This window comes from Aquarana catesbeiana, linkage group LG05, assembly GCF_042186555.1.
Source record: "Aquarana catesbeiana isolate 2022-GZ linkage group LG05, ASM4218655v1, whole genome shotgun sequence".
Lineage (NCBI taxonomy): Eukaryota > Metazoa > Chordata > Amphibia > Anura > Ranidae > Aquarana > Aquarana catesbeiana.
Window position 1 is genome coordinate 473,190,686 of NC_133328.1, and position 144,179 is coordinate 473,334,864.

At 44.9% G+C, this 144,179-nt stretch overlaps 1 protein-coding gene and 1 pseudogene across 1 annotated transcript; both read left to right on the top strand.

Moving 5' to 3' along the window:
* Window positions 1-62,822: 62,822 nt before the first annotated feature.
* THOC1 (THO complex subunit 1) lies at window positions 62,823-117,250 on the top strand. Its single transcript, XM_073631442.1, has 21 exons — window positions 62,823-62,973; window positions 79,147-79,220; window positions 79,795-79,855; window positions 82,924-82,990; window positions 84,802-84,920; window positions 85,595-85,643; window positions 85,993-86,088; window positions 86,195-86,277; window positions 86,365-86,441; window positions 87,087-87,195; window positions 93,710-93,841; window positions 94,062-94,162; window positions 95,411-95,477; window positions 95,571-95,621; window positions 95,694-95,764; window positions 100,107-100,202; window positions 103,184-103,249; window positions 105,717-105,800; window positions 108,726-108,873; window positions 110,380-110,464; window positions 116,756-117,250. The coding sequence occupies exons 1-21, from the start codon at window positions 62,926-62,928 to the stop codon at window positions 117,055-117,057; spliced, it is 1,986 nt and encodes a 661-aa protein (XP_073487543.1). The 5' UTR covers window positions 62,823-62,925; the 3' UTR covers window positions 117,058-117,250.
* Window positions 98,355-98,473, top strand: LOC141146327 (5S ribosomal RNA; annotated as a pseudogene).
* Window positions 117,251-144,179: the final 26,929 nt, after the last annotated feature.

The window sequence follows — 144,179 nt, forward strand, 5'->3', positions numbered from 1 at the left end:
TCCCTAAGAATATTGTTCACTTGGGCTCTTCCCTGTTGTTGTGGCTGTTGCACTTTGGAGCAAGCAGTTCACCCGCCAGAGCCTCTTATCGATGAATGTTAGAAAAGCATTTTTATGCAATTAATTGTCTAAGATATATGGTTCTTCCTGGACTTCATTTAATATTTAGGTTAAAGTAGGACATTTTTAGGGTAGCAAAACATTTATTAGCTGATGTTTTGTTTTGCTATGTTTCCACTGTTTCAGGACACTGGTTACCCCAGAGCTATTCAAAGGCCTACAATGTCCTTAAAACCAGTTTTTCGCTTGCAGTTATATCCAATATTATATTCCATGACTGTTGTATAACAGAGGTAACTCTACCACCACTTATATACCCCAACCTCTTAACCTTACCTTATTAATTGAGACCACACCAAGGTTGGAGTTAACAAGGCCGTAGCAGCCTAATTTATTTAAACAAATATATATATTCAAATTAACATAAAACATTGAAACATCTGTTAATCAACCCATCAATCTCCTAGCGTTGGTCTTTGCAGGAACTTCATAACCATCTGTGGAAAAACAATACTGCACTGCGGTACCTCTCCAAGTGTATTAATAGGCCTCAAGCCGACATGCTGGCTCAGAGACAACCACTAACCGCAGTGCCCCCATTAACACTTTCCAGCTAATCTCCATTAGCTGGAAACCACCATCAGGACCCATAGCAACGATAGTTCCTGAACTCTTCCTTCTGAAATATCTTCCTTCCCCTGCAAAGACCAACACCCGCCACTGCCACGACATTGCAGGATTCAACGAACCTGTCCGAAATGAAAAGCAAGAAATACAAAACAGACAAAAACAATGAAGCCAAAGGGAGGGTGGGCGGGAACTTTTCCCAAAACTGTTATGACTCATAGGGAGGGGCCTCCCTTTTATCTCCTCTCCAACCCCTCCCCCCAGCACCAACCTGATACACTCCCTCTCCTGATACTATTACCCTGTTTCCCCAGTCATGTAAGCCCTCCGCCTATGTCATTTCATTTGCTTTGCTCCGGGCTTTTCTTGACTGTTGTATAACAGAGGTAACTCTACCACCACTTATATACCCCAACCTCTTAACCTTACCTTATTAATTGAGACCACACCAAGGTTGGAGTTAACAAGGCCGTAGCAGCCTAATTTATTTAAACAAATATATATATTCAAATTAACATAAAACATTGAAACATCTGTTAATCAACCCATCAATCTCCTAGCGTTGGTCTTTGCAGGAACTTCATAACCATCTGTGGAAAAACAATACTGCACTGCGGTACCTCTCCAAGTGTATTAATAGGCCTCAAGCCGACATGCTGGCTCAGAGACAACCACTAACCGCAGTGCCCCCATTAACACTTTCCAGCTAATCTCCATTAGCTGGAAACCACCATCAGGACCCATAGCAACGATAGTTCCTGAACTCTTCCTTCTGAAATATCTTCCTTCCCCTGCAAAGACCAACACCCGCCACAGCACCTAAAGGAAACACCTTACCTATGGGTGCCCCTCCACACCCGAAGTGCTCTCTAAATACCCTCTTGTAATCCGAACACCCACATGTCAATACCCACCTCATGCAAATACACCCCATCTGCCCTCAGGTATCTCCATTTCTCAAACTCCAATTCCACGTGCCTAATAGCCAATCCCCCATGCCTAACCATGAACTTGCTCACATCCCTATTAATCTTTCTCCTGGCCCTACTAACCCTTTCCACCAACCTGGCCATCCGCCATGTTGTACGAGCCACCATGTCCGACCAAAACAATGACCATACCAGGAAAATCCTTCAATAACCGCCGCACATCGAATTTGATGTCCCGCGTAATGTCCAACATGGACCTAACCCCCAAACCGTTGCCGCCCACGTGCAAAAACGTCGGGCAGCCTGTCCCTTTTTTGCATACCGATACACTTCAGTAACAATCCTACCCCATAACATCCCAGGGACTCCCAACCACGAATACAGCCTACCATCTATAAAAACCCATATGCCTGCCTTGTTACCCAACTTCACCCCTCCTGGCCCCCCAGAACACCTAGGAATGAACCATTATCCAGACCATTCCTGCCACCGATTCTGAAATTATAAGAGAGCAAACCCAACACCATGACCAAATAGTATTCCATACCACGCAGGGCCTAACATCAAACTCCTCCCCACCCTAATACTTCACAACCCAACCACAAGTTGAGGCCGAACTGCTGTCTGGGACCTCCTTGATTCCCACCACCCAATACGCTTTTACCGAATCCACATCCAGTCCACTTCTGGCTGCCTCCGTAGCAGCCCCTATCCAAAATGAATGAGAGGAAAACTCCTTCTCTACCCACCCCAATGCCCGTAAACATTTTCTTACAAAAATCATCAACAATATGAAAGCGCGATACAGTAGATCCATCTACATGAGGCACAGCAGTGATCCTGGCACTGGAGCACCTGTACTGACCTCCCTTTTACCCATTTGATCGGTCTTCGATCTACGCAAAAATAAAGCCAACCTATCATCTCCACATATAACCTCGTGACCCCCAATTCCCCCATGAACCTTTTTAAGGACTGACCAACTCCTCTATCCGAAACACCCCAAAGAACGCTAACAAAAAGGGCCACCTTGAACAAGATGGCCTGGTATTCAGATCAACACACTCCCCCAAATATGCTACCATACCCCGCATCATGACAAAGGTTACTGGTCTCCTGGCATCCCTGCGGGCCACCGATCGCCGGTAACTCTTAATCGCCCATCTCACTCCAAAATCTTGTGTGAAATCAGGTTGACCTTGCAATTTGAATAGGAAAGCTAAACCAGCTAACTTCATATTCACAGCAGGAGTGGACACCCCCTCTTCCCTATGCCTCACCAGAAATACAACACCAGTAAACGAACTGCCAGGCCAGCTGACCCTTCACCAGCCTTTTGAACGAACGCCAGCCCTTCCTTCCATCCACTTCAGATCCCTGAACGAAGCACCCCACAATTTCACCGCAAGCCCCACCGGAAACAATTCCAGCAACACTAAATTCTTCTTAACTCCCGCTTCAAGCCATGACCGCGGCCATGGTCCAGCACTCCACTGACCCTGGAATAAAAAACCCCAAAACCCGTAGAGCCAACAGTATCTGTAATAATTTCCATGTCAAAATTGCTAACGGGCCTTAAAATCCATAGAGCCTGTCCGTGAAAGGATTCCCAAACAAAAAAGGCATGCCATACCCTCAAGTTCTCCCTGTGCGCTTTAACCAAGCTCACAACGCTCGTGGGAGACCTGATCCCGGCTGTACTTGCCAAAAACCAATGATAGAAAAACCCGCCCCCATTGGCCGAATGTGACATGCCAAATTCCGCTTACCCCCGAACGATTGCAGTACTCGCAGCTGACTTTGCGTAAACTAATCACACCTGCAATTTCCACTTTTAAATTCGCCAGCTTATCTACCGACAACCTGCGTTCCATTGCACCCGAGTCCAAGACAACGCCCAGGAACGTGATGACCACGCTTAAACCAATCACACCTGCAATATCCCCTTTTAAATTCGCCAGCTTATCTACCGACAACCTGCGTTCCATTGCACCAGAGTCCAAGACAACGCCCAGGAACGTGATGACCGTGCTAGGCCCCCCGTCTTCTCAGGTGCCACCGGAATTCCAAACCGGTCCGCTCTGTGTTCCCACGTAGCCAGGAGCCCCGCGCAGATTCTGGAAGAAGCTGGTACCATGCAAATGAAATCGTCCAGGTAATGGATGATCGAATTCCCGCCCGACACATCCCTTACCACCCCTCCCACAACTGAGCTAAATTGCTCAAATAGTGCACAGGAATACATAGCAACACATCGGTGGGCATTGGACGACGCAAAATTACTCATTCCAATGACACCCCCAGCAACCGGAAGCTATCCGGGTGAACTGGGGTAGCCGAAAAACTGATTCCACCTCCACCTTCGCCATCAATGCCCCCTTGCCGTAATGACGCACCCAACCCACCGCAGCAGCGAACGATGTACTACTCACCGAACATGTCTCCTGGTCAATGGCATCATTAACCGACCCCCTTTTGGAAAAGAAAGTGGTGAATCAACCTAAATTTGTTGGGCTCCTACTTTGGCACTACTCCAAAGAGGAAACTACCAAATCAGCAAAACAGTGCAGACGGAAAGGGGCCCTCCATGCGACTTCCCTACTAAGTTCCTCAGAAACTACATCTGGCTATCGCATGGCCGATCACAAAGTGAAAGACACCGTGGAATCACCTCTAAAATACATGGAATCCTAACGCCAGCTGTGAAACCTGAATCCCGCAACTGAGCCACTTTCCAATCCGGATACCTACCGAGAAAACGGCCACATCCTTTTCACCATCACTGTGGTCCTCCCTCTTGTGTCCAGCCTCTCCAGCACGACCTATTCCTTGCTTGCAACCTCTGGACGACTGATGAGACCATCTACCCCTGAACACTAGTGCTTGTACCGGCACATCCCTCTGAACGTGCAGGTCCTAGCATTGTACTGCCAGCATACCCTTTTTTTGTTGCCGGCCGCCTGTCCCTGAGCCGAAAGTCCACCGGCCTCCCCTGAAAATTAACTGGTGCGGAGCCCACGCAGCCGTCCTCAAGCACAGTCACAGGCTGATGTCCTTATGGTCCCATCTCAACGCCGGCCGGATAACTCTCCACTGACGAAAATGCTCAACATACCTCAGCCACTCCGTGCCCCCGTAAGCTCTATCCGCCTCCCCTATCAAATCCTAGTAACAAAAGAGTGCCGAACAGTATTCGGGGTTCTTTTTCCCCACTCACCCTTGCACTGATGGTAAAACTCCTGCAGCCAGTTGGCAAATGTCGTCGGGATCAACCGGTATCCCCTCTTCTCTCTGTCCTCCTTTGAATGATCCGGTTTAACCCTATCCAGGTTAAATTTTTGCTAACTGCAGCAGGGAAAAAATCTCCGCATACTCACCCTACCACATCTTTTCTCATACTTCAGGCTTCAAGTGTGCACCCAATGGCCCCTCATAGTAAACATAGACCTCGCATTTTGCAGAACCAGCTAGTCTGATGACTTCCTGTCTGCCCGCAGCTTCCCCCGCCACCACCACCTTGGTCGTCCCCTGCGTAACCCCACCTGTGTTACCTGTGACGGGCATGTTGTCAAGGCCAGAACTACCGGAGCTACCGCACCCCCCAGCAAGATGGCTTGGCTGACTACTCTTGCTGGTGGGACCCAGGTTGACACCGGCCCAGCGGGGGCTCTATCCGCATGCCCCAACTTTTGCATCAATTCCTATGTCCCATCAAGAAAACCCAGTAACCCCGCAGCCCCCCCAGCTGCCTCAGCCACTGCCGTCCTTCCCGCCGGACCCATCTGTCCTGCCCTCTTGCCCTATGCTAACAGACAATCCCTCATGATATAAGTGTAAAGGTGACTTACTGGGCTGCACAGGAGTTGCCCCATCAGCCGACCATCTGCTTTCCAACGACGTTGCACTGCACTGCTGGAGGGGGGAGCAGCCTCTTCTTCCGACTCCCAGTTCTCCTGCCGACCTCTGTCCAGACCCCTCTTCCTCTTCTGATGAGAGCCCGCCAGGCATAACAGCACCAGCTGCCGATGGTTCCGCTGACCTCCGAACCCCCCCGCATTGCGTACCCACTCACCGGCTTCTGGACGGCCTTTCCAGGACCAGTGTGTGGGGCCTCAGTCCTGCTGGCCTCCGCTTGCCTGGAAGTCCTCCCCGGCTGTCCCCCACTGCTCCTCCTAAGGTCCCTTGGCGGTGCATAAGAAAGCCCGGGAACCCCTTTTGCTTTGTTCCTCAATGGTAGGCCTCAGGCCGACTGACGTAGCGCTAGGGGCGGGGCCCGTGCCCTCCTGTTTCCACCGCCTAGTAGGCCGCAATGCCGCCCTGGAGCACCCAGACTGTCCTCCTGGTGACCTCCTGTGCTGGAGGGGAGACCGCACAGGACTCCCCCCATCCCGCGCTGCTGCCCACTAGGCCGGGGGTCCCGTCGGGAGTCCCTGACAGGGTACCCCCCGACTGACGCTGTGGCCTAGAGTGACAGTCCGGTGAGAAAATCGCTCCAGCGGCCTGGGCCTACACGCCCGATTGCCCTACCTCCCCCCTGTAATGTCACCTGCTGCTGTTCGTGTTAGAATAAGCCCCAAAGTGTCCTGCATCCAACAGGAGACCCTGAAATGCTGCTTCCTCCCTGAGCTGGGCCAAGAGCTGCTCCACCTCTGACATGCTTCTGCTGAACTTTTCCCAAAACTGTTATGACTCATAGGGAGGGGCCTCCCTTTTATCTCCTCTCCAACCCCTCCCCCCAGCACCAACCTGATACACTCCCTCTCCTGATACTATTACCCTGTTTCCCCAGTCATGTAAGCCCTCCGCCTATGTCATTTCATTTGCTTTGCTCCGGGCTTTTCTTTCCCTTGCTGAAACAACCTGCATTATCTATGTCATTGGTTGCTTCTCCTTTGAGGACTCTGCAGAACTCTTTTGGCCTTTATATGACATGTGGTTGTTTCCACACTCTCATCAAAACTGTTAGTAGTAGTTTGAGACACAATGACTTTGCATACAATTCTCGCTTTTGGTAAGGAGTTCTGAAAAGGTTTTCAGAAGCTATGTTTATATTGGTATTGAGTCACAAATTGCATTCAACATGTCATGTAATTTCTCTACTGCTATGGAATCAATCTTCTGCATATAAAATACTTTAGAACTGCTTTCCCACTAAATTCAGTCTGGTTTGTTGAAGTAAGTTGATAACTTACTGCAGTGGTCATCAACCCTGTCCTCAGAGCCCACTAACAGGCCAGGTTTTATGTATTACCTTGGGGAGATGCAGACTAGAATACTGCAATCACTGAGCAGCAAATGATATCACCTGTGATGTAGTTCAGTTGTCTTGCAAACCTGGCCTTTAACCACTTGCCGACCGCCGCACGACTATATACGTCGGCAGAATGGCACGGGCAGGCAAAAGGACGTACAGGTACGTCCTTGCCTGCCCGCGGGTGGGAGGTCCGATCGGACCCCCCCCGGTGCCAGCAGCGGTCGGATCGAGGTCAGGGTCGATCGAAGGTGAGGGGGAGGCCACTCATTCGTGGCTCCCCCCTCGCGATCGCTCCTGGCCAATGATGTGCTTCCTCGGCTTCTGTGAATGTAAACAGAAGCGGAGGAAGTGATGTCATCTCTCCTCGAGACGGTCTTTTCGTCCGGCGCCGAGGAGAGAAGACATCCAAGTAAGTGCACCAACACTACACATACAGTAGAACACGCAGGCACACTTGTCACCCCCCTGTCACCCCCCAGTCACCCCCCGATCACCCCCCTGTACCCCCACACATACTGACACCAATAGCAGGGTTTTTTTTTTTTCTGATTATTGCATTGGTGTCAGTTTGTGTCAGTTATAAGTGTTAGGGCAGTTAGGTTAGCCCCCTTTAGGTCTAGGGTACCCCCCTTAGGTCCAGGGTACCCCCCTAACCCCCCCTAATAAAGTTTTAACCCCGTGATCACCCCCCGTCGCCAGTGTCACTAAGCGATCGTTTTTCTGATCGCTGTATTAGTGACACAGGTGACGCTAGTTAGGGAGGTAAGTATATAGGTTCGCTGTCAGTGTTTTATAGCGACAGGGACCCCCATATACTACCTTCTAAAGGTTTTAACCCCTTGATTGCCCCCTAGTTAACCCTTTCACCAGTGATCACCATATAATTGTTACGGGTGACGCTGGTTAGTTGGTTTGTTTTTTGTAGTTTATTATAGTTTATTACAGTTTATTATAGTTTTAGGGCACCTGCCGTTTATTACCTTATAAAGGTTTAACCCCCTAATTGCCCGGCGGTGATATAAGTTAAGTTTTCAGGGTCAGATAAGGTCTGCGTCGCCCCAGGCAGCGTCAGGTTAGCGCCAGTACCGCTAACACCCACGCACGCAGCATACACCTCCCTTAGTGCTATAGTATCTGAGCGGATCGATATCTGATCCGATCAGATCTATACTCCCCAGCAGTTTAGGGTCCCCCAAAAAAACGCAGTGTTAGCGGGATCAGCCCAGATACCTGCTAGCACCTGCGTTTTGCTCCTCGGCCCAGCCCAGCCCAGCCCACCCAAGTGCAGTATCGATCGATAACTGTCACAAAACACTAAGCACACATAACTGCAGCGTTCGCAGAGTCAGGCCTGATCCCTGCGATCGCTAACAGTTTTTTGGTAGCGTTTTGAATCAGTCGCTGACAGTCAGGAGCTTTTTTGCCTGTGAGTCTCACTAGTGTACCCCTAAATTTAGAGGCCAAAATGGCAAATCGAAGGTACACTAGTGAAGAGGCCTACACGTTTCTGAGTATGACAGATAGTGAAGAGGAAGTCACTCATCTGTCAAGTTCAGGCTCAGAATACGATCCTGTAGAGGACAGCGGCTCCATGACAGATAGCTCTGACGACGGAGTTGTGGTCCCTGCTAGGGTCAGGCGTACCAGACCCCGAACTTCTTCTTCTGTCCTTGAAGTGCAAGAACCGCAGGTCCCTCGTATGGAGCAGAGCAGTACTAGTGCCGCTACTCTTTCTGGTGAACTGGCAAGCACCAGCGGCCTAGTACACCCTGGTCGTACATCCAGCACTGCAGTATCACGTGGTGACGTGGCGAGTCCCATAAGTGCAGTTCAAGCTGGTGAGGTGGCAAGCACTAGTAGGGTCCCGCTGCCACCAAGAAGACAAAGACAGGCCCGTCATGCCCATAGTGCCCTTCCTGCTGCATTGGCCAATCCGAATTGGGTACCCACCACTTCTGCAGCACCCGTATTGCCCCCATTCACTGGCCAACCCGGAATTCAGGTGGAAACAGTTGATTTTACGCCACTGGATTTTTATTCACTGTTTTTCACCGAAGATCTTTATAGATCTATTGTGGACCAAAGCAATTTGTACGCTGGTCAACACATCGCCACTATTCCCCAGTCCTCCCTTGCCAGAGATTGGAGACCAATTACGGTCTCCGAATTTAAGGTCTTTCTGGGCCTTTCCCTCAACATGGGCATAACCAAAAAGAGTGAGTTGCGGTCATATTGGTCCACTGACCCAATTCACCATATGCCCGTGTTCTCTGCCTCCATGACCAGGGCACGATACGAGCAGATTTTGCGGTTCATGCACTTCAACGACAATGAACTCTGTCGTCCTCGTGGAGACCCTGAATACGATCGGCTCTATAAAATTCGGCCCCTCGTAAACCACTTCAACCAACGTTTTGCAGACTTGTTTACTCCCCATCAAGTTGTCTGCGTTGATGAGTCCCTGATTAAATTTTCTGGCCGCTTGTCATTCAAACAGTACCTTCCCAGCAAGCGTGCCAGATACGGGGTCAAGATGTATAAGCTCTGTGACAGGGCCACAGGCTATACATGTAGATTTATGGTTTACGAGGGCAAAGATAGTCAAGTAGAGCCGACAAACTGCCCTGACTACATAGGAAGCGCTGGCAAGATAGTGTGGGACTTGGTGTCACCCTTATTCGGAAAGGGGTACCACTTGTACGTGGACAATTATTACAGGAGCGTGCCACTTTTAATCACCTTTTTGATCATCAAATTGGAGCATGTGGCACCGTGCGACCTAATCGCCGGAGCTTTCCTCAGCGGCTTGTAGATTCCCGTCTTAGGCTGGGGGAGAGAGCCTGCTTGCAGTGTAATAATTTGCTCGCTATGAAGTGGAGGGACAATAAGAATGTTTTCGTTCTTACCTCCCTTCATGCAGACACGACGACCCAAATTACTACGGCGACTGGTGTTGTGGAGAAACCCCTCTGTGTCCACGAATATAACCAAAATATGGGAGGGGTGGACCTCAAAGACCAGTTGTTGGCGCCGTACCTAATTGCCCGTAAGGCCAGACGCTGGTACAAAAAAGTGTCTGTATACTTATTTCAATTGGCTTTGCTGAACGCTCATGTGCTATACAGAGCTTCAGGACGGACTGGATCCTTCCTTAAATTCCAGGAAGAGATCGTCAGAGCCCTTCTGTTTCCAGACGGTGCTCCACCTCACCTTCCCCAACCAAATGCAGTAGGCCGGCTGCATGAGAGGCATTTTCCTTATGCCATCCCGAGTACCCCTACCCAACAAGCCCCCCAAAGAAAATGTCGTGTCTGCAGAAAGCGCGGATTTAGGCGTGACACCCGGTATTATTGTCCCTCCTGTCCTGGCAATCCTGGTCTTTGCATTGTTGAATGTTTTGAACGCTACCATACACTAGTTGAGTTTTAGCGTAGGGTACAGCACTGCACAGACTAGGACACACTTTCACAGGGTCTCCCAAGATGCCATCGCATTTTGAGAGACCCAAACCTGGAACCGTTACAGTTTTAAAAGTTACAGTTATAAAAAAAAAAATGTAAAAAAAAAAAAAAAAAAGTAAAAAAAAAATAAAATACACAAAAAAAATATAAAATAAAAAAACCAAAAATAGTTGTCGTTTTTATTGTTCTCTCTCTCTCTATTTCCTCTGTATTGTTCTTCTCTTTTTTACTGTATTCTATTCTGCAATGTTTTATTGTTATGTTTTATCATGTTTGCTTTTTAGGTATGTAATTTTTTTATAGTTTAATGTGTTTTAACCATTTTTTTGTTTTCAGGTACGCCATTCAGCTGCAGCGCGGATTTATCTATCTTGACAGCAACAGCGTTTGCTCCCACGATACATAAAGCCGTGACTCCAGCGCTGTCGGAGGTGATTTCACCACCACAGTTACATACTTCAGCATATATGCCGAAGCGTGGGGGCAGCAGTGGGTGGAGGAGCGATTTGCTCCTGCCTTTTGTGGGAGGATGCCCCCATGCTTCGGCATATATATATTTTAGGTAGGCACAGGTTGCGTTAAATGTTTTATTTTTTACTATGTTTTTTTTTTTTTTTGTATTTGCTTTGCAGGTATGGTAAGTATTACTGTTATACTGTAATGTTACTTTGTTTTTTGTTAACCATCATTTGCTTAGCAGGTACGCCATTCAGTTGCAGCGCGGATTTATTTATCTTGACAGCAACAGCGTTTGCTCCCACGATACATAAAGCCGTGACTCCAGCGCTGTCGGAGGTGATTTCACCACCACAGTTACATACTTCAGCATATATGCCGAAGCGTGGGGGCAGCAGTGGGTGGAGGAGCGATTTGCTCCTGCCTTTTGTGGGAGGATGCCCCCATGCTTCGGCATATATATATTTTAGGTAGGCACAGGTTGCGTTAAATGTTTTATTTTTTACTATGTTTTTTTTTTTTTTTGTATTTGCTTTGCAGGTATGGTAAGTATTACTGTTATACTGTAATGTTACTTTGTTTTTTGTTAACCATCATTTGCTTAGCAGGTACGCCATTCAGTTGCAGCGCGGATTTATTTATCTTGACAGCAACAGCGTTTGCTCCCACGATACATAAAGCCGTGACTCCAGCGCTGTCGGAGGTGATTTCACCACCACAGTTACATACTTCAGCATATATGCCGAAGCGTGGGGGCAGCAGTGGGTGGAGGAGCGATTTGCTCCTGCCTTTTGTGGGAGGATGCCCCCATGCTTCGGCATATATATATTTTAGGTAGGCACAGGTTGCGTTAAATGTTTTATTTTTTACTATGTTTTTTTTTTTTTGTATTTGCTTTGCAGGTATGGTAAGTATTACTGTTATACTGTAATGTTACTTTTTTTTTTGTTAACCATCATTTGCTTAGCAGGTACGCCATTCAGTTGCAGCGCGGATTTATTTATCTTGACAGCAACAGCGTTTGCTCCCACGATACATAAAGCCGTGACTCCAGCGCTGTCGGAGGTGATTTCACCACCACAGTTACATACTTCAGCATATATGCCGAAGCGTGGGGGCAGCAGTGGGTGGAGGAGCGATTTGCTCCTGCCTTTTGCGGGAGGATGCCCCCATGCTTCGGCATATATAAAACGGTGCATGTATGCCCATCATTAGAAGTGGGTGGATGAAGGGAGGTATTCTAATGGTGGGCATACCCACCGATCAAGATCTTTTTTTCGTTCAGCCCACAGGCTGCATGAAAAAAAAGTTTACAATGTATGCCCAACAAGGACCAGCAATGTACTGGTATGTTGCTGGACTTTGAGTGGTTATACCAGAATGATGCCTGCAGGTTTAGGTATCATCTTGGTATCATTCTTTTCAGCCAGCGGTCGGCTTTCATGTAAAAGCAATCCTAGCGGCTAATTAGCCTCTAGACTGCTTTTACAAGCAGTGGGAGGGAATGCCCCCCCCCCACCGTCTTCCATGTTTTTCTCTGGCTCTCCTGTCCCAACAGGGAACCTGAGAATGCAGCCGGTGATTCAGCCAGCTGACCATAGAGCTGATCAGAGACCAGAATGGCTCCAAACATCTCTATGGCCTAAGAAACCGGAAGCTACGAGCATTTCATGACTTAGATTTCGCCGGATGTAAACAGCGCCATTGGGAAATTGGGAAAGCATTTTATCACACCGATCTTGGTGTGGTCAGATGCTTTGAGGGCAGAGGAGAGATCTAGGGTCTAATAGACCCCAATTTTTTCAAAAAAGAGTACCTGTCACTACCTATTGCTATCATAGGGGATATTTACATTCCCTGAGATAACAATAAAAATGATTAAAAAAAAAAAAATTAAAGGAACAGTTTAAAAATAAGATAAAAAAGCAAAAAAATAATAAGGAAAAAAAAAAAAAAAAAAAAAAGCACCCCTGTCCCCCCCTGCTCTCGCACAAAGGCGAACGCAAGCGTCGGTCTGGCGTCAAATGTAAACAGCAATTGCACCATGCATGTGAGGTATCACCGCGAAGGTCAGATCGAGGGCAGTCATTTTAGCAGTAGACCTCCTCTGTAAATCTAAAGTGGTAACCTGTAAAGGCTTTTAAAGACTTTTAAAAATGTATTTAGTTTGTCGCCACTGCACGTTTGTGCGCAATTTTAAAGCATGTCATGTTTGGTATCCATGTACTTGGCCTAAGATCATCTTTTTTATTTCATCAAACATTTGGGCAATATAGTGTGTTTTAGTGCATTAAAATGTTAAAAAGTGTGTTTTTTCCCCAAAAAATGCGTTTGAAAAATCGCTGCGCAAATACTGTGTGAAAAAAAAAATGAAACACCCACCATTTTAATCTGTAGGGCATTTGCTTAAAAAAAATATATAATGTTTGGGGGTTCAAAGTAATTTTCTTGCAAAAAAAAATAATTTTTTCATGTAAACAAAAAGTGTCAGAAAGGTCTTTGTCTTCAAGTGGTTAGAAGAGTGGGTGATGTGTGACATAAGCTTCTAAATGTTGTGCATAAAATGCCAGGACAGTTCAAAACCCCCCAAATGACCCCATTTTGGAAAGTAGACACCCCAAGCTATTTGCTGAGAGGCATGTCGAGTCCATGGAATATTTTATATTGTGACACAAGTTGCGGGAAAAAGACAAATTTTTTTTTTTTTTTTTTGCACAAAGTTGTCACTAAATGATATATTGCTCAAACATGCCATGGGAATATGTGAAATTACACCCCAAAATACATTCTGTTGCTTCTCCTGAATACGGGGATACCCCATGTGTGAGACTTTTTGGGAGCCTAGCCGCGTACGGGACCCCGAAAACCAAGCACCGCCTTCAGGCTTTCTAAGGGCGTAAATTTTTGATTTCACTCTTCACTGCCTATCACAGTTTCGGAGGCCATGGAATGCCCAGATGGCATAACCCCCCCCCCCAAATGACCCCATTTTGGAAAATAGACACCCAAAGCTATTTGCTGAGAGGTATAGTGAGTATTTTGCAGACCTCACTTTTTGTCACAAACTTTTGAAAATTGAAAAAAGAAAAAAAAAATACGTTTTTCTTGTCTTTCTTCATTTTCAAAAACAAATGAGAGCTGCAAAATACTCGCCATGCCTCTCAGCAAATAGCTTGGGGTGTCTACTTTCCAAAATGGGGTCATTTTGGGGGGTTTTGTGCTATCTTGGCATTTTATGGCCTTCGAAACTGTGATGGGTAGTGAGGAGTGAAATCAAAAATTAACGCCCTTAGAAATCCTGAAGGCGGTGATTTGATTTCAGGGCCCCGTATGAAGCTAGGCTCCCAAAAAGTGCCACTCATGTGGTATCCCCATACTCAGGAGAAGCAGCAGAATGTATTTTGGGGTGTAATTCCACATATGCCCATGGCATGTTTGAGCAATATATCATTTAGTGACAACTTTGTGCAAAAAAAAAAAAAAAAAATTGTCACTTTCCCGCAACTTGTGTCAAAATATAAAATATTCCATGGACTCAACATGCCTCTCAGCAAATAGCTTGGGGTGTCTACTTTCCAAAATGGGGTCATTTGGGGGGGGTTTGTGCCATCTTGGCATTTTATGGCCTTCAAAACTGTGATAGGTAGTGAGGAGTGAAATCAAAAATTTATGCCCTTAGAAATCCTGAAGGCGGTGCTTGGTTTTCGGGGCCCCGTACGCGGCTAGGCTCCCAAAAAGTCCCACACATGTGGTATCCCCGTACTCAGGAGAAGCAGCAGAATGTATTTTGGGGTGTAATTCCACATATGCCCATGGCATGTTTGAGCAATATATCATTTAGTGACAACTTTGTGCAAAAAAAAAAAAAAATTGTCACTTTCCCGCAACTTGTGTCAAAAAATAAAATATTCCATGGACTCAACATGCCTCTCAGCAAATAGCTTGGGGTGTCTACTTTCCAAAATGGGGTCATTTGGGGGGGTTTTGTGCCATCTTGGCATTTTATGGCCTTCAAAACTGTGATAGGTAGTGAGGAGTGAAATCAAAAATTTATGCCCTTAGAAATCCTGAAGGCGGTGCTTGGTTTTCGGGGCCCCGTACGCGGCTAGGCTCCCAAAAAGTCCCACACATGTGGTATCCCCATACTCAGGAGAAGCAGCTAAATGTATTTTGGGGTGCAATTCCATATATGCCCATGGCCTGTGTGAGCAATATATCATTTAGTGACAACTTTGTGCAAAAAAAAAAAAATTTGTCACATTCCCGCAACTTGTGTCAAAAAATAAACTATTCCATGGACTCAACATGCCTCTCAGCAAATAGCTTGGGGTGTCTACTTTCCAAAATGGGGTCATTTGGGGGGGTTTTGTGCCATCTTGGCATTTTATGGCCTTCAAAACTGTGATAGGTAGTGAGGAGTGAAATCAAAAATTTATGCCCTTTGAAATCCTGAAGGCGGTGCTTGGTTTTCGGGGCCCCGTACGCGGCTAGGCTCCCAAAAAGTCCTACACATGTGGTATCCCCATACTCAGGAGAAGCAGCTGAATGTATTTTGGGGTGCAATTCCACATATGCCCATGGCTTGTGTGAGCAATATATCATTTAGTGACAACTTTTTGTAATTTTTTTTTTTTTTTTTTTTTTTTATTTTTTTTTGTCATTATTCAATCACTTGGGACAAAAAAAAATAAATATTCAATGAGTTCAACATGCCTCTCAGCAATTTCCTTGGGGTGTCTACTTTCCAAAATGGGGTCATTTGGGGGGGTTTTGTACTGCCCTGCCATTTTAGCACCTCATGAAATGACATAGGCAGTCATAAACTAAAAGCTGTGTAAATTCCAGAAAATGTACCCTAGTTTGTAGACGCTATAACTTTTGCGCAAACCAATAAATATACGCTTATTGACATTTTTTTTACCAAAGACATGTGGCCGAATACATTTTGGCCTAAATGTATGACTAAAATTGAGTTTATTGGATTTTTTTTAATAACAAAAAGTAGAAAATATCATTTTTTTTCAAAATTTTCGGTCTTTTTCCGTTTATAGCGCAAAAAATAAAAACAGCAGAGGTGATCAAATACCATCAAAAGAAAGCTCTATTTGTGGGAAGAAAAGGACGCAAATTTCGTTTGGTTACAGCATTGCATGACCGCGCAATTAGCAGTTAAAGCGACGCAGTGCCAAATTGTAAAAAGTGCTCTGGTCAGGAAGGGGGTAAATCCTTCCGGGGCTGAAGTGGTTAAGTGGGCCCTGAGGACAGGGTTGATGACCACTGACTTGCTGGACAAAAGTCTTTGCAGAATTGGATTAGCAAGACAAGGATAGGCAGTTATTTCACGCCTTAGGCCATTCTCTTTGCCCAATAGAGCTGATTCAGCAATTTTAAGTATTCATAGGGCTTTCCTTTCTTTTACTGTCGCATTTGAATGGCTCTCTTTTATCAGAATCAAAATTTTAAATCTGTCCCTTATAGCCCTTGCACACTGGGGCGGGGGACGGCGTCGGCGGTAAAACGCCGCTATTATTAGCGGCGTTTTACCGTCGGTATGCGGCCGCTAGCGGGGCGGTTTTACCCCCCGCTAGCGGCCGAGAAAGGGTTAAATACCACCACAAAGCGCCTCTGCAGAGGCGCATTGCCGGCGGTATAGCCGCGCCGTCCCATTGATTTCAATGGGCAGGAGCGGTAAAGGAGCTGTATACACACCGCTCCTTCACCGCTCCGAAGATGCTGCTGGCAGGACTTTTTTTACCGTCCTGCCAGCGCATCGCTCCAGTGTGCAAGCCCTCGGGGCTTTCACACTGGGATGACAGCAGCGTCACTTTCGGGGCGGTTTGCAGGCGCTATTATTAGCGCAATAGCGCCTGCAAACCGCCCCAGTGTGCAAGGGCTCTAAAAGATGTTGATGGTGCAGGATATGCAGCTGCTATATAGGGAATGCATCAGAATATAGATGGGTGCCCTGCTCTTTATGTCCATCCTGCTCTTTGCATTTATTACATATGTCCCAGCCTTTTATAATAATAGTAATAATAAAAAATAAAATAAATAATAATTAAAAAAAAAAAAAAATATATATATATATATATATATATATATATATATATATATATATATATATATATATATAAAATAAATAAAATAATAGTATGAATAGTCGACAATCATATGTTTTTTGGTGCGGAGGATTTTATTATGCTCCTGTTAAAATTCCCTTTCTCTTGCAGGGTATATGGGGAAGGTATTTGGAATAGTTGGCTGATCATTTTCCCTATTTACAAGTGTGAGCTGTATTGGATATGCTTGTTCACCTGGAAGGGAATTATTTAGGTGGATTCAAAATCTTAGACCTTCTAAATAAAATAGGAACTGTTCTGTCTACAAATAAGTGGTTTTCTAGGACTGGCCTTCAGTTTATGGTACAGTTACCATAAAATGTGAATTGACAGATATGCTGATTTACTGTATACTCATTATTAGTGACTTCATTTTCCCTATTGTGAACTGGAGAGTTACATCAGAGGTCTAGCAGTGTTTGGCATAGTGTCCAATTGTCCCTCCTTTCGGACCAAATCCCTCTGTCCCTCATACAGCTTTAGTTGGCCCTCGTTTTGGTCTGAGGTGTTCATCTCTATACAAAATGTACTATTTTACTGCCAAAAGTGTTATGCTGCACTAAATTTTTTATCCAGATTATTGCATTTGTTATTTTGAAAAGCCATTATAAAAGGTAAAGTAGAGGTAATAAAAAAGCACTTGTGTTGTTTAGCCAATCATTTCTGCATATTAGATCTTTGAGGTCCCTGTAACCAGGGACATGTTCTTTGCTATGTACCCTTTTACACAGTGCATTTTTTGGTGCATTTTCTCAGTCATTGGCAAGGGCATTTTCAATGCTGGATTGTAAAAAGCGATTGTTTAGGCCGCGGTGGTGGGGTGGGGCCAGGTTGGTAACCTGGCTTTTGGGTAATGTCGCCCACTTTGTGGGTGGACAGTGGTTGGTAAACTGTTATTTGGTTGATATAAGATATTGCTGCTTGAGTCTTAGTGACTAAGCATGTTGGTCTGTTAATGGTTAACAGCGGTTCTGTTTGGTATTAAAGGTTAAAGTTCATTTCATAATTAAAATTGTTTTAAACCCAATAAAGGGGCCGCAGCCTAAGCTTTACCACATTCCTTGTTTGTTTATTTTATATTTTAGGTATGTTCTTATGGTATGATGGGTGTTAATGGGGTGTACAATCCCATTTCTTTGCTTTCTTTTACTGAAGTTTCTCTGTTGTTCTAAATTATATTTTGCTAAATTAAAAAAAAAAAAAAACTAAGTAAAACTTATTCTTTCATTTAAAAATGTGAATAATTCATTTTTAAAACTTTTTTTTTTCCGCCCTGTGAATATTTGCAAAAAACATATGATGTGGCCCTGATACTGAAAAAAAAAAATAGAAACTGCTCTAGACAAAGGTTTTTGTATTCAGCCTTGGAATAGAGTAGGGAATAGTCGGAACACTACCAGGGTTTTCTCTGCATCTGTGTCCTTTTGGGGTGATTTCCCCTCACTTCCTGTGAAATGTTGGACTGCCACTTTTTTCCTGATCAAAAAATGGTCACTAGGACAGTAATACAAAGCTGACAGAGGTTCTCACCTTTTACCACTCAATCCAACCCCCCCCCCCCCCCCAAAAAAAAAAAAAAATATATATATATATATATATATATATATATATATAGTGTCTGTATGTATGTATGTGGCTAGAGATGCACTTTAACCACTTAAGGACCAGCCTCGTTTTGGATTGTAGGTGTTTACATGTTTAAAACAGGTTTTTTTGCTAGTAAATTACTTAGAACCCCCAAACATTATATATGGTTTTTCTTCTAACACCCTAGAGAATAAAATGGTGGTTGTTGCAATACTTTTTTTTGCACCATATTTGCGCAGCGGTTTTAAAAGCGCACTTTTTTTGGAAAAAAATCACTTTTTTGAATAAAAAAATAAGACAACAGTAAAGTTAGCCCAATTTTTTTTATATTGTGAAATATAATGTTACGCCAAGTAAATTGATACCCAACATGTCACGCTTGAAATGTGTGCCCGCTCGTGGAATGGCGTCAAACTTTTACCCTCAAAAATCTCCATAGGCGATGTTTAAAAAATTCTACAGGTTGCATATTTTGCGGTACAGAGGAGGTCTGGGGCTAGAATTATTGCTCTTGCTCTACCGGTCGCTGCGATACCTCACATGTGTAGTTTGACCACCGTTTTCATATGCGGGCGCTTATAATAATTTTTATTATTTATTTTACAATATTTTATTTATTTTTACACTGTTTAAAAAAAAAAAATGGTGTCACTTTTATTCCTATTACAAGGAATGTAACATCCCTTGTAATAGAAAAAAGCATGGCAGGACCTCTTAAATATGAGATCTGGGGTCAAAAAGACCTCAGATCTCATATTTACACTAAAATGCAATAAAAAAAAAAGTCATTTAAAAAAAAGTCATTTAAAAAAAATGACATTGAAAAAATGTGCCTTTAAGAGGCGTGGACGGAAGTGACGTTTTGACGTCGCTTCCGCCCAGCAGTGTCATGGAGACGAGTGGGCGTCATCTTAGCCTCACTCGTCTCCAGACACAGGACGGAGACGGATGCGATCGCCTCCGCTGCTACCGACGGCTCCGGTGAGCGGCGGAGGGCACTGGATCGTGGCGGGAACCCTCTCCCGCCACCGATAAAAGTGATCTTGCGGCGAATCCGCTGCAGGGACCACTTTTATCTGAAAGCCGGCCGCCGCACGAAAGCGGGGATACCGGGGTTATGGCAGCTAGCTGCTGCCATAACAATGATGTCCGCCGCCAAAGTTTGGACGTACATCGTCGTGCGGCGGTCGGTAAGTGGTTAAGGAACCTGACGGCTAAGGTTTTAAAACAGCTTATATAGAAGTTCTATAGAGGTACATAGACACTGGCTAAAGATATTTCATGGTTGAGGCTTGATCCTGTCAATATGGTACAATAATATTTCAACCCTGCTACAATCATAAATCTATACAGAGGAGCTTAGTTATGGAAGGCAAACCAAACATTCAACCATCTAGATTATCTGGCAATCTCCAGCTATGTGGCTTGTAGATTCAGGTGATATAAAAAACAAATCTGGGACAGGAGCAAGTGGAAATGCGGATTGTATAACAGAGTACATCGAGGGCCGTGTTCTCCCCCACAGAGATGCAGAGGTGTTCCGTGGATCCCCGTGCAGGCAGTCCCATTCGTGTCAGCTGGGACACAGCAGCTGCCCCCAAATTTGACAGCTGTGCCATCCTGGGCCGTGCGCACCCATGCCTGCACACTTGTGAAGCTTGGATGTGCAGGCGAGTCCGTACAGCCACTGCATCTTTATTGACTAACATCAGAGGGCAGACCTTGCATTGGGCTACACCACCTGGTGACAAATGCTATATATGACATTTGTATCTGCAATTCTAGAACACGCATATTATCTATCTTAGTAACAGGGTTTTTCTGGCTTGTGATGTGCACATTTACATATGTGACACCATGCTCTGTAAACATACCTGCTTAGCTTTTCTGCTAAATATATTTGCTGAGGTCTTCTTTTCCATCTGTGTGAGAATACAGAAACCATTTCAGGAAAACATAATGTGTTCTGTTAGTTTTTAAAAGGAAGGGAGGAGAGTTTAAAGAAGGTTTTAAAATATAACTATGGCCAGGCTATGGACATTTAAGTATTTACACATTCTGTACAAACCGTAATGTGCGTGTTCTTGTGCGATTCCTGTGCATTCTCCTACAGTGCCGTTTGGCACCACTGCTTTTAAAAAAAAAATGTGCTGCACCAAATCGCATGGTACTGCGGTACCATGCAATCCGGTACCCACAAATGCATCATGCTTGCGATCTGTGTTTGGGATGCTGTTAACAATGTATTGGCACTCAGAGTAGATCGCAAAGGCAGCAGGTTTTTGGAAAACATGCATGGAACGCCCTTTTCCCAAACCATGGTCTGGTGTGAACCGGCCCTCAATGAGTATTAAAGGCCAAGTTCACCTTTTGTCTAAAATTGAGTGGCATTGTGGTCAAGGTGTCCCAGCTTTTAAAAGTATTGTTTAATGTAGTTTCCATACAATCTACAGTATCTAAAAATCTCTATTGGTAATGCTTTAAAAGTATTTAAAAGGTTACCAGTTTAGAGTTAAACAGGAGGCCTGATGCTAGTTATTGCTCTCGCTCACGTGTGTGGGACCTATGTTTGCATTTGCATGTGAGCACTATCAACTTTAGTGTTATAACAAAGGATGAACAGCCTCCCTTGTGTTATCTAGGGCAGTGTCAGGTACTCTTTACTGAGACATCTGGGGTCTAATAGACCCCAGTTATCTCTTCTGCCCTTAAAAACCTCTAATCAAAGCTGAGATCGGTTTGATCAGATGCTATACTAGCCAGTAATAATTTGTAAACAACAAACAAAAAATCGGAAGTGACAAAATTGACCTCTGCCGGGTTAGCCCCCCCCATATCAAAATTTTTGAAAAAATCTTATGCAGTTTGTTAGATCTTTGTTAGATCAGGTTAGATCAACCGTTGTTTGCGTTAGATCTCACACAGAAGAAGCAATATTAACAGTTATTTGCTGGGGGGGCTAACCCGTCATCAGCCCCCCCTTATCAAAAAATTTACCAAACAGTTAGCTATTTTGGAAGCAATTTGTTAGATCCGGTAAAATCAAGTGATTTTAACGTTAGAGACTTATTAAGTGATTAATGAGGAGGGGCTGTAGAAATCAATGGGGCTGTATTGTGGGCCATGGTCCTCTGCTGCTGCTTGATTGGCTCCCTCTCCCTGCCAACAGGGTCACAGGAAGAGGAGAGGTAGGGGGAGAAATCCCCCACAGGGACTGACAGGCGTGCTCCCCCTCGGTGAGTGCCTGTGTCAGTGTCTATTCAGTCTGGCGGTCGCTGGCAGGAATGGCGGGAGGTGTGGGACCATGGGTGATAGAGTAGCCCCCGCTACACACTCCCCCATCAAAGAACCTTTGGTCCGCCAAAGGAGGTAAAGAGTCTATGACCTGTTACATGCTTTTGATATACACACGGAAAAAAAAAAGGTTAGTGTGCACAGGAAACCATACAATTTACATCTGCATAAAACCCTGGCAGAGGAACATCCCACCAATTAGCATAGGAGGGGAGGTTAACTGGAATGGCCCAGCTAGATGTGCCAGGGGCTGAGTGTCAGAAACCAAGAAATCAGGCTGAGACAGAAGTACAGTTAAATCACACTTGTTTATAATAATAAAAGTAAAAAGAACAAACGCAGTCAAAACATAGCCAAAGTTCAGTAACTGGAATGGATAGTCAGCCAAGCCAGAAGTCAGGGATCAATGTAGTGGAACAGCAAGCAGGATCTGGAGCCAGAAGGGATGTCAGCAAAGCAAGTCTTGAACAGGATCGCAGGAGATTGTTTCTGTGATGTTGATCAAGGCGAAGGCAGAGATCCTCTGGACTGGACGGCTTAAGTAGGCAGGACTGACGAGCAGGATATCATCAACAGCTGAATAACTGTGGAGAGATAGGAGCTGGCAATTATCCGACAGCTGAGTGGCCAGCTCAGAGAAGGAAGGGCTGAGCCCAGCCTTGACAGTGAGTTGGGATTGTCCACCACCAAATCTGCGGTGGAAGGGTCGGTTTCTTCAAGAGTCCTTTTTGCAATGAGAACGACCTCCTCACAGCTTTCACCCAAAGTATCATATGTTAGTCTTTTGGGCGGGTGAATAACCCTTCGCTCTCGCTGTTCTTTAGGTTCTAGGGTTACAGGCACACTGGTCTCTTCTTCTTCCTGCATATCAGCTTCAGCTTCCTCAATGAAGGATGGAAAGTCTTAGGGGTCTCTTTTCAGCAGGGAAGATTGAGGGTCTTCCAACTCTTCAAAAGGTGGACTTTGAGGTACAAACTCAGGAACCTCTGGCCTGAGAGTCACCTCAGTCACCTTGGGAGGAGAAGAAAGGGGGTGGGGGTGGGTGGCAGGCCCTGGCATTTGAGATGGCCACAGACAATCTTTCTCTTCATCCTCGCTATTTTCATCTTCAGCAAGGGGTACAGAGTGAGATCTAGTCACTGGCCGGGATCTTTGAGAGGCCGTGGGTGTGGACTGTAAATCTGGCTGTGGTGGCACATGAACTGCTTTTGACAGAGGAAACAGATGATTGTGATGCTAAGTCTTCAGCAGGCCTGTGCTTCCCTCTGGCCGGATTTGATATACTGGGTGTCTGGGCAGATGCTTGCAAACGATATAGGTTAGCCAACTTGTGCTTTCCAGGGACACCCAGGTTTCTCAGCAGTACCTTGTCATCCGGCTGTAGGTCCTGCACTCATACCCTAAGGTCAAAGTTTATTTTGTTTCTCTGTCATCAGGCATATGAGGCAGCTTGAGCCTTATCAAAGGTGGTTTTCAGACGTCTCTGCAGGCGATCCACATACCCTCTGTGGAAAGTTGCTAAGATATGGTCGAGGGATGTGCCGAAGGCCATGTCTACTGGCAGCCGGGCCTACGGTCCGAACAAAAGCAGTTCTGCTTTTGTTCTGAACTTAGAGTTCCAAGTATATCCAGGAGGGTTCAGTTGAATCTCTCTGGTTGAGGATCTCCTTGAGGATGATAAAGGGTGGTTTTAGACTTCTAGATGCCAAACGGGTCTGAAAGTCTCTTGATGAGACTACTCTTGAAATCTCTTCCTTGATCAGAGTGGATGCGTTGGGACAGACCATAGTGCACAAAGAATTTCTCCGTGAAGATCTTGGCCACCATGGATGCTTGTTGGTCCCTCGTGGAAAACGACTGGGCATACCGAGTGAAATGGTCAGTCACTACCAGGATATTTCCCTGCCTGCTCAGATCAGGCTCCAAGCACAGAATGTCAATGCACGCCAGCTCCATGGGTCCTTGACTCTGAAGATGGTCCATTGGAGCAGCTCGTGAGGCAAAGTCTTCCTTTGGATACATCTGATGCAGGAGTGGCAACAGTCCTCAACCTCAGCCTGCATGCAGGGCCAGTAGAACCGGTCCCTCACCAGGAAAAAAGTCCTCTTGGGCCCTAGGTGGCCATGGTTGTCATGTACAGTAGGTGTCAGGGCTGGGCTCAGCCCTTCCTTCTCTGAGCTGGCCGCTCAGCTGTCAGCTAATTGCCAGCTCCCATTTCTCTCCACAGTTACCCAGCAAGTCGTCCAGCTCACTTGATCTCTGCCTTCACCTTTGTCAACATCAGAGTCTTTCTCCTGTGTTCCTGTTGAAAACTTGCTAGGCTGACGTTCCTTCTGGCTCCTGATCCTGCTTGCTGTAATACTAGGTTTACCTCTGGCTCTGACAATTGCTTGACTGACTACCCGATCCGGTTACTGAACTCTGGCTTACTTTGACTATGCTTACTCTGTTTACCTTATTATTATTATTATTATTATTATTAATAATAAACAAGTGTTATTTAACTATACTTCTGTCTTGGTCTGATTCATGGTTCCTGACAGTAGGGCAGTTAATACTGTCTCCGTATGTTTTTTATACTAGGAATAGCTGCCATTTTTCTTCAGAATCGTCAGAGGGGCCCCTTCGGTAGACCAACCCTCTGTGCACCTCAAACCGATCCCACTCTCGGTGCAGCAGATGGGTTTCCTTCGGGGAGTCAGTGAGGGGCAAGTCAGGGCATTGGCTCTCCAAGGCCTTCAATGCCAAGCTACAGGGAGGGTCCTCCAACTGGTCCCTCCGCAGGTCTTTGACAGCTTGGGCAGACCTTCATCCCCGACTTGGGGCGACATTGCAATAACATCTGGGGACACCAACGGCTGGCACTCCAAATTCTTCGGTCCTGGATCCTACTCCAGGTTGATGTTCTGCTCCTTGACATAAGGCTCGTACCCTTCAGGTGTCAGTTGGGCCTATTCTTCTGGTGGGTCTCTGGAACAATGGGGCCTTCTTGACAAAGCATCAGCGTCTTGTTTCCTGACCCCAGTCGATACTTCAGGCTGAAAATAAACCCTGATAGAACAGCCAACCATCTGTGACCCGTGGCGTCCAACTTGGTGGAAGTAAGGATGTAGGTGAGAGCATTGTTGTCGGTCTTGATCACGAACTCCGCTCCATACAGTTAATCCCTCAGCTTATCCACCCACTTCAAGGCCAGGAACTCAAGTTTGTGCATGGGATAGTTCTTCTCGGCGGGGGCCAAGTTCCAACCCACATAGGCAACAAGCCGTAGATGGCAGTCATGCTCTTGATATAGCACCCCACCTAACCCATCTCGACTGGCATCAAAGTGTAGCTCATATGGCTTGGTTGGATCTTCATAGGCCACGACTGGAGCGGTTGTTAGGCTTCACTTCAGCTGCCTAAAACCTCTTCACACTTCAGAGTCAATTGTTCCTGAATGAACTCCCTGGGTTTTCTGGGCCTCCAGCTGGTCTGACAGGCTTCACCAGATCAGGGTCAGCGTCTTAGCTAATCCCTTGACAAATCTTCTGTAATAAGACCAGAATCCCAGAATGACCTAAGCTCAGTCACGTCGGTAGGCCTTGGCCAGGAGGTCAGTGGCCACTTCATCAGCAGACACAATGTGACCAAGGTAGTTGACCGAGGGTTGATAAAACTGGCACTTTTCCAGCGACAGCTTCAACCCCCTCACCATGAAGTCTCTTAAGGACCTTCTGCAGAAACTCTTCGTGCTCTTCCAGGGTCTTGCTGAAAATGATGATGTCGTCTAAGTACACCAACACCTCGATCAGTTTCATGTCACCCACGGTCTTCTCCATTACCCTTTGGAAGGTGGCTGGGGCACCAGACAGGCCTTGATGCATACGGTCAAATACAAACATCCCCTGCGGGGTAATGAAAATGGTCTTCTCCCGATCCTCAGGGTGCATGGGGATTTGGTAATACCAACTCTTCAAATCCAGCATGCTGAACTACTTCGTTCCTGACAGGCTCTGCAAGGCATCTTATATCCTTGGGGTGGTATATTGGTCGGGAATTGTCCTTCAGTTCAGCGTCCGGTAGTCAATACCCAGCCTCAGTGACCCATTCTTCTTCCGTACCACCACTATTGGGGAAGCGTATAGACTCTGGGACTCTCGGATGATACCTGCCCTCTTCAAATCTGCCAGTTGTTCATGCAGATCCTCCAAGTCCCCTAAAGGAATCCATCAAACTCTTTCTCTGAACGGCTTATGCACTCAAAGAGATGGATCTGGTATTGGGCACTTTTTGTACACCCCACATCAAATTCACTCTTGGAGAATGCAGCCTGCCATCTCAGGAGCTGAGTCTTGGGCCTTTCCTTCCATTTAGGCAAAAGGGGAGTATTTTTCGGACAGAGCTCCTCCACAGAGATTCCATCCTTTGCTCCCCCCACCAAATCAGATGGCGGGACTGGGGTGGCCAGATTTACTTGTCCCAGCAGCATCTGAGCCGGCATCTTCACTGGCGAGTCTGTTATGTTAGGGATACGAAGCAAGATATTCCCGTGACTTCTTTGCAACACTTTGGTTGAAACCACCTTGGGAATTATCTCCACTCCCATGTCTTCTCTCTGTCCGTCTGATTGAAGGACAATGAAAGGGCCTGCTTGCTTCCAATTTAGCTTGACAGATGCTCATAAAAAAGGCCACTTTACCTTCTCACACTTCTCACACTTGTCCAAGTGCCATATCTTTCCCTTCTGTTTTTGTACCAGGTGCTGGTAGGCTTGTCTCAGCATGGGGTGCAAACTTGTAGTTAAAGTGCCCGGCTCCAGAACAAGAGGTGTCAACAGCCTTCTGACAAGATCAGTATTGGTCCCTATGATGAGAGAACTCTTACTGGCCCCTGGTGGGCGAGGACAGACCACTGCCTGAGTTTCAAAAGTCTCGGCTTTCCCAGCCATGGAGGGATCCAAGGTCAGCTTGACTGGTAGATAGCCATCATAGGGAGTCACAATGCCCCATATCTGCAACTCTTCCAACTTCTGCAAAGGCAGGTGCTTGGGGTGCCTGTCATAGAAGTCTCTGTAGAGAAGGGTCACTTAAGCTCCAGTATCCAGAAAGGCCTCGGTGTAGACTCCCTTTACTTGGAAGGGAACAACAGGAGAAGGTCCCACCAGCTTTTCAGGGAGCATGGAGGAAGTGGTGGCCCTGGCCTGTTCGGTGGTTTGTATCCGCGCTCCTCTCTGCGAGGTTCTGATTGGGCTTAAGTCTGCGCTAAGTTCTGGGAGTCTGGTGTGCATTGACTCTCCGACATCAGGCAGCATTTGTCAAAAGAAACAGAACACTGGGTTGCTTGGAGGCAACAACGGGGGGCCCTCTACAAGGGTTTGGACTTTCGCTGCTGTCTCTTCGTGTCATTGGTTTTGAGCCAGCTACCGTAGATGGGCACCCTGTTGGCTCCTTCACCAGAGCCCTTTGAAGTTTCCCTCTGGCTTCTGGCACTGTGCTTCAGGCTTCACTGGGCTTGGACACACCTGTTGATTAATGTCACACATAATTTCAGCATACCTCGGTATGCTCAATGGCACTCCTCACTATCCAATATAGACACTAGTATGGATATACGTGCATTGCTACCAAATATCCATAATATCCCTGTAATTATGGATAATCAAACATTAAAATCACTTGATCTTACCGGATCTAATGAATATCAATTAGCTGGGGTGATTTTTTGTCCAGAAAATTTGATAAGAGGTAGCCAGCCCCCCTCATTAATCAATTAATAAGTCTCTAATTATGTGAGATCTAATCTCATCCTTATGTACTACCACCTAATATCTCTAACGTTAAAACCACTTGATCTTACCGGATCTAACGAATATCTATTAGCCTAGATGATTTTTGGCCAGAAAATTGCATGTGGGGGCTAACCTGTCCACATGTACCACCTAATATCTCTATTTTGATATGGAATATCTCTGAAATGATGTGAGATCTAACGTTAAAACCACTTGATCTTACCGGATCTAACGAATATCTATTAGCCTGAATGATTTTTGGCCAGAAAATTTGATAAGGGGGGGCCAGCCCCCCCTCATTAATCACTTAATAAGTCTCTAATTATGTGAGATCTAACGTTAAAACCACTTGATCTTACCGGATCTAACGAATATCTATTAGCCTGAATGATTTTTGACCAGAAAATTTGATAAGGGGGGGCCAGCCCGTCCATATGTACCACCTAATATCTCTAATTTGATGTGGAATATCTCTGAAATGATGTGAAATCTAATGTTAAAACCACTTGATCTTAGCCTGAATGATTTTTGGCCAGAAAATTTGATAAGGGGGGGCCAGCCCCCCCTCATTAATCACTTAATAAGTCTCTAAATATGTGAGATCTAACGTTAAAACCACTTGATCTTACCGGATCTAACAAATTGCTTCCAAAATAGCTAAATGTTTGGTAAATTTTTTGATAAGGGGGGGCTGATGACGGGTTAGCCCCCCCAGCAAATAACTGTTAATATTGCTTCTTCTGTGTGAGATCTAACACAAACAACCTGATCTAACAAAGATCTAACAAACTGCATAAGATTTTTTCAAAAATTTTGATATGGGGGGGCTAACCCGGCAGAGGTACAAAATTGTCGTTTCCACTTTCATATACCATAGAGATGATCAGGGAGCAGAAGTTCCTCCTTCATATCCATGGTTTGCCGACCGGCCAATTCTGTCCTAGGCTCCCTGGTAGAACAGGAGAGCCCGGGAAGGGGGCAGGAGAGAGTGACAGTATTGCCCCTCAGATCTCTTAAAGAGCATTGCTGGCACTAAATAGGCAAATAAGTGGAGCTTCCACTTTTGGGTGGAGCTCTGCTTTAAAAGTTTCATCAGACCTTGGGATGTGAATATCGATTTATGAAGCCAACTATGGAATTGCAGATTTTCTGATTTGCCCAACTATGAAAGCAGATTTATCCAAATCAGCAGAGTCATATAATTCATTACCATGATTGTCTAGACCAGGGTTTCTTGAGAATTAAGACAAGAGAATTAAGTCACCGCCTGCACTATAGAAGTTAGGAAAAGGTCACACAACCATAACAAAAACTGTATTTTGTGTAATATGATTATTTCTTATGATAGTACCATCTAATGGCCATAATGCAGTATTTTTCCTATTTGAGGTATTAAAAAACAAACAAAAACCTACATTATGGCCACTAGATGGCGCTTAGCATCATAGGAAATAATCAGATTATACAAAACATGGCAACTTTTGTTGAGGATGTGCAAATGTTTGTCAGGGTCATACAACAAAGTTTTATAACCTCTTCAGATCCGCGCTATTGCCAAATGACGGCAACAGCGCGGACCTACATTGCCGGGATGATGTCTATTGACGTCGTCCCGTGCACGAGCGGCCTGCGCGCCCCCTGCAGGACGCGCACGGCGCGCTCGGTGATCAGCAAGTCTATGAGACTCACCTGATCACAGATCAGAGTAAGGGGTCGGTCCCGAGCTCTTGCCACATGATCAGCTGTAAGCCAATGACAGCTGATCATGTGATGTAAACAGAGACGGTAATCGGCTATTTTTTCTCCTCGCGCTGACAGCGTGAGGAGGAAAAAAAAAGCCGATCACCGGCGGCCGTGAGAGGGACATCAGTCCCGATCACGGCAATCATCAGTGACACCTAGCGATAGGCAGCAGTGCCGCCTACCAGTGCCCACCAGCGTCACCCATCAGTGCCGCCCATCAGTGCCCACAGTGCCACCCATAAGCGCCCACAATCAGTGCCACAACAACAGTGCTGCACATCAGTGTCACCTACCAGTGCCCATCAGTGCCGCCCATCAGTGCCCCCCATCAGTGGTACCTATCAGTGCCACCTATCCGTGCCACCCATCAGTGCCGCCCATCAGTGCCTATCAGTGCCGCCTTATCTGTCCCCATCAGTGCCGCCTTATCTGTCCCCATCAGTGCCGCCTTATCTGTCCCCATCAGTGCCGCCTTAACTGTGCCTATCAGTGCCGCCTTAACTGTGCCTATCAGTGCCCACCAGTGCCGCCTCATCAGCGCATATCAATGAAGGAGAAAAATTACCTGTTTGCAAAATTTTATAACAAACTATGAAACATGATTTTTTTTTTTCAAAATTTTCCATCTTTTTTTGTTTGTTTAGCAAAAAATAAAAATCCCAGCTGTGATTAAATACCACCAAAAGAAAGCTCTATTTGTGGGGAAAAAATGATAAAAATTTCATTTGGGTACAGTGTTGTATGACTGCGCAATTGTCATTCAAAGTGCGTCAGCGCTGAAAGCTGAAAATTGGTCTGGGCAGGATGGGGGTTTAAGTGCCCAGTAAGCAAGTGGTTAAATAGACCCTTATATTGTTACTTATTCAGCTATAAGAAATAAGCATCTGATTTGTGCACATTCACTGGTAATGGTGAATTATATGCATATTTTGATGTATCCTCCGATCTCAGTAGCTTATACTTCATATAACGGATACGCACTCGGTCTGTGCATATGGTCATCCATGACCTCTTGTGTCCTTGTTTGTACTCCAGTACTCCAGTTTGAGTTCTAATGGCTAGCTGTTGGATTTTTCAGTTTGCTGAAATAAAAATAATGCAATAAAATATAAATAAATCTCAATTTTCAGCAAAGGTTACCCAGTGAATACAAGCTTGACATTGTGTGCCCCCCCCCCCCCCCCCCCCAATTTTAGCTGACCCATGGGTTCCAGACTTTCTCGAACATCTTCGTTCTATCATTTAAGATCGCTGTCATAAGCTCGTTAAGCAAGATCCAGGAAAGTTTATGTTTAAGCTGATTTCCACGATCTTGCGATTATAATTATGGCTGATATAAAGATAAATGTTATGAGGCTTCTCTGAGATTTTGATGCGGTCTCTATCTTACAGCCTAGCAGCGCCTGTCTCGGAGATTTGACGTGGTTTATTTGGGTGAGAGTGTAAATAAAGTTATACACCCTAATCCAATACCGCCTTACATTAGGGCATCTCCACCATATATGGTACACTGTTCCCTCCTCTCTGCATCCTCGGAAAACACAAAGGAGATGCGTCCGGTACATAGGATGCCAGTCTTGCGGGGACCATGTACCACCTTAGAAGTACTTTATAATTCACTTCTATAATAGAAGTATTAATGAGTGAGGCCCCCTGGGCTATGTTGTGGCCACTCAACCAGCTCAATACTCTCCTGGAGGTCTGCTTTCCATTTTTTCATATAGCCCTGTTTTATAGGGGAACTAGTCAAGATGGTGTACATTTCTGAGATATGAGCCCCGATTTTATCAAATCTCTGGCACAAATATGGAAATGCAATTTTTTAGTAAATATAAACTGCTAAATACCTTTTCAGTATATAGCAGTCTTGTGACTTCTATCAGTGTCTGCTTAAAGCTTGTAGGAGGCGTTTTCATTCTCCTCTGACTATCCTATGAGGCTGCAGGGCCCCTGACCCTCTTTCTGGATATGACTGGACAGTGCCGATTGGAATTGTGCTGATCACCTGAACTCTCCCAAGAAAAAAAAACCTTTCTAGCCATAAATGGAATAAGGGTTCAGTCAGCGCAAAACCAAAACTAAACTTCTAACCTAAGCAGCTGAACACTCAAGGTCAATATAACAATCCTTGGACAAGTGCATAAAAAATGGAAAACAGTGCAGCGCTAAATGAAAAACACTAAAATAACACTAAAATATAATATAGTCATATATGGCAAAAGAGAACCGTAAAAAAAAGTCCCAATTCATATAAGTAGAAAAGAAATATCGGGATGAGAAACGGAAGAACATGCAGAGAAGCAACACCAGAAAGACAAGATTAGTCCTCTTCAGTCGTGACCAGGGTGCTCAAAGATATATCCTCTACGTGAATCCGTATTATTGCTTCCACCACTGTAAATGCAGGCCGCTCACCTCAAAGTATGGAACTCTGAATCAACACATGGTTATTTAACCACTTGCCGACCAGCCGCCGCAGTTTTACTGCGGCAGAATGGCACTGCTGGGCGAAACGATGTTATGTAACGTCGCTTTCCCCTGTGGCCACTAAGGGCGTGCGCGCCTGTGGCTTGCCCCCCGGAGCCAATGCGAGGGCTCCTGCGATCGCTCGTGACACACCGAGAACTGGGATCTGTGTGTGTAAACACACAGATCCCGGTTCTCTGAGGGGAGAAGAGACTGATCATCTGTTCATACAAAGTATGAACAGCGATCTGTCATCTCCCCTAGACAGTCTCATTCCGCTTCAGATAGAACACAGAGAGGGAACACAGTTAACCCCTTGATCGCCCCCTAGTGTTAACACCTTCCCCGTCAGTGACATTTTTACAGTAAGCAGTGCATTTTTATAGCACTGATCTCTGTATTAATGCCAATGGTCCCAAAAATGTTTCAAAAGTGTCCGATGTGTCCGCCATAATATCGCAGTCCCGATAAAAATCGCAGATCGCCGCCATTACTAGTAAAAAAAAAGAAAAATAATAAAAATGCTATAAATCTATCCCCTATTTTGTAGACGCTATAACTTTTGCGCAAACCAATCAATATACGCTCATTGTGATTTTTATTACCAAAAATATGTAGAAGAATACATATCGGCCTAAATTGAGAAAAAAATAGCTTTATTTAAAAACAAATAGGGATATTTATTGTAGCAAAATTACAAAATATTGTGTTTTTTTTTCAAAATTGTCGCTCTTTTTTGTTTATAGCGCAAAAAATAAAAACCGCAGAGATAATAAAATACCACCAAAGGAAAGCTCTATTTGTGGGAAAAAAAGGATCTGAATTTTGTTTGGGTGCAGCGCCGCATGACCGCGCACTTGTCATTTAAAGCGATGCAGTGCCGAATTGCAAAAAATGGCCTGGTCATTCAGCAGCCACATCTTCCGGGGCTGAAGCGGTTAAAGATGATTAATGCCTTTTAAGGGATCCAAGAGCCGAAATCCTGCCCTTCCACAACAGCAGCGGGATACCTCACTCACAGATAATAGGTGGGAACGTGACGACCATGAAAGATCAATAAAATATACATCATTTACTGGTTAGTAAAAGATTTACTCACAAACAGAGCACTGATATCCCAGTGCTAGGATGCAGAGCGTACAAATGTCTCATCGAGACAGAGAAAGGTGGCTGCGGATGATGTCACGGAGTCCTCCAGTCCTACCAAACGCGTATCGTCCCTATGGGCGGAACTTCCTCAGCGGTGGCCATACACACCAAATCTGAACATGTGCAGCTTGACTCCAAAGGCTCTGTCTTATCCAGACTTTTCCAGGGGGACAGTGCAAGAAGGGGAGGATCTGTGCATACAGGATCAAGCAGCCTTTTTACACAATGCGGAGGATTTACCATTTAGGTTCCACAGTGAGTATAACAAGCATGCTTTACTGCATACGCAGACTGATTTTACTGTTGTGGATTTAGTAACACTTTAATGGTCTGCTCTAAAGACTAGTTTACAATTGCAGTTGGAAAATGGTAAAAAAATGTGTTCTTTACCACCCAACTGCTTCCCTCTAAGCTGCAAAAGCAGTAGTGGGGGGTGTACCGCCCACTGAATAACTGTTCTCATCAGAAGTATATAGCAGTCCTGTGACTTCTATCAGTGCCTGGTTAAAGCTTGCAGGAGGAGTTTTCATTCTCCTCTGATTGTCCTGTGTGCTGTTTGGCCCTGTGCTGATCACATGCATCCTTCTACAAGAAAAAAAAACCCCTGTAGCAATACACACCAAGATGAGATTGTGCAGCTTGTCCCGAAGGCTCTGCTCTATTAGCAGACAGATCAGGGACTGTGGAAGAAGGGGAGGATTAGAGAAGAAAGGATCAAACAGCCTTTTTACACAATGCAGAGGATTAACCCCTCACAGTGAGTATAACAAGCATGTTTTACTGCATATACACACTGATTTTACTGTTGTGGGTTTAGTAACACTTTAAGGGGAAAAATACTGATAGTGCCATATAGTCAAAGCTATGGTATTCCCTGTAGTAACTAAGGATGAGCTTCGAGTTCGGTTGTTTGTCGAATTGCGAACGTTATGGGCTGTTTGCGCCAAATTTGAGTGGCGCGTCATGGCCCATAATTCACTGCGGCATCACAGTGCATTGCTGGCTGATGATTGGCTAAGCATGCACTATGACCCGCATGCTTGGCCAATCACAGGGCCGTCTGTACAGAGAGCCGTAATTGTAATCGTAATTATGGCTCAGGGGGTTCAGTACACGCCCCACACTATATAAGGCCGCCTGGATGGCAGCCTTGTGTAGTGTGTTGCGGCGGCGGAGAGAGATAGACAGAGAGACAATGTCATTTGATTTAAGTTAGATATAGTAGGCAGGCGAGTCAGTTAGCTGCACTTACAGTGTATTGTGTATATATATATGTATATATATGTATATGTGTGTATATATATATATATATATATATATATATATATACATCCTAGGTGGTGTGTGTGTGTGTGTATATATATATATATATATATATATATATATATATATATATATATATATATATATATATATATACGCATACACACACACACACACACACACACACATATACACACTGTATTGCGTTTAGCTAGATCCGTTCCTGTTATTCTCTTCCTAATATACTGGCAGGCAGGTATTTACAGTATTTACAGTAGTTACAGTTAGTGTACTGTGTCCTTTGCACATTGTGCACCTAAAGCTACCTGAAGACAATTGCTGGTGTTCTTCTGATCCTATTAATACCACAGGCAGGCAGCTGCAATGTTTACAGTTATGCCGCTTACACACGACCGGACTTTACGGCAGACTTTGTCCGGCGGACTTTTCGACGGACTTTCCGACGGACTTTCCGAATGAACGGACTTGCCTACACACGATCAACCAAAGTCCGACGGATTTGTACGTGATGACGTACGACCGGACTAAAACAAGGAAGTTCATAGCCAGTAGCCAATAGCTGCCCTAGCGTCAGTTTTTGTCCGTCGGACTAGCATACAGACGAGCAGACTTTTTGACCGGACTCGAGTCCGTCGGACAGATTTGAAACATGTTTCAAATCTAAGTCCGTCAAACTTTTGAGAAAAAAAAGTCTGCTGGAGCCCACACACGATCGAATTGTCCGACGGACTCCGGTATGCCGGACCAAGTATGCCGGAAAGTCCGCTCGTGTGTACGCGGCATTAGTGTATAGGGATGAGCCGAACACTCCCCGGTTCGGTTCGCACCAGAACCTGCGAACGGACCGAAAATTCGCACGAACGTTAAAACGCCATTAAAGTCTATGGGACTCGAACGTTCTAAATCAAAAGTGCTAATTTTAAAGGCTAATTTGCATGGCATTGTCCTAAAAAGGGTTTGGGGACCCGGGTCCTGCCCCAAAGTAATAAAAGTAATTTAAAACTGCTTACGGCTTTAATGTAATGTCCGGTCCCGGTAATATGGATGAAAATCAGTGAGACAAACGGCATGGGTCCCCCCCCCCCCCCAGTCCATTACCAGGCCCTTTGGGCCTTGTATGGTTATTAAGGGGAACTCCGCACCCAAATTAAAAAAAGGAAAGGCGTGGGGCCCCAGGCCCTCTGAACAGCAGTATACAGGCAGTACAAACAAGACAGGGACTGTAGGTTTGTTGTTAACCACTTGCCGACCGCCTAACACAGATATACTGCGGCAGAATGGCACGGGCAGGCAAAATCACATACCTGGAACGTGATCTGCCTCCCGCGGGCTGGGGGCGCATCGCACACCCCCCCCCGGTGCCCGAGGCGGTCGGCTTCGTTATGGAAGCGATCCAGGCTGAGGGGGAGGCCACTCATTCGTGGCCACCCCCTCGCAATCTCTCCCCACGAATGATATTCTTCCTCTGCTGCTGTATAGTAAACAGCGGCAGAGGAAGTGATGTCATCTCTCCTCGGCTCGGTATTTTGCGTTCCGGCGCCGAGGAGAGAAGACATCGATGTGAGTGCACAACACAACACATCACAGTAGAACACGCCAGGCATACTGTACACCCCCCATCACCCCCCGATCACCCCCTGATCACCCCCCGATCACCCCCCCCCCCGGTCACAGTGACACCAAGCAGTTTTTTTTTTCTGATTACTGCATTGGTGTCAGTTTGTGACAGTTAGTGTGGTAGGGCAGTTAGGGTTAGCCCCCTTTAGGTCTAGGATACCCCCCTAACCCTCCCTAATAAAGTTTTAACCCCTTGATCTTCCCCCATCGCCAGTGTCACTAAGCGATCATTTTTCTGATCGCTGTATTAGTGTCACTGGTGACGCTAGTTAGGGAGATAAGTATTTAGGTTCGCCGTCAGCATTTTATAGCGTCAGGGACCCCCATATACTACCTAATAAAGGTTAACCCCTTGATTGCCCCCTTATTAACCCTTTCACCAGTGATCACCGTATAAGTGTTATGGGTGACGTTGGTTAGTTAGTTTATTTTTTATAGTGTCAGGGCACCCGCCGTTTATTACCTAATAAAGGTTTAGCCCCCTGATCGCCCGGCGGTGATATAACTTAGGTTTTAGGGTCAGATAGAGTCTGCGTCGCCCCAGGCAGCGTCAGGTTAGCGCCAGTACCGCTAACACCCACGCACGCAGCATACACCTCCATTAGTGGTATAGTATCTGAACGGATCAATATCTGATCCGATCAGATCTATACTAGCGTCCCCAGCAGTTTAGGGTTCCCAAAAACGCAGTGTTAGCGGGATCAGCCCAGATACCTGCTAGCACCTGCGTTTTGCCCCTCCGCCCGGCCCAGCCCAGCCCACCCAAGTGCAGTATCACTCGATCACTGTCACTTAGCGGCATAGTACACCCCGGTCGTAGTCAAACCAGCACTGCAGTAACACTTGGTGACGTGGCGAGTCCCATAAATGCAGTTTAAGCTGGTGAGGTGGCAAGCACAAGTAGTGTCCCGCTGCCACCAAGAAGAAGACAAACACAGGCCCGTCGTGCCCATAGTGCCCTTCCTGATGCATTCACCAATCCTAATTGGGAACCCACAACTTCTGCAGCACCCGTACTTCCCGAATTTACATCCCCAACCAAATGCAGTCGGCTGCATGAGAGGCATTTTCTTTATGTCCTCCCGATTACCCCTACCCAACGAACCCCCCAAAAAAGATGTTTGCAGCAAGCGCGGATATAGGCGTGACACTCGCTATTATTGTCCCTCCTGTCCTGACAATCCTGGTCTTTGCATTGGTGAATGTTTTGAATGCTACCATACACTAGTTGAGTATTAGCGTAGGGTACAGCATTGCATAGACTAGGTACACTTTCACAGGGTCTCCCAAGATGCCATCGCATTTTGTGAGACCCGAACCTGGAACCGGTTACAGTTATAAAAGTTACAGTTACAAAAAAAGTGTAAAAAAAAACACAAAAAATATATAAAAATTATATAAAATAAAAAAAATTTGTTGTCGTTTTATTGCTCTCTCTCTCTCTCTCTCTCTCTCTATTCTCTCTCTATTGTTCTGCTCTTTTTTTACTGTATTCTATTCTGCAATGTTTTATTGTTATTATGTTTTATCATGTTTGCTTTTCAGGTATGCAGTTTTTTATACTTTACTGTTTACTGTGTTTTATTGTTAAAGTGGAGTTCCACCCAAAAGTGGAACTTCCACTCATTAGATTCCTCCCCCCCTCCGGTGACACAGTTGGCACCTTTCAGGGGGGAGGGGGGTACAGATACCTGTATATTACAGGTATCTGTACCCACTTCCGGCATAGATATCCGCAGAATCTGCGGGTATTTACGCCACATCCTGTTCCCCCCCCGCTGCCTGCTGGGAAACACACGGGTCCCAGAGGCAGCAGGGCAATCCATATTGCGCTGCGCGACTCGCGCATGCGCAGTAGGGAACCGGGAAGTGAAGCCGCACGGCTTCACTTCCTGATTCCCTTTCCGAAGATGGAGGCGGCAGCACCCGAGGACGAAGAGACGCTTCGGCCTCGGGTGCCGACATCGCGGGCGCCCTGGACAGGTAAGTGTCCATGTTTTAAAAGTCAGCAGCTGCAGTATTTGTAGCTGCTGACTTTTAAAAAAATTTTTTTTAGGTGACACTCCGCTTTAACCATTTTTTTGTTTTTAGGTACGCCATTCAGCTGCAGCGCGGATTTATTTATCTTGACAGCAACAGTGTTTGCTCCCATGATATATAAAGCCGTGACTCCAGCGGAGGTGATATATGCTGAAGCATGGGGGCAGCAGGGGCGAAGGAGCGATTTGCTCCTAACTTTTGGAGCGGATGCCCCCATGCTTCGGCATATATAAATGGTGCATGTATGCCCATCATTAGAAGTGGCTGGATGAAGGGAGGTATTCTAATGGTGGGCATACCCACCAATCAATCTCTTTTTTTCGTTCAGCCCACAGGCTGCATGAAAAAAAAAAGATTACAATATATGCCCAACAAGGACCAGCAACGTACTGGTATGTTGCTGGACTTTGAGTGGTTATACCAGAATGATGCCTGCAGGTTTAGGTATTATCTTGGTATCATTCTTTTCAGCCAGCGGTCGGCTTTCATGTAAAAGCAATCCTAGGGGCTAATTAGCTTCTAGATTGCTTTTACAAGCAGTGGGAGGGAATGTCCCCCCCTCCCACCGTCTTCCATGTTTTTCTCTGGCTCTCCTGTCCCAACAGGGAACCTGAGAATGCAGGCGGTGATTCCGCCAGCTGACCATAGAGCTGATCAGAGACCAGAATGGCTCCAATCATCTCTATGGCATAAGAAACCGGAAGCTACGAGCATTTCATGACTTAGATTTTGCCGGATGTAAACAGCGCCATTGGGAAATTGGGAAAGCATGTTATCACACTGATCTTGGTGTGGTCAGATGCTTTGAGGGCAGAGGAGAGATCTAGGGTCTAATAGACCCCATTTTTTTTCAAAAAAGAGTACCTGTGACTACCTATTGCTATCATAGAGGATATTTACATTCCCTGACATAACAATAAAAATGATTAAAAAAAAAAAATGAAAGGAACAGTTTAAAAATAAGATAAAAAAGCAAAAAAATAATAAAGAAAAAAAAAAAAAGCACCCCTGTCCCCCCCCTGCTCTCGCACAAAGGCAAACGCAAGCGTTGGTCTGGCGTCAAATGTAAACAGCAGTTGCACCATGCATGTGAGGTATCACTGTGAAGGTCAGATCAAAGGCAGTAATTTTAGCAGTAGACCTCCTCTGTAAATCTAAAGTGGTAACCTGTAAAGGTATTTAAAGGCTTTTAAAATGTATGTAATTTGTCGCCACTGCACATTTGCACAATGCACAATTTTAAAGTATGTCATGTTTGGTATCCATGTACTCGGCCTAAGATCATCTTTTTTATTTCATCAAACATTTGGGCAATATAGTGTGTTTTAGTGCATTAAAATTAAAAAAAGTGTGTTTTCTCCCCAAAAAATGCGTTTGAAAAATCGCTGCGCAAATACTGTGTGGAAAAAAAAAAATGAAACACCCACCATTTTAATCTGTAGGGCCTTTGCTTTAAAAAAATATATAATGTTTGGGGGTTCAAAGTAATTTTCTTGCAAAAAAAAAATTTTTTTCATGTAAACAAATAGTGTCAGAAAGGGCTTTGTCTTCAAGTGGTTAGAAGAGTGGGTGATGTGTGACATAAGCTTCTAAATGTTGTGCATAAAATGCCAGGATAGTTGAACCCCCCCCCCAAATGACCCCATTTTGGAAAGTAGACACCCCAAGCTATTTGCTGAGAGGCATGTCGAGTCAATTGAATATTTTATATTGTGACACAAGTTGGAGGAAAAAGACACTTTTTTTTTTTTTTTTTTTTGCACAAAGTTGTCACTAAATGATATATTGTTCAAACATGCCATGGGAATATGTGAAATGACACCCCAAAATACATTCTGTTGCTTCTGCTGAGTACGGGGATACCAAATGTGTGAGACTTTTTGGGAGCCTAGCCACATACGGGACCCCAAAAACCAAGCACCGCCTTCAGCGTTTCTAAGGATGTAAATATTTTATTTTACTCCTCACTGCCTATCACAGTTTTGGAGGCCATGGAATGCCCAGTTGGCACAAACCCTGACTTGTGTCGGACCAGTTAAGATGGCTTCCATAGGGAAACATTGATTTTCACACGTCATGCGTCATGAGCTCCCAGAGTCGAAGCGTTTGTCGTACCAGTGTGAACCCGGCCTTAGGCTGGGTTCACACTGATACTACACGACAGTCATAGAACTGTCATCCTACTTTGCTCTGCGACATCAGTCCTACATCAGTCCTACATTGGTCCTGCATCCATCTGACTTGACTGAACAGGATACTACTTTGATCCAACTTTGTGATAGTCTGACTTGTCCTTTGACCAATCAAAACAATCCCAGCTTGACATAAATTCCTTTTACTGCTGCTGCAATCACCATGTTGGATGTCACAAGTCGGATGGCTAGGACAAGGATCCGGCTTAAATGATAGTCAATGGGCTGAAGTAGGACCAAAGTTGGACCGGTGACCCCACCTCTTATGACGTCACAGCCCGGGGCACTATGGGGTGGTGACGTCATAAGGGGCGGGGTCACCGGGTGACATCACCCGGTGACCACGCCACATGCCTATATAAGTCGTTGTGCACCGCGCACACGGCATTACAGCGGGAGAGAGCGTTGTGTCAACATCGGAAGAAGACTGGAGGGAAGAAGACGACGGTGAGGACCGGGCCAACCCTAGCAAAAGAGCGGGCAAAAGAGCAGAAGATAGCGGAGGAGCCCGGCAGAAAACACCAGAGAGCAGGAGAAGAACCGGAGACCAGGAGAAGAGGCCGGAGAGCACGGAGAAGGGGGTTCCCCTTAGAATCCATATCAGACCGAAGGGCCTAGTATGCTCTTGGAGGGCGAACCAATGCCGTTTTTTTATTTAAAATTTGGCGTGGAGTTCCCTCTCAAGATTCATACCAAACACAGTGCCTGGTATTGGCAGGGATCCAAGTCAGATCCCTGTTCATTGAAAGTCGGATGTATGTCGGCTTCAAGTCGCAGGGCAAAGTCGGATCCAAAGTAGGAGGGCTGCCATAGGGAAAACATTAAATTTCACATGTCATGCGACATGAGCTCCCAATGTTGGAGCGACACAAGTCGGTCCGACTTTGAAAATGCTCCCTGTACTACTTTGGTCTGACTTTGATCCTACTTCAGCCCATTGGCTATCATTGAAGTCGTATCAAAGTCGGATTGCCGTCTTGCATGATCCGACTTTGGCATGCGACTTGTGCTCTGATGATACCAAACACAGTGCCTGGTATTGGCGAGGATCCAAGTCGGATCCCTGTTCATTGAAAGTCGGACGTATGTTGGCTTCAAGTCGCAGGGCAAAGTCGGATCCAAAGTAGGGGGGCTGTGGTGTCGCACCAGTGTAACCCCGGCCTAAGGCTGGGTTCACACTATACTACACGACAGTAGTACGACTTTCATCCTACTTTCCTCTGCGACATCAGTCCTACATTGGTCCTACATTGATCCTACATTGGTCCTACATCCATCCGACTTTCATGAACAGGATACTACTTTGATCCGACTTTTCAGATAGTATATTTGTCCTTTGACCAATTAAAACTAATGCCGCGTACACACGGTCGGACTTTACGGCGGACTTTGCCCGGCGGATTTTTCGACGTACTTTCCGACGGACTTTGTGAATGAACGGACTTGCCTACACACAATCCACCAAAGTCCGTCGAATTCGTACGTGATGACGTACGACCGGACTAAAACAAGGAAGTTCATAGCCAGTAGCCAATAGCTGCCCTAGCGTGCCTTTTTGTCCGTCGAACTAGCATACAGACGAGCGGACTTTTCGACCGGACTCGATTTCAACGGATAAATTTTAAACAAGTTTAAAATCTAAGTCCGTCCAACTTTTGAGAAAACAAAGTCCGCTGGAGCCCACACACATCGAATTGTCCGACGAAATCCAGTCCGCCGGGCAAAGTCCGCCGTAAAGTCCGCTCGTGTGTACGCGGCATAACACACAATGGGAGGGGCTACAACAGGGGGCAGGAAATAACACAATGTCAGATGTCTTGGTGTGAATCTTGAGGGGGAACTCCGCGCCAAATTTTAAATAAAAAACCGGCATGGGTTCCCCCTCCAAGAGCAGACCAGGCCCTTAGGTCTGGTATGGACCTTGAGGGGAACCCCCTACGCTGAAAAAACGGCGTGGGGGTCCCCCCGAATCCATACCAGACCCTTTTCCGAGCACGCAGCCCGGCCAGTCAGGAATGGGGTGGGGACGAGCGAGCGCCCCCCCCCCCCCTGAACCACATGCCCTCAACATGGGGGGTTGGTGCCTTGGGGGAGGGGGGCGCGCTGCGGACCCCCCCACCCCAAAGCACCTTGTCCCCATGTTGATGAGCACAAGGGCCTCTTCCCGACAACCCTGGCCATTGGTTGTCGGGGTCTGCGGGCGGAGGGCTTATCGGAATCCGGGAGCCCCCTTTAATAAGGGGGCCCCCAGATCCTGGCCCCCCACCCTTTGTGAATGAGTATGGGGTACATCGTACCCCTACTCATTCACCTAGGGAAAAAAGTGTCAATAAAAAAAACACAGTACACAGGTTTTTAAAGTAATTTATTAGACAGCTCCGGGGTCTTCTTCCGACTTCAGGGTCTCTCCGGCATCTCCTCCCGGTGTCCTGATCTTCTGCCGGCTCCTCCGCTATCTTCTACAGCTCTATTGCTAGCGGTGGTCCGGACTTCTGCCTTCTGTCTTCTGCCTTCTTCTTTTCTTGCAATGTTGACACGACGCTCTCTCCGGCTGGAATACTCTCTGTGCGCTCTGCTATGGCTTATATAGGCGGTGACCCCGCCCCCTTATGCCGTCACAGTCCCTGGGCATGCTGGGACTGTGACAGCATAAGGGGGCGTGGTCATCGGGTGATGACCACGCCCCCTAAAACGTCACAGTCCCAGCATGCCGAGGGACTGTGACGGCATAAGGGGGCGGGGTCACCGCCTATATAAGTCAGAGCGGAGCGCCCAGAGTGCATTCCAGCCGGAGAGAGCGTCGTGTCAACATCAGAAGAAGAGAAGAGGGCAGAAGGCAGACGATCGAAGACCGGGCTCCTCCGCTATAGCAAAAGAGCGGCAAAAGAACAGAAGATAGCGGAGGAGCCCGGCAGAAGACCCGGAGAGGGCGGAGAAGAACCGGAGAGACCCCCGAAGTCGGAAGAAGACCCCCGAAGCTGGAAGAAGACCCCTGGAGCTGTCTAATAAATTACTTTAAAAATCTGTGTAGTGTTTTTTTATTGACACTTTTTCGCTAGGTGAATGGGTAGAGGTACCATGTACCCCATACTCATTCACATAGGGTGGGGGGCTGGGATCTGGGGCTCCCTTATTAAAGGGGGCTCCCAGATTCCGATAAGCCCTCCGCCCGCAGACCCCGACAACCAACGGCCAGGGTTGTCGGGAAGAGGCCCTTGTCCTCATCAACATGGGAACAAGGTGCTTTGGGGTGGGGGGGCCCGCAGCGCGCCCCCCCCCTCCCCCAAGGCACCAACCCCCCATGTTGAGGGCATGCGGCCTGGTACGGTTCAGGAGGGGGGGGCGCTCGCTCGTCCCCACCCCCATTCCTGTCCGGCCGGGCTGCGCTCGGATAAGGGTCTGGTATGGATTTGGGGGGGACCCCCACGCCATTTTTTTCGCCGTAGGGGGTTCCCCTTGAGGTCCATACCAGACCCAAGGGCCTGGTATGCTCTTGGAGGAGGAACCCATGCCGGTTTTTTATTTAAAATTTGGCAAGGAGTTCCCTCTCAAGATCATCTGAGCACAAGTCGCATGCCGAAGTCGGATCATGCGAGACGGCGATCCGATTTTGATCCGACTTCAATGATAGTCAATAGGCTGAAGTAGGACCAAAGTAGTACAGGGAGCATTTCTAAAGTCGAAACGACTTGTGTCGGACCAGTTAGGACGGCTCCCATAGGGAAACATTAAATTTCACATGTCATGCGACATGAGCTCCCAATGTTGGAGCGTTTGTCGGACCAGTGTGAACCCAGCCTAAGGCCGGGGGTTACACTGGTGCGACAAACGCTCCAACATTGGGAGCTCATGTTGCATGACATGTGAAAATCAATGTTTCCCTATGGGAGCCGTCTTAACTGGTCCGACACAAGTCGGTCCGACTTTGAAAATGCTCCCTGTACTACTTTGGTCCGACTTTGATCCTACTTCAGTCCATTGACTATCATTGAAGTCGTATCAAAGTCGGATCACCGTCTTGCATGATCCGACTTTGGCATGCGACTTGTGCTCTGATGATCTTGAGGGGGAACTCCATGCCAAATAAAAAAAAAACAGCATAGGTTCCCCATCCAAGACCATATACCGGGCCCTTGGGTCTGGTATGGATTTTAACGGGAACCCCTATGCCAAAAAAATGGCGTGGGGTTCCCCCCAAAATCCCTACCAGACCCTTATCCGAGCACGCAGCCCGGTCGGTCGGGAAAGGGGGTGGGGACGAGCGAGCGGCCCCTCTCCTGAACCGTACCAGGCCGCATGCTCTCAACATGGGGGGGTGAGTGCCTTGGGGCAGAGGTGCAGACTGCGGCCCCCCCACCCCAAAGCACCTTGTCCCCATGTTGATGAGGACAAGGGCCTCTTCCTGACAACCCTGGCCGTTGGTTGTCGGGGGCGGGGGACTTATCGGAATTCAGGAGCCCCCTTTAATAAGGGGGCCCCCAGCCCCCCGAACTATCTGAATAAGTATGGGGTACATCGTACCCCTACCCATTCACCTGGGGGAAAAAAGTGTCAATAAAAAAAACACACTGGACCGGTTTTTTGAGTAATTTATTAGGCAGCTCCGGGGGTCTCTTCCGACTTGGGGGGTCTCTTCCAACTTCTCCGGCCTCTTCTCCCAGTCTCTGGTTCTTCTGCTCTCCGGTGTCTTCTGCCCGGCTCCTCCGCTATCTTCTGCTCTTTTGCCTGCTCTTTTGCTAGTGTTGGCCCCTTCTTCTCCGTCGTCTTCTTCCCTCCGGTCTTCTTCCGATGTAGACGTTCTCTCCCGATGTAATGCCGCGTGCGCGGTGCGCAATGACTTATATGGGCATGGGGCGTGGTCACCGGGTGGTGGTGAGAGAGAGAAGAACCAGGCACCGGGAGAAGAGGCCGGAGAAGTCGGAAGAGACCTTCCAAGTTGGAAGAGACCCCCCGGGCTGCCTAATAAATTACTTTAAAAAACCAGTCTAGTGTGTTTTTTTTTATTGACACTTGTTTTCCCCCAGGTGAATGGGTAGGGGTACAATGTACCCCATACTCATTCACATAGGGTGGGGGGTCGGGATCTGGGGGCCCCCTTATTAAAGGGGGCACCCGGATTCCAATAAGCCCCCCGCCCGCAGACCCCGACAACCAACGGCCAAGGTTGTCGGGAAGAGGCCCTTGTCCTCATCAACATGGGGGCAAGGTGCTTTGGGGTGGGGGGGCTGCAGGGCACCATCCTGCCCCAAAGCACCCACCCCCCCATGTTAAGGGCATGCAGCCTGGTACGGTTCAGGAGGGGGGGTGCTCGCTCGTCTCCACCCCCTTTCCTGACCGGTCGGGTTGCGTGTTCGGATAAGGGTCTGGTATGGATTTTGAGGGGACCCCCCCAAGCAAAAGAGCAGAAGATAGCGGAGGAGCCCGGCAGAAGACACCAGAGAGCGGGAGAAGAACCGGAGACCGGGGGAAGAGGCCGGAGAGCACGGAGAAGGTGGTTCCCCTTAAAATCCATACCAGACCCAAGGGCCTGGTATGCTCTTGGAGGGGGAACCCATGCCGTTTTTTATTTAAAATTTGGCGTGGAGTTCCCTCTCAAGATTCATACCAAACACAGTGCCTGGTATTGGCGGGGATCCAAGTCTGATCCCTGTTCATTGAAAGTACGGACGTATGTCGGCTTCAAGTCGCAGGGCAAAGTCCGATCCAAAGTAGGATGGCTGTCGTGTTGCACTAGTGTAAACATGTGTGACATGTGCTTCCAAAGTCAGAGCATATGTTGTACCAGTGTGGACCCAGCCTCAAGTAGGATGGAAGTAGGACCAAAGTAGGACCGATGTAGGACCGATCTTGCAGGGCAAAGTAGGATGACAGTCGTACAACAGTTGTGTCATATCAATGTGAACCCAGCCTGTAGTCGGACAAAAGTAGTGTAGGGAGCATTTTCAAAGTCGGAAAGACTTGTGTCAGACCAGTTAAGACGGCTCTGATAAAGAAACATTGCTTTGCACACGCCATGCGACATGAGCTCCCAAAGTCGGACCGTTTGTCGTACCAGCGTGAACCCAGCCTTAGGCCGGGTTCACACTGGTACGACACGACAGTCGTACTACTGTGGATCCTACTTTTCCCTGTGACTTGAAGTCCGACTTCAATTAACAGGGATCCGACTTTGATCCCGACAATGCCAGGCACTTTGTGTCTGGTATGAATCTTTAGGGGGAACTCCACGCAAAAAATGAAAAAAAAAAAAAGCTGTGCGGTTCCCCCCCAAACCCATACCAGACTCTTCTCCGAGCACGCAGCCCGGCAGGCCAGGAAAGGGGGTGGGGACGAGTGAGCACCGCCCCACTGAACCATACCAGGCCTCATGCCCTCAACATGGGGGGGTGGGTGCTTTGAGGCAGGGGGGGCCCTGCGCCCCCCACCCCAAAGCATCTTGTAGTTGATGAGGGCAAGGGCCTCTTCCCGACAACCCTGGCCGTTGGTTGTCGGAGTATGCAGGCGGGGGGCTTATCAGAATCTGGAAGCCCCCTTAAACAATCCTATGTGATCCTATGTGAATGAGTATGAGGTACATAGTACCCCTACCCATTCACGTAAAAAAGTGTCAAAAATAAAAAACAGTACACAGGTTTTTAAAGTATTTTATTAAGGCAGCTCCGGCGTCTCTTCCGACTTCTTCTCCCCTCTCTGGCTCTTCTCCCTCTTCTGGCGATGTCTTCTGCCTCTGCCTTCTGCCTCTGCCTTCTGCCCTCTCCAGTTCTTCTCTCTCTGTCCACTGTCTTCTGCCTCTGCCGGGTGTTCTCCACTGTCTTCTCGCTCTTTTGCCAGGTCTTCACGCTCTTCTCCTTCTGTTCTTCTTCCAATGTTGACTCGACGCTCTCTCCCGCTCTAACGCTGGGTGCGCAGTGTGCCACTATTGGCATGGGGCAGGGTGACTTCACCCGGAGGCCCCGCCCCTTATGACGTCACCACCCCCTGCCCCAAAGCACCCATCCCCCCTTGTTGAGGGCATGTGGCCTGGTATGGTTCAGGGGGGGCGCTCGTCCCCACCACCTTTCCTGGCCTGCTGGGCTGCGTGCTCGGAGAAGGGTCTGGTATGGATTTGGGGGGAACCCCACGCGGCTGAGGGGCCTGGTATGGTCTTGGAGGGGGAACCCATGCCGTTTTTTTTAAAATTTGGCGTGGAGTTCCCCTTCAAATCATCAGAGTACAAGTCGCATGCCAAAGTCGGATCAGTTGAGACGGCGATCCGACTTTTATCCGACTTCAGTGATATTCAATTGGCTGAAGTAGGATCAAAGTTGGACCAAAGTAGTGCAGGGAGCAATCAGACCGACTATTGTTGGACTGACTTGTGTCGGACCAGTTAAGACGGCTCTCATAGGGAAACATTGATTTTAACACGTCATGCGGCATGAGCTCCCAATGTCGGAGCGTTTGTCGTACCAGTGTGAACCCGGCCTTAGTGTGTGATGTAGATCATTGTTTTTTTCCCACTAAAGCAGAGCAAGTGGAAAAGAAAAACAGATAAGCAGAAATTATTTCTGCTTATTTATATTTAACTTTTTTTTGGTAACCAGTAAATTATAGGGTGAGTTTTAAAACATACCATGATACTGAGAAAGAAGGAAAGATTAACTTCCCATATTATAAAAATACATTGCATTCAGAGAACGTGGACTGGAATGGTTGGTTTTTTCTCAGTCCAGTTAGCTACCACAAGCAACATTGACTGTATTTCAGCCAGTAAGCATGGTTGGGAGAACATGTTTTTTTTTTTCGTTTAAAAATAACAAACATGTTATACTTACCTGCTCTGTGCAGTGGTTTTGCACAGAGCAGCCCAGATTCTCCTCTCCTTGGGTCCCTTGCAGGTGCTCCTGGCCCCTCCCTCCTGCCACGTGCCCCCACAGCAAGTGGCTTTCTATATGGGCACCCCGCCCCCTCTCTCTCCTCATTGGCTCACTGGCTTTGATTGACAATGAGAAGGGAGAGTCCCGGACAGTCAAGACCAGAGGTGGCTCTTTAATTAGGCAAATTAGATGGGCAGAGTGACACTGATTGATGGGTAGAGCCTCTGGCTCTAATCACATGCTTCAAACCCCCCCCCCCATTGGAATCCATGCGTCTGGCACCCTGCGTGTAGATTAAGGGGGCCGGATGCATGGATGGGGGGGCGGTGCCGTGCACCCCAAATGGATTGGTTGTCACCTTGCTTGGTCCCAGATGTTGTATTGTATGCATATGTCTGACTGGTGAGGAGGGTGCCCTGGAAGTGGTGCTGATCACCTGTGTGCTAGATCCGTGCATCTTTCTGCAGCCCTTTTTATCGCTTGAATTATGTTTCCCATTATTGGAGTAAGTGGGGCCTCATGTCTATATTTTGTCTAAATTTTGCCTAAGGCTTCACAAAGCCTAGAGCCGCCTCTGGTCGAGACTCTCGTGCAACATCGCTGGATCGAGATGGGGCTCAGGCAAGTATTAGGGGGGCTAGGGAGGGTGGCTGTACATAGAAAACCTTCCAACTTTAGAACCACCTTAACTCAAAAGGTACCTTCCTAAGCCTAAAAAAAAGGGGGGGAGGGTGGGACTTTAAATGAGGCACAATATTTGTGCCTCCATTCCGGGTTCAAGTACATAAAAAAGGAGTGTGGGACTTTAAATGAGGCAATTGACTTGTGGAGGTACAGTATATATTAATCATTTTTTATTTGTAACAATAGTATAAAAGTATTTTCATATATATATACATGCACAATGGCATAAACATAATGGATACATATACATTAGCTTGGCAACACATAAAATATAGCAAATATTAATAAATATACTACAAGAGGTTTCATATTGGCAGGCATTAGCACATCATATGCAAAAGAGCTGCTATAAGATAGGTACACATACACATTGATGATTACATAGTACTCAATGAATTTTGGATGTATATATATGAGCCAGTAAGTAAGTAATAAGCCAGACTTGTCTAAGCACCCCAGAACCCTAAGCCTCCTCCAAAGACCTTTATTTTTCCTACTGTGACCTGACTTCCTGATAGAGGGTAGCTATGTTTGTGCTTCATGGTGCCCTATATGAAGGAACATAGCTACCTTCTTTTGCTCACTCCCGAGATGGACTAGGTACAGACTATGGACTGTGAACTTTGGGATTTTTATGCCGCGTACACACGAGCGGACTTTCCAGCAGACTTGGTCCGACGTTCTTCCCGCCGGACTTGCCTACATACGACCGGACTTTCTGGCAGGCTAGGTCCGACGGACTTTCGCCGGAGTTACGGCGGACTTTCAGAATGAACGGACTTGCCCACACACACATTTTGAACGTGACTCGGGTACAACGGGACTAGAAAAGGAAGTCAATCTCGCCGCTCTTATCGGCAAGATTGACACCTTGCAAGCCCCGACGTGGGGCATCCCAGGCCCTTAGGTCTGGCATGGATTTTAAGGGGAACCCCCTACGCCGAAAAAACGGCGTGGGGTCCCCCCAAAATCCATACCAGACCCCGATCCGAGCACACAGCCCGGCCGGTCAGGAAAGGGGGTGGGGACGAGCGAGCGCCCCCTCCTGAACCGTACCAGGCCGCATGCCCTCAACATGGGGGGGTGGGTGCTTTGGGGGAGGCAAGGGCCCCCCCACCACAAAGCACCTTGTCCCCATGTTGATGAGGACAAGGGCCTCTTTCCGACAACCCTGGCCGTTGGTTGTCGGGGTCTCTGGGCGGGGGGCTTATCGGAATCCGGGAGCCCCCTATAATAAGAGGGCCCCCAGGTCCCGGCCCCCCACCCTAGGTGAATGAGTATGGGGTACATGGTACCCCTAGCCATTCACCTAGGGAAAAAGTGTCAATAATAAAACACACTACACAGGTTTTTGAAGTAATTTATTAGACAGTTCCGGGGGGTCTTCTTCCGGCTTCGGGGGTCTTCTTCCGACTTCGGGGGTCCCTCCGGTTCCTCTTCTCCCGGCGTCCGGTTGGTTCTTCTCCGCTCCCTCTGGCCTCTTCTCCCGGTGTTCCAGTTCTTCTGCCAGCTCCTCCACTGTCTTCATGCCGCTCTTTTGCCAGCGGAGGCCCGGACTTCTGACCTGTGGCTTCTGGGCTTCTTCTCTTCTTCCCATGTTGACACGACGCTCACTCTAGCTGGAATGCTCTCTGAGAGCTCCGATGTGACTTATATAGGCAGAGGCCCCGCCCCCTTATGCCGTCACAGTCCCTGGGCATGCTGGGACTGTGACGTTTTAGGGGCCGCTGGCAAAAGAGCGGCATGAAGACAGCAGAGGAGCCGGCAGAAGAACTAGAACACCGGGAGAAGAGGCCAGAGGGAGCGGAGAAGATCCAACCGGACGCCGGGAGAAGAGGAACCGGAGGGACCCCCGAAGTCGGAAGAAGACCCCCGAAGCCGGAAGAAGACCCCCCGGAGCTGTCTAATAAATTACTTCAAAAACCTGTGTAGTGTGTTTTATTATTGACACTTTTTCCCTAGGTAAATGGGTAGGGGTACCATGTACCCCATACTCATTCACCTAGGGTGGGGGGCTGTGATCTGGGGGCCCTCTCATTATAGGGAGCTCCCGGATTCTGATAAGCCCCCCGCCCGCAGACCCCGACAACCAACGGCCAGGGTTGTCGGGAAGAGGCCCGGACAAGGTGCTTTGTGGTGGGGGGGGCCGCAGGGCGCCCCCCTCCCCCAAAGCACCCACCTCCCCATGTTGAGGGCATGTGGCCTGGTACGGTTCAAGAGGGCGGGGCGCTCGCTCGTCCCCATCCCCTTTCCTGACCGGCCGGGCTGCGTGCTCGGATCGGGGTCTGGTATGGACTTTAGGGGGGGCCCACGCCGTTTTTTCGGCATAAGGTGTTCCCCTTAAAATCCATACCAGACCTAAGGGACTGGGATGCCCCACGACGGGGCTCGCAAGGTGTCAATCTCGCCAGTAAAAGCGGCAAGATTCACTTCCTTTTCTAGTCCCGTCGTACCTGAGTCACGTTCAAAATGAACGGACTTGTCCGTGTGTGGGCAAGTCCGTTCATTCTGAAAGTCCGCCATAACTCCGGCGAAAGTCAGTCGGAAAGACGGGCGGACCTGGCCTGCCGGAAAGTCCGGCGGGAAGAACGTCGGACCAAGTATGCCGGAAAGTCCGACCGTGTGTACGCGGCATAATGGGCAGATTTTTTTACTTTTTTCGGAGGGGAGGGGGGGGGGGGCAGCAGGGGTAGACAAACTTTGACCTGCCAGCTCTTTCGAAACTGCAAGTCCTATCATGCCTCATCATGCTTGTACTTGTCAAAGTCTTGCTGTCTGTCTGTCTGTCTATCTATCTATCTATCTATCTATCTATCTATCTATCTATCTATCTATCTATCTATCTCTATCTTTTTTCTGTTCTAGTTTTATTATTTTTCCAGCAATGCTCCAGCACAATGCTGACACCTGCTGTTTGATTTAATGTGTGTTTGTTTCACAGTCAGAAACATAAAAAATCGTTGTCTGTATGTTATCACTTGAAGTATGACTATTACATATTTTACAAAACGAAATACAAAAGCTAAAATGTGTTATAAATCTACTGGGATCAGGTAGCACTACAATATTTATCCAAGATGTTCCATAAAAATCCACAATCGAAAGTATATACTGCAAAGATTGTAAATCCCGCATTTGGAGGGACTGTCCCTCTTTTGAGACCAAATCCTTCTGTCCCTCATGCAGCCTCAGTCACTCATTTGGTCTGATGTGTACATCTCTATGCAAAATGTACTATTTTTCTACCAAAAGGGTTAGACTTCACTAAACCTTTTGGGCTAGTTCACACCAGAAAAACATCCACCCGATCTGTTCCAAATGCGTTTCTGCAGGCGCGTTTTTGATGCATTTCAGTGGGTTTTTGATGCATTTCCGAGGCCATTCCAGATGCTTTTTTCCTTCTTTTTTCTTGTTTTTTTTTTTCACTGTACTGGGGTCCAGTGCGTTTTTGATGCACGTAGGTGCATTACATTGTGTTTTTAACCACGTTCCCGTACAGTTCTGTGCAGGAAAAGAGGCTTCAAGAGGCTTAAGGAAGAAGCTATCCCAAACGCATTGCTATGCCTACCCATGCCTCCAGTCCATGATGAGCCTTCTGGGATTCCTCAGCTGTCATCCTCCTGCTTTGAGTGAGTTCAGTGCTGTCTGTGTCTCACTGCAGCCTGGCTTCCCTTCAACATACACATAGTTGCCAACATTTCCAAAAAAATTTTAGTAACACTTTTTTGTAGAAAGCCAACGTAGGCAGAATAGTATGTTACTTAGGGGTGGGGTATTCATTTTATGGGCATGGCTGACAGGAAAAATGGTGGTGCGCTGTGGCAAAAATGGGCGTGGTTTAAATTATGCTAAAATATTGGGTGTGGCTTAAAGGGGTGTGGTTAAATAGAGTCTGTTAACATCTGCCTGTCCATAGGGAAGCTTGCACCTTAGTGCATAATTTATACTACAGTGCAGTTCAGAGTATATACTGCAGTGCAGCGTATATAGTACAGTGCATAGTATATACTACAGTGCAGTGCACAGTATATAGTGCAGTGCAGAGTATATAATACAGTGTACTGCGGTGTGAATAATACAGTATAGCGTATATAATACAGTAGTCGGTTTGTCACCACTGATCCCATTTTTTTTTCATTAATCTTTGTTTATTTATTTATTTATTTTTTCAGTATCAGGTTCTGTTGCTACATTATTAGTACTCCCCCTTCTGTGTCACAGGTATTATTCCTTCTGCGTCAGCATAGCAGTAGTATACCTTTGTTTTTTTTGTTTTTTCTGTGGCGCAACAGCACTAAGAATATTTAGGGCATAATTGCTGTCCCCCCCTTCTGTGTCGCAGGTATATCTCTTTCTGTGTCAGCAGTGGTTCCCTTTTTTTTTTTTTTTGACCTTTCTTATTTTTCTTTTATTTTTCTTTTAGTTTGTTTTTTTTTTTTTCTTGCAGCAGTGAAAAAAAAATTCTCCACAGATGCTGCATCAATACAAAAGTATTGCACCCAAGCACCATACTCCCCACACTCTGTAATAAAGAGTTATAAAAATCCCCCCCCCCCAAAAAAAAATCCCCATCGTGTCTGGAAGGCCAACAAGGAGAGGCAGATGCTCACAGGCCACTAAAAGAGGGCAAGCAGCCTCTGTGTCTACAGTGAAGAGTGGTGGTCGTTGACATGGTGCATCCTCTGCAGGTGGGGCACGCTTTTCCTTTTTTTCCCACTGCTGGCCGTGTTATTGAGCCACAACATGCAGAAGAGTTAGTGGAGTGGATAACTAAGCCGTCATCCTCCTCACCCTCTGTCACCCAGGCTCATACTAGTTTGCCTTCCACCACAGCTGCCAAAGTGGTCTATTTCACCAGCTTGTCCACAGTTACTCCTTCCGTAGCCCCACCATCATGCAAGGAGGAGTCACCAGAATTATTCAATCACAGTGTCTGTTACATGCTGCTGGAGGATGCGCAGGAATTTGAATGCTCAGATGTTGGTTCCCAGGTTGAGGAAGGGAGCAACGTTAGCCTAGAGAGAGGGGGGTGCCACAGAAGGACAAGAAACTAGCAGTCATGTTCCACCAGTTGTAGCATACTGCCACATTTGCTCCAGTTGCGAGGAGGGAGGGGATGATGAGGTCACTGACCATACTTGGGTGCCTGAGAGAACAGAGGAGGTAATTGAGGAGGGGACACAACTCCACTGAGGCAGGATGTCCTCCAGGGTCCAGCTTAAGGGCAGCCACCCTATTGCATCACACCACAGAGCTCCACAGGTGCAGGGTCTGCTGACTCCCTGCTGACTTCCAAAAGTTCATTGGTGTGTGCTTTTTTCTACACATGTGCAGTAGATCACACCGTTGCTGTTTGCAATCTCTGCATGAAGCGTATCAACCATGGCCAGAACACCACCCGCTTGGGCACCACATGCTTGACAAATCATATGATGACCTGTCATGCAGCTTGTTGGCAACAGCAACTGAAAGACCCACATCATAAAAAAATACAGACTTCTCCTTGCTCCTCATCTGGGATTTCTACCCCTACTATACCTCAAATCTTCTCAAAAACCTGCACCGAGAGGAATGATGGTATAGCAATGGGTGTCACAAGTACTTGCAGCCAATCTGCTAGCAGTACACCACCTGTTGATTTCAGCAGCCAAATTTCGCTACCCCAGTTGCTGAACCGTAAAAAAATATACTGTCCCAGCCATCCATATGCTCAGCATCCAAATGCTAGCTTGGCCAAATTGCTAGCACTACAACTGCCTCCTTTCATGAATTTGTGGAATGTGCTATACCAGAGTGGCAGGTTCCAAAAATGAATTTCTTTTCACATAAGGCCATTCCAGCTCTCTACCGTCATGTGGGAGGCAATGTTTTGGCCTTGTTGGACAGGGCGGTCAGCAGCAAGGTTTACGTTACTGCTGACTCATGGTCCAGCAGGCATGGTCAGGGATGTTACATTTCCTTCACGGTGCACTGGGTAACTCTGCTGGCAGCTGGGACGGATGGAGGACAGGGTTCAGTGCTGGAGCTTGTTCCGCCACCACGCCTTCAAAAAGCTGGTGATGATTCTGCCACATCTGTCTGCTCCACCCCCTCCTCTTCTTCTTCCTCTATGGCCTCTTCTGCTGAATTGTCCTCTGAACCAGCAGTGCTCCCTAAGCGTTCAAGGGGCTACGCAAGCAGTTAGGCTAAAAGATGCCATGTGGTGCTTCAGTTGGTCTGTCTAGGGGACAGGAGCCACACTGGGGCAGAGATTCTGTCAGCTCTGCAGGGGCAGGCTCAGAGGAGGTTAACGCCATGGCAGCTTGGGCCAGGAATGGTTGTATGCGGCAATGGCACCAATCTTCTCTCCGCCCTCCTACAGGGACACTTAACACGTTCCATGCTTGGCACACATCCTGAATTTTGTGGTGCAGTGTTTCTTGAACAGATACCCAGGCTTACAAGATCTTCTGAGGCAGGCCAGAAAAGTATGTGGCCATTTCCAACAGTCATACAATGCCAGTGCCATGCCCACCAGGTGGAACTCAACATTGGCAATGCTGCAGTGGCTGCACATGCAGCAGAGGGCCATCAATGTGTACCTGTGTAAGTATGGCACAAGGGCAGGCTCAGGGGAGCTTGGCTTCTTTTCGCCATGACAGTGGCTACTGATAAAGGATGTATGCACTGTCCTGTCACCATTTGAGAAGGCCACAAGGATGGTGAGCAGTGACAATGCATGCATCAGTGACACTGTCCCTCTAGTCTTCCTGCTGGAGCGCACACACTTTGTGGCATCATGGACAGGCCACTTGAGGCAGAACAGTGGGAGGAAGAGGAGGACTTCCTTTCCTCTCAAGTCACCCTTTATGCAGATACCATTCCTGCGGGACTGTCAAAAACACAGGAGGAAGAGGAGTAGGAGGAGGATTGTGTCAGCATAGATGTGGAGGATAACATACAGCAGTCTTCAAGGGAAGGTTTTCAGTCCCCAGAAACCCAAAGAGTTGCATGTGGCTGGAAGGAGGTGGTTCCTGACAATATCATCCTTAATGACCCAGAGGACTCAGAATCTCATGCCTCTTCAAATTTATGCTGCATGGGCTCCCTGATTCTGAAAAGCCTGCAAAAGGACCCGAGGATTTGTGGTATCAAGGAGAGGGATCATTACTGGCTGGCAACCCTTCTTGATCCACTTTACAAGGGTAAAGTTGCAGAGCTCATCCTGCTATCACAGAGGGAGCAGAGGATGAAACATCCTCAGGATGCCTTGAAGAAAAATTTGTGTAACGCCTTTCCAGACACTGGGAGGTTACCATTTCCTGGACAACATGTGTCTGAGGCTTTGTTTGGTCAGAGGAAGAGAGGTGGATTAGGCTGACCGATGCCTTTAAACCATGGGTGCTCAACCAGTGACCCTCCAGCTGTTGCGGAACTACAAGTTCCATGAGGCATTGCAAGACTGACAGTTACAAGCATGACTCCCAAAGGCAGGGGAATGATGGAATTTGTAGTTCCTCAGCAGCTGGAGGGCCACAGGTTGAGCACCCATGCTTTAAACAATTCATTAGTCCTCAGCGCCCAGGACTGTTAGGTTTAAGCAACCATGAGCATCGTCTGCATTATATGGTTCAGGAATATCTAGGGGCTAGAGCAGACTTGGAGACCTTTCCAACTGAGCATTCACTGGGTTACTTGGTCTTAAGGATGGACCACTGGCCAGAACTTGCTCAATATGCAATCAAGCTACTGGCCTGTCCTGCATCCAGCGTGCTTTCTGAACAGACATTCAGTGCTGCTGGAGGGTTTGTGACAGGTCAAAGAGTGCGCCTGTCCACAGACTTGATAGGCTGCCTTTTATCAAAATGAATCAGTCCTGGATCAGCAGCTGTCAAGCCCCTGATACTGATGTAACTGATTTAATTAGCCAGGAATCTGGGATCCCTTGAAGACTGCCTATCACATTCCTGAGTCTTGATTATGCTAGCTTCCAACAATATTTTTGGTTTAGGGCACCACCAACACCAAAGACCCAATTTTTCTGTACCTGTTTGACAGGGGTATGTCATTTCAATTTTTTTACAAATTTTTAACAGCAGGGTCCATTCCAGCACCCAACAAGAGTAACTGTGAGGGGTTACAGTGTTCAGGCACCACCAACACCCAAGGCCAAATTTTTCTGCACCTGTTTGACAAGGGAATGTAGGTTACATTTTTTTTCTCATTTTTAACAGCAGGGTCCATTCCAGCACCCAACAAGAGTAACTGGGACGGGTTACAGTGTTCAGGCACCACCAACACCCAAGGCCCAATTTTTCTGCACCTGTTTCCCAGGGGCATGTCATTTCAATTATTTTACTATTTTTTAACAGCAGGGCCCATTCCTGTGCCCAACAAGAGTAACCGTGAGGTGTTACAGTGCTTAGGCACCACTAGCACCCAAAGCCCAATTTTTCTGCACCTGTTTGACAGGGGCATGTGTTTTAATTTTTTTTACTAATTTTTAACAGCAGGGCCCTTCCTGCGCCCAACAAGAGTAACTGTGAGGGGTTACAGTGTTCAGGCACCACTTGGGATTGGCAAACGGTTTGGGCCGAGCATAAGTTTGGCCTGAACATCGCCCATTCAGGTACTTGCCTAAAACCTAATCTTTCTGGGCACTTATTGGGATGTTCGCCCGCACAGTCAATAGGTTGCTAAGGCTTCCCCGCTGGGAGCTAAATAAAAAAAAAAAATATTGTACAAAATAGAATGTATATTTTAAAAAAATGGGGGGAAACGGCGTGGGGGGACCCTTTGGGTCTGGTATGGAGTCTAACCACTTCCGTTGTAAAATGGCGCCAGCAGGAACACTCCCTCCCTCCTGCAGCCCATCAGAGTACCCAAGTACCTATCTGCAGCCCATACCTCATATAATATATGTTGGGGTGTTTTCTTTCCAAAATGGGGTTATTTTTTGCGTAATTCTACTGTCCTGGTGCTCCAGGACCTTCAAAAGTGTGATAGGTAGGAATGAAATTAGATGTGTAATTTATGCTCCTAGAATGCCTGATGGTACTCCCTGCATGTTGGGCCTCTTTATGTTGCCAGGCTGTGAAAAAGTCTCACACATGTGGTATCCCCATACTCAGCAAGAGTAGCAGAATGTGTTTTGGGGTGTAATTGGAAGTATGCATAAGCTGTGTGTGAGAAATAACTTGTTATTCTGACAATTTGTGTAATAAAAAAAATTCTCCATTTTCCCAAGAATTGTGGGAAAAAATGAAAACCTCAAAAAATTCACTATGGGGTCATTTACTATAGCGCTGCAGTGCTAATTAGTGCTAAAACAGTATTCACTATAGTGCTGGTAAAAAAATACTCCCAAAATCAAATTTACTATAGTTCCCTGAAAACAAATAGCGCCCAAACCCTTATGCCCCGTACACACGGTCGGATTTTCCAACGGTAAATGTGTGATAGGACCTTGTTGTCGGAAATTCCGACCGTGTGTAGGCTCCATCACACATTTTCCATCGGATTTTCCGACACACGAAGTTTGAGAGCAGGATATAAAATTTTCCGACAACAAAATCCGTTGTCGGAAATTCCAATCGTGTGTACACAAATGCGACGGACAAAGTGCAACGCATGCTCAGAATAAATAAAGAGATGAAAGCTATTGGCCACTGCCCCGTTTATAGTCTCGACGTACGTGTTTTATGTCACCGCGTTCAGAACGATCGGATTCTCCGACAACTTTGTGTGACCGTGTTTATGCAAGACAAGTTTGAGCCAACATCCGTCGGAAAACATCCTAGGATTTTGTTGTCGGAATGTCCGAACAAAGTCCGACCGGGGCATTACTCTGCTAAAACCTGGAGTAGTGCACATGGAAATAATGTTTAGAGCATGATATAATTGGCTAAATGGTACTGAAACATGTGGTATATTATTTAAAGATAATTTGCTTTTAAACTGTGTGAAAAAGTGATTTCTACACTGAAATATCTTTAAAAGTCTGAGAAGAGATAAATTCCCCGATTTTGTAGAACAGAACAGGCGCCAACAGAACTGAGCATGCTCAGACCTGCAAATAGCATTCATTTTAGCTCCATTGGGGTTTATTTACTAAAGCTAGAGAGTGCAAAATTAGTCACACTTCTGCAGAGAAACCAATCAGCTTCTAACCTCAGCTTGTTTAATTAAGCATTGGCAATAAAACCTGGAAGCTGACTGGTTTCTATGCAGAAGCGTGACAGATTTTGCACTCTTTAGCTTTAGTAAATAAACCCCAATGTCTTTTTTACAGGGCACTATAGTAAATACCAGAACATTTTTTGAGAGTGAAAATCCGTGCTATTATAGTCCAATGCAAGTTTTAGCCATTGATTCTAATGGTACCATTGTAACTTCCCCAAATAAATCCTTTTAATGTTGAGATGAAATGTATCTCTGAAATAAATTTTCCTTTGCAACATTTTAATCTATTTTGTTTTTAAGAATGCTAGAATGTGGAATGTTTTGATGTTTTGGTAAAATATATTTTTCTCTGTCACTTTTACTTGTTACTCTCCATCTCACAACAATCTTTACCCAAACTCACACAGGTGTCTTTACAATCCACAAACAATACTATTGCTGATGCAAATTTAAAATGAGCCACAATTTTTTGTGCTTTTTATTATTTTCAAAATAATCATAATTTGAGCCCAAAAAATGTGATATGTGTACCAACATCAGATATCAAAATGTAATTCCAAAAAATTTGAGGGTAGTATCACTATTCTACACTCACCCACAAAGAACAAGCAAATATCACAGAATAAATCAAGAAGAATAACTCTCGAGTAATGTAATTCCATCACCTGTATGTCAAAAGAAATGCAGTATTTATGTGTAGGAAGTTTTCACATGTGGCAGCTCCGTAGCTTAGAGGTTGGAACTTCTGCTTAGCATCCCTGAGTGTCTTGGTTCAAATCCCAAACATGCCGCTTCATGTAGAGAAGTTGTCTCATCTCCCAGGTCCTCAAACGATATCTAAATGTAGTATTTATGTGTAGGAGGGTTCCACCACCATTGTAAATCTTGCCAGATATCTATCCAAAAGTATTGGGATGCCTGCCTTTACACACACATGAACTTTAATGGCAGCCCAGTCCTAGTCCTTAGGGTTAAAAATTTATTTGGCCCACCCTTTGCAGCTAGAACTGCTTTTGGGATGGCTAGGAAGGCTTTCCACAAGGTTTAGTGTGTCTATGGGAATGTTTGACCATTCTTCCTGAAGTGCATTTGTGAGGCCAGGCACTGATGTTGGATGAGAAGGCCTGGTTCGCAGTCTCTGCTCTAATTCAGCCAAAAGGTGTTCTATCGGGTTGAGGGCAGGACTGTGTGCAGGCCAGTCAAGTTCCTCCACCCCAAATTTGCTCATCCATGTCTTTATGGACCTTGCTTTGTGCACTGGTGTGCAGTCACGTTGGAACAGGAAGGGGCCATCCTCAAACTGTTCCCACAAAGTTGGGAGCATGAAATTATCCAAAATGTCTTGGTATGCTGATGCCTTAAGAGTTCCCTTTACTGGAATTAAGAGGCCAAGCCCAACCCCGAAAAACAACCCCACACCATAATCCCCCCTCCACCAAATGATTTGGACCAGTTTATTTCTTTGAAAAAGGGGGTGGGCTTTCCGCGTGACGTCAACGGATGGTCACGCCCCATGGCTGTGTAAGAGACACCAGACAGCGAGTGACAACACAATGGAGGAAGGCGGCGGCGAGGAAGAACACAGCCGCGGGGAAGAACACAGCAGCGAGAGACACAGAGGCTGCTTGCCCTCTTTTAGTGGCCTGTGAGCGTCTGCCTCTCTTTGGTGGCCTTCTGGACACAATGTATTTTTGGTTTTCCAAACCACACTACACTGTATTAGGTACTGTGTACACCGCCTGAAGTGTATTAGAAAGTGTACAACTGCTACACTGTATTGTATACTGTGTACACTACCAGAAGTGTAGTAGAAACTGTACACACTGTATTAGATACTGTGTACACTGCCTGAAGTGTATTAGAAACTGTAGATATAGGCTACACTGAATGCATATTATATTTATAGATAGATAGATAGATAGATAGATAGATAGATAGATAGATAGATAGATAGATAGATAGATAGATAGATCTATATATATATATATCTATATATATATAGATATATATATCTATATATATACACATATATATCAAATACACTGCCACTAACTGAATAAACTGCCTGCTTAATCTAACTCAAGCTATCTCTCTGTCCATGCCAACAACACTACACATGGCCACTCTTTAAGCAGCCTTATATAGTGTGGGCTGTGGACTTAGTCCCCCTGAGCCATGATTGGCCAAAGGCACCCTGCCCATGGCCAATTATAGCTCTCTCAGCAGAGCGCACTGTGATTGGCCAAAGCATGCAAGTCAGGTGCAGGCTTTGGCCAATCATCATACAGCAATGCACTGCGATCTCGCAGTGCATTATGAGGCATTCCACAGTGCTCAAATTTTCCGCAAACGCCTCATATGTTCGGTTTGTTTTAGAACTTACGTTCGACTCGAACCGTGGGCTCATCCCTACCTACAGATAAGCCTATAAGAAGGCTTACCTGTAGGTAAAATAAATATCTCCTAAACCTGTACGGTTTAGGAGATATTCACCTTGCATGCAGCCGCTGACGTCAGCGGCACATGCGCAGTGAAGGTCCGGTGCATCGTGCTGGAACTTGCCAGGATGGAGGGTTCCTGCGTGCATGCGTGGGAGTGACGCCATTGCGATTCCAGCCACTCACAATGCCGGAACCGCGAACCCGAAAGAAACGCAAAGGGAACATGTCAGCCCCCTCATCGGTGACTGGGTGGCCCTGTAGGAGCTTCGTTCTAAGGTAAGTATTTCATAATGAGCTAGTATGCAATGCATACTAGCTCATAATGCCTTTGCCTTACAGGGTTTTTTTTGGGTATACAACCGCTTTAAAGCGGAGTTCTGCCTGACAAAAAGTGTAGCTGCTGACTTTTAATAATCGGACACTCACCTGTCCCATGGTCCAGAAATGCGGGCGTACAAAGCCTCGCTCCTCTCCAAGGCGCCAGCAATCTTAAGGCCCATACACACGATTGGACTTTTTGACAACAAACATGCAAATGAGCTGTTTTAAGGCAAGATCCGACCGTGTTTACGCTCCATCGGACAAACTTTTTCGGTTTTCATCGGACTTTTGTTGGCTGTGCGAACGGACAAACTTTCCGGCAACAAAAGTCCGATGGAGCAAAGTCTGATCGTGTGTACACAAAACCATCGGACTTTAGAACAAACTACAAACACGCATGCTCAGAACCAATGCAAAAGATCAGACAACAATACAGAAGTTGACCAAAGGGTGGTGCCGGAGAATTGAACGTCCTCTTTTTGAAGTGTCGTCAGTAGGTTGAAACGTCACTACGTTTGTGTTTGTTGCCGAAAAAGTCCTGCCGTGTGTATGCTTAATTAGTTTATGGCCAACGACCTTTGTACAAAAATCCACGGGAAAGTTTGTACAAAGTCCGATTGTGTGTATGAGGCTTTACTGTGGGCACCCGGCTGTTGCTTTACAGCGCGCACTGCGCATGCGTAAGCCGAGCTGTGAATGGTCGGGCAATCTTCTGAGACCTGTGACGTGTCCCAGAAGATTGCAGGGAGGGAGGGGGGAGAGGTGAACTTCCTTCCAGCGCCGCGGAGCCCCTTGAGGAAGTGGGAGCTGGATACCTCTAAAAAGAGGGTATCTGCCCCCCCCCCCCCCAAAAAAAAATGACATGCCAAATGTGGCTTGTCAGTGGGTCACCTTCACTTAAAGTGGAAGTTCCATTTTTGGGTGGAACTCCGCTTTATCTAGACAATAAATTACCTCCTAACGCTGTTCTATTGAATTGTATTGCAACTGTGCTGTCTCCCTAAAGCACTTCAAAAACCGTTAGCCCTATATATCCTATATAATGATAATAATGTCATACTGCAAACTATAACTCCAAATGTGCAAAGCTAAATCATTGCATAGTGTAAACACAAATGTCTCTGATTGGTTACTCTACTTATCACATCATCCTAACTTGACACGACTCAGAGTTCACACTACGACCTGCCTAACCACACTGGTCCAGAGCCTAGCCCCGCCCCGCCCCGCCCCATCCACACTAGACCATAACCCCGCCCACTCCATCGTTCGCCTCTGTACAAGCGACATCTCCACTCAGTAGCTAGAGTGTCTCCTCTACCGGAAGTGATCCTCCCTCCCTTCCTGCCTGAGAGCTCGGCGCTCTGTGATGATGTCATGAACAAGAGACGGGGATTGTAAAAATCGGTGAAATATGTCTCCGCTGTTGTTCAGCCTGCAGGAGGCGAGAAGTAAATTTATGGTGAGTAGTTTCTGCCACTGTGTGCTTGTGTCATCTCATGTGATGTTACATGGAAACAACGTGCAAAGCCGTACTCTGAGTTCTTCAAGAATTGCAGTCCCTGCTTCATAGGGACAGCCTGGGGGGTGCTGTGCCTGGCGTTTCCCGGGGTCACTGAGCTGCACATGTAATGTTTGGCCCTCCAGTGAATATCCTGCTTATATTTTCCCTTTCCTATGTTCAGTGCACACTAGGGCTGCATGTTCCTCCAGGACAGGGTTGTGAGCAGCCTACTTAGGGCACATGCACACTGGGCGTCCGATCGCGGGGCTTTTAGGGCCACTTCACACTGGAACGCGGTGTGGGAAAGGTGCGTTCTGTGCGTGTTTCCTGACATGTGAACTTGCTGCCCTTGCGAGATGTGCATGGGTGGCAATTGATTATTAAAGAGGAAGTAAACTTCCTCTGCTGACATTTATCTATAGGTAAGTCTATAATAAGGTGGAGTGATATCATTGCGGCTCCGGCCAGTCACAGAGCCGGAGCCCGCGAACCCGGAAGCAAGACAGGGGAAGATGGGACTGCCTGCAGCGCTGACATTGCGGCACTGGAACAGATTTGTTTTAAGGTAAGGTTTAGGGCTGAAACTACTAATCGATTATGAAATGAATCGATTACTATTTTCATACTTGATTAATTGGCCAGCATACAGAATAAATTATTTGTTTACATATCAGGAAATACAGCTCAGTACACCATCCATACATGTCAGTAGATGCCTGAGAACTCATGGGACATGGAGTCCTGAGCAGGAAGTGAGTGGTTCTAAAGGCAGAAGTTTTCTTTATCTTGCTATTGGGGCACTGTATACTGTACTTAACGCACAGCAAAAGGCAGTGTAGAAACAGATCAAAAGCAAACTGCATAAGTGTGTACCGAAGCCTTATTCTGGCCACACGGATCAATTTTCAGACTAGAATATTCGTATGAAAAATCTTTGTACATTCGCTGAATGAAAGAAAAGAATGTTGTTTGAGATTTTCACTTGCTTTTAACATTCTGTTTTAAAATGAATGTAATTTCTGAATGAATACCACAAACACTGTCTGAAAATTCCTTTGACCAAGAAGTTTTCTATTATTTCTAAATTTTCCTGTCACTGTGGTTGAAAATGAACGTCAATTTGACCACACTAACAATTCCAAAATCGAGCAAAAGTTCTTTTTTTTTTTTTTTTTTTGAAGGAAGACATTGTTTTTGTGTGGCCAGCATATAACGGAAAATTGAATACTTACCTTTCCGTAATTTCCCTTTCCTGGTGCCTACCCATGGCAGCATGCCAATGGTTGGTTGCTCCGCCCCCGACCAACCCACAGGACCACTTTAACTCTATAAATAAAAGAGTTGTTCCTCCCCACTGTCATTCTTGTAACTAGATCTCAGAAAACTAAGGATTATTGAAGGGAGGGTGTATGCTGCCATGGGTAGGCACCAGGAAAGGAAAATTACGGAAAGGTAAGTATTCAATTTTCTGTTTTCCTGGTGCCTCCATGGCAGCATACCAATGGTAAATAACTCGCTTACAGGGAGGGTACTGCAATAAGAAATTTAATGAAAAACTACAGCCTTGACATCTGTAAGGTTCTTTCCCCAAATTCCTGGGAAGTAAGAACCGCTGGGTCTACACTATAGTGAGACATGAAAGTGTTGAATGACGACCAACTAGCTGCTCGGCAAATTGTCTCAGGGGAGACCCGCGCCAATGCTGCCCAAGAAGAGGCCATTGTGGAATGCGCGCTGACCGCATCTGGGACTGCCAGACCACTAGCCCGAGAGGCCCTTTGGATTAATTTTACGATCCAGCTTGCCAAGGTCGTCTTGGATGCTGCCATTCCCTTTCTGGCGCCTTTTGGGATGACAAACAGTCTTTGATCTTTGCGAAACTGTTGTGTTGAGTTTAAATAGTGTCTCAGGGATCTGGCTACATCTAGCCCATGTAATCTTGAAGACTCTGGATCTTCTCCAAATGCTGGGAGAACCCATTCCTGATTAAGATGATAGAGAGAAGGTACCTTGGGAATGAATTGATGGGTTGCAAAACCACCCTGTCCAGGAAGAAGGTGATGTAAGGTTCCTGTGATCCTAAAGCTTGGATTTCCGATACTCTGCGAGCCGAGGTGATGGCAATCAAGAATACTGCTTTTAAGGAAATGTCCTCTAGGGTGCAATCTTCTGTGGGAGCAAAGGGAGAATTTGATAGGACATCCAGCACAATCGTCAAGTCCCATTTGGGGTATAATGCTTTCCTGGGAGGTCGCAATCTCAGGACTGCCTTCAAAAAGCGTTTGACCAGAGGGTTCAAAGCCCATCGTGTATCTGTCAGGGCTGAGAGAGCCGAGACCTGGACCTTAAGAGTGTTTAGACCTAAACCTAGATCCAAGCCATTCTGTAGGAAGAGAAGCACATTCTGGACCCCAGGATCCAGGGGATCGAAATGATTAAGCTCTGCCAGTTCTGTAAATTTTCTCCATATTCTGTAATAGGTGGAATTAGTGGAAGACTTCCTTGCCTGTAGAAGTGTTTGAATAACATTATGTGAGCACCCTAAATCATCCAGCCTTTTCCGCTCAATTTCCAGACCCTCAAGTCTAGGATTTCCGGATGCGGGTGAGAGAAGTCGTTTTGAGACAGAAGGTCGTTCAGGTGTGGAAGAGGTCTGCATACAGCGAAGTTGACTAGGAGTGTGAACCACGGTCTCTTGGGCCAGTATGGGATTACTGCCAAGACTTTGACTTTCTCCGTCGTCAGGCGCTGAAGAAACCTCAATATCAGAGGAGTCGGAGGAAATGCCTTTCTGAAAATTCCAAGGCTGGGCTAGAGCATCTACTCCTGCTGACCCTGGGGATGGGAACCTTGAGAAGAACAGAGGCGTCTTTGCGTTGAGTGGAGAGGCAAATAGGTCGATTTGGGGGGTGCCCCATTGTTGGCATATCCAGTCGAAAACCTTGGGATTCAGGGACCACTCGTTGTTGATGAATGATCTTGACAGATGGTCGGCTAACTGGTTCTCGGACCCTGGGATGTATGAGGCCCGCAGGTTGATTAAGTTCCTCTCGGCCCGGCCCAGGTCAGAATGGGCGTCACTTCGCTGAGTAGAGACCTGCTGTGTGTTTCCCCTTGGTTCTGGACATAGGTCACTGTCGCTTTGTTGTCCATCTGTAGGAGTATGGATTTTCCTCTGAGGTAGGTGGCTAAATGTAAGATTGCCATCCATGCCGCCCTTAGTTCCAGTATGTTCGATACTACCGTCTCCGAATTGAACTTCCATCTCCCTTGGACTAGTTGACCTTGGAAGTGCGCACCCCAGCCCAACTGACTTGCGTCTGACGTAAGAATGGTCCATGAGATTGGCCCTAGGGAACAGTGAATCTGCAGGTTGGATGGTCTCGTCCACCACCAGAGACTGGACTTCACTATGGATGTGACTAATATCCTCTGATCCAGGAGATTCTTCCTCCACTGTGCCAGAAAGCCCAGTTGGAATCCCCGCAGATGCCACCTGGCCCACTTCACCATGGGTATACAGGAGGAAAGGGAGCCCAGGAGACTCAGACAGTCTGATGCCAACATGGAATGGCTTGCCAATACTCTCTTTACCTTCCTTATCAGGACAGGAATCTTTTCTAGGGGAAGTGAAACTGGAGTGTTGAAAAGTGCTCCTAGATATGTCATCTTTTGTGTAGGTGTGAGCTGGCTTTTCGAGTAATTGATTAACCATCCGAACTTGCTCAGGGTGTCTAGGACCAGCCGTACATGCATTTCTAGGCTCCTTTTGTGCTGGGATAGAATGAGGATGTCGTCCAAGTAGTGAAGCACTCGAATCCCTTTTTCTCGAAGAGGAGCCAGGATTGCCACTAGCACCTTGGTAAAGGTTCTGGGAGCTTTTGAGATCCCGAACGGCAGGCATTGAAACTGTAGGTGTAAATCGCCTACTTTGAAACGTAGGAAAGGTTGAAACTGCTGCAGGATAGGTATATGGAGATATGCGTCTTGAAGGTCTATAGAGACCATTCAATCCCCTGGCTGTACTGATAGGATCACTGTATTTAAGGATTCCATTTTGAAATGCTCTGTACGGATGCATCTGTTTAACCTCTTCAGGTCCAACATGGGCCTCCAGCCACCCGATTTTTTTTTTTTTTTTTTTTTTGGGAACCAAAAAGACTTTGTACATACTGAAGAAGGACCTCTTCTCTTTGGAGGTTGGTATCTTCGTTGGCTGGAATGAAAAGGGTGGTGGCCGTTTTCTGAATGTCCAGAAATGCCCCTGAATGACAATGGAGACTGCCCATTGATCTGTACAATTCTCCACCCAAACCTGGGCGAACGCCCTGAGTCGAGCTCCTACTGGAGCGGTTTGGGTGGATAGGGAGTCAAAAAGACTTCTGGCCCTCAACCGTGGATGTTGAGGTTTTCGGCTTCCCCGCCTTCAAGAAAGTTGCCTGCGAGCCCTTCCAGCCTCTTCTGTACTCCCTGCCCGGGCGGTACGTTCTGGAGTCTCTTGCTCACTGCTGACTAGCTGGATGTGACACAAATCTTTTCCTCCTGCTTCTGTCCTGGGGAATTAGACCACTTTTCCCTCCTGTGACTCTGGTAATCGCTGCATCCATTTTGTCGCCGAACAGAGCTTTCCCATTGTATGGTATGCGACACCACGATTGTTTTGAGGTTGGGTTGGCTGACCATGGTTTTAGCCACAATGCCCTTCTGGCAGTGATGGAATACAGCATAGCTCTGGAGTAAGGATGAGCTCCGGCGTGTTCGCATGCTGCACGTGCCGATCCCGCCAGGAAGTCGGCACGGCGCAGCGCTAATCACAGGCAGTGAGACATTTCCCGAGCTCTGCAGCCACACATCGGGAAATGTCTCACTGCCTGTGATTAGCGCTGCGCCGTGCCGACTTCCTGGCGGGATCGGCACGTGCAGCATGCGAACACGCCGGAGCTCATCCTTACTCTGGAGGAACACTTGAGGACATCAATGGCGGCCTCCGCCATGAAATCTGAGGCCAGCTTCAGCTCATCTAGTGCTTTGATGATCTCGTTAGACCCCACCCCCTGTCTGAGGGCTGTCTCAATATTGTCTGACCATACTCTAGTAGCCCGAGAGATTGAAGTCAGGGCTACTGCTGGCTTACATGCCCCTCCTGCTGCTTGATAAGATTTTTTTAGATCTGAATCGATCCTTCGATCAAGTACATCCCTGAAAGAGACCGCATCCTCTAGGCAGTGTTGTATTCCTAGCTAATCTCATAATTGAAGCATCTACCGTTGGATGCGAATCAAAAAGCTGGGCATCTGCTTCAGCAAGTGGGTATAATTTGAGAAAACGATTTGTAAGCTAAGGGTCTTTTATCCACCTTCTGCCATTCATCTGTCACAACTTCCTTTATTTCTTCCATTAAGGGGAAGGTTGATAATTTTTTCTTCAGGTGTGGAAAATATTTCTTTGCTTTAGATGGAGGCTCTGGATCTTCCTCCCATTGGATTGCGTCCTTTACCGCATTGATAAAGGGTTCCACTAGAGCAAAATCAAAGGCTGAAGCATTCTCTTCTTCCACATCCGAATCGCTTTCAGAAACAACCTCTGTGTCTGGCTGTGGATTGGGTGTATTCACTGCTGCTTCATCTGCGGGTGGGGTTGCTTGATCTTGGGATAAGGCTAACTCCCGGATAGAGTCTTTGATCATTCTTTTGATTGATTCCATTGACTGAAGTTTCTCTCTCTCTCTCTCTCTTTGTCTCCTGTAGCTTCCAGGAGGCATTGATCACATACCAATTTATCAGGGAGGGCTTGTTTGCCACACACCCAGCATGCTTTCTCATCTGGATACACAGATGAAACACTTCAAAACCAGCCTCGTTTTTGGATTTTAGGTGTTTAAGAGTTTAAAACAGGTTTTTTTGCTAGAAAATTACTTAGAACCCCCAAACATTATATATTGTTTTTTTTCTAACACCCTAGAGAATAAAATAGCGGTCGTTGCAATACTTTTTTTTGCACCGTATTTGCGTAGCGGTCTTCTAAGCGCACTTTTTTTGGAAAAAATTCACTTTTTTTGAAAAAAAAAATAAGACAACAGTAAAGTTAGCCCAATTTTTTTTTATATTGTGAAATATAATGTTACGCCAAGTAAATTGATACCCATCATGTCATGCTTTAAAATTGTGCCCGCTCGTGGAATGGCGTCAAACTTTTACCCTTAAAAATCTCCATAGGCGACGTTTAAAAAATTCTACAGATTGCATGTTTTGCGTTACAGAGGAGGTCTAGGGCTAGAATTATTGCTCTCACTCTACCGGTCGCGGTGATACCTCACATGTGTGGTTTGACCACCGTTTTCATATGCGGGCGCTACTCACGTATGCGTTCGCTTCTGCGCGCGAGCTCGTCGGGACAGGGCGCTTTAAAATTTATTTTTTTTTTTATTATTTATTTTACTTTATTTATTTTTTCACTGTTTTAAAAAAAAAAAAAAATTTGGATCACTTTTATTCCTATTACAAGGAATGTAAACATCCCTTGTAATAGAAAAAAGCATGACAGGTCCTCTTAAATATGAGATCTGAGGTCAAAAAGTCCTCAGATCTCATATTTAGACTAAAATGCAAAAAAAAAAAAAAAAAAAAAAAAGTCGTTTAAAAAAATGACACAAAAAAAATTGTGCCTTTTTAAGAGAAGTGGGCGGAGCCGTCGTAATGACGTCGCTCCGGCCGTCACATGGTATAGAGACGGGTGGGGGCCATCTTGGCCTCACTCGTCTCAGTACCTCAGCAGTGACAGGTCCCGATCTCCTCCGCCGCTACCGACGGCTCCGGTAAGCGGTGGAGGGCGCGGGAGAGCGGCGGGAGGGGGGGTGGCACCTCTCCCGCCGCCGATAACGGTGATCTCGCGGCGAACCCGCTGCAGAGACCACCGTTATCGTGTACAGAATCGCCGGCCCTAAAGATGGATACCTCGGTTGTGGCAGCAGCTGCTGCTGTTACCGAGATATCCATCTTTAAAAAACAGGACGTCAATGTACAGTGGGCGGTCGGGAAGCGGTTAAGCATTCAGAGTTTTAGTATGCCGAACAAGGGAATATATATAGGAGAGAAAAACTGGCTCCTGTTAACCCACCAAGCCCCAAAAAGATCCACAGAAAAATGGGCTCCCATACTTATCTGGCGCTTTTAGCAGCCCAAGCAATGGGACTCCATACTGCAGGAGAGCATGAACCTGCAATGGTCACACCATAAAGCGGTGAGGTAGGGCTGAGCGCTTGATCCCGTAGGAACAAGGACAGAGAAAAGAATGACAGTGGGGAGGAACAACTCTTTTATTTATAGAGTTAAAGTGGTCCTGTGGGTTGGTTGGGGGTGGAGCAACCAACCATTGGTATGCTGCCATGGAGGCACCAGGAAAATATATTACAGTTCTGTTTTGAAAATCTGCAAAACAGTCTTTAACATGATCACCTCTGCCATTTTAATTTTTTGCGCTATAAACGGAAAAAGACCGAAAATTTTGAAAAAAAGTGATATTTTCTACTGTTTGCTATAAAAAAAATCCAATAAACTCAATTTTAGTCATACATTTAGGCCAAAATGTATTCGGCCACATGTCTTTGGTAAAAAAAATGTGATAGGTAGTGAGGAGTGAAATAAAAAATTTACGCCCTTAGAAAACCTGAAGGCGGTGCTTGGTTTTCGGGGTCCCGTACGCGGCTAGGCTCCCAAAAAGTCTCACATGTGGTATCCCCGTACTCAGGAGAAGCAACAGAATGTATTTTGGGGTGTAATTTCACATATTCTCATGGCATGTTTGAGCAATATATCATTTAGTGACAACTTTGTGCAAAAAAAAAAAAAATTTGTCTCTTTCCCGCAACTTGTGTCACAATATAAAATATTCCATGGACTCGACATGACTCTCAGCAAATAGCTTGGGGTGTCTACTTTCCAAAATGGGGTCATTTGGGGGGGGGGGGGGGGGGGTTTGAACTGTCCTGTCATTTTATGCACAACATTTAGAAGCTTATGTCACACATTACCCACTCTTCTAACCACTTGAAGACAAAGCCCTTTCTGACACTTTTTGTTTTACATGAAAATTTTTTTTTTGCAAGAAAATTACTTTGAACCCCCAAACATTATATATATTTTTTTAAAGCAAATGCCCTACAGATTAAAATGGTGGGTGTTTCATTTTTTTTTTTTTTCACACAGTATTTGCGCAGCGATTTTTCAAATGCATTTTTTGGGGAAAAAACACACTTTTTTTAAATTTTAATGCACTAAAACACACTATATTGCCCAAATGTTTGATGAGATAAAAAAGATGATCTTAGGCCGAGTACATGGATACCAAACATGACATGCTTTAAAATTGCGCACAAACGTGCAGTGGCGACAAACTAAATATATTTTTAAAAGCCTTTACAGGTTACCACTTTAGATTTACAGAGGAGGTCTACTGCTAAAATTACTGCCCTTGATCTGACGTTCGCGGTGACACCTCACATGCATGGTGCAATTGCTGTTTACATTTGACCGACACTTGCGTTCGCCTTTGTGCGAGAGCAGGGGGGGACAGGGGTGCTTTTTTTTTTTATTTGTTATTTGTTTGCTTTTTTATCTTATTTTTAAACTGTTCCTTTTCATTTTTTTTTTTTTTTTTAAATCATTTTTATTGTTATCTCAGGGAATGTAAATATCCCCTATGATAGCAATAGGTAGTGACAGGTACTCCTTTTTTTTTTTTTTAAATTGGGGTCTATTAGACCCTAGATCTCTCCTCTGCCCTCAAAGCATCTGACCACACCAAGATCGGTGTGATAAAATGCTTTCCCAATTTTCCAATGGCTCTGTTTACATCCGGCGAAATCTAAGTCATGAAATGCTCGTAGCTTCCGGTTTCTTAGGCCATAGAGATGTTTGGAGCCACTCTGGTCTCTGATCAGCTCTATGGTCAGCTGGCTGAATCACCGGCTGCATTCTCCCTGTTGAGACAGGAGAGCCAGAGAAAAACACAGAAGACGGTGGGGGGGCATTCCCTCCCACTGCTTGTAAAAGCAGTCTAGAGGCTAATTAGCCACTAGGATTGCTTGCACATGAAAGCCGACCGCTGGCTGAAAAGACTGATACCAAGATGATACCTAAACCTGCAGGCATCATTCTGGTATAACCACTCAAAGTCGTGAATGGCGTACCTGAAAACAAAGAAATGGTTAGCAATAAAACACAGTAGACGGTAAAGTATAAAAAATTGCATACCTGAAAAGGATAATAACAATAAAACATTGCAGAATAGAATACAGTAAAAAAGAGCAGAACAATAGAGAGAGAATAGAGAGAGAGAGAGAACAATAAAACGACAACTATTTTTTATATATATATATATATATATATATATATATATATATATATATATATATATATATATATATATATATATATATATATATATATATAATATTATTATTAATTTTTTTTTTTTTTTTTTTTTGTAACTAACTTTTATAACTGTAACCGGTTCCAGGTTCGGGTCTCTCAAAATGCGATGGCATCTTGGGAGACCCTGTGAAAGTGTGCCTAGTCTGTGCAATGCTGTACCCTACGCTAATACTCAACTAGTGTATGGTAGCGTTCAAAACATTCACCAATGCAAAGACCGGGATTGTCAGGACAGGAGGGACAATAATAGCGGGTGTCACGCCTAATATCCGCGCTTGCTGCAGACACGACATCTTTTTTGGGGGGGTTCGCTGGTTAGGGGTACTCGGGAGGACATAAAGAAAATTCCTCTCATGCAGCCGACTGCATTTGGTTGGGGATGTGAATGGGGGAAGTACGGGTGCTGCAGAAGCGGTGGGTTCCCAATTAGGATTGGCGAATGCAGCAGGAAGGGCACTATGGGCACGACGGGCCTGTGTTTGTCTTCTTCTTGGTGGCAGCGGGACAGTACTTGCACTTGCCACCTCACCAGCTTGAACTGCACTTATGGGACTCACCACGTCACCAAGTGTTACTGCAGTGCTGGTTTGACTACGACTGGGGTGTACTAGGCCGCTGGTGCTTGCCAGTTCACCAAAACGCTACCAAAAAAACTGTTAGCGATCGCAGGGATCAGGCCTGACTAAGTGACAGTGATCGATCGATACTGCACTTGGGTGGGCTGGGCTGGGCTGGGCCGGGCCGAGGGGCAAAACGCAGGTGCTAGCAGGTATCTGGGCTGATCCTGCTAACGCTGCGTTTTTGGGAACCCTAAACTGCTGGGGACGCTAGTATAGATCTGATCGGATCAGATATTGATCTGATCAGATACTATACCACTAAGGGAGGTGTACGGTGCGTGCGTGGGTGTTAGCGGTACTGGCGCTAACCTGACGCTGCCTGGGGCCGGTGCTTGCCAGTTCACGAAAATGCTACCAAAAAAAGTGATAGCGATCGCAGGGATCAGGTCTGACTCTGCGAACGCTGCAGTTATGCGTTTAGTGTTTTGTAAGTGACAGTGATCGATCGATACTGCACTTGGGTGGGCTGGGCTGGGCCGGGCGGACGGGCAAAACGCAGGTGCTAGCAGGTATCTGGGCTGATCCCGCTAACACTGCGTTTTTGGGAACCCTAAACTGCTGGGGACGCTAGTATAGATCTGATCGGATCAGATATTGATCTGTACAGATACTATACCACTAAGGGAGGCGTATGCTGTGTGCGTGGGTGTTAGCGGTACTGGTGCTAATCTGACGCTGCCTGGGGAGCCGCATATCGCCGCCGGGCGATCAGGGGGCTAAACCTTTATTCGGTAATAAATGGCGGGTGCCCTGACACTATAAAAAATAAACGAACTAACCAACGTCACCCGTAACAGTTATACGGTGATCAGTGGTGAAAGGGTTAACTAGTGGGCAATCAAGGGGTTAAAACCTTTATTAGGTAGTATATGGGGATCCCCGACGCTATAAAACGCTGACGGCGAACCTAAATATTTATCTCCCTAACTAACGTCACCAGTGACACTAATACAGCGATCAGAAAAATGATCTCTTAGCGACACTGGCGACGGGGGGTGATCAAGGGGTTAAAACTTTGTTAGGGGGGTACCCCAGACCTAAAGGGGGCTAACCCAAACACACTAACTGTCACAAACTGACACAATGCAGTAATCAGAAGAAAAAAAAACTGCTTGGTGTCAGTGTGACGGAAGGGGGGGGGGTGATTGGGGGGTAAAGTCGCAAGTCCTCAAACAGGTGACTCGAGTCTGACTTGAGTCAAGTCATGTGACTCGAGTCCCCCACCTCTGGTTTTCACTCACATTACAGTTTTCTCTCCTCGGCGCCGGAACGGAAAATACCGAGCCGAGGAGAGATGACATCATTTCCTTTGCTGCTGTTTAGCATACAGCAGCAGAGGAATGATCTGATTGGCCGGCGGCGATCGCGAGGGGGGGCCACGAATGGATGGCCTCCCCCTCACCTCGGACCGCCTCGGACACCGGGGGGGGTCCGATCGGACCCCCCACCCGCGGGAAGGCAATCATGTACCAGGTACGTGATTTTGCCTGCCCGTGCCATTCTGCCGACGTACATCGGCGTGAGGCGGTCCTTAAGTGGTTAAAAAAAAAAAAAAACTCTTAATCTGATGATATTTACCAGATTCAACCTCCAATAGTATATACAGTATATCTCTTCTGTCTGTTATTCTCAGAGTGGATTAGAGATTTTGCTCTCTAACCATATAGTTGGTTATTTATATTTACCACCGCATAGTGATATTTAAGAATAAATTGCCTTTTCATTAAACTTTACATATTAACTAAATTCTACACAACACTTTTTTTTTTTTTTTAAGGTTATTAACCAATTAATCAAAACAATAATTGGCCAACTAATCGATTATGAAAATAATCATTAGTTGCAGCCCTAGTAGGGTTCACATAATGTGCTAGTATGCGCTGCATACTAGCACATTATGACTTTACCATGCAGGGGAAAAAAAAAAACATCCAGCGGTATACAACCACTTTAACCACTTGCTGTCCACCATATAGCAGAATAATGGTGGCAAAGTGGTTTCAATAACCTGACTGGGCGTCATATGACGTCCTCAGGATATTGAGCTGCTGCGCGCCCCCGGGGGCCCGCATCGCGGCGATCGTTGTTGCGGGGTGTCAGTCTGACACCCCCCAACACCGATCTAGGTAAAGAGTCTCTGACGGAGACTCTTTACCACGTGATCAGTCGTGTCCAATCATGGCTGATCATGATGTAAATAGGAAGACGCGAGTAGAGGAGAGCCGATCGGCTGCTCTTCTGACGGGGGGGGGGGTCTGTGCTGATTATTCATCAGCACAGCCCCCCTCGGATCCCACCCAGGACCACCAGGGAAGCCGCCCAGGACCACTAGGATGGCCATCCACACTGGACCACCAGGTATGCCCCCTAGACCCCCAGGGAAATACTAATCTGTGCCCAAGCAGCTGCCAATCAATGCCCAGGCAGCTGCTAATCAGTGCCCACTCACAATGCCTGCCAGTGCCACCAGGGATGCCTATCAGTGCCACCCATAAGAACCCATCTTTGCAGCCTTTCAGTGCCACCCATGAGTGCTGCATATCAGTGCCCATCGTTGGTGTCACCTCATTGGTGCCGCCTTATCAGTGAACGAGAAAATGTATTCATACATTTTTTTAACAGAAACAAAAGCAAAACTTTTATATTTTTCAAAATTTTCGGTCTTTTTTTATTTGTTTAGCAAACAATAAAAACCGCAGAGGTGATCAAATACCACCAAAAGAAAGCTCTATTTGTGGGAACAAAATGATAAAAACTTAGTTTGGGTACAGTGTTGTATGACCGCGCAATTGTCATTCAAACTGCGACAGCACTGAAAGCTGAAAATTGGTCTGGGCAGGAAGGTGTATAAGTGCCCTGTATTGAAGTGGTTAATATCACCCTGAACACATCTCACAAGTGCAGCACGTTTGTAGCCATCAAACCGCATGGTACTGCAGTATAGTGCGGTTTGGTGTGGCACGATCTGAAAAAGTAGTGCTTACCGCGTTGCGGTACATTTGGTAGTGCATTGAAATGAATGGGCTGTTAACACGCCTGGACTCATCGCTGCTTATTTACACCAGCTCAACAAAGAAGTCTTGGATATTATTTTAATCCTTTAGCTGCTACACAAGACACAAATTTTTTTTTTTTTGTATATTTTTTTTTTCCCCCGTATTTGCTCCCCTACTTTTTAAAATGCAGATTAGGAAATTAAACAAAAGATCTGCTTGTTTGGAACAGTGATAATTTTGTCAACGAAATTAACACTATTTTAGTCAACCAAAATACGACTAAACCTAAAACAATTCAGGTGATTAAAATAAAACTAAAATGGCATTTTAACCAAAAGGCTTTGACTGAAACTAAATTGAAATTTTATGTCAAAAATTAATACTGCACTACCACATAAGAATAAGTAAGTTGCTGAAAAGAAAAATCAGAAAAAGGCTTTTTTTTTCCCTTTAATATTTAAAGGAGAAGTCCAGCCTGAGCTTTTTAGGCTGGGCTTCTCCTAAGGGTCATAGGAGTGCAATTAGTTTTGCACTCCTGTGACCCATTTTCAGAGGAGAGCGGTCTGAAGTCCACTCTCCGCTGACGTCACTGCCATCAGTTGAGGCAGTGACGTCGACTTCCCAAGTCTGGATCTGCCAGCTGCCTTCACTGATGGCAGTCTCAGCGAGCCGCTGAGACGGCCTTTCCCCGCCCCTCCATAGCTCATCACTCCAATGAGCATGGAGAAGCAGACCAGGAGCGATGCTGACTGATAGTCAGCATCGCTCTACTCGGGGAGGAGTGAGAACCGAGCCATCGGCGGTGTTCGGTGGCTTGGTTCTCAGTGCAGAGATGCCGTGGGACAGCTGCAGCAACGGTCTGATGCTGCATCCACCGAAGTAAGTATGATTAGCAAAAAAAAAAAAATAAATAAAACCCTTACTTCTCTTTTAATGTTGGTAATATGTGCAATAGTATTACAGCCTATAGAGTTTGCAGTTTTTTGGGAAATTGTACTTCTGTTTGTCAAAAAGCAATATTTTTTTTTTGTTTATTAAACTTGGCTTTACTTATAAAGACGTTCTATATCATATCACAGCATGATTCTTGATACAATGAGAATCAACATTTTTCTGCTTAGAATAAAGATCCCGATTCTCACGGCGTAACATCATCTTTCACGCTATAAACAAATTGGGCTAACTTTACTGTTTAAAAAAAAAAAAAAATCTTATTTCATTGAAGTGTGGTTTTTTTTTTACATTTTGCAAAAATTGCATTTGAAAGACCGCTGCGCCAATACAGTGTGACATAAAATATTGCAACAATCGCCATTTTATTCTCTAGGGCAGTGATGGTGAACCTTGGCACCCCAGATGTTTTGGAACTACATTTTCCATGAGGCTCGTGCACTCTGCAGTGTAGCTGAGCATCATGGGAAGTAGTTCCAAAACATCTGGGGTGCCAAGGTTCACCATCACTGCTCTAGGGTCTCTGCTAAAATAAATAAATATATATATATATATATAATGAATGTTTGGGGGGGTTCCAAGTAATTTCCTAGCAAAAAAAATACTGATTTTAACTTATAAGCAACAAGTGTTAGAAAAAGGTTTAGTCTTTAAAGTGGACCTTCTGCCATTTTTTTTTTTTTTTTTTATATCTATTAAATCTTCTGTCCTTTTGTCCTCTATTATCACAATGGCTAAATCTGTGTCTGTAGTGCATGTTGAAATCCTAATACCGTAAATAATAACAGTTTATTCGATTTTTTAGTCCAGGAGTATATCATGAGTTTGGCAATTCTAGAGAAATTCTTAAATAACTTGCCACCAAATCACGTACATGTAAGTCATTGGCTTGAAGTAACTGTGCCGGAGTGATGCCTGCAGATGGCATCACCCCGGTACCGTGGTTTGTTTTTTTGTTTTACAGCCGATGGTTGGCTCTCTTGTAATAACAATCAATGCGCTAAGCAGCTGCTTGGCTGTTATCTTGTTATTACAAGCAGCGGGAGGGTGCCGGCTTGCCGGAGACCCGAACAAATCTGAAATCGGCTTTGAGATTGGATATGGTAACCCGGGAGCGATGTCATGACATCACTTCCGGTTTACTCGGAAGCCAACGGCGCCAGCTTTCATAAATTAAAAGTTTTCAAAAATACCGATCTTAGCCTTTTGAATACTTTGAAGTGCAGAGAAGGGGTTCAGGGTCCTATAGAACCTTGTGACAGCAATAAAAATGATTAAAAAATAAAATAAAGGCAAAAAAATGTAAGCGCCCCATCCCTCTGTGCTCATGCGCAAAAGTGAAAGCATACATAAGCCACGCCCGCAAATTTAAGCAACGTTCAAACCACATGTGAGGTATCGTCACGATCGTTAGAGCGAGAGCAATAATTCTTGTGCAAGACCTTCTTCTCTGTAACTATAAACAGGTAACTGTTAAACATTTGTAAAGCGTTACCGATTGAGATTTTTAATTACCGTAGTTTGTCGCCATTCCATGAGTGAGCACAATTTCAAAGCATGACATGTTGGGTTGCTATTTACTCGACGTAACATCGTTCACATTCAACAAAATAATTGGACTAACTTTACAGTTTTTTTTTTTTTTTTTCACAACTCATTAAAGTGTATTTTTTCTAAAAAAAATTGCGCTTAAAAGATCGCTGTGCAAATACAGTTTGACATAAAATATTGCAAAACCTCCATTTTTTTTTTTTTTTTTTTTCTCTAGGGTCTCTGCTAAAAAAAAATAGGGGGTTCTAAGTAATTTTCCAGCAAAAAATATGAATTTTAACTTGTAAGCAATAAATGTCAGAAAAAGGCCTGGTCTTCAAGTCAATTTTTAGTCGACTAAAATGAACTGGAGATTTTAGCCAACTAAAATACGACTAAGATGGCATTTTAGTCAAAAGACTATGACTAAAAAAAACGAATCCAAAATTTGACGTCAAAATTAACAATGGTTTCTAATTGATGGTGGCTGTATTTTGTTCTGTGCTGTAATGCCTCTTTGTATGCAATAGAAGGCTAAATTATGTTACCGATGACATGTATTCATGTGATTAACACTGCTTTTATTTCTGCTTGATTCCACAGAATGCTACCAGAGAAGCTGTGGCTAGCAAGAACACCAAGCAATTGTTGACTGCGTTTAGCCAGGTGGCTGGAAGGTAATGTAGATTCTAAAGACACAGCATTTGGCTAAAGCAGAGCTCCACCCAAAAGGGGAAGTTCCGCTTTAAGTCGTCCTCCTCCCCGGCTCCTATTTGTGAAATGGAGCTTTTGGGGAGGAGGGGGGAGCGAGTATTTGATTTTGACAGGTACCCGCTACCACTTCCACTCCAACCGCCCCTAGGCGATAGGAAGCAGATGTTCTCTTTCCCTCCCTCCCACAGGCTTCTAGGACCCGTCATGTGTCCCAGAAGACTGCTGGGACCATTCACAGTGTGCAGTGGGCACACGGCTGTGAAGCCGCAAGCTTTCACAGCCAGATGCCTATAGTAAAGATCCAGGTGGTGGAGAGAGACGCACACAGGGAGAAAACAGCTGGGCCGAGCACGGCGCTGGATCATGGGACAGGTGAGTGGCTGTTTGTTAAAAGTCAGCAGCTACAGTTTTTTGTAGCTGCTGACTTTTCATTTTTACATAGGAGACTGGAGCTCCTCTTTAATTTGTTTCCATGCATTTCATACATCTGACCTTCTCCCCTCCCTTTTTTTTTTTTTTTTTGTTTTTGTTTTGCAGTGAAAATGAGAAAAAGCTGACACTTGACCAAGTTTTCAGAGGTGTTTTGGAGGAGGAAATTGTAAGTAAACTATTGAAATAACCATTTAAAAAAGATACAGTGCATGTGAATATGTTTTTGTGTAGATAATCATTTTCTATAGCCCTGTATATTGTGTTCGCTAAGATGCACATCCAAGAGTCTTTCAAACTATCGATATTCCTGTTGACACCACTGATTGTGGAGGTGAGTTCCACATCCTTACCGCCCTGACAGTGAAAAACCCCCTACGCACCTTAAAGTGGATGTAAACCCTCACATATATACCCAGTGAAGTGAACAGCCTCAGATGATACACAGAGATGAAACAAATCTCCCTACATACATACGTTTTACTTGTATATCTGCTGTCTTCAGCTTGCTATATTCTTTAGAAAGTGCACATTGTGTTAGAATTTTTTTCTTCCTATTCAGCACTGGAAGTGAAGTCTTGGCTTCAGGTTTACATCCACTTTAAGGTTAAACCGCTTCTCTTCAAATCTCATTGTGTGGCCCCATGTCCTTTTACACTCCCCGAGATTGAATAGTCTCCTACCTACACTGGGACTGCCATTGAGATATTTGTATATCGCTAACCTATCCCCTCTCAAGCGTCTTCTCCAGGGGGAATACATTTAGTGCTTGTAGTCATTCCTCAGTCTTATGTGGTTCGTTGCAGTGCAATTTTGTTAAGGCAGCTCATTGAGACCTTCGCCCTCTTTTTTTTTTTTTTTTTTTTTTTTTTTTTTTTTTTTTTTGCCCAACAATGTACCCCAGCAGAGTTGGCTTTGTTTACAGAGCTGTGCAGATTCACACTTCTACAACTCAAGTCGAGCAACTCTGGAGTGCAACTTGGATTTGACTTGTCCCTCTGCAAAGTCAGACCCACTGTTGCACCACTGTTGAGTGTGAAGCATTCAGGCAAGACTTTCATTCAACTTTAAGGCCTCATGTACACTGCTGCTGGTAAACGTTCAGAGGCAGTTGGATGCTTTTTTTCAGCTGCCCCTGAACTCATCCAATGTTATCTTATGTGTACATGTACACAGGCTCGTTTAATGTCGTTTTTAGGCAGTTGCGTTTATAGGCTTTTCTTTGAAGGTAAAAAAATTAGTTCAGACACCAAAGGCAGTAACTCGCGTTTAGCCGCGTTTGGTTTACAGGCGTTTTTTAATTTTTGGCTATTTTGAAGGGAAGAAAAAAAAACGCTTCTAAACGCAAACGCGGCAAAACGAACGTTTTTAAACATGGGTTACTATCTGTCAAGTTAAATCGTTCAGGAGAGGTTGTAAAAACGTCCCGTGTACATTAAGCCTAAGGGTTAACATTGAAATTCTGTGGCCCTCAAGTTGCACGAAAGTCAGGCCAAAGTAGTGCATGAACTACTTTAAAGTCGCTGTGACTTTAAGTCACACATATATGAATAGTAATCATTGGAAAACTTGGGGTACGACTTGTCATGCAACTTTGAAATCAAAAGTCACAAGTGTGGAAGGGGGTAACACTACTGAATCAAAAATGACAGCAATATCTATCCAACTTAAAAAAAATATAGTCAGAATGAGGTTGAACCACTTTCAGGAAACCAACAGCTGGGAACATGCTGCTTCATACCACCAGCCATCAGCCATCATCCATCAAAGGGATTTCCACAGGGCAGTTTTTGCTTATTCGCAGGAATTGCTCTAATATTCAGGACTTTCAAAGGGAAAGCAGGAACTTGAAAAATGGGTTTAAAGCCATGGCATATTGAGGTTTAAAGTGGTTGGAAAGCCTTAAGGTTTTTCACACCCAAAGTTGGATCAATGCTACAAGGGACATGTCTGGGTAGCAATTTCATGTGTCATGACAAAGTCCTGTAATAGGACAGAACGTGTCCGTGTCATCAGACATTGTCCTGCCGCCTTACCAATATGACATGGGCAGATGACTTGACCTGCTCTGTGTCATACCACTCCATATAGGAAAACCAATGGTTGCTCTGGGCAGCGGACAAGCTAAGTAATTACAGAACAGTACTGCAAGTGACACCATTCTAGTTACCTTGGTGGGGATGTGTCCACAGAACGAACTATGTATATGATATATTGGAGTGAATAAATGAGCCGAGACATGAAATATTACTGAAGCCCATGACAGGTTTACGGTTATCTTGAAATCAGCAAATCTTTGAAAGTGATGACAGAAGATGATCTTTGCACTATTTATAATTACAATTATATAAGAGTTTAATTGGATTTTTGGACACTCCCGTTACAAGCTTATGATGCAAAGGGGAATATAAGTTGCTGCCTAAATGGGGACTCCATGTGATGAATAAATGTACCTAGTTCATTATCCATATATTCATAGTGCCATCTAAAGCCTAAGTACATTTCTGCATAACTACTGTTACGATACAGTTTTCCCTATAGGAGGATAGGATGGTGAGCATCTGTTTGCATATTTGCACAACATTGTCCTGTTTTTAATGGGAAAGGAGAGGTGTGCTATTTTATTTTTGAACTATCTTATTGTAACAAGCAAAGTGCATATTTCATGGGAATGCTTGAAGTGGTGCCTTTTATCACGTTTTCTCCTAATGTATGCACAGTAGTCCATTGCCATACATTGTAGGGTGCTGCAATGCAGGTGGGTTGGGGTGCCACACTGTGGTATTTTAATTGCAAGCATGTTACTGCAATGCATGGCTCTGAATGGGTCCTTAAAGTTTTGGAAGGAATGCAGAAAGGCTAGAACTGCTGTAGTCCCAGCCTGGAGATTTCTGTTTATGATTCATGTTCCATGGACAAAACGGGAAGTGAGAGGAAATCTCTTTAAAATGAGGGGAAAATCTTCATATAAGACACCGGAGCAGGTATCCACATTAGAAGATCTCCTCTCTATACCTGTTCTGGTGGAAACTCAAAGAATAGGTGCTCACCATTGCAGCAGTGCTTTAACTGAAGTATTTTTGGTACCTGTATCTTTTTATTATGGTGTTATTGCTTAGTGCGTACGGTTAAATTCCTTCCATAAGTAAATTCATTCTCTGACTTTGTAGTTGTTTAATGGTAACAGTGATTATTTAATTTCATTATTTCATACATTGTTTATTTGTGTTATTGTAGATTAACCAAGCATCTTGTGACAACTGTCTTGCGATTATTTCTCTTGCCATCAATGGCGTTACAGAAGGTATGAACTTTAAATTTGGAACATATAAAATGTATCGGACGGATATAAAATTCCCTTTGTGATAGCGCTGCTAAATAAATATATAACCATAAAGCCATAATTTTAATATTATATACAATCAAACTTCATAAAGGTGCAAATGCAAGTGATTTACACTTTTATTACTGGGGGCAGCGCACAACCATTCCTTTGTTTTTCAGTGAAATGTATCGCCTTTGTTCTGCTTGGTAATAGGAAGCCCTCATGGTCTTGCATCATGTCCACAGCAGTGGAGCTGGTCTCCAGTGATAAATGCTGTAGCCAGTCTCTTATGGTTGCTGGCATAGAACTTCTACTATCATTATCGAAAGGCAAAAACTTCAGAACCATTCTGAAGCATGTTATCATCCTGAGCACTACTGACTCTGACCAGATACTTTTATTTAGAATTCATTACTAAGCATGTTTGGCATGCCACTGTTGTATCTGTGTTATCCCACCTGAGCAATATACAGAAGAGACCAATCAAATTTGCACCAATTTTCCAAACATCAGAACTCGGGGACCTTAACGCTAGCGGAAATGTTTTTGGATGAAGAAGTCAGTGCAACCAAAGCTGCCAGAAGTTTGAGTGGACACTGTCCACCTAAATCTCTGCACCTGGGCTCCCAAGTTTTCCTTCCTGTTGCTGTCATTTGAACAAGTGTCGCTGCTAGATTTATGTTATAAGCTTAGTAAAATAAAAATATATAATGGACAAGTGAACTTCTGGAAGCAAAGCCTGTAATGTATTGTTTATCCCAGACCCTGCCACTGTATATCTGCTTCTTTTTCAGCATATCTATCTATCTATCTATAACAAAGCTGCGTAAAATAAAAAAAAAAAAAAATTACATTAAATACTCTAATTGCATGCAGTTATCAGACTATTGCATTTTGAGATGGTTGTTTAAGATGCTGGGAGTGAAGGCGATAAAGCAAGCAAATTATTAAAATGAATTTATCTCAATACTTTCACCAAATGACAAGTGCTTTGCTGTGCCTGAACATACTTTTTCATTGTGTCCAAATGTATGTTCCTTTGTAACCCTGGACTCTACAAGCAAAAGACAACTACTATAAACAAAACTTTTTTTTTTTTTTTTTTTTGATAGCGTAAATGGAGGGTTCTAACCCTCTGTCAAGGTGTGTGTGTGTGTGTGTGTGTGTTTTTTTTTGTTTTTTTGTCATCTGTGTCCCATTGCGACGTCATACAGTGGAAGGAACAACATGGCACGGGAGAGCCTGGTAACGGCAGCGGTGGGAGGGAGGTTGGACCCTCTTCTGCCACCTGAAATGGTAATTCAGCGGCTGCTTGGCCCCTCAGATAACTTTTACATAAAAGAGAATCGCTAGGGATAAAAAAAGATACCGGGATCATGGTTGTAACCACTTTCATACTGGGTCGTCTACAGTATATACACGTACGGCGGTAGAGAAGTGGTAAATGCAGGCATGTTTATCAGCTGGGGTATGCAATGATATTTTATGTTCTTCAAATTCTTTCTTTTTATGACAAAATGGATTTGTGCCAAAACATTTTGTTTTGAATATAGCGACGTTAATATGTGGCAGGTGAATTCACAAAGGTTTCCATTTCTAAAGAAAGATGTCTGGGTTTTTAAAACCTTTTGTGTCTGTGTATTTTTTTACATAGATAATTGGGTGGTTCTTTTTTTTGGGGAGTGGGTCAAGAGGCCTGGGACACTTATAGCTGCCATGTATGGTTGGGTGGCATACTAGATGTTTTAAATTTTAACTATACCGTAAACTATACTTATTTTTTCATGAAGGTATTTGTACAGCTACCACACCTTTTGTGCTCTTGGGAGATGTCCTTGACTGTCTTCCTCTGGACCACTGCGATAGAATCTTTACATTTGTTGAGAAAAATGTTGGAACATGGAAAGCCGTAAGTAAAAGTGCTTTAAGGTACACTTAGATCCTGTCCCAGAAGGAGAAAATGCTAAAGAAGGCTGATAACTGCAATAATGATGAATTCCTGTTTTCCCTTATTAGTGCCCTTAATTATATATCTCATTTGACCGTCCATGTTAGGCCGGGTTCACATATGTGCGAATTGGATGCGTATTTCTCCGCATCCAATTTACATGACATGCGAGTGTGAACGGCTCTCAATGGAGCCAGTTCACACAGATCTGGGGTGGCCGCAGTCTGCGTTCCAAAAGGGTCCTGTGCGTCTTTGGGTCCGGTTCAGGTGCAAATTCAGGCACAAATTCGGACCCGATTCGCTCCTGAACAGGTAAACAGGGACACACCGGACTCCATGCTGGGAACCGCAGCCGCACATATGTGAACCCAACATTATTGAATCTGTTTTGTTACAGTAGACCTATTCTAGGTTTGGCTATACACTTGATTCAGTGAGGTTTTTATTGAAAACTACTCAAGACAAATGATAATCATTTTCTCATATCATAACTATTATTTTGGTTTTATTTTTATTTTCATTTCTACTTTTTTTTTTACCATTGCTATGTACTGTGTTTTTTTTGTATTGTTCTGGTATCGGGGCATTATATGCTTGAATACCTGATCTGCATGAACTTTCTCTTCTGATTTCAGAATACATTTTATTCAGCTGGCAAAAACTATTTGCTAAGGATGTGCAATGGTAAGATCCTCAAATTTTACTAGTTATTTTTTTTGTACCCTTCTGTTTCTATTTATCCCGATGTGCATGCTTGATTAGCATTTTAGGGACGGAGACTTATTTAGTTCTCTGATAGGGTAAATAGTTTCAATAAACTTCATATGGTATGGAACAGTAAAACACTGGATTTCCACAGTTCTTTTCAGCCATGTGACTGTAACTTTCATATCTCATTGGATTACTGTTTTGAAAATAAGAATCCTTATTTTGGTGTTTTAGCTTTGTGAATTGAGCCTATGGTCTGTGTAACCTGGGGTTGTGTAGGAAAACTAATTAATCTTTTGTACTCTTCTTGCAATGTTTTTTCCAGACCTTTTGAGGAGACTCTCCAAGTCACAGAACACAGTGTTTTGCGGGAGGATTCAGCTGTTCCTCGCCCGCCTATTTCCACTTTCGGAAAAATCAGGTGAGTTTCAGACTGCTGTCAGTCGGTACCATTCATTGGGAAAACACTTTGATAAATGAGACTGACAGTTAACATGGTAATGACTTTTTTATGATTCGTTTCTAAGGTTTGAATTTGCAGAGTCAGTTTAACCTGGAGAATGTCACCGTGTTCAATGTCAATGAGAGCGAGAGCACTCTGGGACAAAAAGTGAGTGCCATTTTCCCAATATTAATATAGTTAACAGTGTTGTTCTAGCTAATTTTCATGTATAAAAATAATTATTTTCTTTAACAGCAAGTGGAGGATAGGGATGATGGAATGGAGATTGAGGAAGGTGAAATGGGAGATGATGAAGTCCCAAACAACAGTTCGTAAGTATGCCCTTTGATCTGCATTGGAGTTGATGCAAACTATTACAGCCATGTAGTTGTAAAATTCAGTCGTACCCTGTGAGAATTGTATTTGAGTGCTCAGATTTAGCCCTCATTCACGCTGACATGTTTTTCTACTTGTTTCTGAACATGCAGAATCCTATTCATTCTTGTCCCTGTCCACACTTGTACACTTAGTTGCCTTACACTCAGTTGCCTTACACTCAAAGTACATGAGCTTTTTATTTTTAGCATATTCACGCAGTTTTGGCCTCATAGACTTCAATAGGAGTGCCTGTAAATGTGTGATACATGCACTTTTGCACCTGAAGAATTCTCCTTCTCTTATAGAACTGCTTTTCTCTCCTTATTCAGCCCAGGATACAAACATGTGAAGCTTGATACACATGCAGTAAATGCCTGTATTATGCCTAAAAATGCTTTAAAAACATTGTTTCATAGTCACCAGTAATAATGCTCTGCTCAGGTGTGAATGCAGGCTTTAGTCTTTCAACGAATGTAAAGAACATTTGGGCTTTTCGGGCCACACAGAAGTGTCCTGATTGGTTACTGGGAAGTCAGATTGATTTATAGGAATAAGCATGCAGTATTCTATATAACATAATTTCATTTTTTTTTTTCTAGGTCAATTCCCATAGATTACAACCTATATAGGAAGTTTTGGTCGCTGCAGGACTTTTTCAGGAATCCAGTACAGTGCTATGACAAGAGTTCCTGGAAGACATTTCTTAAGGTATACTTCCCTTATAGGTGATATATAGAGCATAGTTTCAATATTTTCTAAATGAAAATTTTGATTTGTATTACATTTCAGGCAGCTAAATGTCAAATTATGCAAATTAATATTTTGTTTTTATAGTGTTCAGCAGATAGGGCTCTACAATTTTCTGATTGCAAAATTTTATTAGTTCTTAAACTGCATTCGCACAGGCGTTTAGCCACAGTACAAATCCCAGCGGCAGGAATCGGCAGCCGCAGTTTTGTAATTAGAGAAACAGTCCAAAACTTAGAAGCTGCTTCTAGGCTGTTCACACATGCAGTGTTTTGGAGGCATCCTGTGTTGATGTGTCCATTTGCAAAAAGTAAACATTTTAAGTAATAGTGTTGAAAACCATGCTTCTCTTTTTTAATGTTGAATTTCATTATAGCTTTAGTTCATAATTTTATTTTCTTTCTCGAACATCACGGGACACAGAGCCACAGTAATTACTGATGGGTTATATAGGTATCACTGGTGATTGGACACTGGCACACCCTATCAGGAAGTTCAACCCACTATATAATCCCTCCCCCTTGCAGGGATACCTCAGTTTTTACGCCAGTGTCTTAGGTGATGGACGTGTAAAGATGTCCTGTGCTGAGCTCCAAAGGGAATATCCTGATATCCTATACTGGGGCAAGCCAGGCGAACCGGATCCATTCAAAGTGTCTTTTCATGGCCGAATTGAATGGTACCGGGGCCTCGTGTCCGAAGAAACGAGGTTTTACCCGTAATGCTTCTCTTTTTAGAGAGCTGGACCCCGCAGATCAGAAAATGGCTTTAAACTTCCTAATTTCTGGCGAGGTGCTTTACGGTCCCAGAACTGTTGGATCCCCCTACTGATGGGGGCCCCAGTCTCTGACGGTTTTTTCAAACGGAGCCCACCGTGAGAGGTGAGGATTGGGTCTGTGTAAACAGCACCCTGCGGCTGGATAAGGTAAGAGGAGATTCCACAGAATTTTTGAGTTCTAGTGGCTTTTCTCCTTTAAGGTAAATGCATGCTATGCCTATTGTGACCACCGGGGGCTGCCAAGAGCACAAACCTACACATGCTGACTGACTGTCTCAGGTGTTCAGTGCTGATTATGTCCCAGCATCTCAAAGCAGGCTGCAAGCAGGTAAGGTGGAAAGGGGGATTTCTCATGTTTGAATGTTCCCCCCAGGCTAGAGAGGGGCCACAGGGGTCTAGAAAGTGGTTATACCACCCGGGCTCTGCGGCCTAATGGCCACCATCTCTGAAGATAGCCGTTCAGGCAGATCTTGTTACCAGTCTCCCTCCTTCCCCCCCCCCCCCCCCCCATCCCCAGCCTTTCTCCAGAAGCATGACAGGAGAGTCGGCAGTGCGGGAAGCGCACGTTTTTTTCAAAACTCGAGGGGGGGGGGCAGTAGAGGAGGGGGCGGGATGTCAGCACAGAGTGTTTAGACTCCCACTCAGGCCAGCTGCAGACTATTAAAGGCACTCTGTACAGGTGCACTCAGCCTTCTGAGAGACACAGAGCTGACGGTCACATGTAAGGTGGGACACAGGCATTCTCCTAGGCAGCATTTACTGAAGTAACACCAGACTGAGCATTGGGTAGCAAGGCTTTTAGCCAGACTACATCGCTCAGCGGGCAGTGTTCATTTGTATACCTCACACCTTGTTGCTTTGCACTATGGGTAGAAGAGGTTCAAGCACCCCAGGAACCAGAGACACTAGGGGATCTCGTTCAGGTTCTGAGGGCCCCCTGTCGGCAGCATCCTCCCCCCCTAAAGATGGGCCAGGGACGGCTAGCCAGGGAGAGCCATCGGGGTCAGGGGCTACACCTGCTTCTGGCACTTCAGCCCCTGTATATATTACACAAGAGGTTTTTTCCTCAACCATTAATGGTCTAGAGGAAAGATTAATGGCCGTGATTACGTCTTCACTCAGTGGAAGAAAACGCACTAGGCTTTCCTCTGTTCCCCAAGACCCTCAGACAGAGGAGCTCTGGGATAAAGGAGATGAATCCCTTTCAGAGGATCGGGATGGGATGGATGATTCCTCTTCGGAGGATTCAGGTGGAGAGGGACCCTCTGCGACTTCCCAAGAGGAGAAAGTCTTAGTGCAGATCCTCACTGGATTGGTCCGCTCCACATTTAAGTTGCCCATACCTGAAACTGCTAAAGAATCCTCTTCTGCTTTGGGGTCACTGAAACCTTTCCAAGCAGCACATGCTTTTCCTGTTCATACTTTACTTGAAAAGCTTATTTATTCTGAGTGGGATCACCCAGACAAACGTTTTTTTCCGCCGAGAAAGTTTTCAACACTTTATCCGATGGAAGAAAAGTTTATTAAAATGTGGGGAATACCGGCTATTGATGCCGCCATTTCCTCCGTAAATAATAGCCTGACTTGTCCTGTAGACAATGCTCAGATGCTCAGGGATCCTGTAGATAAAAGGATGGAATCCCTATTGAAGGATGTTTTCTCCTTAGCAGGATCAGTGGCCCAACCTGCAGTAGCAGCGATTGGAGTCTGTCAATACTTAAGAGACCATGTTAAGCAGGTCATCAAAGTATTACCTGAACAGCAGGCCCAGGGGTTTGCTAACCTTCCAGCGGCCTTATGCTTTGTGGTTGACGCCATTAGAGATTCTATCGTGCAAACCTCCCGTCTTTCACTGGGGTTGGTGCATATACGTAGAATCCTATGGTTGAAAAATTGGTCAGCCGAAGCACCATGTAAGAAGCTACTGGCTGGGTTTCCATTTCGTGGTGCAAGGTTGTTTGGAGAGGACTTGGATAACTATATCAAGAGAATCTCTTGTGGGAAAAGCACTCTCTTACCTGTCAAGAAGAAGAGTAAGCATCCCTCTTTCAAACGGACTCTTTCCCCAGCGCCGGGGGCTTCAGCCTCCAGGCAGTCTCGACGGCCGCCTCCATCGGGGTCCAGAGACAAGAGTCAACCCCAGGGACAAAAGAAGTCCTGGGGAAAGAAGCCTACTAGGCAAAACACTAAGACCTCTGCATGAGGGGGCGCCCCCGCTCACTCGAGTGGGGGGAAGACTGCGACAGTTCTCAGAGCTCTGGCACGAGGACTTCCAGGACAGATGGGTAGTCTCCACGGTAACCTTAGGGTACAAGCTGGAGTTTCAGGAATTCCCTTCTCCTCGGTTCCTCAGATCAAATGTTCCCAGAGACCCAGAGAAGAAGCAGTCGCTCCTTCTAGCGTTAGAGCGACTTTTGTCGCAGGAGGTCATTATGATAGTTCCCGCAAAGGACCAGGGATTGGGCTTCTATTCCAACCTTTTTACGGTCCAAAAGCCAAATGGGGATGTCAGGCCCATTTTGGACTTAAGGGATCTGAACCGATTCCTAAGGATTCAATCCTTCCGCATGGAATCAATTCGAACAGTAGTTCCCACCCTGCAGGGAGGAGAATTTCTGGCATCAATAGACATCAGAGATGCATATCTGCATGTGCCCATTTTTCCTGCTCATCAGAAGTTTCTGCGCTTCGAGGTAGGAGGGCGCCATTTCCAGTTTATGGCTCTGCCTTTTGGGATAGCCACTGCACCTCGAGTGTTCACAAAGATCTTGGCTCCTCCTCTGGCCAGATTAAGGGCTCAGGGTATAGCTGTCATAGCATACCTAGACGACCTGCTCTTGATAGACCGGTCGGTAGCCTCTTTGAATGGAAACTTGAGGACCACGGTCAGGTATCTAGAACACCTGGGTTGGATCCTCAACTTAGAAAAGTCTTTCCTAAAACCAGTAAGAAGACTGGAGTATTTAGGTCTGATTATAGATACAAGCCAGGAGAAAATATTTCTACCCCAGGCAAAGATCACTGCTTTGAGAGAGCTGATTCTGACAGTAAGGACCAAGAAGGGTCCCTCAGTCCGCCTTTGTATGAGGCTACTAGGGAAGATAGTGTCTTCATTCGAAGCAGTTCCCTATGCTCAGTTTCACTCAAGAATGCTGCAACACAGTATTCTGTCGACCTGGAACAAGAAGGTTCAGGCATTAGACTTTCCGATGCACCTGTCGCATGCGGTGCGTCAGAGCCTCAATTGGTGGCTCATACCCGAAAACCTGCAGAAGGGGAAATCCTTTCTACCGGTTACCTGGACGGTGGTAACAACAGATGCCAGTCTGTCAGGTTGGGGAGCAGTTCTGGAACAGGCTGCGGTCCAAGGGGTATGGTCCAAGATAGAGAGGACCTTACCCATCAACATTCTGGAGATCCGGGCAATACATCTAGCTCTAAAAGCCTGGACTATCAGGCTACAGGGTTGTCCGATCAGGATCCAGTCCGACAATGCCACAGCAGTGGCTTATGTCAATCATCAGGGAGGCACCCGGAGCCGAGCTGCTCAAAAAGAGGTGAACCAGATCTTAGTCTGGGCAGAGATGCATGTGCCATGCATATCAGCAGTTTTCATCCCGGGAATAAAAAATTGTCAGGCGGACTATCTAAGTCGCCAGCAGTTACTTCCAGGGGAATGGTCTCTGCATCCCGACGTCTTTTGGGCCATATGCCAAAGATGGGGGGTTCCAGATGTAGATCTCTTTGCATCCTGATTCAACAAAAAGATAGACAGATTTGTGGCAAGGACAAAAGATCCTCTTGCATGCGGGACGGATGCGTTGGTGATTCCGTGGCATCGGTTCTCACTGATTTACGCATTCCCGCCTATTCTGCTACTACCACGACTCCTTCGCAGGATCAGGCAGGAAAGGAAGTCGGTACTTCTGGTGGCCCCCGCTTGGCCCAGAAGGACTTGGTATGCAGAAATAGTAAGGATGACGGTAGGTTCCCCGTGGACACTACCGGAACGCCCAGACCTGTTATCTCAAGGTCCAGTGTTCCATCCTGCCTTACAAACGCTAAATTTGACGGTTTGGCTATTGAGACCCACGTTCTGAAGAGTCGTGGGCTCTCAGGTCCTGTCATATCTACCTTGATTAATGCAAGGAAGACAGCTTCCAGGATGATTTATCATAGAGTCTGGAAGGCTTATATAACCTGGTGTGAATCCAGAGGTTGGCATCCCAGGAAATATGTCATAGGTAGAATCCTTGATTTTCTACAATTAGGATTAGAGATGAAGCTGGCCTTGAGTACCATCAAGGGCCAGGTCTCTGCTTTATCAGTATTATTTCAGCGGCCACTTGCTTCGCATTCTTTGGACCGAAACTTTATGCAGGGGGTGATGCGTCTTAATCCTCCGGTTAAAGCGCCCCTAAACCCCTGGGACTTGAATTTGGTCCTGGCTGTGTTACAGAAACAGCCTTTTGAACCAATAAGTCAGATTCCTTTGGTCTTGTTGACAAGGAAATTAATTTTTCTGGTGGCCATCTCTTCTGCTAGAAGAGTATCAGAATTAGCAGCTCTTTCCTGTAAGGAGCCTTATTTGATTATACACAAGGATAGAGTGGTACTACGCCCTCATCCTAGTTTTTTTACCGAAGGTGGTTTCTGATTTTCATTTAAACCAAGAGATTGTTCTACCTTCCTTTTTTCCAGATCCCTGTTCTCCGGAAGAGAGATCTCTACATTCGTTGGATGTAGTAAGAGCAGGGGCAACTACTCAGATCCGTTTTGTTTGTGCTGCCAGAGGGTCCCAATAGAGGACAGGCAGCGTCAAAAGCTACCATTTCTAAATGGATTCGACAGTTGATCATTCAAGCTTACGGTTTGAAATAGAAGATTCCTCCGTTTCGGGTCAGGGCACATTCCACAAGGGCTATTGGTGCTTCTTGGGCAGTGCATCACCGGGCCTCTATGGCTCAAATCTGCAAGGCCGCAACCTGGTCTTCAATTCATACATTCACCAGATTCTATCAGGTGGATGTGAGAAGGCATGAGGATATCGCCTTTGGGCGTAGTGTGCTGCAGGCAGCGGTACAGGGTCCTCAGGTCTGTTTGCACCCTACTTGGTCGTGGTTCCCCCCCCTCAGGTAGCATTGCTCTGGGACATCCCATCAGTAATTACTGTGGCTCTGTGTCCCGTGATGTTCGAGAAAGAAAATAGGATTTTTTAAAACAGCTTACCTGTAAAATCCTTTTCTTTCGAAGGACATCACGGGACACAGAGGTCCCACCCCTCTTCTAATACACTATATTGCTTGGCTACAAAACTGAGGTATCCCTGCAAGGGGGAGGGATTATATAGGGGGTTGAACTTCCTGATAGGGTGTGCCAGTGTCCAATCACCAGTGATACCTATATAACCCATCAGTAATTACTGTGGCTCTGTGTCCCGTGATGTCCTTCGAAAGAAAAGGATTTTACAGGTAAGCTGTTTTAAAAAATCCTATTTTTATTTTTTTGGATTTTTTTTTTCAATAACTGAAATGTACAAGGCACCAGGGCACCTTCATCAAGAGATCTTTAACACCTGGCTTTCTTCTTTATTAAATTTATCATATTGTCTCGCCTATACAATTTAAAGTATGTTTAACTTTTGTCATTTTCTTAATCTTTGCTTATACAAGAATCACCCCCTTTTTGTCTGTCTAGTTTTCGGAGGAGGTTCTTGCAGTGTTTAAGAGTTACAAGCTGGACGATACTCAGGCATCACGAAAAAAAATTGAAGAGCTGAAATCGGGAGGTGAACATGTGTACTTTGCTAAGTTCCTGACAAGTGAAAAGGTAATATAAATATAACAAGCTGTGTGCTCGCTAAGAGTTTCTACAGTAATTGGACCAAACAGCTGCCATTCTGCTTAGTTCTGTCTCTGATCAAGATATACTGCTAATGACAGGCCTTTTATCCAACTTTCCAAATCTATTCCTTGTATTCCTGTGATCTTATAGAGAAATTTGGTTTAGTAAAGTGTGTTAATTTTTTCTGTATATATTGTTATTTTAGTTAATGGATTTACAGTTGAGTGACAGCAACTTCCGCCGACATATCTTGTTGCAGTACCTTATATTGTTCCAGTACTTAAAAGGCCAAGTAAAGTTTAAGAGGTAATTTATGTATTGATACAGTAATTGTATATACTGGTTCTTTTGAAAAAAAAAAGCTGAACAAAGCAACCAGGAAGGTGGGATTTTTATCTTGTGTTATACCAAATACCGGAAATCTTCTCTGATGTTTAAATGCCTTTTTAATTGAAATTAAGTAAAATTGTGCTTCTAAGTGAAGTAAATTTGCATTGATGCTGGGAATCAAAGTGTATCTAAACCTAAAAACAAAAAATGTAATATGCAGTTTACCATTCCTGCAATGTGGTGGCTGCATTAGTTTTTTCTTTCTTCAGTATTTTTCACCTGGGGATTGTGCCAGTAACACGCTTCCCACCCTATTGTGTACAATAGTCACTCACTTTACTGTATGTATGGAGGAACAGCCTTTTTGCCTTAGGACAGGACTTCAAACACCATATCCCTCCTTATCTCTATAACATAGGATGAAGGTGTTCTGTAGTCCACAGAAAAAAACTGGGCAAGGCTGGTAACACTACAGAGTGCACAGGATAGCACTGCAGTCATGGCAGGACCAATAGGTATTTTTTTCCAGATGAGTGTGCTCCTCATAAGCTATTCTGTGGTATAAAGGAGATGTACCTTCTGGTAATTTTATACTTTGTGTAATGAAATGCTTAGGTTGAAGGTAACAAAACATTTCCTTGTTCGAGATTTCCATTTCATCTTGGAATACCTGAGCATAATCGATACAAACTTCTAACAGCAGATCCTGGCCAATATGGTCATTACAAAGATAGATTGTTTAATATTGAGTACATATTGACACAGAAAGGGGGCTTGAGTTATTACTTACTGCAGTTCTCTACACCATTAAGTAAGCACAAATGAAGAGAAAGGAGTAGCCTAAAAGTGTATCTAATGCCTAAATCTTAAATTCTTGTATTCTGTTGGAGATTTCCCTTCATGTCCTGTCCTGTAGACACAGCAAGAATTTAGTAGAAATCTCTCCAAAGTAAAGGGAAATCCCTCACTAATACAGATGTCTCCTTTGGAAGACATTCTCTAACATTTTGGATTTCCTATCACTTTCCTGTTTTGGTAACAGTGGTCACCAGGCCACAAGAGTGGATTGAACAACTCAGCAGGGACACATTTGATACTAAGAGTCTTTTTGCCTTTTAAATATACTTTTATTATTCTGTGTTCAGTATGTATGTATTCACTCTATACTAATTTGATATGTTCCCGTTTTCTTGCTTATCACATGCAAATTCTTTTGTATTTCAGCTCTAATTATGTGCTGCTAGATGAGCAGTCTCTTTGGATTGAAGATACCACCAAAAACGTTCATCAGGTATATAGATAAAGATTGTTACTGCTGTGCTCACTTATATTGTGGAAGCCCAAAATGGTAAACTTTTTTTTTTTTTTTTTTTCCTTATTGTAGTTACTGCGTGAGACTCCCCCTGATGGAGAGAAGTTTTCAAAAATGGTGGAGGTATGCCATATCATATAGCACTCTTGTGGTGGTTACAGAATGAGCACAATATTAATCTTGCCTTCTATTTAGCATATACTAAACACAGAAGAAAACTGGAATTCTTGGAAAAATGAAGGCTGTCCAAGTTTTGTGAAAGAGAGGTAATGCATGGCTTTTTTTGAGTCTGTGTGTTAATGATCTGTTTTTGCTACGCTACCATTTTTTCTTAATTGTACATCACAGGACACAGAGCCATAGTAATTACAATGTGGGTTATAGGCCACCTTCAGGTGATGGACACTGGCACACCCTAAGACAGGAAGTCCACTCCCTATATAACCCCTCCCACTACTGGGAGTACCTCCAGTTTTTTTGCCAGTCTCTAAGGTGTTGGTCACGCGTAAAGATGTGCTGTGCTGTGCTGTGCTGTGCTGTGCTGAGCTCCACTGGAGCAATCCTCGCTGGGGCTAGCTATGCAGCCGGATCCATTCAGAGTGTCTTTTTAGGCCGAATTGAATGGTACCCGGGCCTCGTGGTGGAAGAAACGAGGTTTAGCCCGTAACGCTTTCCTTTCTAGAGAGATGGACCCCTGGGATCCAGTGCTTTTGTTTTTTTCAGCCTTAAGGTTTTTCTGGCGGGGTGCAATTACGGGTCCAGGAGTGCGGATCCCCGTTAAAAAGGGGCCCCAGTTCCTGAAGGTTTTTTACATGGAGCCCACCGTGAGGGGTGAAGATTGGGTCTGTTGGTTTTACCACAGAAGTCCCTGTGGCGGGAAAGGGAAGTGGAGATTGCTAAGGAATTTTAAAGTTTATGAATTGCCTCCTTTTAAAAAGTAAATTTTGTCATGCCTAAAAGTCACCACTATGGGGGGTTGTATAGAGCACGTACCTTGTCATGCTTTCTCAGATCATACTGTTGTCAGCAGAAGTTGCAGCTTCCCCCGGCTAGCAGTCACAGGACTCCAGTAAGATGTTGGGGGGATTTTTCTCTAAAAACACCCCCAATCAGACAAAAGCTCTCCCCCTCTCTCTGAGTAGAGGGAGAAGCCAGAATGATCGGCGGATGCCGCTCCATTCACTGCCTCTGTACGGCGGTTTGTCACAGCCCTCCTCCTCACCGTCCTCCCCCCACGTACACCGATCCCGTCAGATCGGAGGCCCGCGGAAAAACGCTCCTTTTTTTTTTTTTTTTTTTTTTTTTTTAAGGGGAGGGGGGGACACGGTGGGAACACGGAGTGGGCATGGCTTAGCACAGCGTTGGCGTGCAGCAACTTCCAGCGCAGGGGTACTTTTAAAAAGGCTCAATTTTTTTTTTTTTTTTTTGCTGACTGCAGCTGTCGGAGAGTCACAAAAGCAGAAAAGGGGCATGTAAGTGGTGACACAGGCATTCCTTTGGCTCATTTACTGAAGCATCAGATTGAGCAATTAATAGCAGCGACAGTTGCTGAACTATTTGCTCAAGCAGTGAATGTGACTTCCTCTGATGGTACCTCTGCATTTGTGCATCGGGCTATGGTCAGAAGGGGAGGTAGGAACACCCCAAAAAGGGCTCAAAAGGGACTCCTTCAAGCTCTAAACAGCCTAAACTCCTCTCTACAATGGCATCCTCCCCTGAAAGGGGGTGACTGGTCAGAGTGGGCCATCAGGGCTATCAAATATTGCAATTGTTTTCAATGCTGCAGCCCCTGTCTATATTACTGGAGAGGGTTTTTTCCTCAAGCCATAATAGGATTGGCTAGCGGCTTTAATCGCATCCCAGAATGGGATAAAATGCGACAGGTCCCTTTCCATTACCCAGGACCCTCAAACTGAGGATTTGGGGCGGGAGAAGGTGAATTTCCCTCAGTGGACCGTGGAGAGGCTGATGGCTCCTCTTCTGAGGGGTCAAATCCATGGGGATCAGCTTCACAATCTGAAAGATTGATGGTGCATTTTTTTCTACTCTTCATTGAGTCAGTTGATATGCCCACTTTTTGTTTAGGTTCACTAAAGTCTCCCCAAGCTGTGCATACCTTTCTTGTCTATTCATTGCTGGAAAGGCTTATGTATTCTGAGTGGGATCACCCAGATAAGCATTTTTTTACTTCTATAACACTTTATCCTATGGAGGAAAACTTCACCAAGAAGATAGCAGCAATTGTCGCTGCTATATCCTCATGTGAATGAAAGTTTGACTTGTCCGGTAGACAGTGCTCATATGCTTGGGGATCCAACGGATAAGAAGTTGGAATTCCTATTACAAAAAAACAAAACAAAAACCTTTTCTCTGACTCAACCTGCGCTAGCAGCAATTAGTGTATGTCAATCATTGAGAGACCAGTTTAAACCGGTTACCAGCGGGATTATGTTTGGCAATAGACGCCATGAGAGATTCTATTCTTTAAGCCTTACGCTGGTGCATAGGCATAGAATCTTGTGGTTAAAAGATTGGTCAGCCGAAGTGTCATGCAAAACTCCTGGCTAGTTTTCCTTTTTGGTGAACAGTTCTTTGGGGATGATTTGGATTAATATATCCAAAACATTTCTAGTGGAAAAAGTACCCTTATGCTAGTTAGGAAGAGGAGAAATCATATTTCGTTTAAACAAGCTCCTTCTCCAGTGCCAGGGGCATCTGCCTCCAGGCAGTCATGACGGCCTCCACCGTCAAGTTCAGGAGGGGAACTGGAGCCTCCTTATGAGGGGGCGCCCCGCTCGCTCGAGTGGGGGGAAGACTTCTGCAGTTCTCACGGGTCTGGTAGGAAGAGTGTTGGGAGCCTACGGTCACATCACTCTGAAAGCGCCCAATCTCGTCTGATCTCAGAGGCTAAGCAGGGTCGGGCCTGGTCAGTACCTGGATGGGGGACCACCTGGGAATACCAGGTGCCATAGGCTGCAGATGGATGACTTCCTCAATAACTCTAGGGTACAAACTTGAGTTCCGAAAGTCCCCGTCTCCTCGTTTTTCTCAGATTCCAGAGGAAAAGAAGTCTTTGTCAAGCACAGGACCATATTTTATCTCAAAAAATTGATCTTTGTGGTTCACATGCAAGAGCAGGGATTGGGGTTTTCAGTTTGTAGCTCTGCCTTTCGGTCTAGCTACTGCACCTCGAGTATTTACAAAGGTCCTGGCCCCTGCTGTAGCCGGATTAAGGGCTCAAGGTATAACGATTATAGCTTACCTAGATGATCTGCTTTTGATAGACCAGTTGGTAGCCTGCTTAGACCAAAGTATGATCCACAGTCAACTACCTGGAATACCTAGGTTGGATTCTCAACCTAGAGAAATCCTTAAAAAAAAAAAAAAAAAAGATCAAGGAGATTAGAATACCTGGGTCTGATTATTGCTACAGCCCAGAAAAGGATTTTCTTGCCCCAGGCAAAGATCAGGAACTGATTCCGGTGGTCTAGGCAAAGAAGAATCCTTCTATTCGAATTTGCATGAGGTTGTTAGGAAAGCTGGTAGCTTCATTCGAGGCCGTTCCTTATGCTCCGTTTCATTTGAGGCTGCTGCAAAACAGTATCTTATCAGCTTGGAACAAGAAGATCCAAGCTCTAGATTTCCTAATGTATCTGTCTCCAGGGTGCACCAAAGCCTCAGTTGGTGGTTGGTAACCAAGAGTCTGCAGAAGGGAAAACCTTTCCTTTCAGTTACCTGGAAGATGGTAACAATGACCTTGCCCATCAACATTCTAGAGATCCCGGCAGCGCGCTTGGCCCTGAGGGCCTGGCGTTCAGGGTACGGAATTGTCCTGTCAGGATCCAATCCGACAATGCCAAAGCCGTGGCCTATATCAATCACCAAGGGGGGCACGAGAAGTCATGCGGCCCAGAGAGAGGTGAATCATATCTTAACTTGGGCAGAAAACAATGTACCTTGCCTGTCGGCAGTCTTCATTCCGGGAATATAAAATTGGCAGGCGGACTAATTGAGTCTCCAGCAGTTGTTCCCGGGAGAATGTTCCCTTCACCCTGATATCTTCCTGGCAATGCGCCGAAGATGGGGGATCCCAGACATAGATCTGTGTGCGTCCAGATTCAACAAGAGAATCGACAACTTTGTGTCAAGAACAAGGGATCTGCTAACATGCGGAATAGATGCCTTAGTATTCCTGGGGAATCAGTTCTCACTGATTTATGCATTTCCTACTATTCTGCTGCTTCCAGGACTGCTTCGCAGGATCAAGCAGGATGGGAAATCGGTGATTCCTGTGGCCTAGAAGATCTTGATATGCAGAGATCATAAAGATAGCGGTAGGGGACTCATAGACCCTACCACCACGTCCAGACCTTCTCTCGCAAGGTTTGGTATTCCGTCCTACCTTACAAACGCTAAATTTATCGGTTTGGCTATGGAAACCCACATTCTGAAGAAGTGTGGGCTGTCAGGTCCAGTGGTATTTACCTTGGTTAATGCAGAGAATGCTATAGAGATATAATGATATAGAGACCATGTTTTAAAAAAAAAAAAAAAAAAAAACTGAAAATTGAGTTTGAACATATGTAAATTGTTTTCTTTTTATTGCAGACAGCAAGACAACAAACCACAGAAAGTAGCAAGAAAACGTCCAGCCCCTGAGGACTTTCTGGGCAAAGGTTCTAATAAAAAGCTCCTAATGGGAAAGTAAGATCCCCCCCCCCCCCCCCCATTCTGTTATCTTTATATGGAAACAATATTTTTATCTGTCACCTGGGGGCACCCTAGTGGGTGTTCTCATTTTATAGGGCTTCATAGCCCTCATACTGAAGGCTTTCAATGGCATCTGAATTGTGTGTTTGAAGATGTTTGGTCTTTACTTATTCTGTTACTTGATAAAATCTGCTTATCTCTAAGGCAGTTTTTTTTTTCTGCATGATTTGAAGAGGCATCAGTAAGAGAGAGTGTTGAGAAAGCTACAGTGAGGGAAAAAAAGTATTTGATCCCCTGCTGATTTTGTACATTTGCCCACTGACAAAAATTGAAACGATCAGTTTACAGTTTTAATGATAGGTTTATTTGAACAGTGAGACAGAATACCAACAAAAATATCCAGAAATACGCATTTCAAAAAAGTTATTCATTGATTTGCATTTTAATATGTGAAATAAGTATTTGACTCCTTTGCAAAACATGACTTGATATTTGGTGGCAAAACCCTTGTTGGCAATCAGAGGTCAGACGTTTGTTGTAGTTGGCCACCAAGTTTGCATACATCTTAGGGGGGGATTGTGTCCCACTCCTCTTTGCAGCTCCTCTCCAAGTCATTACGTTTTTGAGGCTGGTTTGGTTTGGTATCTCGAACCTTCAGCTCCCTCCACATATTTTCTATGGGGTCTTCTTGAGCCACTTCTTTATTGCCTTGGCCGTGTGTATTGGGTCATTGTCATGCTGGAATACCCATCCACAACCCATTTTCAATGCGCTGGCTGAGGGAAGGAGGTTCTCACCCAAGATTTGATGGTGCGTGGCCCCGTCCATCGTCCCTTTTCATGTGGTGAAGTTGTCCTGTCCCCTTAGCAGAAAAACACCCCCAAAGCATAATGTTTCCACTTCCCATGTTTGACGGTGGGGTTGGGGTCATGGGCAGCATTCCTCCTCCTCCAAACAGGGTGAGTTGATTTGATGCCAAAGAGCTCGATTTTGGTCTCATCTGACCACAAGAATCACCCAGTTCTCCTCTGAATCATTCAGATGTTCATTAGCAAACTTCAGACAGGCCTGTACATGTGCTTTCTTGAGCAGGGGGACCCTGCAGGATTTCAGTCCTTCACGGCGTAGTGTGTTACCAATTAATTTCTTGGTGACTATTGTTGCCTTATGAGGAGGTTTGTGTAATCTCCATTAGTAACTGGAAATATTTGTGTATGTATATATGATTATAATTTTTTTTTTTTTTTTTTTTTTTTTATATTATGTAAGGATTATTAAATTTTTATTAAATGGGTGAATCTAGTTATCTGAACACATATGAGATCTAAATTGGCAGGCTTTAGTATAAGGACTTAATTGATTTACCAATTCCTTTTTGATCTGCAAGAATTTTAGGGGTGTGTGATATGGGAGACTTTGTGCTATTTACCTGTCGTAAACCCAGATGCAAGAAAAGGACCACATCAAATTAAATACTTGATGGCACACCCTACGGGGCTGAGGTAATTGGCTAGATCGGGCCTTTTCGAACCCCTTTTGTTAACCCTTTTTATACCCTTCAATGGACACATTTGATATGCAGAGAATATGGGCATTTGTCCAGGAATAGACAATTTGCTCAGTATAGGACTTTGCATAACTAATGCCCCATTCAAGAGAAGGTGATGACCTGGCCTAATTAAGTTTCTCCCCAAGAGAGGAGGTACTAGTGAGGGGCTGAGCCATGTTAAATTAAGGGGATGGGGTGAATTGTCCAGTCCTGGATGAGATACGCCCGGGGGGAGGAGAGGGGTAAGATAATTACACCAATTGGAGTGGCCCTATGCAAGTCTGAGAGATGGGCCTTTATTAGTTTATTTTAAGCAGATATGGCAGAAGGAGACGGGAATCTGATCTGGGCCCTCACACAACACCACTGGTAAATAAAAATGCTTGTCCTACTTGTTTGTTTTGCTATTTGTATTTTAATGTTTTGAGGAATATACTCTGTATTGCTCCATTTAATCTATGATTTTTCTTCTTTGTCTGTACTATAGATTGCTGTGTATTAGTTTAGACCTTCTTACTACTTACCAATACATTGGTTTTAAAGCTTTCACTCATGGTCAGAGAACTCTCATTAATCCAAATCATAGCTGAGATATATTCAATCTCAAAATATAACTTACGGGTAACACTATGGTCCCAGCTGCCTTGAGATCATTGACCAGATTCTCCTGTGTAGTTCTGAGCTGATACCTCATCGTTCGTTCTCATGATCATTGAAACTCCACAAGGTGAGATCTTGCATGGAGCTCCAGACCAAGGGAGGATGACCGTTATTTTGTGTTTCTTTTATATGCGAATAATCGCAAAAACTGTTGTCACCCTTTTTATCAGGCTGCTTGGCGATGGTCTTGTAGCCCATTCCAGCCTTGTGTAGGTCTACAATCTTGTTCTTGGCATCCTTGATCAGCTCTTTGGTCTTGGCCATGGTGGACAGATTGGAATCTGATTTGGTTCTGTGGACAGGTTGTCCTCCCCTTTTTTTTTTTTTTTTTTTTTTTATTTTATTTTTTTTTTTTTTGATACAGGTAACAACAAGCTTAAATTAGGAGCACTCCCTTTAAGCTCATTACCTGTATAGAAGACATCTGGAAGCCGAAATCTTGCTGATACAGGATCAAATACATTTTTCACTCATTAAAATGCAAATCAATTTATAACTTTTTTGAAATGTGTTTTTCTGGATATTTTTGTTGTTGTTCTGTCTCACTGTTAAAATAAACCTACCAGTAAAATTTATAGATTGATCATTTCTTTGTCAGTGGGCAAACGTACAAAATCAGCAGGGGATCAAATACTTTTTCCCTCACTGTAGGTGATTTCATATTGTTAGGAAGTCTTCTGTTATCCCATGTGTGTGGCAAACTAGCATTGGTATATCGTAAACAAGGATTGGTTAACCACTTCTGACTAGAGTATATCGTTAACAGTGATGAATTAACCCGGCTGTGGAATCTTTGTCCAGACAACATAGAGGCATGCAAGTTAGAAAGCAGGTAAGCCAGGAAATTTTTGTGCTTTATTACTTTAATGCAGTGTGTAACATCTGATTTCATTGCTTTTAACCTGAAAAGCATTAGTAAAGACCTTATGAAATGTATTATTCTTCTTTAATAGCTTGGGATTTGGGTAGATGCACGTGATTGTATTTGAGTCTGGAGGAATTGGTGTTGAACATTGTGTTTGGTCTTGCGGTGGGGGGGAGAATTGTGCAAGTTAAAAAAAAAAATTGAAAATAAATTAATAAATAGACAAAAAAAGGAGATTCCTTATTGCGGCAGGTTAAAGCCGGACAGGATCTCCTAACCTAAGGTGTTTTTCTCTTGTTTTTTTTTTTTTTTTGCTGCTATTTCACTGGTGCAGAACTGTTAATAGCTTGCCTGATGGCAGCTCCAGGAACCAGTGGAAGAGCACTGAAGCACCTACGGGCCTCATGGGCTTTGTCAAAAGGTGACATTTTAAGCAGAGCTAGCCAATCAGTGGTTCTGCCTGAACTCAGGTCCTGCACATTAAGTGTGCACGTGTCCCCTACCTGTGAATGTGTTTTGGTTCTAAAAAGAGCCTGGAACTGTTGTAGGGTAAACACCGTACATGTTAGATTGGTGGTAGGGCCAGTAAGGGGGCTGTAAAATGGCTTGAGTTGGGTACTAGTTTAAAGTTTTAAAGTGATACTAAATACACACTGTTTAATTTACATTGTCCCTTCTCTTTCTGTATATGGATGATGGCACTGCAATCATTTTAATTTAAAAAAAAATCTAAGTCCCTTTTTCCTAATCAGTATACAGCTGTCACATGACCCAGGTCTTTCCCAGCCTGTCTGCAGGGAAACACAAGCTGGAGAAGCTTCTAGTCCTCTGCTGCTGGTCACATGTTCAGAGGAAGAAAATGAAATGTCCTCCTTGTAAAGTCCTCTATGAGCTGCTAAACCTCACTTCTATTTGTTTGTAACAGGCAGTGCACTTTAGTTACAGTCAAGTGCATTGCTTTATGTACGCTACATATCCCTTATCCATAGTCCCTAGTCCGTCTCAGGAGAAAGCAAGAGGGTTCCTACATACAGTGGGACCATGCAGCTTGAATGTAACCACCCTCTAACAGGAAGTCAATCACAGCAACAAAAAAAAAAAAAAAAAAAAAAAAAGCCCAGAAATTTGGAGGGTGGTAGGAGTAATAGAAGGTACTTTTTTATTTTCACAAAGTCTGCTGCTTCAGTGTTTTTAGATCCTTTTTGTCAGATATTACTATGGTTTACTGAAGTATAATTGCATGCATTTCATAAGTGTCAAGGGCTTTTATGGATAATTACATTAAGCTTATGCAGAGTCAATATTTGCAGTGTCGACCCTTCTTTTTCAAGACCTCTGCAATTCGCCATGGTATGCGGTCAATCAACTTCTGGGCCACACCCTGACCAATGGCAGCCCATTCTTGCATAATCAATGCTTGGAGTGTGTCAGAATTTGTGGGGGTCTTTTGTTTACCCGCCTCTTTAGGATTGACCACAAGTTCTCAATGGGATTAAGGTCCGGGGAGTTTCCTGGCCATGGACCCAAAGTTTTGATGTTTTATTCCCCAAGCCGCTTATCACTTTTGCTATATGGCATCATGCAGGAAACGGCATTGTTAGTCGCCAAACTGTTCCTGGATGGTTGGGAGAAGTTGCTCTCAGGGGGATGTTTTCGTACCATTCTTTATTCATGTCTGTGTTCCTAGGCAAAATTGTTAGCGAGCCCACTCCCTTGGCTGAAAAAGCAACCCCACGCATGAATGGTCTCAAAATGCTTTACTGTTGGAATGACACAGAACTGATGGTAGTGCTTTTCTTCTTTGGACAAGGTTTTTTTTTTTCTGGATGCCCCAAACAATCGGAAAGGAGATTCATCAGAGAAAATGACTTTACCCCAGTCCTCAGCAGTCCAATCCCTGTACCGTTTGCAGAATATTAGTCTGTCCCTGATATTTTTCCTGGAGACACGAGATTTCTTTGCTGCCCTTCTTGAGACCAGGCCATCCTCCAAAAGTCTTCTTCTCACTGAGCACGCAGATGCACTCACATCTGCCTGCTGCCATTCCCGAGCAAGCTCTGCACTGGTGGTGTCCCGATCCCACAGCTGAATCTACTGTAGGAGACAGTCTTGGCGCTTGCTGGACTTTCTTGGGCCCCCTGAAGCCTTCTTCACAAATGCAGTGGAAATGTTTTTTTATGGCATTAAGTTCATTTTCATGGCAAGGAGGACCTTTTGCAATACCCAATTTTTTTGGAGTATATGCAAATTGCTATCATAAAAACTGAGGCAGCAGATTTTGAAAATTGTTATTTGTGTCATTTGTAAAACATTTGGTCACGGTTGTATTTCTAAAGCAGAGTAGGACTCTCTAGGAAGGGAGCCAGTCATAGCTAACATCATAGCCTGATTTTAAACTTTTGCTCTTAATGGTTTCTTCCATATTGTGTTTTAGAGAGTTTATGCCAACGTTGGAACAGTTTTTTGAAGAGGCCATTGAACAAGCAGATCCTGAAAACATGGTGGAAAACGAATATAAGTATGTCGAAGACACGCAGTCATTGAAAAAAAAACTTGAATCTGGTGTTGTCTAAAGAATTGTGAATATTAAATCTTTTTAAATGTTTATTAGGGGGTGAATCCTGAGGTGACTGCTTACTGCTGTCTCCCAAAAAACACCCTTATCCCAAGTTCCCTTGCTAAATATTAATCCCAAGTACTCTTTTCCCTGGGAGAAGGAAAAAAATAATTAAATATAAAAAGAGGGAAGAGGCCCTGTATTCTAATGCATGATACTCTTATGCCCTGTACACATGTCCAGTTTTCCCGTCGGAATAAACTCTGAAGGTTTTTCCGACAGAATTCCGCTCAAGCTGTCTTGCATACACAGGGTCACATCAAATTCCGACCGTCCAGAACGCGGTGACGTACAGCACGTGCGATGGAACTAGAAAACGGAAGTTCAGTAACCAATAGCTTCCGTCTCATACTTGCTTCAGAGCATGCGTCGTTTTTGGTACGTCGGAAAAATTTAGAACATGTTCTTTTTCTAGGTCCGTCAGAATTTTCAACATAAAAAGTCAGATGGGGCATACACACAATCGGAATATACAATGAAAAGCTCCCGTCTAACTTTTTCTGTTGGACGTTCCGCTCGTGTACACGGCATTAGAAGTACCCAATTAGCAGATGCAGCATCCTAATCGGCCAAATCTTTGTGTTTTCAGCTGTAGTGTTATTGTACTATAGTATTAATGATGAACTACAGGCTTCATGGTTTCTTTAAATATATTTGTGATTGAGCTTAAAAGAGAAGTATGTGTTTTGGCTTTTTTGCAGATTAATACTTACCTAGGTCTGATGCTGCTTTTTGTCCCCCGGCGCTTCTGCACTGAGAACTAAGCGATCGAACACCACTGATCGCTCGGTTCTGACAGCTCCCCAAGCAGAGAGCTGGACCAACTTCTGTGACGTCAGCAGAGAGTGAACTTCAGCCCGCTCTCTGCTGAAAACGGGTCACCGGAGTGCAAAACGAACTGCACTCATGTGTTCCACAGGAGAAGTACAGCCAAACGAGTGGGAGACCCATTGGTCCCAAATTTTATGCCATGGCGTCTGTAAGATGCTCCATAAATTTTTCAATGGAAAAAGTCCACTGAAAAAGTCCAGTGAAGTCTTCACTGTTGCTAAAGTGAGGGAGTCAGTTGGCAAAGCCGTAGCAATGCTCTGGTTGACGTAGAGACATGTAGCATCAGTTTAATTTGGCATTTGATCAGTCTGTCTAGTTTGCGGTTAAGCAATGCCTCACCTGGCATTGTAGGAATGACTAAACCTAACAATGTGGCCAGCATGTTGTAAACCCGAGTACAGAGTTGTTGGAAAATCGGGCACATCCACCAAATATGTTTGTTTTAAACACCCTCGGAAACATAGACCCATATAGTTTGGAGTCTAACGTGCAATTCTGGTCGGACCGAGTACCAACACTCTCTGTACAGGGACGGTGCTTCCACTAGGAAAACTAGTCAGCCACCAGGGTTGCCATCAGGAGGAGCGGCTGTCAAAGAAAGCCTCCATGAAGTACTCTAGCAGGGCCGGCTCCCCCAGGTCCTGATCAGGTGGCTCACTCAGAGATCACCCGGGTCCTGTTCTTGGGCTCAGAAACCTGGTACTTGTGAAGCTGGAACTGGGCACTGCTGTTCATGCTCCTCTGCAGTGAAGTCGCTATGAGGGTGTGGGAGGGTGACACCAGGCCCGGACTGACACCGGGTTCCGTGGCTCTCTCCTTCCCTTATGGGATCTCTGCTATCCCCTCAGCTCCGCGATGTGTGGGGAGGAGGCAGTGAAGCCCGGGTCTGATCGCGCCATGCACCCCCCACAATCGCATCCCTCCCCGTCGGCTGCAGAAACGAGACTATAGCCACCACTTCCTTGGCTCTGAGGGTTAGAGAGGACCTGTGCTAGGAGGGGGGCAGATTTGAAGTTTAACAACCCCCCCCCAGCACAATTCCTCTCCCCTTCCAAAGCACCCCCTAGCACATATTCTTTAACCCCCACCCCCCTCAAATCAAAGATCCCATCCCGGCTCCATCCACGACCCTGATTCCCCCAACCCCCCCCAATCCCATCCGTGCCCCCTGATCCCATCCTGGCTCCATCCACCACCCCGATCCCATCCTGGCTCCATCCGCTGAAGGGAGAGCTGTGCCAATGCACTAGACTGCTCAGTTCCCTAGGCAGGCTAGTCCCCACACCTGACAGTCCGATGATCCCAGTAAAAAATAGTCCACTAAATTTTAGTGCACACAAACACAAAATCCACACATTTTTGATAAAAATATAAATGTGAGGTTGTGTTGAGTAAATGGATACCAAATCTGTCAACCCTCAAAATGCATGTGCCTGCAAAACAGTGAAAAACTATGGTCACCAAAATTGTCCATAGGCGACGCTTTGAAAGCATTTTTTACAGGTCTTCAGTTTAGAGTTGACTTTGAATGGTGGTCCTAGAATTATTGCTCTCTCTGGCCCCTGCTGTAACGATTGACCAAAGGGTTAGGGGAATTCTCACAAAACACAATTCATGTATGCGATTCCTCAGATATTCCTTCTAAGGCTTCTCACATATGCATTTGCTATGAAATGGATTTCCTTTAATGGCATCAAATGTATTCAATCATGTATTTAAAGAATTAGAAACGGTAGAGCATCTTTTATAACAGTCATTGATGTTTTTCCAGAATGAATACTGAGACCTCCTTGTGTATTTATTTCACTTGCCTTTTTGTTATGGCTTCACACAGCTCCTATGTGGAGAGATTTTAAGGGAGTGTTACTGGGACTGTCACTTGTTTGAAGGCTGCTACCTGTATTCTGTTTTGCATATACAACATACAATATCTGAATTCCACCAGATGATGGTTAGTAGTAATACGTTTTTTTTTTTTTGTTTCTTTTTTCACAGGGTAGTGAACAACTCAAATTATGGGTGGCGGGCGTTGAGACTATTGGCTCGTAGAAGTCCTCACTTTTTCCAACCTACCAACCAGCAGTTTAGGAGTTTACCAGAATATCTGGAGAATATGGTGATCAAGTTAGCCAAGGAATTGCCAGTAAGCTGTTTGTTTTACTGTTTTATTATCAGGTGAAAGCTGTTTGTTTTAGTAGCAATGTGTGGGCTGGACATTTTTTTTTTTTTCACCCGATTTTGCAACTACATTCATGGATTACTTTATATAGTGAAAATAACACTTGGTAATGGTATTTCCATGTAATATTATGCCTGGGTTATCAGGAATTGTGTGGGTTTAATAAAGGATCCTTATAGCAGTGTGTACATTTTTTGCTGTGTTTTAAGTGGAGTTGTATTTCCCATGGAGTGAATAGAATTGCAGCATTTACTGTACACTAAACTAATGGGAATTACATACCCACTTCAGCCCCGGATTAGGCTGGCAAAAGACCAGAGCATTTTTTGCGATTAGGCACTGTGTCGCTTTAACTGACAATTGCGCGGTCCTGCAACGTGGCTCCCAAACAAAATTGACGTCCTTTTTTTCCCACAAATGGAGCTTTCTTTTGGTGGTATTTGATCACCCCTGCAGTTTTTATTTTTTGCGCTATAAACAAAAAGCGACAATTTTGAAAAAACGCATTATTTTTTACTTTTTTGCTATAATAAATATCCCCCCAAAATATATAAAAAAAACCCCATTTTTTTCCCCCTCAGTTTAGGCCAATACGTATTTTTGGTAAAAAAAATCGCAATAAGCGTTTGGTTTGTGCAAAAGTTATAGCATCTATAAAATGGGGGATAGTTTTATGGCATTTTTATTTAATTTTTTTACTAGTAATGGCGGTGATCAGCGATTTATTCATTTATCGTGACTGCGACATTATGACGGACAGATTGGACACTTTTGCCACCATTCACATTTATACAGCAATCAGTGTGATTAAAAATGCATTGATTACTGTGTTAATGTGACTGGCAGTGAAGGGGTTAACCAGGAGGGGACGCTGTAGGGGTCAGTGTGTCCTAGGGATGTGTTCTAACTGTGGGGGGGCGCGGCTATGTGTGATACGACACTGATCGCCACTCCTGATTACAGGGAGCTGTGATCAGTGTCAGTGTCACTAGACAGAACGGGGACATGCTTGTTTTACATCAGCATCTCCCCGTTTTTTCTCTCTGTGAGATGATCGCGGGTATCCTCGCGGACTTTGAGTCCGCGGGACCCGCGATCACACTCATGGAGCTTGCGGCGGGCACGCTCACAAGCCGCGTCTTAAAGGGCATCATACAGGTACGTTAATATGCCTGTACGTGCCTTTCTGCTGACGTATATTGGCGTAAGCCGGTCGGCAAGCGGATACTGTCAGCGCCCAGGAGGGCTCACAATGGGCACTACACATTTGAGTAAATGGAAATGTAAGTACACTAAGATAAAAGGTATTAAATAGCAATAAAATATTCATTTGATTTTTTCGTTTTATCACCTTTTACTTAGACTCCTAAACTACACAAATTGAAGATCAGGGTAAATGAGATAAAGATCATACTGTATATAAAATTTGGTGCGCTCACCACATGGATACTAACCACTCTGTTCTATTAGCCCCCATCAGAGGAAATAAAAACAGGAGAGGATGAAGATGAGGATGATGAAGACAATGAATCTTTATTAAAGGAAAACAATGAAAGTAAGTGTAGCATTACTTCTACCTACCTGCACACACTTTTCTTTCCAGAAATCCCAGACTGTGAGGCTGTTTTTTAACAGATGAAAGAAAAGAAAGGTCTTTTGTTTTTATAATGACTAATCTTTAGGACTGTTCATTCCTCAGTTAAAGTGCCAGCAGTGATCATTAGGGGCTTGTTCATTGCATTACAAAAAAAGGTGTTTCCTCTGTACCTTTTTTGAGGCCCTTCAATTGTAGTACTTTACAATTGCCCTACAATTTTTTTTGCCAGTGCTCCTATATGCGTTTATATGTTTTCAGACAAAATGCTTTGCCATTCCTTTTTTCCACTATCACACATATAACGTTAATGACTTTATGTAAGCTAATGATTGTTGATAAATTGGAGACGCTGCGCAGCATCAACAAACTCGCCCTCAAAAATCCTTCAACATATGGAAATCTTTCCAGAAGCATACACTCTGTCTGCAACAAGTGGAGAATATTGTTAATCATTTCAAGAATTCCCCCTGGTACCATGTTCATCACTTACACACATTTATGAAAGAAAAGAGGACAAATGCCTCTAATTAGTCTAGTATCTGATACTCAAGACTCTTATAGCCTTTTAAAACTCCAGTTTACAACACTATCCATTTACCAAAGTCATTATCTTTATCACTTAACATGCTTTTCTCTATCTTGCTGGCTGTGGTACTATATGCATAACTATGAGCATTCCTGTTGCCATGACCTGATCCCAAAATATATATAACACACACACACACACACACACACACACACACACACACACACACACACACCCCTCCAAAATTTTCACTTGCATGTGGAGAGGGGGTGCTGAGAGTGACACTAAGTGCCCAGCTCTCCAGCTGACTGAATGATAGGAGTGACGCTGCCGTCACTGCTATCATTCTGAGCACCACACAGTGCAGGCTTCGATGGCTGCTGGAGGGAGTATTTTGCTCCCCCTCCCTCCAGCTCCGAGACTGTTAGTTTCAGGCTCTGGCTGCTTGTTGTGTGGGCAGGATGGGGATGCAGCAATCTTCTGAGATCACACACACCTGTCTGAATCGTCCGCCTGCTGACCCGCCCACTCGCCTGTCCATCTGTCTGAACAGCCTGCCTGCTTACTCGCCCATCTCCCTGAACCGTCCACATGCCTGCCTGCACTCCTGAAAGAGGGAGATGTGAACTTATCAGGAAGCGAGTGTGTCCTGAGGTAAGCTCAGCTAACTACTTGTTTCATTGTTCAGGCTCCCTGTCCAGCACCATAGTGTTAGGTCAATGAGACTGGAACAGGCTGAAATTGAGGAAGGGGTTAGCATTGCCATGTCCACCAATGCAGGTGGGGGGGGGGGGGGGGGGGGGGTCAGTGGTAGTGAAAGTTAACCCCCCCCCCCACACACACACACACACATGCATTGGTCCTCATGGCAGTGAAATTTTAATCCACCACCCCCTTCTGAATTTTTGGTAATGTCAGTGAAAGTTAACCCCCTCCCCCCACATCGGGGATCATGGGAGGGGTTACATTTCAATGCCACTAACCACCAATGTAGGAGAGGGGGATATTAATACTGACACCTGTGCTAGCGGTTATTAATGTGTCCACTGACTTCAATGCTGGGAGTTACTAATGCATCCTCTGTTACAAGTGTTGGGGTTATTATGATGTCCACTGACATCAATGCTAGGGGTTATTTATGTGTCCTCTGATACCTGCGTTGGGGGTTATTATTATTATTATTATTATTATACAGGATTTATATAGCGCCAACAGTTTACGCAGCGCTTTACAATATAAAAGGGAGACAATACAGTTATAATACAATAAAATACAAGAGGATTAAGAGGGCCCTGCTCAGAAGAGCTTACAATCTAATAGGGTGGGGCGGGTGGTACAAAAGATTGTAACTGTGGGGAATGAGCTGATGGAAGTGGTAGGAGATTAGTTGGAGACGTGATAGGCTTTCCTGAAGAGATGAGTTTTCAGGGATCGCCTGAAGGTAGCAAGAGTAGGGGATAGCCAGATAGATGGAGGTAGCGAGTTCCAGAGGATGGGAGAGGCTCTGGAGAAATCCTGGAGACGAGCATGGGAGGAGGAGATGAGAGAGCTTGAAAGCAGGAGGTCTTGAGAAGAGCGGAGAGGTCGATTTGGGTGATATTTGGAGACAAGATTAGTAATGTAGCTCGGGGCAGAGTTGTGAATGGCTTTGTATGTTGTGGTTAGTATTTTGAATTTAATTCGCTGGGTGATTGGGAGCCAGTGTAGGGATTGGAGTAGAGGGTTGGCAGAGACTGAGCGGTTGGTAAGGTGGATAAGTCTGGCAGCAGCATTCATGATAGACTGAAGAGGGGATAGCCTATGGAGAGATAGGCCAATGAGAAGGGAGTTGCAATAGTCAAGGCGTGAGATAACAAGGGAGTAAATGAGGAGCTTGGTGGTTTCATTTGTTAAAAAGGGGCGAATTTTAGAGATGTTACGGAGGTGAATTCTACAAACTTTTGACAACGATTGGATTTGAGGCTGAAATGACAAGTCAGAGTCTAGGATTACACCTAGTACCCTGGCGTGAGGGGAGGGACTGATGGTTGCATTGTTGATTTTGATGGAAAAGTCAAGGAAGGGGGCACGGGAGTGGGGGGAATATTAATAGCTCAGTTTTAGAGAGATTTCGTTTAAGGAAGTGGTGCGACATCCATGCTGATATGTCAGTTAGTAATGCGAGAGGAGACTGAAGGAGTGAGGTGAGGAGTAGACAGATTTGGGTGTCATCAGCGTATAAGTGGTATTGGAAGCCGTGGGCGGTTATTAAGAGACCAAGGAAGGAGGTGTAGATAGAGAAGAGAAGGGGTCCAAGAACCGAGCCTTGGGGGACCCCCACAGAAAGGGGCAATGGAGAGGGGGAGACAGAATTGTAGGTGACACTGAAGGAGCGCTGTGATAAATAGACAGAGAACCAGGGTAGAGCAGAATCATGGAGGACAAGGGAATGTAGTTTATTGAGAAGGAGCGGGTGGTCAACAGTATCAAAGGCCGCAGAGAGGTCAAGTAGTAGGAGTATGGAGTACTGGCTGTTGGTGTAAGCAGTTAGTGAGTTTTAGTAAGGCAGTTTCCGTGGAGTGCTGCGAGCGAAAGCCAGACTGTGTGGGGTCAAGAAGGTTATTTTCACTGAGGTAGGAGCTAAGACGGTTGTAGACTAAGCGTTCTAGAAGTTTAGAAGTGAATGGGAACAATGAGATGGGTCTTAAGTTGTTCAGGTTGGTAGGGTCCAGTGAGGGCTTTTTAAGAATGGGAGTGATCTGCGCATGTTTTAGAGGGGAGGGGAAGATGCCACTAGAGAAGGAGAGATTGAAGATGTGGGTGAGGGAGCATATGATAGAAAAAGAGGGTGAACATAGTAGTTGTGAGGGAACAGGATCCAAGGGACAATTGGTTAGGTGGGCATCCGAAAAAAGTTGTGTAACCTCTTCAGTAGCAGCCAATTCAAAAGAAGAGAGTTTTGAATGTGCTGCTAGGCAAGGTATGTTGGGTGGGGAAGACGTACGCACAGCGGAGATGTCCTCACGAATTGCATTGATCTTGTCTTTGAAGTGATTGGCAATCTCTTGGGCAGTGAGTGAGTTAGTGGGTAGAGGGGGTGGGAGACGAAGCAGAGAGTTAAAGGTTGAGAAGAGCCGACGGGGACTGGCAGCATGGAGGCATGAATTGTATTTTAGAAGGGCAGATTTATATAGGGTGAAGTCTTGCAGGCATTTGGTTTTACGCCACAGTCGTTCAAGAGCACGGCAATGTCTCTTGAGATTTCTAGTGTTGTCAGTTTGCCAGGGTAACGGTCGTGGCCTAATTCTGCGTGTGGTTAGAGGAGCAAGTGCATCTAGTGATGAGAGTGAACTGTTGTAGACAGAGGTGGCCAGATCAGGACAGGACAGGGGAGAGATTATGTCATATAGGTGGTCAGTAGCAGAATAGAGAAGAGAAGGGTTAAAGTGGCGAAGGTTTCTACAAGTAATTGTTTGCTGCTTGGAGGAATGGGTGGTTGGAGGCAAGGATACAGTGAAAGTAATGAGGTTGTGATCAGATAGACTAAAGGGGGTGTTGGTGAGGTTGCCAGGGTTGCAGAGATGGGAGAATACAAGGTCAAGGGTATTACCATTGGAGTGAGTGAAAGTATGTGTCCATTGGGTTAGGTCAAAAGATGAGGTTAAGTCGAGAAGTTTAGCTGTAGTTGGGCTGTTAACATTGACAGGAATGTTGAAGTCACAAAGAATAATGGTGGGTATTTCAGAGGAGACAAAGTAGGGTAGCCAGGCAGCAAATTCATCAAGAAAGCGCGATACCGGTCCTGGAGGCCGATAAATTGCTGCAATCCTCAGAGAAATGGGAGAAAACAGACGAATATAGTGCATCTCGAAGATAGAGAGGGCGGGACAGGAAGGACTTGGAAGGTGCTTTGTTGGGATAGAAGGAAGCCAACTCCACCTCCTTTCTGTCTGTTGGGTCTGGGGGAGTGAGTCCAATGGAGACCACCATGGGAGAGGGCAGCAGGAGAAGTCAAAATTTTGAAGCCAGGTTTCTGTTATGGCGAGTATGTTCAAGCCATGAGAGATGAAGAGGTCATGTACAGATGTTGGCTTGTTACAGATGGAGCAGGCATTCCAAAGGGTGCATGAGATAGGTGGGCTGCTTTTGAGGAAGCAGGGGGATAGAAATAAACAGAGTGGATTGCGGTGTTTGCCAGAGGGGGGAGGGGTATTGGATATGTGGCTTGCATTTGGAAAATGGCGGACCAGGATTAGGAGAAATGTCACCTGAGACTAGGAGAAGGAGGAGGGCGAGGAAGGCAAGGTGGGAGTGGGATATGCATGAGCGCACGTGTCTAGTGGCCCTGGTGTTTGTCAGCATGTGGGTGCAGCAAATGCAGGAGATGATGGGTGCCATAGTAGGGAGAGGGTAGGAGTGAGGGTGATATGTGCATTCTGCAGTGAAGAGAGGAGGGGTAGAGTAAAGATAATTTGAGGATAGAAGACACCAATGTAAGAAGGAAGAGAATAAGCAGCATGTTAGTGGATAGAGAGTGGGAAACTAACTTAATATAAAATAAATGTCAAAAGCTGGTTTGCTTGTCGTCTTGCAGATTGGAGCAGAGTTCTTGTTGTTTATTCAGCTTTAGTTATCCTGCTTTCGTTAAACTGCGCATCACTCGTGACAGAGCCACTCAGGACAGGTTATTGTGGCGTCTGGCACCAGTGCTGGGGGTTTTTAGTGCATCCACTGACATCAGTGCTAAGGGTTATTACCACAGCCTACCTGTTTTGGAGGTTATTATAGTGTCCAATGCTGGGGGTTATAATTGCGTTGTAATTTAATTCGAGTTTAGGGGCAGGGTAGGGGTTGGGTGGGGTAACTGGTGGCGAGTAACTCTTAAGGCCTGGCTAGTAGCACTCAGGACTTGAAATTTTGAGCCCTATGTATGTGTGTGTGTGTGTATGTGTATATATATATGTATATATAGATATAGATATAGATATATATAGATATAGATATATATAGAGAGAGAGAGCGAGATATATCTCTCGATCTCAACATGTTTAGGGAAGAAACTTTTAGGAGGGAAGTTTAAGGAAAAAAAACTTACATTTAAATGCCCATCAATGCAGCCTTGTGTTCACACCCATGCAATTCGATTCCTGTCTGTATTTGCAGATCGCACTGCAATATGCGAACTGATTTGGGGGTGTCGTTAACTTTTACCTGACTCTCCCAGCAGTCTGCATAGGGCATTGTGAACTACCGCCGGGAGACATGTGATGCAGGAACCCGCAGTGGATTTGCAGGGTTCATGCATCGCTGCAAAGTAAACCGAGCCTAACCCATCAGAAGTACACTTGACCTGACTAGCAACATTTATAAGTTAAAAACAACCAAGCTAGTGTCACGTTAAAACATAAGTACCATATAGCTATCATCTTATCATCCCTATAGATAACTTAACAGTAAAGGTATTTACATGTACCTCATAGTGTCTGCTAAATAGGGATGCATGTTTTTTGCTTTGATAGTGAGTTTGTTTAAAGCCCTACATGATGCATGCAAAGTCCCACCCAATTCTGCTCCTATTTTTCTACATGCTTTTTCGGGATGGTATTCATGTAGGGTTGAATCGTCCAACATTTGTACCCCTTAACTACACAAGTTTGTTTAAAGTTTACTGCATTTTTGGTCATTTTTAGATACATATATGAAACCTTTTGATGCAACAATGTATGCTCTAAACTAATTTGCAGGTCCAGAAGTCCAGCAACAGAATCCAGTCTCTGGTGAGCTGATAGAAGCACTTGCCAACAAGCTTGGAGAGCACTGGAAAACACTGGCCCCTTACTTAGAAATAAAAGACTCGGACATGAAGGTTATTGAATCGGACAGTGAAGACGTGAAAATGAGGGCAAAATTGTTACTTATTGCTTGGCAAGATCGAGAAGGCGCTCGTGCCACCACTGAGAATCTTATTTCAGCTTTGAATCAGGCTCATTTAAATGAACTGGCAGAAACCTTAGCCAGTGACGCAGAAAATTGCACACAAATCTAGCAAAGTAAACCTATTTTGTAGAAAGTTTTTTTTAATCTCATTCCCTAGCTGGTACCACTGTCATGTGACACATTGCTGTGCAATGCCTTTTCCTTGTTACCAGCATGCAAGACTTTAGTTGGACACCTTCTTTTCTTTTTTTTTTTTTTGTGATAGATTTGTATGTTCATGTAATAAAACAAAAATGACTTAACTTGGTTTATGTGTTTTTACCTAAAAACTTGACTGTATATTCATTGACAAATAGGATTTTTGTGCTTGCCATATAATCTTTTTTGAAGGGCACAGGTAGCCTTTTATCTTCAGGCTTTACTACCATCTAGAGGTGAATTGGACACTGGCAAACTGTAGGCTAGCCCAGGAAACCTCCCCTACTAACATACCTCCATATGGCACTGCTCAAAGCCTCTTGCCTACCATCTCACCGACTCACTCTCTGCTTCAGATCCTGGTCCCTCAAAAAGCATGTTCAGCTGCATCCATCCTCAACAATACAAGGGCCTGGGCAGCACTCTGAGACGTAGTTGATGCACACAAAGTGAAAGTAAAAGCTTCAGCTACAGTTTCCATCTGTTGGCCACACCCCTCTGATGTGTTTCATCTTAATTAGGTTTAAACATTGAGGTACTGAAATTATTAAACTTAAAGTGGACCTTCAGTCGTTTTTTTTCAGGTTTCCATCTATTAAATCTTCCGCCGTTGTTTTAACTTTTGGATAGTAAAACATTTTTTTTTTTCTGCCAGTAAATACCTTATACAGCCCACTTCCTGTTTCTTGTCTGGTCATTAGCCCAGGCTTATGACGACATGCACAGCTCTCTTGTGAGTTTGCCAGGAAAGGAGGGGGTGTGAGTCATAAGAGGGCCAATGAGAGCTGTAGAGCTGGAGGTGTGCCTCTGTGTGTGTAAATCCAGGAAGTGAACAGGCAGCAGCTTCTTCAGCTGCCCACAGTTAAAATGGTTGCAGCCAGACTCAGTGGAGGGAGATTTTAGCAGCATATTTGGCAAGTACAGAATCACAGTATATATAAAATATGCAAAGTGGTTGGAGGGAAACTTCAGAATGGCAAAGATGTTTTTATTATAAATTATGTGAGCAGACTGCAGTTCCTCTTTAACCACTTCCAGCCCAAGGACATCATATGACATCCTGGGCTTTGAGTGGGAATATCTAAATGATGCCTGCAGCTGCATCTTTTACACTTTACTTCTGTACACTGTAAGAATAATCGTAGCAGCAGTTCAGCTGCTTGATCATTCTCGCAGCTGGCGGGAGGGGACATCCACCCTCCGGTGCTTCTACCGACTCGCCCATGCGATCAATGAGCAAGAGAATAATGAATCCGCTGGCGGCGGAAGTTGAGCATATAGATTTCTGGTGACCAGATGGTCCCCAGTCATCTCCATGACCCTCGGAGGCTCGGGCGCGACGTTACGTGTAAAAATGAAAAAATATAAGTAAAATAAACGATAAAAAAAAATTAAAGCGTCCCCGTGTGCTCACATACAGAAGCAAACTCGTATGTAAGTCGCGCCCACATATGTAAACGGCATTCAAATCACACGTGAGGTATCGCCATGTGTGTTAGCGCAAGAGCAACAATTCTAGCCCAAGACCTCCTCTAACTCTAAACTAGTAACCTGTAAAAAAAAAAAAAATTAAATCGTCGCAGGAGATTTTTAAGTACCAAAGTTTGGCGCTATTCCACAAGTGTGCGCAATTTTAAAGCGTCACATGTTCAGTATCTATTTACTCGGCGTAACATCTTTTTACATTCTACTAAAAAAATGGGCTAACTTTACTGTGTTCTTTTTGTTTTTTGAATTCATGAAACTTTTTTTTTTTTTTTTTTTTTCCCCTAAAAAACGAGTTTGAAAAATTTGCTGCGCAAATACCGCATAAGATAAAAAAGGTGTAACGACTGCCATTTTATTCCCTAGAGTCTTTGCTAAAAAAAAAACATTTAATGTTTGGGGGTTCTGAGTAATTTTCTAGCAAAAAAATTATGATTTTTACATGTAGGAGAGGAGTGCCAGGATTAGGCCCAGTATGGAAGTGGTTAATCAGGTGAAATATATCAGATGGTTACAGCCAACAAGCAGGGACTGTAGCTGAAGCTTTTACTTTTCACTTTGAGACATGGTTGATACACACAGAGTGCAACCCATGGTTTTGTATTGTTGTGAAAGCAATACTGAGAGCATGATCATAAACATGGAGGGTGGATTTACTAAAAGTAAAAGAGTATGAAATCTGGTGCAGCTCTGCATAGAAACCACTTGGCTTCCAGTATTTGTGTGTTTTTGTTTTTTTTTTTTTGTCAAAGTTTAATTGAACAAGCTGAAGTTAGAAGCAAGATTGGCTATCGTGGACAGCTGCACCAGATTTTGCACTCTCCAAATTTAGTAAATCAACAGCGAGTTGTGAGTACAAAAATCCTATTTTCTTTCTTGACACAGGAAGTCTTTGGCCTTCAGTACACATATGCATAGATTCATTGGGCTTATGTTCTCCTAGGCTATTGAGCACTAGAGAGAGCACACGGCACGCAAACTCAGGACAATTCTAAGTGCCGCTTTGGTGTTACGTATATTGTACAGTTGGCTTTTTAAAGAAAATGAACTGTAGGACTTTGCACACCTATTGTTTTAAAGTGTTTAAGGTAAAAAAAAAAAAAAAAAATTCTATAGTTTCCCCTGTTCTAAAACAGTAAGCACCGCGGTGCATGTCATTTCTAAAAATATGCTGTATAATGGCTTACTTCAGAACGCTGTTCGGCACTCGGCTGACTGCCCGCCGGTCTCCTGTTCCGATGTGATAGCTGCAGGGTGTGGTGCTGGGAAACCCCCGCTGACGTCAGCCGAGGAGGGGAGGAGACCAGCAGGCAGTCACATAAGCACCGAACGGCGTTCTGAAGTAAGCTGTTCTACTGCATATTTTTAGAAATGACATGCACTGGGGAGCTTACTATTCTATATCAGAGGGAACTATAGAAAATAACTTTTTTTAGAGCAGGAGTTGAGGATCTGGGAGCTGACACTCAGAGGTGAAGGGGGGAGCACACAGGAGACACAAAGCAGGCTGCGGATGACGGAGACGTACTGACTCCGGTATCAGTGTTCTGCAGCCCTGATAGATCGGAGTCAGCGCAGAGAGGGGAGGGTAGAAACTGGCAGAATCAGCCAGGTGTTTCAGGGGGCCAAATGACAAAGCATAAGCACTGTGCTGTATCACATGCATTAGGGGAACAAGATTTACTTTTTTTTTTTTTTTTTTGGGTTAAACAATTTAAAGCAGAAATAAGCCCAAAACCAAAAATGTATTCTACTACAGCTTACCAATCATTAGATGCAGTGACTGTATTAGTTTTCTTTTTTTTTTTTTTACGCTCCCCCTCATTTTTCCCCTGGTGACCTGGCCAGTAACACACCCTCCTTTATTGCACAGACACCACTCTGGATTTATGAACACAGGCGGCAGATCGGTGTTGTCAGTCTGAGGGAAATGGGTTTTTTTTTTTTTTTCCTTTTCATGTTAACCACTTAAGGACCAGCCTCGTTTTGGATTTTAGGTGTTTACATGTTTTAAACAGTTTTTTTTTTTGCTAGAAAATTACTTAGAAAAAAAACAATATATAATGTTTGGGGGTTCTAACATCCTAGAGAATAAAATGGCGGTCATTGCAATACTTTTTTTTGCACTGTATTTGCGCAGCGGTCTTATAAGCACACTTTTTTTGGAAAAAATTCACTTTTTTGAATAAAAAAATAAGACAACAGTAAAGTCAGCCCAATTTTTTTTTATATTGTGAAATATAATGTTACGCCAAGTAAATTGATACCCAACATGTCATGCTTCAAAATTGCGCCCGCTCGTGGAATAGCGTCAAACTTTTACCCTTAAAAATCTCCATAGGTGACGTTTAAAAAATTCTACAGGTTGCATGTTTTGCGTTACAGAGGAGGTCTAGGGCTAGAATTATTGCTCTCGCTCTACCGGTCGCGGCGATACCTCACATGTGTGGTTTGACCACCATTTTCCTATGCGGGCGCTACTCACGTATGCGTTCGCTTCTGCGCGCGAGCTCGTCGGGACAGGGCGCTTTAAACATTTTTTTTATTTTACTTTAATTTATTTTTTCACTGTTTAAAAAAAAAAAAAAAATTTGGATCGCTTTTATTCCTATTACAAGGAATGTAAACATCCCTTGTAATAGAAAAAAGCATGACAGGTCCTCTTAAATATGAGATCTGGGGTCAAAAAGTCCTCAGATCTCATATTTAGACTAAAATGCAAAAAAAAAAAAAAAAAAAAAAAAAAAAGAAAAGTTGTTTAAAAAAATGACACAAAAAAAATTGTGCCTTTTTAAGAGAAGTTGCTCCGGCCGTCCTATGGTATAGAGACGGGTGGGCGCCATCTTGGCCTCACTCGTCTCTATACCCAGGCACAGAAAGGACCCGATCGCCTCCGCCGCTACCGACGGCTCCGGTAAGCGGCGGAGGGCACGGGACAGCGGCGGGAGAGGGGGTGGCACCTCTCCCGCCGCCGATGACGGTGATCTCGTGGCGAACCCGCCGCAGAGACCACCATTATCGTGTACAGAAACGCCGGCCCTAAAGATGGATACCTCGGTTGTGGCAGCAGCTGTTGCCGTTACCGAGATATCCATCTTTAAAGTAATGACATGTGTATATATACAGTGGCCAGTCGTTAAGTGGTTAAATTGTGTACAAGTTACGTTGAAGTCTTTAATCACTTCAGCTCTGGAATATTTACCCTCCTTCATAACCAGGCCATTTTTTGCGATACGGCACTGCATTATTTTTAACTGACAGTTGCGTGGTCGTGCAACTCTGTACCCAAATAAAACTTATGTCCTTTTTTCTTTTCTTTTTTTTCCACAAATAGAGCTTTCTTTTGGTGGTATTTGAGCTTGCCTGTTTTTTTTTTTTTTGGTTTTGTTTTTTGTTAGTGCAAAATATTTAAAAAAAAAAACGCGGTGACGTACAACAATACGACGAGCCGAGAAAATGAAGTTTAATGCTTCCCAGCATGCGTCGAGTTGTTTCCGAGCATGCATAGGATTTTTGCGCGTCGGAACTGCTACAGACGATCGGAATTTCCGATAGGAACTTTTTCCGTCGAAAAAATAGAGAACCTGCTCTCAAAAAGTATAATGCTCTGTACACATGATTGGAAATTCCACCAGCAAAAGTCTGATGTAGCATACACACAAAAGCTAACATCGGACTTTTGCTGGCGGAATTGCCAATCGTGTGTACAGAGCATTATACTTTTTGGGGACAAGTGATACTATTACAGTGATCAGTGCTAAAAAATATGCACTGTCACTGTACTAATGACACTGGCTGGGAAGTGGTTAACATCAGGTGCTATCAAAGTGTTAACTGTGTGCCTAACCAGTGTTTTGCTATACTGTGGGAGGTGTTTTTACTAGGGGAAGACCTTGATTCCTGCTGTGAGAACGCAGTTCTATCTTTTTGCAGGATGATTGATGGGTGCCAGTGATAATTTTGGAAGCAAACTTGGATTTGGTTTTAGTCTTAGGCTACTTTCACACTGAGGTGCTTTACAGGTGCTACAGCGCTAAAAATAGCGCCTTTCCTGTGTCTCCAGTATGAAAGCCTGGAGTGATGCGCTTGCAAGAGTGAAAAATCTAATAAGTTGATATTTATGGTATTAAGGTTTGAACGTGACAGATTTAATCGTTATATTTAACCACTTGCTGACCGCTGGACGGCAATTTACATTGGCAGAATGGCACGTGTGGGCAAATGGGCGTACCTGTACGCCCCTTCATCATAGCAGGTTAGCGGGCGCATGCCGGTGGGTCCCATGGACTCTGTTTGCCAGTGGCCTGCGATCGTGGCAAGGCAGAACAGGGAGATGCATATGTAAACAAGGCATTTCCCTATTCTGCTTAGTGACATGACAGGGATCTACTGCTCCCTGTCATGTCCTACATATCCTACTGAACCCATCGCTGCAACAGTTAGAACACACTGAGGGAACACATTTAACCCCTTCCCTGTCAGTGACATTTATACAGTAATCAGTGGCTATTTTTTAAGCTCTGATCGCTGTATAAATGTCAATGGTCCCAAAAAAGTGTCCGATCTGTCCGCCGCAATGTCGCAGTCCCGATTAAACATCACTGATCACCGCCATTACTAATAAAAAAAAAAAAAAAAAAAAAAAAGTTAATAAAAAAAATGCCATAAATCTGTTGCCTATTTTGTAGACACTATAACTTTTGCGCAAACCAATCAATATACGCTTATTGCAATTTCTTTTTAACCAAAAATATGTAGAGGAATACATATCGGCCAAAACTGAGAAAGAAATTTGTTTTTTGTTTTTCTATATTTTTTTGGGATATTTATTATAGCAAAAAATATTGCTTTTTTTTTTTTTTTTCCAAAATTGTCGGTCTTTTTTTGTTTATAGCGCAAAAAATAAAAGGTGATCAAATACCACCAAAAGAAATCTATTTGTGAGAAAAAAGGATGTCAATTTTGTTTGGGTGCAACGGCACATGACTGCGCAATCGACGCAGTGCTGTATCGCAAAAAATGCTCTGGTCATTAAGGGGGTAAAATCTTCAGGGGCTGAAGTGGTTAAGGTAAATCAAGTTTTGTTACAAGAATATTGCTTATTTGACAGAAGTGTAACATTAAAAAAAAAACGCTTTGCGTGATGATGCTACCATGCAGTGCACATTTACATGAACTTGTCTGCTTTCAGACAGCGATAGGAGACTGTCCGCAGAAAGGTTAGACTATCTACAAATGCCGGACTCCATTCAGAGGAAGCAGGAGCTCCGTGGAACCCGGAAGTTCTGAGGGTAACACATCCCTCCCATTTTTTTTTTTTTTTTACTGTAAAAATGGCTCTGATGAAATTAACACTGATGGGTGCCGGCGGACATCAAGTCCATGTACTGGCCAATAGGCTCCCGCTGTGTGTAATCGCAGCGGGAGCGAGCCGATGCACTAGTGCGCCCCCTACCTGGAAATGGAAAAATAAAAAAAAATTACAGCGCACGCATACAAGAAATTACATTTAACTCCTGCAAGGCTATTTAAATCACCTGAACATTTTCAAAAAATATGGGGATTTGGTCACACGATATGGCGCTTAAGCCCACTTACTGCGACAAAGTACCCCATTATCAATGGGTCCTACACTATCCAAAGAATGGAAGATCCTGCTTCTCTGAACCATGGGAGAAATACACTCCACTATATGGTAGAACTAAAGGACTCCTTTTTCCCTACCTGCTCACGTGTTTTATATGTTGGTTAAAGTACCAATCAGCTTTTTTTAAAAGTTAAACATAGATCTTGGAGAAGTATGGGTTTAAAAGAAATAAAAAAAAAAACATTCATAATGCCTCTATGCTGCAGGTGTCCCACATTTATATAAAGCAAAAAATACCGCGCTGAAAAAATGTTAAAAAAATATATGTGAAATAAAAAAATAAAAATAAGAAGCTGCAGCTCAATTTTGTATGATATATGCAAACATATTAAACTAAAAAGATGGAGACTGCGCTAAAAAAAGAACAAAAAAGGAAAAATAATTGTTTAAATAAGCATATTATAACAGTCCATAAATTGTGAAATACGATGGTAAACCCCTACTTAAAAGGGGATACCATCAAAAATGTCCTATACATAAACGGCATACAGTGAAGTGAATATAGATATAATGATTCTTCTGTGCATAAAACAACACCAGTGATAATGAACCTCCTCCGTAAGGAATACATGCTTACCAAAAGGCAAGCGACAGCAAGCCTATTAGCTGGGATCAATATCCTGACATCAGACCAGAGCCAGCGGTCGATTGCTTTATGGCAATGAGGACCTTCCAGAGGATGTAGGCTCAAAGAATGGACCAGCGATCCATATTATGGGGACATAAAAGGAGACTCTTCATAGTGTGAATCCATTAAATTCATTTATTGAAAAAACGACCAGTTACACTTACCAGTCTTCCAGGACGGCACCCTGAGATGACTGGTCCACCTGATAAGAAACACAATCAATCAAAGAGGTTAAAAGCCCCCGCCCCTCCCCGTGCTCCTCAGTTGTGACAAAGTATTGACCCACACCAGTGCACGAAAGTGAAGAAAAGACTAACACCACCACACTCTATATATTAGACCATACCTAATCAGAAAGGGTGGGAAGTAGGCCTGCCGTCCTGAAAGACTTCCCAGAAACACAGGTACTGGTCATTTTCTCAAGTCATCTTCCAGGATGGCACCCTGAGAGAGGAGCAAGTAGCTCAGGCCTACCTTAGGGCGGGACAACCGCTTGCAGGACCTTCCTGCCAAACACCAGATCTTGAGGAGACAGTAACTCCACCCTGTAATGCTTCAGGAAGGTGTTCTGGCTTGTCCAAGTAGCGGCTTTACATATCTGCTCCACCGAAGCTCCGGCCCTTTCCGCCCAAGAGGTTGCCAGAGATAGCGTGGAATGTGCCTTGAGGTTCCTAGGTGCTGCCTTACCAGAATGCTCATAGGCTAAGGAAATAGTGTGCTTAATCCATCTAGCTATGGATGCTTTACTTGCTTGTTGGCCCTTCTTTTGGCCGGAAAAATTAACTAAAAGATGGCTGGACCTTCTAAACTCCTGAACTTCTTCTAAGTAGGATAATAAACAACATCTGACGTCCAGACAGTGAAAAGAAACTTCCCTTTCATTTTTGGGATTGTTGCAAAAGGAAGGCAGCACTACTTCCTGAGTTCTGTGGAACTTAGATGCTACCATAGGGAGGTACAGGGGGTCCTGCCTAAGTATCACTCTGTCCTCTAATAAACGAAAAAATGTCTCTTTAATCGAGAAGGGCTGAATCTTGCCTACTCTCCTGGCAGTTGTGATTGCTAGCAGAAAAGTCAACTTAAAGGTGAGGATCCTAAGGGGGATTTGATCTATTGGTTCAATGGGAGCCTTTGTTAGACTTTCCAACACCAAGGTAAGGTCCCAAGGTGGAAACCTAGACATCTTGACAGGGGACAACCTCTCTCTGGCCAAAAGGAATCTCTTGATCAGGGGGTTCAATGCCAAGCGTCTTTCCAAAAAACAGGATAGGGCTGCGACCTGTGCCTTAAGCGTCTTGGTTGCTAATCCCTGATCTGCTCCATCCTGGAGAAAATCCAGAATGGCGGGGATCTCTTGTGGAGAAGTTCCTCTCGCTTGACACCAGCAAGAGAAAATCCCCCAGGTCTTAGCATAAATACGCCTTGTGACCACCTTCCTGCTAAGAAGAAGAGTATCCACTACTCTGTCCGACAGGCCCTTCTCCCGCGGGTTCCGCCTTTCAAGAGCCAGGCTGTCAGCCTGAAGAAGCTGGGGTCTGGATGGCAGACTGGACCCTGAAGGAGAAGGTCGTGCCGAACAGGAAGGTGAAGAGGCGGGGCTATGAACCAACCCTGTAGGGTTGGAAACCAAGCTCTCTTGGGCTACCATGGGGCTATCAGAATTAGGTTGCCCTCCGAGAGAAACAACTTTTGAAGAACTCTCGGGATAAGCCCCGGGGGGGAAGGCATAAGCCAACTGGAACTTCCAAACCTGGGCCAATGCATCTCTCCCCTCCGAGCCCACTTCTCGGGCAAGGGAAAAGAATCTCTTTACCCTTCTGTTCTTCCTGCGGGCAACGAGATCTACTTCTGGAACGCCGTATTGCTGACATAACAGGGAGAAAACCTCTGAATTCAGCTCCCATTCTCCCTGCAGAATTGGCTGGCGACTGAGATAATCTGCCTCTATATTCAGAGTTCCCTTTATGTGCACTGCGTAAATAGAGAGAACCCAGGATCTCTAGTGACAAGGCCAGGAGAAACGTGGATCTGGTTCCCCCCTGATGATTCAGGAAAGCCACTGCTGTGGCGTTGTCTGAAAGGATCTGAACTTCCTGGTTCTTGATTCTCCCTTTGAACGCTTATAAGCGCTTCTCCGACAGCCAAAAGCTCTCAAAAGTTGGAGGAGGACCTTCTCTGCCTCCAGTCCCAGGATTCATGAGCTTAGATCCTCTAGGTGTGTCCCCCACCCCCAGGAACTTGCATCTGTCGTTATTCTGAGAGGTTGAAGCTGACTCCAAAGATGGCCCCCCCCCCCCCCGAAGCCTCTGAGAAAGAAGCCACCAGTGAAGAGATTTTTTCACTTCGACCGGAATGACGACTTTTAGGTCTAGAGAGCTCCTTTTCCTGTCCCAAGAGGATAGGAGGAAGTGCTGGAGGGTCCTGGAATGTAGCTGTGCCCAAGGAACTGCAGGGATAGATGCAGTCATCAGGCCCAGAACTCTCATAATATCTCTGCGTGAGGTCGTCCTTGCCTCTAGCAGAGATGTGGCCTGCTGAAATTAGGGCCTCTACCTTGCTCTGAGGAAGAATTAACCTTTTTTACCGATGAATCCACCAGGAATCCTAGGTACATTTTCATTTGGGCTGGAACCAGCGAGGATTTTTCCTTGCTGATAATCCATCTCAAAGATTCTAAGGTCTCCATCACCTTGGTTAGATTCAGAAGCAGCTGGTCCCGATTCTGATTGTAAATCAGAATGTCGTCTAAATAGGGGATCAATGTTATTTCCTGGAGATGTAAGAAGGCCACTACTTCTGCCAGCACCTTCGTGAAGACCCTTGGACTGGATGCCAGTCCAAAGGGGAGGGCCGCAAACTGCCAGTGCTGAATTCCCTGTGGGGAGACAATTGCGAATCTCAGGAAGATCTGATGACCCTGAAATATAGGGACGTGGGGGTAAGCGTCCTTTAAATCTAAGGTTACCATGAACACATCCTTGAGGAGGTATCCTCTAAGGGAGTACACACTCTCCATTCGGAACATCTTGTACCGCAGGAAAACATTGAGGTTCCTTAAATTTATTATAAGACGATATTTTCCTGAGGGCTTGGGCACCACAAATATGTGGGAGTAAAACCCCCGACCCTGTTGGTCCTCTGGGATCGGCACTATGACCTCCTGACTGGCCAGCTCTTCTATGTTCCATAGGATTCCTCCTGCCTTGCAGGGATCCTTGGGAAGGTGGGTCAAAAGAAATTTGGGGGGAGGAGGGGAGAGAAACTCTTACTTGTAACCCTCTCTTACGATCTGAAGGATGTGGGGGCTCTGTGTGACTCTTTCCCACTGAGGGACAAAGTGGGAAAGCCTTCCCCCTACTGGCAAGTCATTTGGTGGTCTTGTCGCCCGACATTTGCTTGTCCTTTCCAGCTCCCCAACGCCTATTAGGGGAGACCTTTTTCTCCGAGAAGCGGTTCTTTGCTTGGGGGCCACGAAAAAAACCTCTTCCTGTCCCTTCTCGGTTTAATGGGGAATTTCTTCCCTTTTTCAGTAGACCTAACAAGGGCTTGATCTAAACCAGTACCAAAAAGGAGTGAACCCTCTAAGGGGAGGCCACAAAGCCGGGTCTTGGATGAACTATCTCCATCCCAGGTTTTAACCCAGAGGGTTCACCTGGCTGAGTTCAATAAGGCACCAGATTTAGCAGTGGCACGCACTGTCTCAACTGCAGCAACCGCTACGTATGCAACTGCACTTCCTATGACCTCCAAAGAATCTAAGACCTCCTTAGATTTGGAGGTTCGGGACACATGGTCCATCAGTTTACATACCCACATGTCCGCATTTCTTTCGATGCAAGCTGAGGCCAACGCAGGGCTCATAGCCGCAGCGTTGGCCTCCCAGGCCCTGTAAATTGGTTTCTGCCCTCCAATCCACTTGGTCCTTTATATTGCTCGTGTCTTCAAAGGAGAGATCGGACTGCTTAGACACTTGAGCTAAGGAGGCGTCTAATCTAGGGGTCTTAAAAAACTTTTCTTCTGTAAAGGGGCATCTACGCTTCCACGTTTTGTATTTCAGGAGCCTCTTCTCCGGTTCCTTCCACTCCCTTAAGATAACATCTTTAAGGGCGGAATGTACAGGAAGAACCCTGGCTTGTGGCTTGATTAAGCCTCTATACATGTTATCCTGGGCAGAGACCTGCTCGGTGGGCTTCTGAATCTCTTCAGAAGCATAAATGGAACTCAGGAGGCCCTCCATGTCATCGGCTGAAAAAATATGCCTACTGGACCTGAAGTCCTCCCCCTCCTCCTCCTCCTGGCTGTCCACTACCCCCTCATCCGAAGATCTCTGCTCAAGAGATTTGGACTCGAGTTCCTCCTCCGAATCCTGAGAAAGGGAGTACTTTGGGTTATCCCGATCCTCTCGCCTGACACGTTTAGACCCTTTACAGGAAGCGGAGCCCTCCTGGGAGGAGGCGTCCTTACTGGCATGGGCTCTGACTCCCTAGACTTAAGGGAGGATTGAAAAGCCTTTAGAGTGGACAGCATCTCAGTTTGAACTGTGAGAAAATCCTTCATAATCTGAGATGTCTCCTTCCCTGTTAGCTTCTGTATACATTTAAAACAGAAAGGCTTAGGATGATTTGGGGGTAACCTATCATTACAGTTCCCACATCTCTTAGAGCGGGTAGATTTTACGGGACGGCTGGCAACCTCACGGGCAGTGGCATCGTCCCCTGAAACAAAATAATACAGGCATAAGTATAGCACTGTAAAACCCAGAGGAGAAGAGTTGGGGTACCCTCCTCCATCTAAACCTCTGGCGGCCAGTCAGACTCACCCCCTGTAGTGTCCTCTATGGCCATGGACCCTGCAGGTCTCTCCTCATGTTCCATGCTGCACAAATAGCCTGGTCCATAGCAGAAATGGGCGCCTGCTCCAGCTGGATTTATATCTCCTTCTATGATGAGTGAGGCTGTGCTTTCTCCCCTCCACCGCACTGATGCCGCCGCCATTTTGCCGTAGACCGGAAATGACGAGGGCCGCGCTGAGCTCACTTCCTGTCCAGTGGAGGAAGTGATGTATTACAACACACTCCTCCACTATCTTCAACAAGATGGCGCCAAACGCTCACAGGACGCTGAGCAGTGCAGGCACACTCCCTCAGCCTACATCCTGCACGGGGGGGCGGGGATGGGGGGGGGGCGATGCCGTGGAGCATCAATTCAGCTCCCCCTCCTCATCCCACTGCTGATCAAAGACCCCATCCTGACCAGCACCTCTGCACCAGGGGATCCAGAAAAGGTAAGGCAAGCAACTCACCGCCCTGAGGGGAGGAGAACCAGGCTCCTTTTCTGCACGGCCACCATACAGGTAAGGAGAGGAGGCAGGAACATAGGCCCCTGAAGTTCTGGGTACACCACTGTACCCAGGGACCTTCAGCGCTCAGGCAGGTTCTTCAGTTTGTGCTGCCCCCCTGAGGAAAGGATAGGGGAAACCCCACCTAGGAAGGATAATATATCCGGCCGGACCCAGAGGCTTCCCAGGCATTTGGTCCGGCTCCCAGGGGGAGACCACCAGCCCCAGGCTTGGGTCTATAGATAAAATAACAAACGGTTTCGCTGTGGGGAAACACAATCAAAAACTGAGGAGCATAGGGAGGGGCGGGGGCTTTTAACCTTTTGATTGATTGTGTTTCCTGTCAGGTGGACCAGTCATCTCAGGGTGCCGTCCTGGAAGACGACTTGAGAAAAAGATGTATTGCACTTGCATAAAACAGGATTAACGACAGGAGAACGACTTAGTTCCCCATGACTAAGTCAATCTTTGACGAAACATACGTCGGGTGGGAGGCGTGCTGACATCATCGCGGTCTATCGTTTATTGGTGGACGAGTGTCTGCAAGCCGGCCGGCATCTTCTCATTGAGCGTTTTTAATCCTGTTTTATGTAAGTGCAATGCATCTTTTTTTCAATATGAATGAATTTAATGGATTCACACTATGGAGAGTCTCCTTTTATGTCCCCATAATATGGATCGCTGGTTCATTCTTTGAGCCTACATCCTCTGGAATTTATTATATGTAATAAGTCCGCGCTTAGGAATGAAAAGGGTGTGCAGCCTTCCCTAGTAAGTCCCTGATGGGACTATTTGGGTAATGGATATAGTAAATGGGGAAGTGGCGCTACCCTATATGTATCTATTAATAGTTACCTATACCATATAGTGAATGAGGAAAGTACTATCTCAGTGTGTCTACCAAACTGTAAGTAGTTCCATAAATGTGCATAAAATAGTGATACTAATAATAATACTGAGTAGTATTTTGCTTGGCATAAAGTGTCTAAGCTGTGACAATATGCCCCTCAGAGCAGGCACCCTTAGTGTGTGGTGATATGTTGCATCTAGGGACAAAATCCCATTAGGAACAAATATCATTAGCAGTGCAAGCTCAAACGAGTCTCAATGTATACACACAGTACAAAGACTAGTGTTCAGGGTGGGGTGTTTGTGGAGTGCCAACACCTACTACACCTATATATTCAAAAAAACTTTACCATACATAAACTACATGTGACCACAGTATATGAAAAATATATACATATCAGAACCATATGTGCAAAGAACTACTTAGGTTCATATACCAAAATGTACATATATTAAGGACTACCTGTGCAACTTTATATGTGTGACAAAACTCTGTGGAAAAAATCTGTGAAAAGAAAAAAAACAATTGTACAGGAGTAAAGAATCACAGTCTGTGTGCAGTCCAAACTTTAGAAAAATAATAATAGGTGAGTGTGTCAACGGTGACTTCTGTGTTCTTCAGGAAAAAGATTGGTGGCTCCAGGTGCTCCCCCCCATGTAATCCCCACTCACCAGAGACAATCACCCCTGCAGGGGCAGCAAGCATAGAGTGGGTGTCTGGAGTGGATGTTCCTTTATGTTTCCTGGTTACCTCCGGTGATCCGTGGGTGTATCCCAATGGCTCGGTTTGGGATTTTCAGCTGACCCTTTTTCAGAGATGGACTCCTCCGTGCCTCATCAGCATATCAATATAGTTTCAATATAGTTTCCTCCATATAGAAAAAGAAACAGGGGACTTGCATAGTGAAGTAGTTCGGGTTTAATTAAAAGCGTTGTATTCAAATCCTAGCAGCAAACAGCTAACCCAGTACAGCCCGGCTGTTCAAGAAGCGAAACCAGAAAGCCAAAGACGGCGTGCGTCCCAGCTTGCGTTCCAACCACGGCTTCCGGGTGTTACGTGTGAGCGTGACTCCACCTTACGCGTTTCGTCATAGGACGTTATCAAAGACGGTGTCGACGCTTCACGCTCCACACATAATATAGGCATGCGGGCTCCCTAGTGCCTCCCCTAATTGCATAATGGATGCAACCAAAAGTGCACCAAGGGGATAGTCTCATGGTGCGGGGCCGCTAAAACACAACTAGGAATTAATCTTTATTAAATTAGAAAATAGGCAAAAATAATTTGCGCAATTGTAATTAAAATTAAATTAAAACACCGTTGACACACTCACCTATTATTATTTTTCTAAAGTTTGGACTGCACACAGACTGTGATTCTTTACTCCTGTACAATTGTTTTTTTCTTTTCACAGATTTTTTCCACAGAGTTCTGTCACACATATAAAGTTGCACACGTAGTCCTTAATATATGTACATTTTGGTATATGAACCTAAGTAGTTCTTTGCACATATGGTTCTGATATGTATATATTTTTCATATACTGTGGTCACATGTAGTTTATGTATGGTAAAGTTTTTTTGAATATATAGGTGTAGGCTCTCCACAAACACCCCACCCTGAACACTAGTCTTTGTACTGTGTGTATACATTGAGACTCGTTTGAGTTTGCACTGCTAATGATATTTGTTCCTAATGGGATTTTGTCCCTAGATGCAACATATCACCACACACTAAGGGTGCCTGCTCTGAGGGGCATATTGTCACAGCTTAGACACTTTATGCCAAGCAAAATACTACTCAGTATTATTATTAGTATCACTATTTTATGCACATTTATGGAACTACTTACAGTTTGGTAGACACACTGAGATAGTACTTTCCTCATTCACTATATGGTATAGGTAACTATTAATAGATACATATAGGGTAGCGCCACTTCCACATCCTCTGGAAGGTCCTCATTGCCATAAAGCAATCCACCGCTGGCTCTGGTCTGATGTCAGGATATTGATCCTAGCTTATAGGCTTGCTGTCGCTTGCCTTTTGGTAAGCGTGTATTCCTTACGGTGGAGGTTCATTGTCACTGGTGTTGTTTTATGCACACAAGAATCATTATATCAATATTCACTTCACTGTATGCCGTTTCTGTATAGGACAATTTTGATGGTATCCCCTTTTAAGTAGGGATTTACCATCGTATATCACAACTTATGGACTGTTATAATATGCTTATTTAAACCATTCTTTTTCCTTTTTTTGCACAGGTGTCCCACATTGGCTGAAGGGGTCACATCTAGGCGTCCCGGATTGCAGGCAGAATCACCACAATCCCAGTCACTTCCAATGGCACCCTCACAGAGCAATTTTGCCCTCCCAAAAGAAGTTCTTGTACTGGCACTGGACATCAGAAGAAGAGGATCGGGCTGCTCTGTGCAAAACCCTTGCACAGAGCAGGTAAGTATAATATATTTATTATTGTAATACAAAAAGAAAAAAAAACCCAAAGCTTTAATATCACTTTAATCCCCCTTTCCAAACATCCTCTTTTCTTGAGGATCCTCCTCTCAGCCTCCATGCCATCAGACAGGAAAGCCAAAAATTCAGATGGAACACCGGTCCCTGTGATACATTTTGGACAATTCTTTAGAATTTAGCTTGGTCTTGGATGATCTTCCTGATCAATAGCGGTAGCAACGATCGCGGGAGGAAACATATAGCAAACTGAACCCACTCTTTAACCACTTTAGCCCCGGAACATTATGCTGCATAAGGACCAGAGGACTTTTTTCCAATTTGGCACTGCGTCGCTTTAACTGCTAATTGCGCGGTCATGCAATGCTGTACCCAAACAAAATTTGTGTCCTTTTGTTCCCACAAATAGAGCTTTCTTTTGATGGTATTTGATCACCTCTGCCGTTTTTATTTTTTGCGCTATAAACGGAAAAAGACCGAAAATTTTGAAAAAAAATGATATTTTCTACTTTTTGTTATAAAAAAAATCCAATAAACTCAATTTTAGTCATACATTTAGGCCAAAATGTATTCGGCCACATGTCTTTGGTAAAAAAAAAAAATATGTCAATAAGCGTATATTTATTGGTTTGCGCAAAAGTTATAGCGTCTACAAACTAGGGTACATTTTCTGGAATTTACACAGCTTTTAGTTTATGACTGCCTATGTCATTTCTTGAGGTGCTAAAATGGCAGGGCAGTACAAACCCCCCCCCCCCAATGACCCCATTTTGGAAAGTAGACACCCCAAGGAAATTGCTGAGAGGCATGTTGAACCCAATGAATATTTATTTTTTTTTGTCCCAAGTGATTGAATAATGACAAAAAAAAAAAAAAAAATTACAAAAAGTTGTCACTAAATGATATATTGCTCACACAGGCCATGGGCCTATGTGGAATTGCACCCCAAAATACATTCAGCTGCTTCTCCTGAGTACGGGGATACCACATGTTTAGGACTTTTTGGGAGCCTAGCCGCGTACGGGGCCCCGAAAACCAATCACTGCCTTCAGGATTTCTAAGGGCATAAATTTTTGATTTCACTCCTCCTAAATGATATATTGCTCAAACATGCCATGGGCATATGTGGAATTACACCCCAAAATACATTCTGCTGCTTCTCCTGAGTACGGGGATACCACATGTTTAGGACTTTTTGGGAGCCTAGCCGCGTACGGGGCCCCGAAAACCAAGCACCGCCTTCAGGATTTCTAAGGGCATACATTTTTGATTTCACTCCTCACTACCGATCACAGTTTTGAAGGCCATAAAATGCCAAGATGGCACAAAACCCCCCCAAATGACCCCATTTTGGAAAGTAGACACCCCAAGCTATTTGCTGAGAGGCATGTTGAGTCCATGGAATACTTTATTTTTTGACATAAGTTGCGGGAAAGTGACAATTTTTTTTTTTTTTTTTGCACAAAGTTGTCACTAAATGATATATTGCTCAAACATGCCATGGACATATGTGGAATTACACCCCAAAATATATTCTACTGCTTCTCCTGAGCACGGGGATACCACATGTGTGGGACTTTTTGGGAGCCTAGCTGCGTACGGGGCCCCGAAATCCAATCACCGCCTTCAGGATTTCTAAGGGCGTAAATTTTTTATTTCACTCCTCACTACCTATCACAGTTTCAAAGGCCATAAAATGCCAAGATAGCACAAAACCCCCCAAAATGACCCCATTTTGGAAAGTAGACACCCCAAGCTTTTTGCTGAGAGGCATGGTGAGTATTTTGCAGCTCTCATTTGTTTTTGAAAATGAAGAAAGACAAGAAAAATGTATTTTTTTTTTTCTTTTTTCAAAAGTTTGTGACAAAAAGTGAGGTCTGCAAAATACTCACTATACCTCTCAGCAAATAGCTTGGGGTGTCTATTTTCCAAAATGGGGTCATTTGGGGGGGGGGGGGGAGGGTTGTGCCATCTGGGCATTCCATGGCTTCCGAAACTGTGATAGGCAGTGAAGAGTGAAATCAAAAATTTACGCTCTTAGGAAGCCTGAAGGCGGTGCTTGGTTTTTGGGGTCCCGTATACGGCTAGGCTCCCAAAAAGTCTCACACATGTGGTACCCCCGTACTCAGGAGAAGCAACAGAATGTATTTTGGGTGTAATTTCACATATTCCCATGGCATGTTTGAGCAATATATCATTTAGTGACAACTTTGTGCATAAAAAAAAAAATTTGTCTTTTTCCCGCAACTTGTGTCACAATATAAAATATTCCATGGACTCGACATGTCTCTCACCAAATAGCTTGGGGTGTCTACTTACCAAAACGGGGTCATTTGGGGGGGTTTTGAACTGTCCTGGCGTTTTATGCACAACATTTAGAAGCTTATGTCACACATCACCCACTCTTCTAACCACTTAAGGACAAAGCCCTTTCTGACACTTTTTGTTTACATGAAAAAATTATTTAAGAAAATTACTTTGAACCCCCAAACATTATATATTTTTTTAAAGCAAATGCCCTACAGATTAAAATGGTGGGTGTTTCATTTTCAAACGCATTTTTTGGGGAAAAAACACACTTTTTAAAATTTTAATGCACACTATATTGCCCAAATGTTTGATGAAATAAAAAAGATGACCTTGGCCCGAGTACATGGATACCAAACATGACATGCTTTAAAATTGCGCACAAACGTGCAGTGGCGAAAAACTAAATACATTTTTAAAAGCCTTTACAGGTTACCACTTTAGATTTACAGAGGAGGTCTACTGCTAAAATTACTGCCCTCGATCTGACCTTCGTGGTGACACCTCACATGCATGGTGCAATTGCTGTTTACATTTGATGCCAGACCGGCGTTTGCGTTCGCCTTTGCGCGAGAGCAGGGGGGGACAGGGGTGCTCTTTTTTTTTTTTTTTTTTTATTTATTATTTTTTGGATTTTTTATCTTATTTTTAACTGTTCCTTTCATTTTTATGTTTTTTAATCATTTTTATTGTTATCTCAGGGAATGTAAATGTCCCCAATGATAGCAATAGGTAGTGACAGGTACTCTTTTTTAAAAAAATTGGGGTCTATTAGACCCTAGATCTCTCCTCTGCCCTCAAAGCATCTGACCACACCAAGATCGGTGTGATAAAATGCTTTCCCAATTTCCCAATGGCGCTGTTTACATCCGGCGAAATCTAAGTCATGAAATGCTCGTAGCTTCTGGTTTCTTAGGCCATAGAGATGTTTGGAGCCATTCTGGTCTCTGATCAGCTCTATGGTCAGCTGGCTGAATCACCGGCTGCATTTTCAGGTTCCCTGTTGGGACAGGAAAGCCAGAGAAAACCATGGAAGACGGGGGGGGGGGATTCCCTCCCACTGCTTGTAAAAGCAGTCTAGAGGCTAATTAGCCGCTAGGATTGCTTTTACATGAAAGCCGACCGCTGGTTGAAAAGAATGATACCAAGATGATACCTAAACCTGCAGGCATCATTCTGGTATAACCACTCAAAGTCCAGCAACATACCAGTACGTTGCTGGTCCTTGTTGGGCATATATTGTAAACTTTTTTTCATGCAGCCTGTGGGCTGAACGAAAAAAGGATATTGATCGGTGGGTATGCCCACCATTAGAATACCTCCCTTCATCCACCCACTTCTAATGATGGGCATACATGCACCATTTATATATGCCGAAGCATGGGGGCATACTCCCGCAAAAGGCAGGAGCAAATCGCTCCTCCACCCACTGCTGCCCCCACGCTTTGGCATATATGCTGAAGTATGTAACTGTGGTAGTGAAATCACCTCCGACAGCGCTGGAGTCACAGCTTTATATATCGTGGGAGCAAACGCTGTTGCTGTCAAGATAAATAAATCCGTGTTGCAACTGAATGGCGTACCTACTAAGCAAATGATGGTTAACAATAAAACAAAGTAACATTACAGTATAACAGTAAGACTTACCATACCTGCAAAGCAAATACAAAAAAAAACATAGTAAAAAATAAAACATTTAACGCAACCTGTGCCTAAAATATATATATGCCGAAGCATGGGGGCATCCTCCCACAAAAGGCAGGAGCAAATCTCTCCTCCACCCACTGCTGCCCCCACGCTTCGGCATATATGCTGAAGTATGTAACTGTGGTGGTGAAATCACCTCCGACAGCGCTGGAGTCACGGCTTTATGTATCGTGGGAGCAAATGCTGTTGCTGTCAAGATAAATAAATCCGCTCTGCGGCTGAATGGCGTACCTGAAAACAATAAAATGGTTACCAACAAAACACAGTAAACAGTAAAGTATAAAAAAATTGCATATCTGAAAAGCAAACATGGTAAAACATAATAACAATAAAACATTGCTGAATAGAATACAGTAAAAAAAGAGCAGAACAATAGAGAGAGAGAGAACAATAAAACAACAACTATTTTTGGTTTTTTTATTTTATATTTTTTTGTGTTTTTATTTTTTTTATTTTTTATTTTTTTTACACTTTTTTTAGTAACTTTTAACTTTTGTAACTGGTACCAGGTTTGGGTCTCTCAAAATGCGATGGCATCTTGGGAGACCCTGTGAAAGTGTGTCCTAGTCTGTGCAGTGCTGTACCCTACGCTAATACTCAACTAGTGTATGGTAGCGTTCAAAACATTCACCCATGCAAAGACCAGGATTGCCAGGACAGGAGGGACAATAACACCGGGTGTCACGCCTAAATCCGCACTTGCTGCAGACACATCTTTTTTGGGGGGCTCTTTGGGTAGGGGTACTCGGGAGGGCATAAGGAAAATGCCTCTCATGCAGCCGGCTTACTGCATTTGGTTGGGGAAGGTGAGGTGGAGCACCGTCTGGATACAGAAGGGCTCTGACGATCTCTTCCTGGAATTTAAGGAAGGATCCAGTCCGTCCTGAAGCTCTGTATAGCACATGAGCGTTCAGCAAAGCCAATTGAAATAAATAAACAGACACTTTTTTGTACCAGCATCTGGCCTTACCGGCAAATAGGTACGGCGCCAACAACTGGTCGTTGAGGTCCACCCCTCCCATATTTTGGTTATATTCCTGGACACAGAGGGGTTTCTCCACAACACCAGTCGCCGTAGTAATTTGGACCGCCGTGTCTGCATGAAGGGAGGTAAGAACGAAAACATTCTTATTGTCCCTCCACTTCATAGCAAGCAAGTTATTACACTTCAAGCAGGCTCTCTCCCCCAGCCTAAGACGGGAATCTACAAGCCGCTGGGGAAAGCCTCGGCGATTAGGTCGCACGGTGCCACATGCTTCAATCTGCTGATCAAACAAGTGACTAAAAAGTGGCATGCTCGTGTAATAATTGTCCACGTACAAGTGGTACCCCTTTCCGAATAAGGGTGACACCAAGTCCCACACTATCTTGCCAGTGCTTCCTATGTAGTCAGGGCAGTTTGTCGGCTCTACGTGACTATCTTTGCCCTCGTAAACCATAAAACTACATGTATAGCCTGTGGCCCTGTCACAGAGCTTATACATCTTGACCCCGTATCTGGCACGCTTGCTGGGAAGGTACTGTTTGAATGACAGGCGGCCAGAAAATTTAATCAGGGACTCATCAATGCAGACAACTTGATGGGGAGTAAACAAGTCTGCAAAACGTTGGTTGAAGTGGTTTACGAAGGGGCCGAGTTTTGTATTAGGCCGATCGTATACAGGGTCTCCACGAGGATGACCGCAAAATCTGCTCGTATTGTGCCCTGGCCATGGAAGCAGAGAACACGGGCGCATGGTAAATTGGGTCAGTGGACCAATATGACCGCAACTTACTCTTTTTATTCAAGCCCATGTTGAGGGAAAGGCCCAGAAAGATCTTAAATTCGGAGACCGTAATTGGTCTCCAATCTCTGGCAAGGGAGGACTGGGGATTAGCGGCGATGTGTTGACCAGCGTATAAATTGCTTTGGTCCACAATAGATCTATAGAGATCTTCGGTGAAAAACAGCGAATAAAAATCCAGTGGCGTAAAATCAACTGTTTCCACCTGAATTCCGGGTTGGCCAGTGAATGGGGGAAGTACGGGTGCTGCAGAAGTGGTGGGTTCCCAATTCGGATTGGCGAATGCAGCAGGAAGGGCACGATAGGCCTGTGTTCGTCTTTTTGGTGGCAGCGGGACACTACTTGTGCTTGCCACCTCGCCAGCTTGAACTGCACTTATGGGACTCGCCACGTCACCACGTGATACTGCAGTGCTGGATGTAAGACCAGGGTGTACTAGGCCGCTGGTGCTTGCCAGTTCACCAGAAGGAATAGCGGCACTAGTACTGCTCTGCTCCATACGAGAGCCCTGCGGTTCTTGCACTTCAAGGACAGAAGAAGAAGATTTAGGTCTGATACGCCTGACCTTGGCAGGGACCACAACTCTGTCGTCAGAGCTATCTGTCATGGAGCAGCTGTCCTCTACAGGATCGTATTCTGAGCCTGAATCTGACAGATGAGTGACTTCCTCTTCACTATCTGTCATGCTCAGAAACGTGTAGGCCTCTACACTAGTGTACATTCGATTTGCCATTTTGGGCTCTAAATTTAGGGGTACACTAGTGAGACTCACAGGCAAAAAAGCTCCTGACTGTCAGTGACTGTATCAAAACGCTACCAAAAAACTGTTAGCGATCGCAGGGATCAGGCCTGACTCTGGAAACGCTGCAGTTATGTGTGCTTAGTGTTTTGTAAGTGACAGTTATCGATCGATACTGCACTTGGGTGGGGTGGGCTGGGCTGGGCCGGGCCGAGGGGTAAAACGCAGGTGCTAGCAGGTATCTGGGCTGATCCCGCTAACACTGTGTTTATGGGAACCCTAAACTGCTGGGGATGCTAGTATAGATCTGATCGGATCAGATATCGATCCGTTCAGATACTATAGCACTAAGGGAGGTGTATGCTGCGTGCGTGGGTGTTAGCGGTACTGGCGCTAACCTGACGCTGCCTGGGGCGACACAGACCTTATCTGACCCTAAAAACTTAAAAACTTAACTTATATCACCGCCGGGCAATTAGGGGGTTAAACCTTTATAAGGTAATAAACGGCGGGTGCCCTAAAACTATAAAAAACAAACCAACTAACCAGCGTCACCTGTAACACTTATACGGTGATCGCTGGTGAAAGGGTTAACTAGGGGGCAATCAGGGGGTTAAAACCTTTATTAGGAATATATGGGGGTCCCTGTCGCTATAAAACACTGACAGCGAACCTATATACTTACCTCCCTAACTAATACAGCGATCAGAAAAACAATCGTTTAGCGACACTGGCGATCAAGGGGTTAACCTTTATTAGGGGGGGGGTTAGGGGGGTACCCTGGACCTAAAGGGGGGTACCCTAGACCTAAAGGGGACTAACCTAACTGCCCTAACACTTATAACTGTCACAAACTGACACCAATGCAAAAAAAAACTGCTATTGGTGTCAGTGTGACAGGGGGTATGGGGGGGGTGAAAAGTGTGCCTGGCGTGTTCTACTGGAAGTGTACTGTTTGTGCACCTACTTAGATGTCTTCTCTCCTCGGCGCCGGATCGAAAAGACCAGCTCGAGGAGGGATGACATCACTTCTTCTCCCTCTGTTTACATTACAGAGGGAAAGGAAGCGTTTTCATTCGCCGGGAGCGATCGGGAGGGGGTGGCCACAAATGGATGGCCTCCCCTTCACCTCTCATGGCCCGGGAAGAAATGGTGACCCCCCACCCGCGGAAGGCAAATCACATATATGTACGTGATTCTGCCTGTCCGTGCCATTCTGCCGATGTACATCGGCGTGAGGCGGTCGTCAAGTGGTTAAGGCATTGTAAATCTACCTACCTAAGATGGCCATGCAGACTCATGTTGACAGTCTATAGTAGAATACATTTTCAAAGTCCAGTGGGAGATGTTTCCGTTTCTTTGAAACATGAGGCATGTTGCATGGGTTAATGCATAACCTCTGTAGGGTAAAGCCTGACATCTCCTATAAAGAAACTCCAAATCTCACAAGCCCTGGGACTTGCTGTTTAGTGCTGGTGCAGGTGAAGGCTAAATAGTATTTTGATGAGAGATTAGATTAGGTGCATATGAAAGCAATTAACAGAATTTACTATGCTAGTAGAGATGTGTTTGTTTTATAAAACATTTGTGATGTTGTTTCTGTGTGCAAGGCATGTATGACCCAAAAGAAGAAGTCCCTTATCTCTCTAGTGAAATAGGGACAACGTAGGTGGATCCATGAAAGGGCATAGGGGGGGGGGGGTCAATCAGCCATGACACTACAAACCAGCTACCACAAGTGAATCCACCATTACAAGGTATGGCAAACAAAGGACAACTGAAAGTTGTGCAGCTCTGAAAGTAGAGGTAGACCCTAATCTAGCCTGGGGGGGGCTTCATAGAGAGGGGATTCATTAGGAGGCTTACTGGCTGTGCCCTGCACACAGCCTAGGACCCACAGTCGTATGTCCTTCACTCCTGCAACCTCTAGTATTCACTGGCCCAATCCTGGATCCTTTTGACAATCACAGACTGGAATAGTACAGCGCCAGAGTGTGGCTGCCCATGCATTTAAGTGGCTAGACGGAGACACACATCCATCCTACACACCAATACATATAATCTGGTGCTAGATCAGAGCCAGTGCTTTAATCCTCTTTGGCCTACCATACAGGGACCTGCTCTGAGGTGCCATACTACTGGAAAAATACAGGGCGAAACCCCCAAGACAGTGATGGCGAACCTTGGCACCCCAGATGTTTTAGAACTACATTTCCCATTAAGCTCATGCACTCTGCAGTGTAGCTGAGCATCATGGGCAATGTAGTTCCAAAACATCTTGGATGCCAAGGTTCACCATCACTGCCCTAGGAGGACCAATGATTACAAGCGCCACTACCACACGAGAAGGAACAGGCCAAAAAAAAAAAGCAGTGGACTGCTGAACTTGCCGGCATCATTCAAGCAGCAAGGTCCACCACCCCTTAGGTAAGCAACGTGACCAGGAACACAGGCACACCAGGATCTAGTCACTTGAGGGGGGCCGGACAACCACAATTATCAGAGCCAGGAAAAATAAAGCAAACATGAAGAAATGTACTCATGGATGGTCAGAAACACTTTTTAATGTTTCTGGTTTGGGTTTCCTGTTAGGTGAAGCCAGAGGCAGGGAACTTAGCAGTCCATTCCATAAATGGATTTTCTAAAGATGAGCACTCTTGCAGCATTCTTAAAGTGAAATAAAAACAAAAAACAAAATACCCTTTATTTGTATGAAGAATACAATAAACTTTTATATAAAACACTTGAATTGTGTTTTAAATTGAGTTGCAGATCAGTGAGTAAAACATGACTTGGTGGAGAAAGATGTTTCTTGTAGTTGGTTACCAGGTTTGCACACATCTCAGGAGGGATTTTCTTCCACTCTTTACAGATCTTCTCTAAATCCTTAAGGTTTCTTGGCAACTCAAAGTTTCAACTCCCTCCACACATTTTCTATAGGATTAAGGTCAGACTGGCTAGGCCACTCCATGACCTTAAATGTGCTTCTTGAGCCACTCCTTTGTTGCCTTAGCAGCGTTTTGGGTCATTGTCATGCTAGAAGACCCATCTTCAGTGTTCTGGCTGAAGGAAGGTAGTTCTCATCCAAGATTTTACAATACATGGCCTCTCAATGCAGCAAAGTTGGTCTGTACCTGTAGCAGAGAAACGGCCCAAAGCATAATGTTTCCACCTCCATGCTTGACTGTAGGGCTGGTGTTCTTAGGATCATAGTCAGCATTTTTCTTCCTCCAAACACGGCGAGTCGAGTTAACGCCAAAGAGCTCAATTTTGTTCTCATTTGACCACAGCACTTTCTCCCAATCCTTCTCTGAATCATTTAGAAATTAATTGGCAAACATCAGACAGGCTTGCACATGTGCCTTTTTGAGGAGAAAGATTTAAAGCCATGGCAGTGTATTGTGTTAGCAATGGTTTATTTGGTGACTGGTCCCAACCGCCTTGAGATCATTCACAAGCTCCTCCATGTAGTTCTGGGTTGATCCCTCACTTTTCTCATGATCATCCTTACCCCAAGGCAAAATCTTGCATGGAGCGCCATAGAGAGCTAGTCAAAACAAGTTAAATGTAATGAGGCTTGTAAAATCATGTATCAATGCAACTGGTACCATCAAGTCGTGGTTGCCTTTCAGCCCCTAACACGTCAATAATACAAAATGTCCCAAACAGAGGGGGAACCAAAGAAAAGTGGGGCTCAAAGGAAAGGCGAACCAGTTAGTTATATCCAAACTAATGTTTATTGGGGTACAGTGACATATATTACATGAGGACAGAAGAGCGTAGACCGATAATCAATAGGCCCTGATAAAATTGATCGGTGATATTAAACCGACCAATACAATAACACAGACAGAGGGAACATTGAACATATACAGACAAACAAAACAATACAGTACAAAGCGTCCGGACGTCTAGGCAATTGATGTCTGTGCAGCCTGCTGACAATGAGGAGTGTTCAGCTATGCTGAGTGAGGCTGCTAAACAGACATCAATCCCCCCGGGGGGTGGCTCGTAACCTGGGTAAAAGGAGGGTGAAGGAAGGGGGAGGGGGAAGGGGGGTGAATGGGGGTGTGG

What these genes read in the sequence shown, in the direction of transcription:
- THOC1 (XM_073631442.1), top strand. Translation starts at nt 62,926, where the DNA reads ATGTCTCCGCTGTTGTTCAGCCTGCAGGAGGCGAGAAGTAAATTTATG. An exon ending in TTTAGCCAGGTGGCTGGAAG is followed by an intron (nt 79,221 to 79,794) that starts GTAATGTAGATT and finishes TTTGTTTTGCAG; the next exon opens with TGAAAATGAGAAAAAGCTGA. An exon ending in CCACCAAAAACGTTCATCAG is followed by an intron (nt 95,478 to 95,570) that starts GTATATAGATAA and finishes TCCTTATTGTAG; the next exon opens with TTACTGCGTGAGACTCCCCC.